Here is a 144,179-nt window from a genome sequence, read left to right on the forward strand (position 1 = left end):
ACCTCCCTTCCTCTCTTGAAATATGAAGTGTTTGTGAGCAGCCAAGGTAATATTTAATATCCTGCCAAGAATCCTTTGCACTTCCTAACAAATGAACTACAACCTAACCAAATGGTTCACATCTGTTTAGCCTCTTCTCCTTTTTAACTAAACAAATTAGCATTAGAATACCTGGGAGGCACACAAAGTCCCTTTCTAGATGACAGAACACAGACAATTATTAGCAAGGGGAGTAACTGTACTGAAAGGCGCAGGCAGGGACCCGGCAGATGCTTTCACATCTCCTGTCGTGCCCATCATTGACCCGCATGGGGCTGACACGCCGCTGCAGCCCCGGGGAGGGGAGCGGGGTCCGCTCAGTCCCCTCCTAAATGCCATCAGCAGCGGCCTCGGATGCTTCAGCATTTCATTTCATTCATGCAAAAGCGCGTTTTGGGGTGTTTTTTTGCTGGCCTCCATCCTGAGGCAGGCGTCCTGCTCAGAGGGAGCGTTCCCAGAGGTCAGGAAGGGAACGGGTCATTCTGCATTTCTTTCTGATGTAGCCAGTGGCTGCTCTTCCCGAGTGCATCAAGCCAGCTTCACTGCCATTCCCCTCTGTGAATGGCTCTGTAACTGATTCTTGGTTTTCTGAACTGCAAGGTGTGAACCAGCATCTGCACAGTGAGACTTGGGTCAGCGTGGGCTTCTGCAGCCAACACACGGGCAACTCCAGGCTCCAACCGTGCCAAGCAGCCCAGAGCTGCCGGAGCCTCAGGTTCTGCAGAATCACACATTTGGGTCCGGGCTGGGGGCTGCGCAGGATGGGAGGTGCTGGGATGAACTGTGCTGAGCGCTCACTTCACTGGATTCATTGCGGAAGAAGGCAGCCAAAAGAAACACACGTTTTACTGGGGCTAACGCTCGGCTTTTGTTGTAAATGTTTTGGAAAAGAAAACACTTTCAAGCCTCACGCAGATACTGCTATTAATATATCATCCAAAAACCAAGTGATTAAAACCAACAACAGCTACTATGAAAACGCGGTTTTGTAGCACAGGACCGCATGGGATGCAGCAGGGAAAATCATTATGAGCACACCAGCAGGGTGCAATTATAAATAAACCCAGCTCTGTTCAGGCTACAAAAGCAGCAATAATCGGTCGGGTCTGCGGTTTAGGAAGGACTAAAAACGTTTACCAAAGGTGCTATTTATTATCAGAGACAGGGACGCAACTGGATTGCGGGGTGCAACTTCAGGAGAAGTCAACAGAGGGAGTTCAGTGCCATCATGGCCAGGCCAGCCGCAGCCCCACACCCTGGCAAGCAACAGTCCGCCTGTCCCCATGTCTGTCTGTCCATCAGCATGGCCTTCCTGCCATCCCCGCCACATGCAAAGCACCCGAAGGGCCTTGCAGCTCCTGGGTCTGAGCTGCGGACTTGGGTGGATTCTCCCTGGTGCTGCCCTAAGGACAGAGCCAGTGAAGCTGAGCTCTGCAGGGCGCTGGCATACGTTGAGCAGCAGAGAAGCCAACCACCATTCCTCCCCCTGCCCCAGGGTGGCTGCGTGGCCCCAGCATCCTGCTGCCCTCAGCCTGCTTCAGTTTCCCTCCTGTGCTGCTTGGCAGGGGGTAACACAGAGGCTGCTCATGGCGGCGTGTCCCCATGAGCCCTTGGAAGTTCAGAAAACAAAGCTGAGTCCCACCAGCAGAAGACAACCCAGAGCCAGCCCCTTCCCACAGCTCCATCCCCCCCCTGGCAGCACACTCTGCTCCCTACCCCTTCCCCAGCTCAGGGACCCCATTTTCCCTCATCCTTTTCCTTGCTGGAAGAGGATGCAGGGCAGCTTGGCAGGGTCCCAGTTTAGACAGGGACCTTTCAGGTTGAATATTAGGACAAATTTCTTCTCCAAAAGAGCGGTGACGCATTGGCACAAGGCTGCCCAGTGGGGTGGGGAGTCACCGCCCCTGGAGGTGTTCCAGAAGCGTGGAGATGTGGCACTGAGGGATGTGGGCAGTGGGCAGTATTGGTGGGGGTGGGTTGGCAGTTGGACTTGATAATTTGAGTGGTCTTTTCCGACCTTAATGATTCTATGATTCTGTTTTCAGTCTCTCAGGGCTATTCCCCAAAGTCTGTGTTTCTGTTTAAGGAAAAAGGCAGCTCCAGCTGCAGTTTATACTGGTACGAGCAGGGGATTTTGTAGCACATAACTCATATCCAAGGCACGCTGCAGTTACAATAGAAAGCATTGAAAGCGTGAATGGTGGCCAGAATGGACCTCGCCATTGGGCAGCGCTGCAGGAAGGCCCCAGCTCCTTGCAGCAGTGTGTGCCATCAGTGACCTTTCAGAGGCTCCTCACACGCAGCTCCTCACAGAGCAGTTCTGCACACCAACCCGAACCCAGCGAACCCAATGCCAGAGCCTCAGTGCTCGTTCCAAGGCCCGGAGGTGCCAGAGCTGGTTAGGAACGGGAGGAAAAACATGGCCACGTTGTGGGAAAGCTGCTCGCTCTGCCAACCGTGCTCCGTGAAACAGTCCAACTGCGCCTTTCGAAACGCTGCGAGCTTCAAGCCAGCCCGAGGCACTGACCAGGGCTGGAAAATCTGCAGCGCAAACAGTTCATTCTGGGAGCAGAAAACCAGAGGAGGTGGAAAGCAACCAAGGCAAAGCTGATGGGCTGTTCCTGCCCGCTCGGTCCAACACACGGGTGTCTGCGGGTGCTCTGCGGCTCTGGGATGCTGCGCGGGTGCTGGAGTGGGATGGCAGAGTTCTCTGGACAGGCTCTTTAGTAGGGTCTGCTGTGATAGGACGAGGGGAAACGGTTTCAAACCCCAGTCAGGTTTCCTCATTCCTGCAGGAACAAAGTCACCAGCGAGGCTGCTTGAAGGGATGCCCATCACACCAGGTTACCAGAGGCACGGCATGGATTCCTGTGACAGCCTGGCTGCTCGGGGCAATGGCAATCACACAGCTGAGCCTCTCTCATCCTCCTGCCAGGCAGGCATTGTTCCAAGATTAAGTGATTTGCTGAAGATCAGCACAAGGAGCAGAAGCTGTAAGAGCCAGCCATTGTAATGCTGCTCCAACCCTACATCCTTAAGGGCTGTAGGGGATAATGGGAAAGGGACTGACAGAAACGTGAGCTCGTCCAGCCGGGCAAAATATCATCATCCCCATTTAACAGACGGACTGCATTTCTTAAGCAGAGATCTGGAAAGAATGAAGTCTGCTTGAACCTTAGGGCTACCGCTTCATGCGCAAAACCAGGCTTGGAGTCGTACAAGAGGTTTAAAGTGCAAACAGAACTAAGCTTCACCTCAAGCCACTGGCCCAGATCCCTCTGTGAGCCTCAGCACAGGCTTCTGGAGGTGCAGTGCTGCCAGTGAGGGGTTTCCTTTGCAAAATGCTGTAACAGCATCACCCAGATGGACCATCATCGCAGCTACCAGCAGCACTGCAGCTCTGAGTAGGAGCCATCGCTTCAGATGCGTGGAGCTGTGCAAAGCAAGCTGATGCTCGCAAGGTCTAGGGCCCAGGTGCAGGAAACCCGACTTTGGCACTCACAATCACAGCACGTCACCAGCACACACCTCGCTGCCTCTCTGGCTGCAGAACTGAGGCACTGACAGCAGCAGCACTGAGCTGGCGTTAACCCTCGAGGAAGGGCCACAGGGATCCCAGACAGCCCTGGATGCAGGCAGACAGTGTCAGCACCCCTTTCATTTCTAGAGGCCACCCCTGAACTGGACACCTGACGGCTCCCACTGCACTGCCTGTACATAACCAACATTTCAGCTGGGCAGTTTTCATTGCAGCTCATTTTGAGCTGAGTGTATACGCAGCGGCGTATACACTCAGCTCAAAGAAAGCATTTTCTTCAAGTCCCCCCTCCAAAAAACGGGTATTTTTACCTTCAAATTGCAGATCCACTCATTCTAGCAACAGGCCATCCCTGCAGGCCAAGCTGACCAGGCGATGGGGCACGGTGCAATTCTGTGACCTGCACTTTGCAGACACTCAGCGATGATTACAAAGCTCCCGTCTCGCCCCAGACCTGTGAAGGTTACACGTTTCAGCCCAAGAAAAGAAGACGGCCACTCTTCAAAACCGAACCACAGGCATGTCCTCGGGCCCTGTAATCACAGCCGAGCCTGGCAGGCCAGCACCCCAACCTCACAGGCCATCCCGAGGTTGGGCTGACCATGACCTAGGAGAAAACCGCAGCTTCAGCCCCGCTTTCTGCCTCCGGGAGCCAAACCCGTGGCTTTTGTGAGCCGCCTGCTATTTTCAGGTTCCTCTCCCAGCTGAAGGTTCACCAAATTCTTTGGCTTTGCACAAACCCTTTCCACTCACACCCAACCTGCTTTCAGCGTGCTTTCTGCACAACAGACCACCATTTTGCAAGCTGTCCTCGCCCTTGAGGATCAAGAAGAATATTGTTGCAGGGAGCAATGCCACAATATTATCAAATACCTCTGCAGTGAACAGCACCAGAGCTTCAATTACACACAAACTGTTTAAAACAAACAACTTCCAAGCGCTCCTCTCTTTCTGTACAGTATGCACTTTATTGCAGAGAAGACTTGATGCATTTCTAAAACGAATTAAGTAGCTGCACAGTTGTACAGTATCCAGACATTCCCACAGTGTGTTCCCCCCAGTAACTCAGAACAACGGAGACGCACGGAGACAGGGAACTCAATCCCACTGCCTGTAGAACAGGCGGCAGCTTTGCCAGCAGCACAGGGGTTGATGGCATCACTCCTGATTTAAACCAGTATAACCGAGACCAGAGGTGGGCGCGTGGCATCCAAGTCACCAGGAAGCATTTACAGCAGCGTGATGTGCTCGTGGTGGCAGAGCTGTGACGTTTTTTGGAAGGCTTCATCTGGGATCCGATTAGGGAAACCGTCTCCCATTTCAGGTACCGCTGCAGCTTTGGGGTGATGCACAACATGCCCAAATGGGGAAGAATTCTTGGCAGGAGAACGCATCAAGCCCCGACAGGCGGTAACCACCACGCCACTGCGGCACATCGCTGTCCCTGCTGGGTCCTGGTGTGCCTGGCAGCACCCGCCGGTCACAGCCCACCCCGGGCACGCTGAGGGCTGAGGGCTGGCACAGCCCCGGACGAGCAGCACAACCACATCAAGACGTGGCCAGAAATGCGTTTCATCTGTCAGCTAACGAAGAAGATGCGTTTCCCTAATAAGAACACCCCCAAGGGTTTCTTTGGAGAGACACTGGCTGCACCAGCAATGGGAACATTACAATACGAGCTACAAATGTAAAGTTTTTTCTAAAATGTTTCCTTCCCGATGACAAACCCCCAAGTGAGACCTTCTCTGTGAACCACCGCGGTGCGATCCCAAACACGGTTCCAATGGTTGATGCAAGCCCAGAGCTCACCTGGGGGCACGGCCTGAATGGGCAGCACAAGGCACATCAGCACAGAAAAGCCTTATAAAGACCAGACTCTGGGGCCTGGCCTTCACCGTTTCCAATCCTTTTTCAAAGCAATAATCGTTTTGTTTTTTTTTGTCAGCTGAAGCTCTGCCACGCAGGGCTCAAACCTTAGTGATGTAAAACCACCCAGGAGCTGGCAATGAGCTGTGATGGATGAACAGTGAAATGGCTACGGGAGCGTTCCAGTGTGTGCTACAGAACAGTGCTCATCGGGAGGCTGCGTAAATGCTGATGTGTAGCGTGCTGAAAGGCAGCTTTCCTAACTCCTTTAGCATTGTGAAAGCCTCGTGAAAACTATATGAATGCTACAAATCTACTGGGGTGAACGAGAACCTTGGGAAAAGCAACTGATAGGGAAAAGCCTCAGAAGATGAAGGTTTCTGTGCAACAACAGAGCAGGGACAACAAGGAACGAGACAAAAGCAGCTCACCCAACCCACCGTGAGCCTTAAAGCTTAAACTGGGAAGGGTGCTTGGGGCAGGGGTGGCAACTCATTCATTTGTCGCTTCCTGACTTCTTTGCCAAGGCTGCCAGTGCTGGCGGTCAGTGTGTGCGCTTGTGACGAGGACCCAGGACCACAAGGATCTTGGAAGGCCGCCTGAAAGCGATGTGCTTCTGGCACAGGCTGCATTTGAATCTGTGATGAGTGAACGGCTCTGCAGCAAATGAAAGCTTGAAGCTCTCGTGTCTATTCCCTTTAAGAAGAAAGTAGAAAATCATCACGTGAAGTGGTCACTAGGCACAAAATGATTCTTCTTCTAACAGATCCCACAGGATTCCCCCTCGTAATTACTAAAATATACTACCTGATGTGTCACGAGGATGACAAGTAATTGACATTTAAGGCAATCTAATTTCCATCGCCCTCTCATGACTTCCACCGAGCACATCACCTTTCTCTTCCTTCTCCAGGAGAGACTTCTTGCAGGAGAACATGACCAGCAGCAGCAGGGGCAAATGCCAGAGGCTGCAGAAGAAGAGCTTCCTGGAGCTGCTGCGGTCTGCATCCCTGTAGAACCGAAAGCCGAGGTAGGAGATGTAGAGGTTAAGGGGGAGTGAAATGATGGGGAAAGTCCACGTGGTGATGTCGAGGATGGGAGCCGCCGTGCAGAGTCCGATTAAGGCCACGCAGTGACGCAGAGCCACCCGCCTGCACAGCGCCGGGTGGGTCACCGACATCATGCAGTATCCTCCCCGCGAGTAATCTTCCCGCAGCCCCCAGCTCAGCGCGTTGAAATGAGGGAACTGCCAGGAATAGAGGATTCCTCCCAGCAGCAAAGCACCTGCAGTGGGAAAGAGAGAAGGAAAAGAGGCGTTAGAGGGCCCAGCCGGCCACTGTGAGCGGTGCACCAAGACCTCAGCAGCACGGGGCTGATTTGCCAACAAAGCAGTGCTACAAACCCGCTGCACTGCTCTGTGCAGAAGACAAGGCTTGCTCTGCAAAACAAGGCATGCTCTGCTTTTAGCAGCTCTTACATGGGGCTGCAGACGGTGGATCTTCTGCTTTTTAAATATTTAATTTGCTTCGTCCTAATGAACTACTGCTAATTGTCTCTACCCGAGAAGGTCAGTGAAGCAAAGTGGGGCAAGAGACTTTGCTGGCAGCCCCTTGCTTCCACTGCCGTGCTCCCAAGTTGTGAATTCACAGAAAGCCAACGGGCAGACCACTGCGTCCTGTCTGTGACAGGGACCAGAAATGGGGCTCTGTTCAAGGAAGGCAGAAGAGGAGAAAGTGATGTCCTGCAGGGAGCTGGGGAACCACCAGCATCCTGGTCGCCCATCTGTCCACTGCACGAGGGGAGGAGATTGATTGCTCATGGACCTCAGGGCCAGCAGAACTGGCACAAGTGGCTAACGACGTGACAGCAGATGGAGAAGTTTCCTCCCAACCAATTGCAGCGTCTTCTAAGCAATTTGATCGATTAGCTTTTGTGTTTAAAAAGGAGCAATGAGTATGTGACATTTTCCACATTGTCCCAGCTCTCCTCGGGACACAGGGCTCAATAAGCACAGGGCTTATGGAGGCAGAAGCAGTTTATGCCGACTTCAGTGATCTTCAGGTAGGCCCTCAGACTAAACTCTGCTCACCAATTTTGTCTGAAGATGCAAAAATCCCCCACAACCAACGCACATTAGGAGCATTCCTGGATTTTCTTTTTGTTTCCCCGGTTCCCAAACACTCCATTCCAGCATTAACACTTCCATCGCATCTTAATGCCTCCATGAGTTCACTCTCTATGGAAATGACCTCTCAGTTAGAGCCAAGAATCTACCATTTTCTTAATAATTTGACAAAAATAGCAACATTTATTTCCTCCCAGGTTAATGCCCTTCACCTCCTCCCAAAACGCTCCCTTTTTCCCCAGCATCCGCTCGGGCTGTAACAAGACCAAGCCACCACCTCCTCTGAACTGCTCTGTGGTTCGTGTCTGCTGTCCTGCTGTTCTGGCTTCCTTGGGGCTGGGCACGTCTAGTTCTTGTCTTAAAGCACACCATGCAGTGCTGTTGCTATGCAAATAAGAATTATAAGCTAAGTTTGCAAGAAAGCCTTTTTTGGCGGCCCTATCTTATCAACAAGTAAAGGAATGGACTGTTAGACCTTCCGTAAGCTTCCAGTTGCCAAGAAGAAACAATAGTGGTATAGAAGAGCTGCCTTGTGAGCACATGCCTCTGAGACCTGGTCATATTAAGCATTAAGTGACACTAATGGAGTGGGCAGGCAGCTTTCAGAACAGCACTGCCTGATATGAATTACAGGTGCTTTAGCAGGAGGGTTGTGCCAAATGATCTCCAGAGACCCAATCCAACCCCAACAATTCTGTGGTTCTGTGATTTCATATAGTCGTTAAGGTTGGAAAAGATCTCTAAGATCATCCAGTCCAACCATCCACCTACCAGAATTATTGCCCACTGACCACGACCCTAAGTACCACATCCCCACGGTTCTTGAGCACCTGCAGGGATGGTGACAACACCACCTCCCTGGGCAGCCTGTGCCAGTGCAGCACCTCTCTTTCCAATAAGAAATTCTTCCTAACATCCAACGTGAACCTCCCCTGGTGCAACTTGAGGCCATTCCCCCTACAGTCCTAAACTTCCTGGACCACGGGCTCAAAGATTTGCAAATTCCGCCTAAAGCCTTACTTCCAGGGGGATGATGCTCAGCAACTTCTCTACATCAGAGCTTTGTATGACGGTTCAAAATGGCACGCCCAAAAATTACCTGAATTTTTCGTTTCAGAAAATTACGGCAACAAGAGTAATTCAGTCTGTAACAAAACAAGACTTGACACAGTTCCACTGAAACCTAATGGAGTAGGCTCCACTCTGATAAACGGAAATAAAACTTAACTAAGGAGCACTTTGGTTTCACTCTACACCAGGAGAAATCACGGGGAAAATATCCTTGTAATACATCATCATTCAGCTTTCTCCTGTTCCTGTGAAACACATCACCAGAATCAAAATGAACTCGACAAACCTAAGACAGGAATACCCGTCAAGTTTCACATCCGAGGCGCTTTAGAGACGGGAGCTTGTTGGTTCTCACAGCGCTGGGAACAGCAAATTGCAATTACCCACCAGCAGAGGAAACAAATGCAAGTGGCTGGAGCTGTGGCCAGGACTCACGGTGGGGCTGCCCCAGCTTCCCACGGCCGGGGCCCTGCCTGCTTTCCGCCTGGCACGAGCGGCTGCGGGCCGGGCTTCGCCTGTTCCGCCGCTCAGACATTGTCTGCAGCCAAGCTCCAAACACACCCTAAACCTCAAACACACACAAAAACCTTTAACAGTTCTCAAATTGTAACGCCATTAAAAAAAAAAAAAAAAATAGTCATCTGGAGAAACTTTTAAACACAAACAGACCGACTGAACTACTCGAGGCTGGGTTCCCATTTGCAAAGCTCTGGTTTTCACATGCAAGCCTTTGGAATGTAATTGCTTTGATTACATGACGACCATTGAGATAATTGATATTTTACAGAGAAGCCGAACAGTAAAACAATTTAATAGCCCATTATGAGGACTGTAACCGGCCTGATTTTTTGCGCGTTTCCCACATGCCCTGGACATGCTGCCATTTCCCTGCCTGGCTGGGATCGCCAGGTTGTCGGAGAGTTTCAAGTGTCACGTCAGGCCGATAACTTGCAAAGCGCAGCACATGGTGAGGGACGATTCAGCGCCAAACGAGCCCCAGGAAGGAGTCCTGTCAAGCCCAGAGCAGACACTATAATACTGGCTAATTACTAGATGCATGTTAACTATGTCATAATTAGGTCAGCGGTGTTTTTAAGCAATACCATAGAGAATCTCTGGAGAATCACCTGGTTCCAAGCGCTGCAGTCCGCTCTGTTTATTCTGCGTAGTTCCCAACAGCTTGCAAGTCAGTTTAATCAATGCAAATCTTTTTCTTCGCACGGTTTATAATGAAGTGAAGAACAGACGAGGTCGTTCCCAAGCGATACACAAGGAGCTGGGAAAACCTCAGCTCTGCATCTCTATCGAGAGTTTGCATCCCTGAGCTCCAGGGGCTCCGTCGTGGCACGCAGAGCACCTGTGCTCACTCACAGCAGTCAGTATGGAACACAAGGACGGTCTTTCAGCTCTTCCCTAAGTGTTTACACACTGCAAGGATGCAAGAGCCTGGCTCTTGGATGGCTTCTTGGCCACATTTTGAATAGCGGCAAGTTTAGCCCACCGAGCGCCGCTTCCAAACTCTTTGCTTCTCCGAGTGAGAGCCTGGGACTGCTGCAAGCAGGCACCGATAAATCCTGGTCACTTGGCAGAGGTGTCCCTGTTTGATCTCTGAAAACAAATCGAGGCTATTTAGGGAAACAGGACCCAGCTCTCCAGGATTCTTTCACTGCTGGGTGCAGAATTGGCATAAAGTGTTCTCATGTCGAGTTCCTACTGCTTAATTGCTTCGGACCAGCTTAAATCATCTCAAAAGTCAGTCCTGCAGAGAACCAGGCATGTCCCCGTGCCATATGCAGCGTCAAAGAATAGACTTTACTATTCGTCATGAATGTTAAGGTTAAGCTATTTTTTTCTTAAATTCTTTTAAAGGTATTTAAATAGTAATAATAGATTTTTTTTTTTTAATAAACAGGAACAAGCTGAGATTTTTGTTTTAATATCTAAGATAAAGCCAAAATGTCAGCTGGAGTTGAAGAAGGTGGAAAACGGTTATTTCTTTCTGTAAATATATTTTTATCTAGTAAAATACTGAAGCTCTATAAATTGCACTTTTTTCCTAAAACAAACGAAGACACTAAATTCCACAGACATTCAGAAACTGCTTGGCAAGACATTTTAAGGTTCAACAAATTTGAGTAAGCCTTGGAAATAACAGCAAGATGAGACCTCCAGCAGCAATGAGTGATGCTGGGCTTTTGGACCAAGGCAGCTGGCAGTCTAAATTGTAGAATTACACAAGCAAGAAGCAGCCCCATCTGAAGCTATGCTCTTCGTGGTGTCAAGGCCCTTCATTCCCTTAAACATCAATTCAGATCCCATGCTATATTCCTCTGGAAGCAGTTCATGATGACTTCATGGATGTCCCCAACTATTCATGTCTCGTAAAGGGTACAGAGTCCGGTCAAGTCTGCACATTGTCTACTCGACATACAGCAGACACTTTCGCCCATGGAGCTAGCAGTGCCAAGAGGAATCTTTCTGGTAGAATCACTCTCAACAAACTGTTTCATTCACATAATGCAACCTGTGGACTGCAAACCTATTTCCTCATCCACTCCGGGGCAGAAGTAACATCTGGTTCCTGCATGAACATCCCATGCTGAGGATGCCGCTCTCCCAAGGGGAACACAGCTCCCTCGTGCTGCCGATGCCTTCCATCCTCGCAGCACTTCACGCATTGTGCAGCCAATGCATGGAGCAGCGGTGATGATTTCAGCCACAGCTGAATTAGTTCCATTTTCTACTTTAAACAAGGCACGACCCAACTGGAATTCTCCAAAACTTTTGGAAGGCGAGTTGTTGCAGGGCAGAAGAGGACCAGAGCTGGACAGGGTGAGAGGCTGCAGCCCAGTGCCCAGCCCTTTGGGCACGTGGCCATGTGCCCACCTGCACGAGTGGGACAAACCCAGCCAAGGTTATCTGCAAGGCTGCTGCTGTGCTGCCATCACGTTCCTGAAACCACCAGGGACCAATTGCTGATTGTCTTCTTATCCTTCTTGCTGCTCCTTGGAGCACGCACGGTGCGTTCCGTTACGATCTGCAAAGCTCTGCTATCGCTTGCAAGCTCTAGGCAGGACAAGCAGCCAGATACTTCATCAATAAAACAAAACAAAGCAAAACAAAGCAAAAATAAAGAATGGGAGAGCTGACGCGGTGCATCCATTCAGGAATGGTCTCGCCCTTCTGTCTTTTCCTCGGTGCAGTGCATGTAGGACTGGGAAGTGGCCAACCCGGCATTAAAATAAACACGGAATAGTTAAAATATCAGCTCCAAAACAGATGTTGAAATCTTACTGCATTTCCCAAAGCTGGTGTTTACTGCCTTGGCAACCTAAGAATGCTGTTTTGCTTAAAGCACAATTTCAGTAATTCTTCTGCCTTGAATAATGTGAAGGAATTTTAAAATTATTTCCAGACCTCGGTAGCTGCCTTATTAGAGGGAAGCACCGGCCTTTTGTCTCTGGGAAACTGCTCGGGTTTGGCTCCTGTCAGCAGGGGAAGGCTCTGGGAGCCGGAGCTTCGCCTCTAAACGGACCATAGGAAACAGGCACACGCCATCGAGAGCACCCAACTGGCGCTCCTCGGCTATAAGACGTCGAACAAATTGCTGCTCTTTAATCCAGACAAGGTAGATTAGAGCTCCGAGGCTTGAAGCGGCCCAGCTGTATCCACCTGCTCGTGGTAAGCACGCTGTCTCCGCCTGCATTTTTCACCTTTTCCGCAGGAAATTTAACGTAACCAGTGCGAAACGTTTCTCTGTGCTCCTGCCTGACTTTTACAGGATGTTACGCTGGCAAAAAGCATTACTTGACACGTCCCCAAAGCTCTTATTTTCTGTCTTTTGTGCATGTTCACAACAGGTCTAGCACAGCAGGCCTCCCCGGAGATCTCTAACTACGCAGCAATTACGGGTGTAAAGAAAGGCTTTGAAGTCTCAACACGACCTCGCCGCGCATCGCAGATGCCGTGGCACGTTAAAGACCCAAAGGGCTCTTTGGGGGACTCGGTGCCAATGCTCAGCATGGTTTGCAGCGCACAGCGGTGCTGCCCCGCTGCACGAAGGCAGCCTCACAGCACAGGGGCTGCAATCTCTGCCTGTGCAGCAGGGTTGGAACACGCGGTAATTAGGTTCTTTCCTCCAACTTGTTTCAGTTGACGGGAAATAACCATTAGGGTAAACCAATTGGCCTCAGATTACACGTGTTCAAGGCGCTGCCCCGATAAAATCTCCCCGAGGAAACAACGCTGCCTGCTATTTAATTCTTACCGTTGTCTTTGAGAGCAGCACTGAGCTTAGCAATAGGAAATTTACATCTTAATTTGTGATTATGAAGCATTCTCAAACACAAAAGCATTCGGGAATTATCTGTTCGCCAACCTTAACAAAACCAATCGAACTTGCCCCGCATTTTACCACTGCGGTATTTCCTATTAGCAGCAGAGCAGGACAACAACCGGCACTTCTGCTTCCCCGGGAAAACAAAGCAGATGCTACTGCTTGTGCAGGGTGACACGTGAGTGGCTCGGCAGCCTTGAGGAGAAAAAAGGATCAAAGTATTCCTAGGAAAGCCTCGCCCAAGGTCCCCGTGCTGCTGACAATGGCACTCAGGGCGGCTGTGGGCGCTGCGTTCCTGCCCAGCATTGTGTGCCGCCAAGGCTGCACACGGGGAACGCACTGCGACGCTGAAAGGCTCATGGTCATGGGTTTGTACAGCTGCTCCTTTGGAAGGATGGCACAAAGGACATGTGGAACGGGACCGCATCAGAGCTGTGATGGACTTCTCTGCTGGAGAACATAAAGGGGAGGGATGCTGGGTGTGCACGCTGTTGGCGGAACAAAAGGAGCATCTCGGTGCCCATTACAAAGAGGGAATGAGGTTGGCAGCGGGTTCCTCACCTCCTGGAACGCTCCTGGCTTTAGTGGGAGGAAACCAGGTGACCTCGGGTGTGCTGCCTCAGGGAGAAAGAGGCACTGCACATAGAGACAGGTATTGCACGCAGATTGACACAGGCACGCACGCCTTTTGTGCAACACAACACAGAGCAACAGGTTACGACTGCTGACAGCATTTGGGGAAACGCCTGCCATTATACAGACACGGTTGCAAAAAGCAACGGCGCCGTGCACAACTCGTCTCTGCTACCCCAGCAACACGCATCAGAAAACACGCGGGCCTGCGGGGTGAGATGAAATTACCGGAGCGTTCCTTTCTGCGGATACGTTCAAGAAGTATTCACCAAGGGACTGTGTTCAGCAGAGGATGGAAAACTTCATGAAAGCACAGGGGCTCCTGTGTGTCACCAGGGCCCCAGTGTGGGTACACGTGCAGGTACCACGTGTCCCCAGGCTGGCCGTGCAGCCCAGTCACCCCAGCTGCCCCAAGCGCAGCGCACTGGGCCGGGATGCAGCACTGGGACGCAGCACTGCCACGCTGCCTCTGAACTCCTGGGGCTGCTCCCCCGGGTGTCCCACTGCTGGAGCTGCCACTTCTTTTGTTTCTTTTGAAGATGGAAAAAGAAAAAAAAAAAAAAAAAGCTCCCAAGCTTTTGTACTAAATTCAGACCAGCTGCTAACCGGTATTGTCCCTCCACCCCACTTTTTACAGTTTTTAGCCACACAAAGCACACTCCCGGGCCCCAGCTTCCAAATCTCAGATGTCGATGACATGAGTATCTCTGCTTCCTCCGGAGCGGACTGCAAATCCTGTCGTCTTTCATCTGAGAAGCGAAACCCCGGCGAGCTGGTGCTGCGGGGGGAGCTGAGGGCTGGAGCTGGGGGCTGCGAACACTCACAGCCCGGCGAGAAGGGACGGGACGGCGAGCAATCCCAGCTCATTTTGCACGCAATTAAGCTGTTGCTTTCCTTTCTTCCTGGCGGACAAGTGCTACATCAGGGAAGGTATGGGAGACCCCGGGCACTGACAGGTTGGCCCAAGGCCTCCCCCCTCCTCTCCTATTTTCCTTTTTTTTTTTTGTGCCTGAAACTATCCATCTGCCGAATGTCACTAGCTGATAAGAACTGCCCGTTTTAAATCCCCATTTGTAAATAGATGTTGGCTGACATAATTAATGTCTACCATACAACATAATTTGAATTACAAAGTAAAGGCAATTTAAAAATCAGCCTCCACATGATTACAATTGATACGCAGTCTATAAATTCCATAGCCCCGGGAATTATTTAAATTTCTCAAAATGAATGAAAATCAGTACAAGATGTCTTTCAGGAAAACGAGACCAGAAGTGAAGCATCGGAGATAAACTAAATGGTCTCTTGAGATAAACACTCTTTGGTGCAGTAATACCTATGGCTCCAGGCCACCGCGGGTCTGTAATGTCTGCTGTACTGTCAAGGCTGCTATCTGCTACGCCACCGCCACCTACTCAGAATAAATCCCCTTAACTGATAAGCACATTATGTGGAGGACCCCTGCTTGTCACTTCCATCTATCTGGGTGGCTTACATGACCGCTGTGGCACGGTGCTCTGCCCCGAGGCGACACGCTGCGGGCTGGGATCAACCATCAGGGCATGGGCACGGCATGGTGAGCGGCAGCACAAAATGTACACGGCAAGGTACGGGCTGTGGCACTTGGGAGATGTTTCCTGCAGATTTGTTCATTTGCTAGCTGAAAATAACAAGTTCAGATGAGCAACAAACACTGCTAAGAAGCGAGCAGCGGCACTAGGCTGGGGAGCAAGAACAGCAACATGAGAGTAGCTTACAGCATGCAGACGTAATGCCCGCTTGCATGCCAAAATAAATAGCTCTGCTGCTTCCTAAAGACATCTGCACTACTGAACACACCCAGGCTCAATAGCAGCATGGCACAGAGAGCAGCGCTGGGGAGCACAGACCTCGTGCACAGCAGCATTGCTGAGCTGTGCCTCTTTCTCCTCTCTTTACACCACCACTTCAGGCTTGAAGTGAATGGCATTATTTTCCTGCAAGGCGTTCCTTTGTAAAATGGGGAGGGATAATTTGAGAGTGTCTCAATTTACCAGAAAAAGAAATATCTTCGTAAATAAATCGTGCCACCGAGGAGCAATGAAGTCTGCTTTCAAGGAAGCAAACGTGTTGCTGCAGATCGCAGGCGGGCAGTTAAGTTCTGCATAAACACACCAGATATGTGGTAGTGATATCTGTGTGATAAATTACATTTATCACGCACCTTTGACCATCTCACCTGCACTCAGCGAGGAGATGTTAACATTCCCGATCTTTCATCGGTTTCAAACAGCTGCCATGAAAAAAAAAAAAAAGAAACAACAAGAAAAAAAACCCCACTCCAAACCCACAACAAAGAATTCCCAGAGATAACCTTATCTTTCTCTTTTGAAGTGTGAGGTTTTCCCTAAATTGCATCGGCACGAAATCCAGGGTTGGGGGCAGGATGCTCAAGCAGACTTAAGAGCATATAATTAAAGACCTATCAGGGGCAGAAATGGAAGCAAGCATCACTGGGAACCACCATAAGATGTGCAAATCTGTAGCGTAAAGAGATATAAGCACATATTTGTATCACTGGAAATAGAAGGTCTCAGGTTTTTATCTGCAGATACGCAATTTTTTTGCTAATCTGTCAAGGAACGGCCCTTCAGGATAAGAGAGTTGTAAATGAAATGAAGACAAATGAAAAGAGGGGGCTGCTTGGATGGGAGATGCTTCCTTGTTACGTCCCAATATAGAAAGTGGGCATCTCCTTCAGCTCCACCAGCGGACCAAGGGCACCTCACGGCTGGCAGCACGCCCACGGCCTGAAGGGCAACGCACGCAGTAAGGGAAGCTCGGCGCTTCCATGCTGTTCTCCCCACGACCAGCAGCGTGTACAACAATGTGGCTGCTGTGAGATTACAAGGAGAGAAAATCCATAATAAAACGTCAACTGGAAAGGGCCCAGTTACACGGTGAGAACCTTCCTTCTCCTCGGTTTTCTGACTCCCTCCTTTCACATTCCTCTTTGTTAGTTGAGTGGAATAATCTTTTTTTCTTCTTTTTTTTTTTCTTTTTATACAAGGTGCAAATGCATTTTCACACCTCTAACTAAAACAAGGTTAAGTCTCCAAGCTAATTACCCATTATTAATGAGCTCAGCAACGGTGTGTTGGCCTGCACGTCACACATGTGTGCACGAAGATGCACATTTGTGCTCCAGGTGGGATGGATCCTTCCAAGTGCCAAACTCTTTTTTAGTAGCAGAATGCTTAACACTGGAAATTGCTTACAGTGCAGTTTTTTTCCCCCCTTAATTCTATTTACTTTTCAAATATTGAAATGCACTAAAATATGACATTCGAGTCACCATTTTCAAGACTCTTCCCAAATCTGCTTTGTTACAAAGATCTGTACCAATTCAATAGTTTTTCTGTCATTATTAAACAAGCTGCCCTACCCTGCTGGCACTCACTGGGAGATGGCTGCAGAACGTTCCAGCTGCCCAGAACAGCCACGACAACAGCAGTCATGCACCAGCACAGGTCACTGTGGTCTGGCAAAGTCTGCTTTGGTGTGCCTGAAGAAGCTGTTGTTTTCCACCGACTGCATCATTGCCAGAGATTATCCTGATCTGCAACTGTGCCCACACACCTAAAACTAATTGCAGATTAGATAGGAAGAGATAGAAGATAGAAAGACATGGACTCCCTGCGGCCTGCGGTACAGGGACACTGTAGCTTGTCAAGAAATAGGTCTGGAAGAGCAAGTTATAACTTGATGATAGAAGATCATTAAAGATAATGAAAACCAGTGCCCGTCTCCTTCAATGTGGTGGGCTCCGGAAGCAGTTTAGCTGCTGTTTCTAAAGGGATATGGCAATTTGAACTCCGACAGCCTCTCCAGCATGGAGAGCTGGAGCCCTTCCCCAGGGCAGCTCCCAGCAGTGCAGCTGAAGCATCCTACAGCATCAGCTCCGCAGCAGCAGGCCAGCACTCCAGACCGAGGCTCCAAGCCACAGCAGCCACAATGACCCAGTTCTTCAACATAAACATCTACTTTATGTTTCTCAATCATTCTCTTCTCTTTAGAAATATAGAGCTTCTAATGACATTTGTTACGCACTCCTTAACATGACACTACACAGGCACATCCATATCACTTATAAGGCTAAATATATATGTCTAAATATATACCATGTCCCTCACTACAACATCTGAATGTTTTTTGCACACCTCCAGGGGTGGTGGACTCACCAACCATCAGGAACCATTTAGGCGTTGCACTGAGGGACATGGGTTAGTGGGGAACATTGGTGATAGGTGGATGGTTGGGCTGGATGGCCTTGGAGGTCTTTTCCAACCTTGGTGATTCTATGATTCTATAAAAAAGACTACTTCCAGAGCCATAAATGTTTGTATAGAAGCAGTACGCACAACTGAAAAAACAAAAACCCTTCATCCCAGCTCTGGATTCGATCAGTATCAGAAGACTTGTAGCCAAAGCCTGTTCAGTCTGACATTTATAGCAAGTGTGCAGCAGAAATGAAGGACGGTGTGCTATGGATTTTGCACAGATTCTGATAATTTCTGGGTAAAAGCCTTGTTGTTGGAAGAATTATTCAATCCTTAAATATGCCACAGTGTGGGATGAATGTGTGCTAAAAAAAATTCTTAACAGACCTGCTAATTCAACTTCATGAGTTTCTTCAGAATGTAACTATGCGGAGCCACTTTGATTCTTAAGTTCGTAGCTGGCAGGACAAACAAGCCCTAATTGTGTCAGAGCTGCTGCTGAAGAGATCAGTGTTTTACGAGAGATGTAAAAATGGTTCACAGTTACTAAAATAGAAATTTCTGTTTGCTTTTCAAGGAGTGGGGGGAAAGGAACATTTATAACTTAAGAGTCTAAAAGTGACCAATTAAAAAAAAACACCAATAAATTAATCTTCCTAGGATATTTTCTGCCTTGTGGAAAGACAGTAGTAAACACATCCTGGGATGTGTTTGGGTAAATGCATGGGACTTTTCCTGCTGAAAGCTTGTGACTCAAAAGTCACATCTAACTGGGTATGGGTTTAATACTAAAATTATAACACAGAATGCCAGCACTGTAGGGGCTGGAAGGTCCTCGGATCCCCCAGTCCAGCCCCTCTAAAGCAGGTTCCCTACTGCAGGTTGCACAGGAAAGAGTAAGCAAACAGCATGCACTGCCATGAGCACTTGGTACAGAAAGGACTCCGGACGAAGACATTGCCACCAATTGGTATTGCATGCAAACCAGAACAGGACAAAAAGCGTCTCTCTAAAACAGTACGCAGAAGAAGGATTCATGTGGAGATAGGAAATGTGTGTGACTTCTATTTTCCCAGATCTGTCACCTTCACAAAGGACAGTCACTGAATGATGGGGCGTGATGGTGATGCAGGCCCAGCCCGATGCCCAGCTGCACGCAGCCCTGCACTGTGAGATCCCCGACCAAGGGGCTGTGACAGCAGCAGGAGAAGGCTGTGACCTCACTGGCCCTGCCTGCAGAACTTGGGGCGCAGCAGAGCCCAGCGTCACTCGTGCCTGGACTCTGGTTGAGCGCAGTCGCGAAACTTGGAGCCGCGAACGAGGCTTTGTTTGTGCCGTGCTGTGGGGCTGCTGGCAGCAGTTCCTGGTGCCCAGCCCTCAGCATCGCCAGCGTTTCCCCGGCCCTGTCTTGTTCAGGCAGCCGGGGCCCCGTGGGGTGCGCTCGCAGCAGCGGAGGTGAGCGGTGCAGGGACACGGCCCCGGGGCGGGCGGTGGGGAGCAGGGCCGGGGTTTGTGCTGAGGGACCGGGGCATCGCTGCTGCTGCCCCGGGGTAAGCTCGTGACCGAGGCCTCTCTCTCTTTTGCAGTTTGTGACAGCTCCTGCCCGCTGCAGCGCCAGTGAGGGGAGCAGCTTTCACTTCTCAGCTCTCCCCAGCCCACCGCACAGCCCAGGGCCATGGAGCTGCCCTCGGACTGGGCCTGCCCCGTCTGTGGGCAGAGCCGGCACGATGCAGCGTATGTGACACCGTGCCTGCACCAGCTCTGCTTGGGCTGTGCGCTGCGGTGGGCGAAGCAGCAGCCCACCTGTGCTGTGTGTAAGAAAAACATTGAGACCATCCGGTACTCGGTGTGGGCAGAGGACGATTACCTCGAGTGCCCCATCCCACAGCCCGCAGAGCACTCTGAGGACGACCAGGAGGATGAGGAGGGCTCTGCACAGCCGCAGCTCGTGGCTCCTGAGCAGGGCTTCCGACCTGAGGTCTGGGCAGATTTCTTCCGTGGAAATCCAGGAGACCTCGAACCACTGCTCCAGTGGCTCCAGCAGGAGCTGGAGAGGATCACTGGTGACGAGTGGTGGGAGGTGCTTTCAGCACGGAGCGCTGTTATGCACCTCCTGTGCACATATGGGCTCGACGAGGATGCCCTATTCCTGTCGCTGGAGGCACATCTGGCAGACGACACGGAGGAGTTTGTGACAGGGCTCATCACCACCGTTACAGCCCTGTACGGCCCAGAGCTCCGGCGGCAGCAGGACAGCCAGGCTGCTCGTGAAGCAGGAGGGCAGGACAGCCCCGCGGCCACCCCCAGCCCTGCCACCTCCCAGCAGGAGCCTCCTGCCTCTGGCCTGGGCCGCTCCGCCAGCCCTGCAGGCCCCAGCGCTGAGCAGCTCCCCGGCGTCCCTCATGGGGGGCCCGAGCCTCAGTCCCCTGTCCCCGTGTCCCCGGAGGAGCCGCAGGAGGAGCCGGGGCAGGCGGAGGCAGCGGGCCCCTCCACCCAGGGCACGGATCGCTCGCCTGGGGGGACCCGGCGCCCCCCGAAGAGGAGGGCCAGCAGCTGCCACCCGGACTTGCCCCCGTCCCCCAAGAGGCGGCGCTAGGCCGGCACCCACTGCGGTGCTGAGCACGGCTCTGGGGCTGGGAGGCCAACTGCGATCTTGGTCCACTTTTAGAGACAATGAAACATAAAATAAAGGAAAAGACTTTGTGTTATTGATGACATTGTTGCAGTTGCTGTCCCTATGCATGCAGGTTTCTCCCTCTCCTGGCCCTGGGGGGCCACAGAATCATAAATTTATTTCCACAATCAGAAACCAAGAGAGCATAATCCAGTTAGGGCATCACACTGAGATGGATGAATGGAATCAGTATTTGCTTCGACATGAACCACGCTTCCCTCTCGATTTGCTTTTTAATATGTTCCAAACACATACTGTATAGGACATATTCTTCTACGATCTCATATTTGTCCTAAAAATGCAGTGATTGATACCATCATGCCTACTTCTTCAGTCCTCATGGTACTGTGATATAACAGTGTTTTCTAATGTTTGCACCATAACAGCTGTACTTTTGAACCAGTATCAGGCCAACAAGCAGAAAGAGCGGAGCTTAAGAAAAAACATTATGCACTGCCTTTTGTGAAGGTATTTTTAAGTATCCCAAAGGCAAAACTGACAACCCCCTCCCCCAGACGTCAACATGGACTTTCCACTTACCAGCATCAAGACTTCCAGTCGCTGCGGTCCAGCCCATGACAGGGGGAATGGCTCCGACGACGGCTCCCACCCACGTGTTGGCGATGCTCATCCTCTTCATGGGCGTGTAACAGCAGGTGTACAGGAAGATGTTGAATGCTCCGAGGGCGCCGGTGAGGGGGTTGACCCCCATGGTCAGCAAGGCAATGCCTGGCACGCCGCAAGATGCCGCGAAGCATACGGCAAGCAGGGGGCTGCGGGAGGAGAGCAGGGGCTGCGTTAGAGAATGAGGACTGCCTCTCTCCCTTTGAACTTCTTCCTACTCCTCCAGAAAGCTAACGCTGGATTTTTGTTATTTTTTATGGATTTTTGTTACTCAAGATTTTCACATCTGGCCCTATCGTAAGACAAACCTTTCTGAAAAGTTCAATCTTTGTAGAGTCATGGAATCACAGAATGGTTGGGTTGGAGGGGACCCTAAAGCCAACCCAGCTCCAACCGCCTGCCCTGGGCTGGTTGTCCCCCACTGGATCAGGCGGCCACAGATTTGCAATGATAGATTATTCTTATGCTCCTCACTGCTGTGTTTGCCAAATAAGTTTAAGCTATGGAGGTCAGTGCAATCGGTGCTTCCAGCAGATCATTTTCTTTTATTGTAATCTTAGTAAATTTTGACCTCTGGAAATGGCACTTCGTGTTCAGAGTGAATGAATATGGTCGTAGCCTGCCAGAATTGTAACTGATTGCAATTTTCCAAGGGGCTCTTTGGCTGAAATACAACAGAGTTAGACACAAAATGAGGAAGCATTTAAGAGGAAAAGAGCACATTCAATCATTTTGAAATTATGCTAACAGAAACAAAGTAATTTTTGGCTTTACTGAAAATGACTGCGTTCTCTATGTTGCCATTCAGCTTACACACTGTGCTGGGCAGGGGTAGCACACCAAAGCCATCCTGGTAACAAAACCAAAATTAAATCTTATCTTCTAAGTGTGGAATTAACCAAAGATATTTTAGGTTTGCCTGAAAGAACCAAATAAACAAAGATGCTAATTATTTCTGTTGATTTTTACCATGCAAGAGCTCTGAGAGCTCAGGGAAAGCTGGAAACTGCTGTTAAAATCTGTAAGAAAGTGGTTGAAGCTGTGTAAACTTCTGCTAATAAGTTCCACAACAAACATCCAAACACAACGAACAAGGATTTTTTGTTTGGCTACCAAAACCACATTTGCAGGCAGCAAGCACCATGATGCAACACGGAGGAAGCTTTATTTCTGTTGCTTTGCATCAGATCAACATGTTTGCTGCTGGTGGAGATCTCTTTGCATGCACTTGTTCAGGGGTATCTGGTAAACTGGGATGAGAACTAAATGCCACTGCGAGAAATAATCATCGAATCACAGAATGGCTGGAGTTGGAAGGGACCCTTAAAGGCCACTTGGTCCAACCCCTCTCCAAACCCACAGCTCCATCAGTGCTCAGAGCCCATCCCCTGACCTTGGCTGTGTGCAGGGACGGGGCAGCACCACCTCTCTGGGCAACCTGTGCCACTGCCTCACTGCCTTTAGAGTATATCCAACCTAAATCTCCCTTCTTTCAGTTTGAAACCATTCCCTTTGTCCTATCACAACAGACTCTGCTTAAAAGTCTGTCCCCTTCTTTCTTACAGCCCCCCTTTAGATACTGAGAGGTATGGGAGACCTCTGGAAGGGAAAAAAATGCCATTAACTGAGCTGCAGTAAATACACGCTTTCAGTCATACATATAAGAGCAGAAAATAACTGTGCTTGCAGCAAATGTCTGCGTGTGAACTTTAGCTTTACACGTTTTGTCTAATTTAAAACTATGTAGCCTTTGTATTCTACCATCACTCTGCCCTCTGGCCAAACCTTTAACCCTAAAATACGTGTTGCAAGCACTGCTCCAACCTCATAAGGAAAATCTGCTGGTGGGTATGAATTTTATGGGAGTTTTATCAGCCAAAAAAACCTTACCTTTTTAAAACCTTCATCAAGCCAGAACCGTACGAAAATCCTAAATAACCACAAGAATTACAACGAGCAAATCTCACACCAGAAATCTGCCTCCAATTTAAATTAAACTGATTGAGACAACGCATCCCAACGCAGTAGGTCACAGAGCACACGTACACCCCGGTGCCGGCTGCGGCCAGGTTCGGTGTCAGGAACAGATGGAGCAGGGTGCTGCCTGGCTGCCCAACAACAAAGCACGGGCTGCAATTCCAGAACATACTGCAAGGGGAGTCCATTTGCCCTTCGGGTTTGCAGCTAGCAGCACTCTATGGAAAGGCAACGCAACACGAGCTGCATGGTGAAGTGCCTCAGCGCTGACTACAGACATTGCTCTATCTACATGTTGCCCCTCTACAGTGAAAGCCTGACTGGTTTTGGTTAAACAAATCCATCCTGACTGATTGCTGAATAAAATGGAGCCAGACGTACAGCTAAGCACCGGAGTGGCACAATGCATGCACCGGAGGTGACAAAAGACCAGCGGGACCCTCCGAACCGGGCACTCCTGTGGGGTGCATGTCCTCAATGGGGACTCGGTTTGACTCAACGCAATGAGCTCTTTTCTCACTAATCGAGAGTGAAGACTCATCTGTATTTCTCCAGATGAAAGGCCTGGCACACACCGAGAGCTGGTGATGAAGGGCTGACAACAGAATTTAATCACGGAATCACAGAATCACAGAATAGTTGGGTTGGAAGAGACCTTAAGGATCATCCAGTTCCACCTCCTACCACATCAGGCCCAGGGCCCATCCAGACAGGCCTTGGGCATCTCCAGGGATGGGGCACCCACAAGATTTGATAAGAAATTCAACATTTCCTTCATCTCTTGCTCAGGAGAGGGGAGCGGAGGCAGGGAGCACCAAGGCTCCCGCGCTCACCCCGAGCACTGCTTCCCTGCAGCACCAGCAGCTCCAGAGGATCCAGCTGATGGAGCAGGAAAATACCTTTAAAAGATGAGGCTTCAGAAGAATGGGAAGGTGACGTGACAAGACTCCAGAAAAGTTGTTCTCTTCCCTGTAAACAAACCTTATTTTTGTTTCTCATTTTGTAAATTTTTGCTTCTTTATAAAAGGAGGTTCCTGAAGGCACTTTGATCAATGTCTGTATATTCCTAATGATCTCAGGGGAGGGCATCAAGTCAATGACGGCTGTCCTTCACATGCAGTTTTTAGACACCTTGAAAGTTTCCTACTTTCTACTTCTCTCCACTGTTTCCTTAAAAACCAAGGAACTGTAAAATCCTTCTCAAAGAGTAATTGTCTGACTGACAAGGGCCTGCACCAGAAACTCCAACTGAGATCAGAAACTCCAACTGTGATCTGATGATTCAGCTTTGTTATTTCTGCCCCATAAAACTCTTTGGCATTACAAAGACAATGCACTCAGAAATTAGGGCCTTGCTTTCTTGGTGACACATGAGGCAGAATTCAGCTCGCTCTCCCATAAATATGTCGTATTGATGAAGTCTAGGAGATCTATAAGCAACACCTCACGGGGAAAGAGGCAATGTTTGAGGAAAAGGCAGAGAGTTTTCACTTACTGCTGCAGTTTTTACCACTTTCGTGTCCTGGAGGACTTTAAGAAGGAACGCCTGACCCTAGCTTTAAGTCACAGCCGTTTAAAGGGCACTCTGATTTCTAACAGTCGATGGCCTCCTAGGGACCATGATGTATCTCCCTGCTCACATAAGATCTGTCAGAACTCACGGATGAGGTGTGATGCTCGTTGGTTTGACACACAGTTCCTTGCGTGCACCCCACTGAGACAGCACAGGGGATGAGGATCCCAGTCTGCAACAGGAGAATGGCTGTGATGCTGAGCTGTCACCAGCTCTGTCACCATGTAAGGTCCACAAAGTCCTCGCAGGAACGCAGGTACCACATACTCCAGTACCAGGGAATTCTCACGTGGCATTGAGAATTGACTACGGGGTCTCTGCTGGTTTCCTTCATCTCTAAACCAACCCCTCCAGTAAGTGCAAGCTGATGACAGACGCTGGTACATAAGCCTCATTTCACTTGGGCGTTCACTTCTGCTGAGGGAATCACTCCCATGGGAAAAAAAGGCAATCTTCCATTGGAAAGTTGGCCAAGCAGCTAGCTGGGAAAGCAAACATATTGAGTAAGAAACTGGGTTTTATGATGGATTCTTGGGAGGAGTTGGTTTCAGTTATTTGACTGATTAAAATCAGACTCTGGAAAAATACTGCAAGTGCCAAATGAGTTCTCTTCACATTTCAACGCTAAAATACCCAAGTATGTCACCACATACGACACCTCCTCCAGGAAAACCAAAAACCGGTGGTTCTGCCTCATCCCTCCTCTCTCCTTCATTGAGAATGCAAATGCCCAATGATACTGCTCAAAGACATTGACATTCAGCTAAAACCTCCTGAGAGAACTTCAGCTTGAGCAGTGAACAGCCAAACCCCTCCGGATCCAAGGAAAATTTGCTGAGATTTCTCCCCTGTGCAGCTCACCCACAATGACCCCATCCCAGTAACGGTGTCCAGGAGAGGACCCCCACCCAACGTATTGCCGACAGTGATGTGGGCAGCACAGCAGCCTGCTGTGATTCATGAGCAATAGCAGCATCTTTGGATCTAGGTGACACTTACAGACGAGCTGGTTGCACGTATATAATGATCTCACACACGCGTGTGTGAAGCATGATTATTTAATAGGCTCCGGAGTCATGGGTAGCAGTACTTATTGACTCCCGGCGTTACTTGGAAAAAGTGAAGGGGGAAAACAAATTAAAGCATTTGCCCATCTATAAAATTAACGCATTATTTTACCTATTTCACAGCAGCATTAGAAGCTGAATGAGTACGAAGATCAATAGCTTCACTGCTGCACATGCTCTCCCACGCTGCCTTCGGCAAAATATTTTGCGAAGACGGCCATCAAAGTGCTGATAGAGCCACAAATTAAAGATGCATATTAAAAAGGAGATAACGAATTTAAAAACAAATGGTGTTAAAAAAAATACCTAGAAACTACACAACATTTCCACTCAAAACGTATCCGTCTTCAGAAATATGACAAATTCCTGTATCAGCATCTAACGCTTGGACGTAGCTCTGTGAATACATTGACACCCAGATACCAGCACAGCCACACAGCCTGTATGCATTCTGAAAAGGTGCATTCAAGCAATCAGCAGTTGCATGCAATTCGTGTTCAGATGTTGAGTAAATACGTAAGAAACTTCATTTGTGACCTTGTGTTAATGGGAAATTGGGCAGGCAAAACATATTTACATAAAAGCGTAAGCTTGAATCTGAGTGTCCATTTAAGACTGCCTGCATATTTTTCAGGTGAGGCAGAAGTGCTTATGTTCGAAAATTAGATTCAAAGCCTAATACAGAAGGTAATAAAACAAATTCTCTCTTCTCCCTGTCTGTCAAAAACCTTTTATGGAAACATCACCCACTTCCAAAATGGCAAACTGGAAAAACACCAACAAATCAAACAAAACAACAGTGCCCTTTTGTTTAGCTGCAGCACACACAGAACACCTCAGCGGACTGAAATGTTTAAATTCCCAGTTGAGTATTTTGTATTAGACCTTATTATTATTGACAACAGCCCCTGGAGCCACAAGGCCATTCTGCTGAATGCAGGCTGAAGACCCAAAACCAGCAGGAGGGCATGGTGAGAAATGAGATGCAGGGAGCAAATGCCCCCACCGACTGCGTCACCCTCCATGGGGACAGGCAAACGAGGCAGTAAAGGTGAGATTGATGCCTCAGATCCATCTCAATATTGTTACTCTGGACACAGATTTCAGCTGCAAATAGTGTCAAAATGATTTGCCACAATGAGGAGAGGAACAGCCAGAACCAGGCCACCCACAGCTGGGCTGAAAATAGCAGGGCTCTAAGGGAGTCCTTGGCAGAGCAATACAGCCCGGTCCGCATCTCGGCAACTCTGTTCTGCCATCCCAGTCTGAGGTACAAGGCCAGTGCATGAACGCTGCTCGAAAGCCATAATTACAATCAGATTTGAGGAGTAAGCATCATAAGCTACTTATTATTTCTGGAATCTGTAGGTACTAAATATGTCCCCAGACTCCTTGCCAGCCCGGCTGACAGAGGAAGCCCCTCTTCCCAACTTTTTCCAGGTCAGCAAGAAGCTGTTCAGGCTTCTGAAGCCAATTACAAGCTCAGACACAAGCATCAGGCTGAGGTTTTTGCATTTTCCAACAGAAACAAGAGGTTATACAAACTGAAGTCACGTCCCGTTGGCCGTTCCTACAGCCATGAAAGCCGACTCCACGGGAGGAGGATCTACAGAAATCCCCAGTCCCGGTGCACCTAACCCCATCCAGAAAACCTCCACCTCTGCAGTTCTGCTCATCTCTTGGCATCTTCTCAGCTCCGGTGGCCAGACAACACAAAGGGTTGCCAAAAGCCAGTCCTAAAAACCAGTGCCAAAAGCCAGTACCAGGGTGGGATCACCGCAACAGCCATAGGGAGCTGAGCCATGTCTGGGCCACCTCCCTCAGCCAGCAGATTCTTAGTTTCTATTTATTTTTTACAGGATCAGCACCCAGAACAGCTGAACCCTCCTTGAAAACTCTTCGAGACCCACCAAGAGGATTCAGGAAGGCCACCGAGCCCGGCAGCTACAAGCAATCCCACCTCACTCGGAGGAGAAGCGAGGAGCCGAGGACGTTACGCACTGCAACAACATATGACCGTATAGAAGCCTTCCTGCTCCTCCGACTTAGGTAATGGGGAGGGAAGTCCGTCTTTTTCCAGCACACATCTGGGCTGTGTTTGCACAGTTTCCAGCCCTGCTTCCCCAGATGCCTGGAGCCGGCGGCGGGGCAGTGTTCTGGCACTCAGCTGATGGTGAAAAACGAGCCAGAGAGCTGCAAAAGGCACATTGTGCCCCGGATAGAGACGGTAGCTTCCCTGAGATGACTGTGATTCGAGGCTGAAAAAACCACTCCGGCAGCTTCGAAGCTCAAAGTAAGGAACAGATCATTCAAACCCAATTAGTAATCATGGCAGACAACTGAATGATGGCAATCTACCAACAGTGAAATTGAATTTTAACTTTCCACACAAATCCTTTCAGGCTGCGTATTTATATATTTAGTAATAAAAACCATATTCACGACCATTGTCAGCTGTAAAAGTTATACAGTAATAACAACAAAGCTAATGGAAACTGAAAGTGGAGCAACACTGCCTGGATCAGTAGCTTCATCGTGAATGAAGGAGTGATGATTTTTCTAAAGTGATTTTAATTCCTCCGCAAAAGGTATTAAATTCCATGAGAGCCCTACGGATAGATGGGGGGACGCACCTGGTAGAAAAAAACATCCACACTCGGACCTGAGAGCCTAAATCAAAGCGGTTCCACGAGCATACAGCATGACCCCAATCAGCGCAGCCTTGAGACAGCACATCTTTATTTCATACGGCACTTAAAGCATGACTAACACAATATTTTTATATTCAGCGATAGCTTTCAATTACAGATTTGATTCGTTTCGAGGAATGGCATTTCTTTCCAGCTGAAAAATAGCTTTACACCGATCTGTTGCTAGACTCCTTTTTTCTTTCATGTAGATTTGATTCAGCGGCAGCTGCACTGAACACGAGCGACCTGCTCGCTGCCTTCCCATACCATCCTCCATGGGTTCGCTGTGGCGGAACATCATGAAAAGCCCCCAGACATCCAGAGAGCAGTTTCAGCTTGCAAAGTCCCAAAAGTACATTAAACTGAACAATATCTATCAAAGAGCTAAAATGGAATTTACTGAAGAGAAAGAGGTGGAGAAAGATGCTCATGTGGACCCTTTTGTTCTCTCTCAGTCATGGAAGAAAGTTCGTGACTCATGACAAGGGCTGGAGGATGATTTATTTTGGAATTAAATCATGAAACTTTTAATTGGGAATTCGATTTTTTTTCCCCCTCAGCTCCAAGGACCAGAATATGTGCTTGTCTATCATTTACCACCAAAGACTGACAAGATGTCCTTTAGGAGGAGCAAATGAATGGGAGCATTGTCAAATCTCTTTTTTTTATTCCCTTAATGAATTACTCAGTGTTAAATCTTAACTAGTAGAGAAGCGGAATCTTCATTCTGACAGTGATTCAACCCCTGGTCTGCGTTGTGAACCAATTCCCAGCAGGCATCTCATCCCACAAGCTGTGTTTCTGCAGCACACCACGTTCTACACGTGCTGCAAGACGTGAATTTTATATCTAATTCCCTTTAGGTGAGTATGACACGACCACAATTTTTAAGACAGCCGGCAGCCACTTGTTGCAATCCCGCCTGCTAATGTTTTTGTAACTGGCTTTTTGCAATGCAGTTTCTAGGAGTAACCATAACAGAGATGCTGACAGCCTCCTATTGGACTGCATTGTTCCCCAGGTGTAAATAAATAAATTAACACATACATATATACATGAAACGTGCGAAGAATTACTTCTAATGCAGAATCTGAGCTGAAGAGGAACTAGTCCGAAGGAGGTGCTCCCAAAAGCCTGACGAGCTGGGTTCGAGGGCACCCCTAGGTCAGGGGCTCTGATTGCCATCAAACACTGCATCTCCTGCTGAAGGGTCTACAGCCCTGAACTTCTCACGCACCTCCTTACAGTGCAGACCTCTTTGATGAGAGCTGCCCACCCGAAGGCACTGAGACCTGACTTTGCCCAATGGGCTGAGCCCCAGCGTGGAGGTGGTTCGCAGGACACCGGGATGGGCACGGGGCAGACCCAGCGCTGAGCGATAGCTGGATATCCCCGGGAATGCCAGACACTGAGAACTTTGGCACTCGCAGAGCTCAGCGATGGATAAACAGCAGAGCTGGCTGGGTGTTGTCAGGGAGCTGCTTGCAGGAGTTCTGGCACTAAATTGCCAAGCAAGCTCTGGCTTTGCTACCCAATATACTTGTTCAGAAGTCTACTTAGTGTAAATAAATACAAACGAGGATAAAATATCCCGTGTCTATGTCAATTCGTTTCTCTCCCAGTGAAGAAACAACCCATGCATGGAGCCCAAGCCTCGCTGTCAAGGCTGTGTATCACTGTTGTTTAAAGGAGTAATTGACACTGTATTTTAACCAAATTGGAGGCAATTAGTTTGCCTCGCTCCTCAAGAATCCGAGCTGCAGATGTTCAGTCTCCCTTGCCAGAGCCAGAGACTTTAAAACTATCATAAACAAACAGGGCTAATTTAAAAGAATCATTTCATCTTGAAGGACACATCTCTCATTTTTATGCTTGCATAAATCAAAATCGGTTCAATTGATTTTACTGGAAGTTTCCACAAAGATGCTACGGTCATGCTAACAAGAGGGAGGTCAGCTCAGCTGAAAATAAGAGAAATTGGAGTTGCACTCTCAGCGCTGGGCCTTCTCCTGAGCATCTCCTGCCTGTTCCACCAGCCAGCCCCATGGAAGAGATGCTGGGATCTCCTCCTCTATTGCTCTGAGGTTTGAGACTCTGCTGGAGGACGGAACCATAGCAGCCACAGCTACGGGATGAGATAGCCTGACACAGCCTGGGAACACTCGCAGTTTATTCACATCGCGGCCAGACAGAAATAAAAGTTTTTTGCGCTGCCCTTTGGTATTAAGCAGAAACACCAATTGGGCTCCATCACTTCACTCGAGGTAAAAAAAAATAAAAATGAAAGAGAACCCCTACTTCTCAAATGTTTACGCTCCCATTACGTTTGCTATACACAGCAGAACGCTAACCATAACAACCCCGAGCAACCCCGCAGAGCGCCAGCACGCTCCTTGCTATATGGCTCTGTTAGGTAGGAGTGAAGGGGTGAATAATAATATTCACAGCTTCCCCGCAGTCACAAAAATGTAAATACTTTGCTAAAGTGCTTACAAGACAAACCTACAGTAAATTTGAAAAATGTCCCCCATAATATTTAAACTAAATCCTCCTCTTTAACCTAACAAACCTAACCTTACAACATGGCAGTTAAGTGATCCATTCATTTTATTTCAAAATCTCAGTTCTCTCTTCGTGTAAGAACCAGAGGCCAGCTGACAAACAGACTGGATAATATGTTCTCTCCAGAAACATTTTTCTGTGATTTAGAGTGATTAAATCTAACACATGCTGCTGCTGAGCCTGCAGCCAATGCCTAGAAAGCAGCAAGTAAAGAAGTCTCAGGCCAGTTCTCAATCTCACTGAGATGGAAAAAAGTTCTGGAGTATGTAACAACATGGACTTCAAAGAAAGTGAAAAGATGGTCCACAATTCTTGATTGTGAAGTGCAGGATCACCAACTCCAAACATGTTCTTGGGAGCAATTAAAATGAAGGAAAGAAGTTATCTGCTCTATCCAGAGACATCAGGACAAGAAGCAGTGGTTGGCAGCAGGAGGAGGATCCACGCTGCAGACACCATTATGTGGAAGAGCAAAGGAGCAGCTGAGACCATCAAACTGCAGTCTTAAGATCCTCCCTTCCTATCTGCAACACTGTGAGCACACAGTTGGATCATTTTAAGTATTTGCTCTGTATCCCCTGACAGGCGAATCTTCTGGGAAATAGAAATATTGTGCAAGTGTAGAAGTTAACCTAAGAGAGAGATGTCCATAGCACTAATGCTGTAGAAAATCCAGGGAAGGCTACTGCAAAACATTCATGGGGAAGATCCAGGTGGTGAATGGTCTGCAGAAAAATCACAGAATCATAGAGTGGCTTAGGTTGGAGGGGACCTTAAAGATCACCGAGCTCCAAGCCCCTGCCCCGGGCAGGGCTGCCAACCACTAGATCAGATGGACAAGGTGGACGAAGTTGAACAAAAAGCACGTGCTCAAGTAGGACAAATTATGTTCAGAGTTTTTTCAACATATTTTTGTATTTCACTGCACACTGTTGCTAAATGCCATGGTTCTGACATACCCACCATTGCCAAACACTTTCACCTTCAGCACTGTCAGATACAGCTCTCACATCACTACTGAACTTGCCAGTAAAACGGCCTGGTTATGTTCAAACACAGCAACACTTAACTCTATAGATTTAACAGCAGCAAAAAGAAAAGTCCAGCAGATGATAGGACAAAGGGAGGACTAAGCACAGAATGCCCTCCTAAACCACACTTGGGTGCAGCTGCCTCTCTGCAGGCTTTGTTCTACCACTTTGGGTTCAACAGTGCCCTCTAAAACCAGCCTGTAAGCTTTTTTTTCTTTTTTTTTTTTTAGCTATCTTTGACACTGAGAGCAGAGAACAAGGAACCTGCCCTTTCAAATAAAAAAATCAAACCCAAGAACAGCCAGTCTCAGCGGAAGGTCCCAGGAACAGGAGCACTGCGCATTCTGCCAGCCACCGCCACAACGGAGAACTTATTTCTAAGTTACTCATTCATTTTTTCAAAACCAAAACCTATGTTTATCCTTCCAAGCTATCCATTCTTTCCTAGTTGTAATCTAGACATGCTTATATTCTGAACCTAATCTGAAATTCTGCTAGGTCTGATGGCACTGAGAATGTAAAAAAATGGTAACAAAAAATGTCTCGGTGGTCCATGAGAAAAAGACATGTGTACTTCACTGTAAGAGAACTGAAACGAGTGACTGACGTGGCAGGCACCCGGGGAAAGGACCACAACTGCACTCTCCAAGAGTGCTGGGAACACTGGGCACAATGCACTGTTGGTGCTTCAGGGCAGGTGAGCCAACCCCAAGGTTGTCCACTGAGAACGGAACCCTTGGAGCCTTCATTTCTGCTGCTTAACAAGCTCACAGACAGGGCTCCTCTTCCCTACAGTACAATTGCACGCATTATGCTTTTGGGAAAAGAAACTTAAACCAAAATCTCACCTATAGAAGAAAGCTGAACCAGCAGCAGGAGCAGCCTACAAGCACCTTCTCAACAACGAGCATTGCCATGCCCAAAACTACCGGGCACCAAGGCAAAGCTGCTGCTTTCCCTGGCAAAAAGGATGGGAATGACCGTGTTTTGGGATTCCTGCATTATTATTTTGGTGTTTTGTCTAATACAGTTAGCATCTGGAGTTAGATTTTACAAACGTTCAGATGAAACAAACCCACCAAGTGCACAAATGCGATCCTGTTGCACACACAGGCAGCACTGTGAGTCACCGTGGCTCACACTCCTTTACAGCACGATTTATAATACAATAATCCTGTGATTCTCGGACCCTAGCAAAAAAAAAGTTTAAATAAAACATATCAAAGAAGTTCCCTGCATATCTTAACCTCAGGAATGCCACTTTTCTGGTCATAAAGACTAAAGCGCAAGCATCTGTGCTAGCGGAGCTAATTAAATTGTAAGAAAAACCTCTTTTATATCTGGCTTGCAAAGTCGATAACATGTAAATTATAACTTGTGTAAGACATGATAAACTCTGTCCTTCACAGAAGGAAATGCACTTCTAACACGACTCACTGTAAACAGATCTCAGGGTATAGCAGCTCCTAATCAGAGGCAGCTCCGTAATGGACTTGTTGAGCAGCGACATTTCCTCCGACACTTGGCACCCCGTGAATAATGATGCTGCTGTGGTTAAACCAGATAAGGTTTAATACTAATAGAGGGAACAAAGTGTGGGGATTTTGACTGCATTAAGCCAAAATTTACAAACACGAACCTGAAATGTTTGACAGCCACCAGGAAAAAAACTGTGAGTGAGCCGGAGGTAGGATCCTGGGCTTTAAACTTTATTCTGCTTGTTTGCGCGGCATGAGAGGAAACATTTTAACATCGCCTCCCAAGAAAACCGCTCCTCACAAGCCGGTTACAAAAGGAAAAGTAAAAATCGATGGCTCCAAGCGCTGTCCTTCGGCCATCCCAGCGGACACCGGGGGCACAAAGCGGGGCTCTGCCCCCCGGCGAGGAGCTGACACGAGGGGATCAGACATCTCCATTAGCAGCGCTCCCCGTGAGCAGATGGAGCAGCTATTTAGCCAAATGCACCGTGACTCCTGGTTTATACATGAGCATCTGGGATGCTTCCTAACGGGAGGCCGTGCACAATGTCCGCCGATTTATCAACTGTTCCGCGCGCAATTAAGGATTCTGATAAATAATTTGGCGGTGAGGGCCCCTCAGCCGAACTGAAAAGCAGCAAGGCGTGAGGGGTCAAGTGTTTCCGCAGGATTTCTATTGAGCAAACAGAGCTGCCTACAAAGGAATGCCTGCACTGAGCTGCTGCAGGGCTGCTGGGGCAGAGGAGCGGGCCGAGGAGCTGGCGGGTCCCGTGCTCCAGCTGAAACGAATCTGAACGCGATGTTAGTTATTAAAACCACCCTTTTTATTGCCTTGAGAAACAAAACAGAGATGTAGTTAGAGCTATATAATTTCCTGCTAATACACATTTTGATCTAAGGATAATGTGCGGTATCACCATCCTTCTGCGAGCTCTACAAAAGGACTCTAATACCTCAGAACCATTTAATCAACATCCTATGCAGGCAGTGAATAGATAATTGAAATATAAGTACTGTCATCCATATCCCCCTTGGGAAAGTGACACAGTAAGCATTATATCATTCCATTAGTCCATCCTTTGATGTGGGTTTTATTCTCATTAAACTATGTTTCAGCCTCGAGGTTTCTCCCCCCACCTCTCCATGACGTGGCCACGCCAGAAACAGAAAGCACACCCCGCTGTTCAAAACACACCGCGTACGTTTCTACAGGGACCTGTACATGTCACAGGCATAAAGCTGCCTTTTTCCTTTCTTGTTTACCAAATAGTCAATGACAGCTTCTGGAAAACAGGGTGAAAAAAAAAAAAAACCCAAGGCAGCCAGGAGGGTGGCGGCGGCGATGGAATGCATTTACTTGTTTGCAAATAGTAAAGGTTGAATACACGCAGGATAAAAAAACGCTTGGAAAGGCTGCTGCGCTGGTGTCTGCTTTGAATCGTGCCCTGTTTAAACAAGAGGAAAGCCTCCCACCGAAAAAAGAAACATCTTTATCATTCAGAAAGATCTCGGGGCAGTCCCTTTAAAATGAGGTATTTTCCAAACAAAATATCGGAATGTTTCCCTGCGGGGAACGAGCATCGGATCTCTTAAAAACGATTTTCCTTGAAGAACTGCAGATTTATGGAGGTTTTGTTTTATTTGTTTTCACTTAAATACAAGGAAAACCTGTCTGAAATGACCACCCAAGGGAGCAGCCCGAGCAGCTAAGTAGGGGCTGATCTCTAAATGGGAACCGAAGTCGTCCTGAAAGCCTTGGGGAGATTTCAAACCGCGGCCTCAAAGCCGGCGCTGGCTGCGTGCTGCGTGCAGGTCTCAGCACAGCCCATGGATTTCCTCTCACTTCCACCAGCGCAACTCCACCAATTCCAGCGGAGACGTTCCTCATTTGCATTAGTGTTAGCAAACAAAGAATCGAGCTAATTACCCCGAGTTATCAACAGCGATTATGGGAGATTTTTATTCTTTTTAATGCACTGGCACTTTTCTCAGCACGGAGTGCTTTTGCTGTAGCAGCAGTAGGTCTGCTCCACGCGATGGAGGGAGAACTCAGCCTCGTGCATTGCCAGATAGACCCGGTCCTGAGGCTCAATGAGTTTCTGAGTAAATAGGAAAGCCTGACACGCTGCAATTTCCTATCAGATAATGAACCTTCAAGTTGTATCTGCAGTTGTCACCGCAACTCATAAACATAAGCCATCAGTGAGAAATATTACCGACTTCAGAGCTCTTTCTGCTCTGATTCTTCAGGAGTTTATCTTAGAGTTTAACTGACCAGAGTCAACACTGCACTCAGAAATGTCAACAAGTGGGAAAAGCATTAAAGACTCCATTAATTGCTGTAATAATTAAGAGTGGCTGTAAGAACCGGGAAGCTCATACACAGAACGCAGCTCCTTGTTCATCGCTAAGTGAGGAAGTTAATGGGATTCCAGGAAAAAAATATTTACCGAACAACATGAAGATTTATTTCTTTTGAAGCACCCAAGGCATTATCTGTGTTGTGCCTTCTGCCAAGTTAATAGACTTAAGCTTCTTAATTGCACAAGGAAAAGCAACTTGAGAGAGCAAATATTTTGCATGAGGAGAATACAGTTAAATACCGTAGCATATTAGTCACATATTGAAGATTTTTTTGGACAGGACTGGATAAAACCTGGAGCGAGCTCCCAGCTGTCCCTGCGGGGAGCAGGAGATGGGACTCTGCTCTGCTCAGGTCCCTGCAGCCCGAGCTGCTCTGATGCCTCCTGCACAGCCTGGGTGACACGAGCCCAGAGGAAAAACCAAGGGAGAAATCACGGCCTCAGCCCCAGAGAAAGGCTGTGGGACTGGGTGCAGGGAAGAGCTGCAAAATGCTGCAGGGGCAGAACTGAGCGGTGTCGACACGGTCGTGAATTAGTCAGCTATTCAGAACATGCTGTTTGATGACGGATATGGAAATTTCCCTCTTTTTTTTTTTTTTCTTTTTTTTTTGTTTTTAAGATGAAAAACTATTCCTGTACAACTATTAAGTTTTTATGAGTGCTTAGCACAGCAGATCCAGCAGCACTGTAAGTTCATAAAAACAGATGCTTTTTAACAAGTGCGCATGCAGCTCTGTGTCAAAGCGCAATCAAAGCTGTCATTCTGTACAATGTAATGGAGCAGGACACTTGTCATAGTAGAGGCTAAGCTCACTCAGCTACTGCAGCTAATACTGGAGATTTATTTAAATTAATCTGCAGGAAAATTAAATCCATTACTGTAAGAAGCAAGGGAATAAATCATACCCAACAGGAAACTAGAAAAAGCTGCTGCCATTTCAGTCCAACCTAAGGTTGCATGAGCGCACCAACTTCTTTCTCATCAAGCGCATAAAAACAACCCATAGCAGGAAAAATAATATCAGCTGTTGCTCTAATGCAAAACACAAATAGGCTCGATGAGTTTAACGCTGCGACCAGAGTAGGAGGAACATCTGAAGCTGTTTGTATTTCCAAACAAGACTCGAGGGTCAGAGGAGGGAGGGGACACGTGGGCAGGCTGGGATGATGGATGGCGTTTAGTGGCATGCTGTGTTTGGGTCTAGCCGTGTTAGTTTTGCAACAGGATGTCTCCGATTACTCTCTGAACAGAGAATAAGGACGGTTACGTCTCATTGCTCAGAAGGGAACTTTTTTCAGAGCCCTACAAATTAAATAGGACGTTGGAAAGCAAGGAGTCAATGAACTATCAGGTGCTGTTTGTCACCAACCTGGCAAGAGTGTCAGAATTTTCCCAAGGGGCAGCGGATTTGGGGCGGGCAGAAAGGAGTGTGCACCCCTCTCCAACGTACAGGAGAGCCCAGCTCTGCAAGGCCCATTGGCATCCCTGCCTGTATGCTTTGCCTGGAGTCAGAGCCAGGCCAAAGTGTTTTATAGCAGGGGCACACTGAGTGTCTGGGTAACTATTTAAGCCATAAAGTTGATGCAATACCTAGGGGGCTTCATAAAGGATGGAAAACAATTACTTTCCCAAATTGCATTACTTCCCCAAATTGCATCCTTCCAGGGAACTTTGCAGAACCAGCTCCTGGCTCATAGGGTGCTGCTGCCTGGTGTGACAGCTGGGCTAAAGCTGCCTGATAGAAATACCCCTGAACGTCAGAGGCTGTGGTCACACAGACACCCTGCAGCGCAGCCCTGCTTCCTTGAAGCCTGCTCTGGTTCCTCAGTGATGCCAAAGGACATTGCCAGTCCTCAGCAATTTGCAGAAGAGGATCAGTTCCGGGACCTTTGAGCCCCACGAATGTGTACGCAGGTAAAATGAGCTCAAAAAAGTGCTGCCAAGGTAGGTTTGGTTTGGTTTGTTTTCTCAAACCAAAGGCTTCAGACGGAAAGGGAAGGAAGAAACATTTCAAGCCAGGAGCACAAGTCTCATGAGGAGTGGCTGAGGGAACTCAGGTTGCTCCCCCTGGTCTGGAGGAGGCTCAGGGGAGACCTCATCGCTCTCTCCAAATCCCTGACAGGAGGTCGTGGCGAGTTGGGGGTCAGCCTCTGCTCCCAGGTAACAGTGACAGGATGAGAGGTGATGGCCTCGCGTTGCGCCATGGGTTCAGGTTGGATACTGGGAAAAAATTGTTCTCAGAAAGAGTGGTGATGCACTGGCACAGGCTGCCCAGGGACGTGGTGGAGTCACCGTCCTTGATGGTGTTAAAGAGACATGGAGATGTGGCAGTGAGGGACATGGTCAGTGGGCAGTATTGGTGTGGAAGGGCTGATGGTTGGACATGATGATCTTAGTGGTCTTTTTCAACTGTAGTGATTCTATGATTTAGTTATATGACAGTTTCTCTTAAACCTAAGCAAGCCCGTCTAATCTTTGCTGAAGCTGCAAATGAAGGCCAGAAAGCTAACACATGGCAGCAATTTCCCTGCTACAGAATGACACATCTAATGAGCCAGCTCCATGAGTTAGCTTAGTGGAAAGGGAGACACGAGCTCATCCAGGGGCTGGATGACTCAGGGACACTCAGGACCTCATGCTGAGGGTTACCAGCCTGATTCTGACCCCAGTTCTAAAAATCACAGAATCACAGAATCTAAATAAATCTGAGAGTTGCCTACAAAAAAAAAAGCCTCTGGTCCCAGTGCAGCTTCTCACTGGGCACAGATTCACACCAAAACCACCACTGGGAGCCTTTCCAACGAGGCGCAGTGAATCAGCACCAGGCAGAGTGAAGCACTTCCCACTCTTTCAAAGGAGTTTCAAGCTCAGAACTGGACTGTACAAAAACTGGTATGATCCTGCTACCCATCCTGCATCGGTTCTCTAACAAGACCTGTGTGAACTAAATAACTAAATAAAAGCAAAGGGAGAAGGGAAGAATGAAAAATTAAGGACATTACGATACATTTATGAGCAGTGAAAATGAGCAGGGATTGCAAAATGACGCCTAGTTTGCACTGGATATCACCGATGTGAGTTTAAAAGGCACCAAACACCTCATGATAGGAAACAGTTAAAGAGAAGGAAACATCAAAACTCAAATGTCAGACAGATTTTGGACAAGAACTCTGTATATACCCCAAACCCTTCGAGATCTTTCCCCGAGGTGAGATACCAGTCTCTTACCTACAATTTATCCATCTCTGTCCAGCCTGTTCTTGACTTATACGAGCATAATCGTTTAAGGGTCTTATTTAAGCAGCCACGAACGAAAGAGTTCAAGGAACACCAGGGAATACGTGGCAAAAAATAACAAGGTTACATCACTTGCACTGGATTACTCTCCTCTGGCACACCGCAGAAGAAATAACGCCAGTCATGGTCTGCACGTTCAAAAGTCCACAGGGAATTAGGTCGGCATTATTCAAGGTAAGTGACACTTTAAAGAACTTTAAATGAGCTGTTGACAGTCAGGTAGATAGATTGATGAGTGATTACACGAAGTCCCCAGCATTACCGTTGTGTGGTGAAAGTAAATATGAAAGGGGGGAATGCAGAAAAGACGTTCACCATGGTTTTGCCGATCCGTGATGCAGTTGGAAGATAGCAAAGTTCATTTAAAGATGCTGGATGCTTCTAAAACTAATTGCTTTCTCTACATCAGGAGCCGTCAGAAGGTTTCCTAGCAGAATCACTGCAAGCAGACTATGCCCCCCCCTCCAAAAAAAAGGAAAAAAGAAAGGACAAGCATCCCCCCATCCCCTTTCTTCCTAAGTGGCTGCAGGGGGAAGCCAGCGCTCTGCCTGGTGCTGCGTGGAGCCGTGCCCCTGAGCTGCACCGCTGGGTGGCCATGCTGCATGCACGACAGATGTCCTCGCTGCGGTCGTCCCTAAAATATGTTTTTAAATAAAATTAACTCAGCTCGGGAATGCGTAATTAGCACCGTCTTCGAGAACAAACCAGAACGAGTTTCTTGAAGTGCTCTAACTATTTACAATGAGAGTGAATATACCCTCAAGGTTCACTTTACTATTTTGTCTCAATTTTCTTGTAATTTCATCCATCACCATTTTTTTTTTCAGTCTTCCAAAGGTGATGGATAAAACACAGAAATAAATAGGACCAACTGTTCGCAGAAGCCTAAGGGAAAACAGAATTTTGTTATAAATAATCCTTGGCACAAATCATGGAAATGCAATACTAAAATTGTTTGTTGAATCATTTATGAATTGGGCCTTCAGTTTCAGTTTGCAAATAAGTTACAGTTTTTTTTGTTGATGTTCTTTTTCACTTTGCTTTTTTAGCTGGGAAACAGCCTTTGAGAAGCTGAGCTGATGCACAATACAGAAAACAGAGTGAAGAAGGATCTTTTTAAGGGAAACTCCATGCAAATATAGGACTCCTTCTGGATTATATACAGGTGATGGGAAGCTAAATGATGACAAACTTTTACAAGACTGTCTTAGATGCCACCACTGTGAGTTTTCATCCCAGCTTTACGTTGAACATGTAGAAAAGGCAAAGGCAACACAGTACATTATGAAACCACTGCAAAAAAGAAAGATTTTCCATGCAGGTAATTTTTAGCAGCACCTCTATGAGACGCTTTCAAGAATTGCTCAGGAAATGACTTCCCAGGAGATTCAGCCGAATGCATGCGATCTAACAGAGAAAGTGGAGGGATGAAAACAGCACACCATCTTGTGCTCCTTCCAAAACGGGAAGTTTTGAAGATTTGCTGTTACAATCCAATGCAAACCTTCAAGGGAACGTAATGACACGCTGCCACACCGCGTGGAGTCTGGTCCCACGAGCAGGAATGCACAAGAGGCGTGGAAGTTTTGCTTTCTTGAGGAATTCGGGCTTGTAGAGGACAGCTGATTACCCAAACACCTCCCATGAAAGTTCCCAACATGAAACGGTATCAAAGAACAGAGAGATGCGTCTCTTTCTTAGTCTTTTGTCCGCAAATTGCTATGTTTCCTCGTCTGAAGAGAGCAAGAGAGACACTTGGAGACAGATAAAAGCAATATTAAGAGCCATTTCTCATTAGCTGGAGCAGGTGTGTGCAGCCTTACCTGATCTGTCCTCGCACCAGGGGTCTGTTTTTTGTCCTGTTCATATTCGAGTCAAACGGAACCTCAAAGAACTGCAACGAAAAAAAAAAAAGGAAGAGCCAAAATGAAAGGAGGCCGGAAACCGTGCCACGCGTGGAATGCCGTGTCTGCATCTGCAGGTGCTTTCATCTCCATTTTTTGAAGGCTCAGAAATGCAACCAAAAATGGCAAACTCCTTTTATGGAGCTTTGATAGTCTGCGTTAATACTTCTGGCATCCCTTTAGAAAGAAAATCACCTGGAGGACAAAAATAGTTTGCTGAACTGCCCCAAAAGTTCCTGATTTCAAGCAGACGCTGATTCCAAGTTCTAGACAGGTTTGACAGAGCTTTTATACACACTGTTATACATACAGATACACCCAGCTCTGCCCTCGGTTTTACATTAAGACAAACAGCCCTTACAAACGTCGTGCTTCTGGTGTTCTGAAGACAAATGCCTTTTTTCAAGATCATCTAACTTCCCAGAACCTATCACCCACCCCAAAATCAATCAGCGTTTGTAAAACGCAGCCCAAACTGCACCGAGCACCGAGCACGAGCAGCAGGGAGCGAGCACACCATATGCTGTTATTTAATAGCACAACCCAATTTGACTTTAAACACCGCCTATGGGAACACTGAGACAGCACTATCAGCACACCACGAATTCCTGCACGCTTCTGTAGGGCTGCTTCATAGAGAATGGTACTGGAAAAGCTGAGTGCAGTTTTCCGTGCAGCAGCATAAAGCCGTTTCATTTTACATGGACAAAACAGCAATAAAAGCTGAAATATGTGTATATATAAACCCCACCGTACTTAAGAGATTCACCAAAAGCTATTTATAGGCAGCGCAATATGTATTTATAGAAAGGATATCTTCTACTGACGTTATGTCTGAGGTTTTGGGGGTAGGAACCCAATTACAGTGAATATGTAGGAAAAGCAGCACAGCAGATGAGAGTTCCAAGCCATCAGAATGACGATATGTTGAGCAGTCAAACTGCAGACAGATTTAAGATGACTGCCTCATAAGATCTATGTCACTTCATCAAGCTGAAGCATCCTTTCACACGACAAAAGACAAAGTTTGCAAACATCCTCGTTCTGACAGTGCCACGTTTCTCGCCTTGCTGTTTGATGGGGCCGCATTCCCCAGTGCAGAGTGGAAGAGATCACTGAAATCTGCGCTCAAAAATGAAATATTCATGGATTTTGTTTCATTCGTATATCACAAAATCCAAAGCGTTTCCACATTCATCCACACCAAAAAAAAAGTATCGCCATGAAGAATTAATGGGATTATGGGAAACCATAAAGGTTTCTGTAAGGGCAGCACCGAAGGAGAAACCTTCAGCTGTGTTCAGGGCAGATGCTATCACATGGCATGGCCTCCCCAAGCAGCCAATGGCACTGAGGGGTCCTAGGCGGCAGAGTGGGGCAGTGCAGAGCTGGAAACTTTGGCGGGGGGACACGTGGGGTGGCATCACCTTCCTTCCCCACCTGTTGCTTCCAAGCAATCAGTGCAAAACAATTTGGGAACCTCTGCTGTTGCTCCTCAGTACTGCAAGCGCAGCGGGGACACGTCCCCATGGATCACCCACCTACCACCGCCCGCAGGATCCCCTCCCATGGCTCACAGACTGCATCGCCTTCCTGACAGCTTTAACCATTCCCAACACCGAGCTCACAGGGAAGTCCTGCCTGGGTGTGACAGTGCTCAAGCCCACACGCTACCATTTTTCAGTTTGAACACGACTTGCCAACGCCGCGCCCTAAAGCCAAAGAGTTCCGCAGCGGACATCACCTCCACATTTTGAGATGCTCCTGAAAGTGCCCAAATTGGGGAACAAATGAGGTGTAGGGAGGAGGAGGAGGAGGTGAGGGGATACCACTGGCATCCCTTGGCCAGCTGCAGCCATGAGAGCCCCAGAACAGTGGCCTCGTCCCTGCTGGGGGCTGCCCAGCACAGCCCAGCACAGCCCAGCAGCTGGGGCAGCCCCTGCCCAGCAGCACCGAGCCCCAAGGCACCCGTGCACAGCAGCTTCGAGGCGTGGGTCGGCTTTGCATCGCTGCAGCACCACGGTGCGAGTGCTGGGGGTCTCACAAAGACCCTCTGTACAAAAATGGCAACAAGTACACCCAGGGAAGGGAAAGCAGTCTGTTTGGATTGGAAGGCAGTGATTGCTTCTGACAGCTCAGCATTTTGCTAATGGGTTGTTTCACTGTTACATTTCAGAGACAATTATGCTAAATGAAGAAAAAATGTCATTTGACATCAGACTGGTAGAGCAATACAAGGGAAAATTCTACACAGCGAAAGTCTTTTCTTTCTCTTCTCCTGAACATATTTTGGGCTGCGTGCAGTTCTGTTTCATTCTGTTGGCACAGTCTTCCCCTATCTGTATTTGCACTGACTGCCCAGAGCTGATGTCCAGCTGAAACTTGGGCACGCGCAGAGATCCTGGCTCTTAAATACTCACAGCCAAAGGTGTTCAGCGTGCTATAGGTGAAACTACAATAATGTGCACATTTTAAACTCAAATTGAAACATAAGAGGGCAGAAATGAAGAACAGTTGGATGCCCAACACCGTTGAGAGAACTGAAATGTATGCAGTCAGTATAATGTGACAATACCGTATCAGTTTATGAAATATTGCCACATATTTTATATAGTAGTTGATCCCTGAATAGTACATATTTTGAACAAGAAGCTTCTCTCTGTGTGTGGCTGTCCCAAAGCGCCAGGCTCTGCTGTACACAGACACGTCCGCTCCCCAAGTTAAGATTACTGCATGGCTTAGCTCCCAACTCCTTTGCTTTTCTAAACTGAACTGACAATCTGAGCAATCTGCTACGTCAGCTACATGCAAAAATTACATATCTCGTTGAACAACAGCTAAGAAAAATCCTTTTAGTTGTAATGCCCCAGATTCTTTCACTGAGCCAGTTGCGATTACGTGTCAGCAAGATGCCGTTTATCAAACTTCCCACATTTTGTTCCCAGATGTTCGACACAATTCCCTCTCCACCTGAAATTATTTTCGCCTGATATTCTAGGAAAATGAAAAATATGTGCAGCTAAAATATCATGCCACCGGAAGGAAGGAGTGAACTCAAACGTACTACGTCATGCCAGGCCAGAACAGTACTGCCTGCTTTAGCAAACAGTGAATTCAGAGGCATGAATCCTGGATAAATAAATATTTCAGAAGCTCTCGAGGTGCTTTTTCCTTGGGAAGTCTGAATGCATCAGCCCAAATGGACAAGGCAGAATATACTCTCCCCTGCCTATTTGGGAAGCCAGCCACCAAAGGACAGACAGAGGGTTAAACCTACAGCATCCACAATCCCTGAGTGACAAAACTTGGCAACGGTTTTCCAGACCTCATCCTAAATTTTTATCAGTATGTATGAACATTTAAGACATAATGTCGGAAAAAAATAAATCAGACCAGCTAGTACTTTGTGGTTTATTTCTCTGGCAGACTCATCAGACTCTCTGTGTAGATCTCATCTAGTTAATATACAGTAATTATATCTTAAACATCTAACAAATCTTAGATTAGCTGTCACATTACTGCTTACTGTTATTTACAACCGTGCTTTTTGTCCTTAGCTGCTTCATATTGGGTTCCTCTTTGTTCCTAAGTGAAACATTGCAGACTGCTTCATTTCTTCAAGCTACCTCGTGGCAACAGCAGCTCACAGCACTGCCTGGAGCACACATTAATTGTGTTATTTAGGCTGAAGCAGGACTCCCAAGCTCACTCCTTCCGCACCATCACCGAGCACTCGATTTGCAGTTAAATACAGCCACCACCTATTAAGTTCTCAGACTGAGTGGCCTGACTATTCGCAATTAATTAGGGATGGAAAAGTCTGAGCACGAGCTGTTTGCCTTCTGCGGCCATTCCTGCGGGAACAATTTCAGCTCCTGAATTATGACAATTCAATACCGTGATTCCTGTTAACACACAAACATAAATAGAGCGCATTACGAGGAACAACATGTCATATAGTTTATCAAATGGATCGCCCACACGGAGGCCAGTGAGCTTTTCCCATGCACTCTGCTGGAATCGGAGCGCCCAGGGCCAGCTCTGAGCTAGGCCGCGTGCTGGGACGGCAGACACTGGAGCGGGCAACTGGCCTCCATGTATCAACATCACATTTCCCCCTAACGCTGAACACACGTTTCCATCAGAACGGATAATCTCACGAGTCTAGAGCCAGAGCGTAACCTTGCTGTTAAAAGACAATTTAATTTGAGGCAACGTGGCCATCTCCCCGCTGCAATACCAACACAGGACCCAGTGAGCCCCTCGGTGTCGGCCATCGCCCTGCCCTCCCACCCCATCCACGGGCCCCTCACCAACCCGGACCCGCTGAGGAGCTCCTGTGTGAGGCCCTGTGCTCTCACGGAGCACAAAACCTCCGGCCTGATCCTAAGCACTCCAAATGACATGCTGTTCCCAGGGTCTCACCCCAGATCTAAGCGCCTACCAAATGCAAACAACTTACAGATACGCTGCAATTAAAGCACGGCAGATTGAGTTTCAGTGCAGGCAGGTGGGCTTAGAGTCATCCCACTTGACTTTGGGGACTTAAGCGAGGCGCCAGGCGAGGAGTGGTTTGCCCCTGGCTCCTTGTATCTTTAATCTGAGCAGCCTCCAGGTGGCTCAGCAGCAGAATTGCCCTCAGGATGGATTTCTTCCCCTCCCAAGCCCTCAAGAGAGCACGGGGCAGTTTGGGCGAAGTGGTGGCACAGCAAGGAAGCAGAACATGGGGCTATTGCCGAAGGGCCACCACCTCCTGCTCTGCGGTGCCACTCGTTTCCAAACCCGTGCCCTGCAAGGTGACACCGAGCTGTGGGGACAGCGATGGCAAAGCCCCTCCGTGGCAAAACCTCCTGCTCCAGACCCAAGCCACCACTTTTACCACAAGGCAAATAACGATGCTCTGCTCCGTGCTGGTGTGGCCTCACGCGGTGCACGGGGCCTGGGAGCGCCGGGACACCGCTCTCACACACAGGGTTTGGGTGATGCAGGGTGGGGCTCAGTGACCCCTGCAGGCTCCTTCCAGCTCAAGGCATTCTGCAATTACGTGATGAGTATCTCACGTGTTCAGAGAACAGTGCTAAAGCAAGCACTGGAAATGCACCAGACTGCAAAGGTTCCAGCTCCTCCTTGGAGCCCTCTTCCCCTCCGCGCTATCTGGTTATTTCTACTCTGCGTGTTTTCGGTGATTTATCTCATATTGTGATAAAGTAACATATAATTACATAAAAGGCAAAGAAAAACATAACATATAATTTATGGTAAATAAGATCAAAGTCGAGATTATTATTATAGGTTTTCTCCTGGTTTCCTTTCAATCACTTTTATATGAAAACAACAAAGAATAATTAAAGTATATTACAAAGGTCTTTTTATTCAATTGTACACAGATGTGTCTGAAAAAAAAAAAAAAACGCAAGGGAAGGATTTTCAAAAGCACTCATGTACTGATCTAACACTGTTCTCACTGAAGTCAATGGCAGCTTGACTTCAATGAGAGCACGGACAGACCAATACTGAGTGATTCTGAAAATCCCACCCTAATTGTACAAACAAGGGAAGGCTTTAGAGATTGCTGGCTTGGAGATTGTATATTTGAGAATCAGAAAGGGCACGCAGCACCTGTTTGTCTTCAAGATATGAAAATAAAGCAAGCCAAATATTTTAAGGATTAGAAATGGCTTTTTTTTTCTTTTTGTCTTCCTTTTTTTTTTTTTTTTTTTTTAAAGCAGTATCTGAAAACCCTCTGGCTCTGCACTTCCCAGCCTTGCTGCAGACCTGCTTTAATATTTTCCATTTCAAAGAGGATTCTAATTAAAAACGAGATTGATGCAAGCCTGAACAATGTTACCTACAGGTAGTGAAGGGCAGCTAAACCCAACTGTCACTCCCCAGTGAACCCGAGGAAAGCTGCTAGGTAAAGCAGCTGCCACGCTGTGATTGTTTTGAAGACACGTTCCTCATACTGCCAGTGCTTAGCAGCCCACTGCTATCTATCTAAAGGGAAGAGGACAGGAGGGAACTGCAGAGAAGGTGTTGAGATCTGTCACTTCAGAAACATATTTTCAGGACTGAGAATGCAAAGACTCACAGACTTCAATTAGCACTTATTTGTCCTGTAAGATTAATGACATGCTGTGCAGACTTGGCTTTTAGGCACTCAAGAGAGAACATGCTGCTATTTCTCTGGCCACTTACAGGCACGGGACTTTCTGAGGGTCCTCAGAGACATCCGTCCTCTGGCCTGAGAAATCCCGTAGGTTGTTGTACTTAAACACTGAGTACACCTCACCAGAAAGTGTCCCGAGCCCCCATGGTACGCTGGGGACTTGTTTCAGTGCCCACTGACTCGTGATGCCGGCCCAGCTGCCCCAGGCACTGTGCTCCGAGACAAAGGGAAACCCCAAACCCACCCGAAGTGCCTGCAGGAGTGACACCGATCTCCCACCCAGCTTCCTGCAACCAAGGCAGCAGGGAGATGTGCCCGCTCTGTATTTGTTGTCAGCTCACCCAAACCCCATCAGAGGCCAACAAGACAAGGAGTCATTAAAGGCTTGCGGCTTGACGGCCTCTTCGTCAACACTTTTGCCAAACAAAGTCCTCTGGTGCTATCACAAGTGCTGTTACAAGGAGCTGGAATAGCAGGTGACTGTGCTAACACTCAGGAGTGTCAGTGACATGGTCCAGGCAGCAGTGATCCCCACTGCTCGTCCACAGATCCCATCACGATGGCCAAGCATTGGCACAGCCATGACAACGAAGTAGGAAAACGTAATTAAGGGCTACACGTGGTCTTCAGTTGTACGAATAACTTCAGATGAAGTCATGGAGCATTTGCACCAAATGTACTTCTTCATCTTTCCATCAAATTTACCAGCATCAATGCAGATAAACAATGAAGCTTGCTCCCTCTCGCTGTTCTCAAATTTAAGACTTGAAAACGGCACAAAAAATGTGAATCTCCTGTTTTGGTGTTTGGTGGGACCACCAATGAGCCCAGCTCTTCCTATTAAAATGGAATAAAATAGAATACAATGAAATAAAAATCAAAGCCAGGCCCGCATTTTACAGGCTGCGCAATCTTGAAGCAGCCAGACGTTCACCTGGCGGGCTCCATCCAGGAGAAACACCTTCCCAGGAAGAAAGTCTGGTTCCCGGCCTGCTGCCAGCAGCTTCTAATCACCTCAACTATTTCCCAGCAACAAGTGCTTTTTATTTCGTACACAAGTCCTGTGTCCACAACCAAACCTGCAGGAGGGCACTGCACTATGATTTGTCTGTCAGCACCCCGGGGCTCCCTGAGCCGAAAGCAGAAATTTCCAGGCGCGACGAATGCCTTCCCACCCCATCCTTTGGGCATGGGCTTGGGCACCGTTAAAACCTTTGCACCTTAAAACCCAAATGGCTATAAACGTTGTCTCACAGGTCCGAGCTCCACCTCGGGCCCTTCCCATGTGCTGATCCGAAGAACAACCCAACCCGGGCACATTTCCCCCTGTTCTTTTCTGCCTGGATCATTTCTTGATCCTTTTCAGTGGATTGGGTCACCCTGGGCATGACAGCAGGAGGAGAGGGGGAAGCTGTGATTGAGCTCCCACCTGGAGTGCACAACTGTGCAGTGCCTCTCACCTTTAGGGGTCACACAGCCCTCGCTATCCAGGCTTGGGATAAGGCAATAAAGCATCATATACAACGTGTTTCCCTGGAATAATAAGAGAAAACTTAGCCCATTCATACAAAATTCAACAGTTGGACTCCAGTCACTCAACGTCAACCGCCTACCCACACAGGATTTGTGTGTGTTCATAAATGATGAGCTGTAAGTTGATGTCAGATGCAGAGGTGCATGTTTTCTGCTCTTCAAGAACTATTTTATTCCTATGTATTTTAGGAACAATTGTAAAGTTGAAGAAAAACACCGCTTTTGTGCTTACCAAAATACACCCCGAATCCCTTTGCAACGCCACGCTCTCAGAGAGATTCCTTTGCATTAAATCATGTTTGTCATGACACCAGCATGCCACGAGGACAACATAAAATTTAAAAAACAAACACAACTCCATACAACCATCTCTTTGCTGAAGACAGGAATTGCACAGGCTCGGTTTAAGTTACTCTGTGTCCCAAAATACACGAGGCCAGGTCCTCTGGACACAGTGCAGCTGCTTTGAGCAATACTGCAGATAAAACCTGATACCGAAGATGGCTTAGACAAATTCCTGTGGTGGAAGAAAGCTGTTACTCAGGAACTCTTAGGGCAGTATTTCTGCTGCCCAACGCAAGTGGGAGACGTGCAGGACACTCAGCCGGGAGGCACGAGCATCCTCCAGATGGCAACTGAGAGCCAACAGGCAGCAGCTTCCCTAGTGCCTGGCTGAGATGCAAAGCCTTTACTGCGCTCTAGGAACCAACCACAGGCACCCTGAGCACCCCACAGCATCGCTACCAGCTGCTTTTTGGTCCCCTGGGACTACTACAGAGAGCTATAAAATAACGTAGCCTTGCTGCTGCTCTGTTTTTTCCCCAGGAGATTAGAGCATGGAAGTGTAAAGGTGAGGTTTAAATCATTTCCACGCATCTCCCGGTTCCTACCCATGTGTCCAGGGTCCAGGTCATTTTAATCAGCTCTTTATAATTTGTCACTCCAACGATAAGAATACTAATCCACCACAGTGCGCTTCCTGCCAGGCACCCGAATATTAATCCATAAACTGGGCTCTTATATCACGCGTAGATGCATTCATTTTAACTGCTCATGGCTGGCACTGCCTGTCAGCAACGCTTTCTTTCTTACAATACAGACAAAAGTAGCACTGTGCACAGGCAGCAGGCTTGCCTGCTTTGGGCCATAGGAAGGTTACGTATTTATTTGCATACATGTAGTTTAATTACTCTTAAACACTTCTTAAGGTTTGGAAATACTAAATTACTTTTTTCCTTGCACTTACTGACACCTGAGAAAAAATGATTTGCTTTGGTCTGTCGGCATTTGGCAGAAGAGCCTTCAGCTCCTTCTGGAAAAAGCCTTGAAAGCTCACAAATATGAAGAAAGAAAAATTTAAAAAAATAAAAAATCCCACACCAAAAAACAAGGAACAAAATCTGGGCTCAAGATTCTAAGTGCGAACAAGGGTGTAAAACGGCATTAACATTTACTAACAGAAGAACAGCATGATAACTTTGCCCAACTGTCGCAGAAACGATCTGCTGGACTTAGCAGCAGCTCAGACCTCTTAATATTAATAAAATCATCCCTCGAGATTTAATTCAGTGAGCTACTGAAGAGCTGATGTCAGGAAGAGTTGATAAGGGGAAGAGCTGCAAGTCACATTCTTACACATGGTGCATTTGGGCGACCTACTGAGTCTATAGGAGACAGAAGCATCCCTTTTATTAAAAAAAAAAGTAATGAAACAACTTTCGCTGTTTAGATGTCTAAAAAGAAAAAAAAAACAAGAAATATCTGCAGGGGATTTCAAGATTTACATTTAACCGGCAAGAGAACTCCGTTCCAAAAGGCACTCATTTCTTTGATTAGGAAGAGCTGTAGACGTTGAAAGACTCTATCAAAGGCACATTGATGAGCGCAACGCTACCCACATTTGTATGACACTGGTTTGATTTTTTAAAGTAGCTTGGCAATGAAGCAAACTAAGACAAATAGCCGTCCCCTCTGCCACCTGCACAGAACTTAACACGGAGCTATCAATATCCTTATAACACCTATTTTTTTCCTACTGATTTCCCAGACTGCAGACTCCTCCACAAAGCCGACGCAGTTCTGCTGATCAAAAGGCACCGAGAGCTGCCTACAGAACTAGATGAAGTTTCTGTTCAAGCCTAGGGGTTTTACCCAGAGTAAATTAGTTTTGGTAAGGGCTCTATCTTCAAAACACCACGTTTTTATGCAGAATATGCACACTTGCCAAATATAGCAACAAGGTACAATAAAATAACAGATGTACAAGATGCATTTAATTAGCTCCAGTTTTGGTAGGTAAAATCCGGTAGTTTTTTCTTTTTGTAAAGCATCATGCATAATCTGGAACCATTAAATGAGGGTAGCCATCATTATGCTCTTCTGTTAAGAGCTGGATGACAAACCTCTGCATGGAGAATCCAATTTACAAAGACATCCCAGACCAATAAATAGGTCTCACCTTTTCCTCCCCTTCATTAAGACGGAAAGCGAAGTAACAGCCCCAGCAGGACCCATCAGAAAGCACAAACACCCCAACCTGTTGCAGGGCATCACATCATCCATCTTTCTAAAGCTGTCAAGAAATGTTTGCCATTCCAATACTGCTTGCATCTCCCAAACGCTAAGATAACATGCCCATCAATCTCAGCTAGAGTTAAAAGAGGAGTTGAAAAATAAATAGTTCTGAGTCATGTTACTAAGAGGGATTCCACACACTATTAATTTTAGCTTGGAAACCAATTAAGACACCAAATCAGCATTACCTCCCGCGGCTTTTTAAGGCATAATGACCTATTCGCTTGCTTAAATTTATTTTTGTTATGACAGTGAGTCTTTGAAATACTTTAGGAGCCTAAACAAAAATAGGACAGCGTGGTCCTCTCTATTTCAGTAGGCCGCTCTTGAAACAAAAGAACAACAATAAGGAAGGTAGCGGCGCAGAAATATCAGTGTGGCAGAATAAATGGGTTTCATGGAAAACCATCTGTCAGTCCTTGGGCAAAACGGTGACTAAAGGAGAGCTCCCTGCCTGCCCAAGAGCCTCCAGCTCCTGCAGCGCACACCGTGGGTGTCACCGTGGACGTCACCCAAAGCAGCCCCGCACTCAGAGCACCTCTTTAATACTGACATGCAAATGCTGCTCTTGGCAGATCTGTCTTCCAGGTGCCTCCAATGTCACACGTGTTTGCTAGGTGTTTGAACAATATGACATTTCCTGACTGCTATGGAAGAAAGAAATCAGCCCTGTGGCCTCATCCCCTTGGGTGCACGCAGTCACAGGAGAACTGACGGGGGTGTTCACACGGGGTTAAAACCAGGCTCTGCCTCATGAACACTGTTTTTATTTTCCATGGAACTAAACCCAGAAGCATGGGAAGACTTTGTGTGATAATGGAAGTGCGTCACGGCATCTAATCTTCGACCAAAACCTGAATGTCTTTATTCAGGAAAGTAGGAACACATGCATGAGAATACAAAAGATCACATCCAGCACAAGGTCCACCTTCCATTGCTGGCAAATATAAGATAAAGAACTTCACTTGCTTGTCCCAGAGCCCAGGGCAGCATGTGATGCCATCCACCCAAGAGTACCTATGGGCACGCATAAAAAAATTAAAAACCACAGAAAGTCACCAGGAATTCTCACGAGAAGATTGTAAAATCAAAGTTGTATCCCTCGTGGAAACTCTCAAAAGCTAAAATAAAATCATTACAAAGTGGAACTAAAATGAACATCGGAGTATTACTGTGAGAAAAAATACATATATCCTGCTGAAACATCTGCTTCTGAAACGTGTACTTTTGGACCCCATTCAAAATCCTTTTGTGGAGAAAGCGTCTCTACTTGACAGACACCAACTTTGCCACTCCAAACCAAGTTTGCAACAACAAGTTCTCATTCCAAAATAGAAGTACTGATAGAAAAAGCATTCCTGAGGAATAAAGTCTGCTTTTAAATTCATATCCTACTAAAATTCGAACAAATTTCCCTAGGTAGCCCTGTCCCTAAATGTATGCCACCATTTCATTATGCCGCAGTTCCTGAGTCCACAAGCCCCAATACGCTTACATGATAATTGTTAAACACAAAGTGGTGAAGTGAATTGCAACATTTAGCAATGCCTCTTATGAGTGAAGATTTATAGAGGAAGCATGAAATGAAACTAAAAAAGCACATGGTTACAATGCCTGCACACTGTACTGAACAAAAAAAGAGCCAGATATGAAAACAGCCATTGAAAATCATGGGGAGCTGCACACAGGCATCCTACCCAGAGCTCTGCTGCAGAAGCTGGTTCAGCCCATCTACCCATTGAACCCATGTAACAGGAGTGTTAAAGTCAGAATGAAATCTAATTGGGTTGTACAAGTCACTTAAACACATAACGAACATAGTCTGCAAAATTGTGTTGTTTAGTAATTACCATTTTTGCTTAGTTCTATGTTTTAGTTCTTGTTTAAACAGAGCAGTGGAAACTTCAGGTAGGACCCTCGGTTTCACTGTATAAAAAATAGACAAAAAATCCCATTTTGCAAAACAATCACGTATACGTGGCTGCAGAAATAAGTGCAAAACGTATCGCATGTGCTCCCAGCCAAAAAAATAATTTAAAAAGGACAGTAATAAGGTAAAAGAAACTGAATGCAAATGCCTTGCTGCAGTGAGAAGCAGCTGCGCATCCCCCTCCTTGGTGCACCTTAGCAATTCCTGTCTAAACATCCACTCGTACCCATAAAACTTGGAGAGGTATTTTCTGCACTGAAACATACACAAAACAGGTTTGGAGGATTGCTCACATGGTTCGAAGCACTTCGTTTCCACACAAGCATATGCATTTACTATATAAATATTTATAGTTTGGCAGTTCGCTCTCCAAAGCTGCATGGGTTTTCTCCGTTGGGTTGAACCAGCGAGATTTCCTCTGAATTTCCACATTTCCAGATGCTTTGCTCAAGCAGCCTTGATGGAGAACAGTTGTGCCTATTAGCAGACAAGCTGCTGACAACTGAGTGCAGCTTCTAAAAGCTGGCAGAGAGATAATCTGGCACCGCGATCTGATAAGCTACAGAGAAGAGGCACGGAGGCCTGCAAGCACCACAAAGTCAGAGGAAAACCTGGTCAGCTCTGAGCCCGTCCTTGGGGTGTTGCCATGAAATCTGGAAGAATTAACAACAAATATATTTAAAATAGGGTTCTTTCTCTGTGTTAGTTGTTTAAAATATGACAAAGGCAAAAAAAAATAAAATCTGTTAATTGTATTTCGCTATGCCCTCCTGACTTTTCTCCCCGTAAATAAGAAGCAAAGTATAATTCCTTGATTTTACAGCAGGCATTATTCTGGGGGAGGATGAACAGAAAATGCATCAGGGAGGCTGGAGAGGTTTGCTGCCAGCGCTCTCATCTTCTTTGCAGCTCTGCAACCATCACACACTGCTGCACTGCTGCTATCACTGAGTATCAGTATTGAAGGACGTGAGCAGAACAAGGGAAAACCAACACAGAATCACAGAATCGCCTGGGTTGATAAGGACATTAAAGATCACCTAGTTTCAACCCCCTGCCGTGGGCAGGGTTGCCAACCACTAGGCCCAGAGCCACATCCAGCCTGGCCTTGAATGCCTCCAGGGATGGGGCATCCACCACCTCCTTGGGCAACCTGTGCCAGCACGTCACCAACCTCTGAGTGAGAAACTTCCTCCTGATATCTAACCTAAATCTTCCCTGTCTTGGTTTAAAACCATTCCCCCTTGTCCTATCGCTATCCACACATGTAAACAGCCATTCCCCCTTGTGTTTATATGCTCCCTTCAAGTACTGGAAGGCCGCAATGAGGTCTCCCTGGAGCCTTCTCCTCTCCAAGCCAAACAAGCCCAGTTCCCTCAACCTTTCTTCATCAGAGAGGTGCTCTGATCACCTTAGTGGCCCTCCTCTGGAGCCATTCCCAGAGCTCTGCATCTTCCTTGTGCTGGGGGCTCCAGGCCTGGATGCCATACTCAAATAGAACCAGCGAGATTAGCAGCGCACCTCCATCTCAGCTGCTCACTTTCTAGGCTCCTTTCTCATAAAGCTTTTGAGCAGTCTGGAGCCACCGTACACAGCGCACACAGCACCGTCCACAGCAGTGCCATCCAGGAAAAGCGGTTACTGCACTTCATCCCCTTGGTTCGCACTTCCGTCAAGCCACAGCCACCTATTTCTACGGGGATGGCAGCGATGAGGAGAGCTGGGACTCAGCCTGCCGGGTCAGGAGCACCGCGCTGGGGCTGCTCAGCTCGGGGCAGACAGGTCCTGGCAGCGCGGCTCCACCCGTCCCAGCAGCGGGGTCCTCCTGGTTCCTGAGCACGATCCACAGCGAGCCCCCGCGCCGTGCCAGACCAGACAGCGGCTGTGTTCAGGCAGCACTGGAGTCGTTCCAGGGTAGATAAAATCTGTTGGGTTGGTTTTTTTTTTTCCATGCGAAGAACAAAAAAAAAAAAAAAAAAAACATCAAAAATATAAAACCTCATTTATACTCTTCTACTCCTCCTCAGGCAATCAGTTTTGGCCACTGTTGAGAGACAGGATTTCTTTGTTTTGACCCAGAATGACTTTTCTGATGCATTTTCCAGGTGAAGGGAATTCCCTCCTTCTCCCTGCCGCCCTCCCACCCGCTCCTTAATTAAAGTCGGTACAGAAACGCTGCTGCAGACTGAAAGTGCTCAACAAACGCGTAGGCTGGGGAAAACACTCCGTTAGCCATTATTTTAGTGTTTGTTTATCATCCTTGAACTGAGTAAAAATAGATAACGAGGAGGCTCATTGAAATTAACAAAGAAGAGGAGAAAAATAGAAGATGCGTCCAAAAGCAGAAGGAAATGTGCCCAAATGCAGAAAGAAACGCGTCCTTCACTTCTGACCCACTGCCAGGGAACGGGGATCTCTTTAAGAACGTAATTAAAGAATCTCTTTATTAAGTGGCATGGCAAAGGGAAGGGATGTCTGAGCCGAGCTGTCAGGGCTCAGAGCCGCAGCCCCAGCAGCCGGGCTCTGGCCGGGAGCGCACGGGGGCTCGCGGCTCCCAGACATCAAGGCACTCGCACGGAGCCGAGCTGCCTCCGCGGTCAGGTTCACCCAAATACCTTTTCCATGAACTAATCAAATAGGCATTTATCAGCCAAAAGAGGAACACGCAAAGCAAAGGGGTTTACGGAGGAGTTTTTCCCTTCATAAAGAGTCCCGAAACTTTCAGTCCAGAAGGTCTGAGATTATCAGGGCAGAGCCAGCTCAGCACAAAGCATCCTTGATGTCTAGACCAAATGAAAAGATTAGCAGGTCTGCGGCAGCACTGATTACGCCAGGCCCATGCTATTTTTCCAGCGGATGCTTTCATAATTAAATATCAAGTAACAGGAGGCACTTTCACATTTATGTCATCCTCACCTAGGAAAATAATAAAAAAGTTTTTGCACTGAGAAATAGAAAGGATTAAAAATCACTCTGTGGCTGTAGCAGCAGCCTGTCGGGCTGCAGAGAGAAATGCAGATTTCTGAGAAGTGCCCCCTGGGACAGGGACACTATGTGCATGTTGGTACAGAATGCCCAGTACATCACACCCATAACTACTGCAGACAACACGGAATGAGAAATAAAAGTCAGCAGAAAGCTTTAGTTCTGATTAGTGATCACAGACTAATAGGTTGCCATTGCAATTCAAAACATGGCACCAGCAAGTGCACAGAGCCCCCCCCCCAGCAGCAGAGAGGCCACAGGGCCACTGCTGGAGCAGGACTGCTGCTTTGAGGTTCCTTGAATTTAGCAGTGGGGCTCTCCTGGAAGAAGAGCACAGCTGCACTGGCAGACAGCAGGTCTCAGGGCAGCCCTGCCAGCTCCCTGTTGCTTTTATACAGGGAACAGACTGGGTCCAGGTGCAGCCATCGGCTCTTTGGGATGCAGGGAGGTGACAGGTTGCTGATGGCTGGAGAAGCTGTTGTTCTGCACAATGCAAATATATCACATTTTCAATTCAGACAGGGCCTTCCGTAGGAGAAAAAGAAAATAAGATTCCAAATGGAAGGGGTATTTATTGAAGAAAGAAGCAAAGAAAAATCTGTTAAACAACATTCATGCTTCCATGGTAATTTCATCAAAATACAAGAGCAGGGGCCAGGCTTTACAGGGATTTTTTGCTTTAAACAGGGTGCAAGCCCTGGAGAAGTCCCTCATCTCTTGTTGAAGTCTCCCTGCGCTGCTGGGGCTGAGCTGCCTCTGACATGTAGGCAACCATGCTGTAGGAAAGGGATTACCCTTCTATTAATTGCTAGAAGCTTACGACGGTTGGAAACATCCATCTAATTTCCACCTTGCGTTTACTCAGAGCTGATTTGTGCCCGGTTCTTTATTTCCCAGCACCATTCTCTGCTTTCACTGCATCCTCTCCTCCCTGCACTCACCCTGCCATGGCACAGAGCAGCACCGAGCAGCCGCCGTGCATTTGCCTTCTTCACACCACTGCACAGTCATGCTCCGATTAAGAAAACGTGTCATTTTCTTTTTTTTACCATTCCAGCTCTTTCTACCTGAGAAGCCCTCGGGCTTGATCCAAGAGTAGATAATGTACAGAATGAGAAAACAAAACCCGGCCATTAACCCAGGTCAGGTCCTAACAGCACACAGCGATGCTGCAGAAGTCGCTTGATGTCTCTGCGTTTGCTCCCTCGTTCCCACACTCACCTATTTAAATTCATAAGTCATTCAGGACAAGAACAACTGTAATCTAAATTCAGAGCCTCTCAAGGATCTTGCTTGTGGCTGGAAAACCTCCATGCCTCCCAGCCTGGAAACCTTCATGAAAGACTTTAATTCTCCATTTTGGTGACTTGTCACCGTTCGGGCAGACCCACATGTAAATACCCACATGGAAATGCACACACACAGAGGTGGGATGTGACCGTGCGTGCAAATAAAAGGACAGCTGCTGACAGTGCACTGAATCATGGCCAATCTGAAGGCATTTCCAGCAACTTGCAACTTTGCAATTCCTTTTGTGAATGCTCCCATAAACGTCCGCTGCTGAGCGATCTTTGGGGAGGCTGCGACGGGTGTGAAATTTACTGAAAATGAGAAGCAAAGTGGGATTGAGGGAGACATAAATTCTGTGGGCAATTTGCAATGTGTGCTGTAAAACCAGCCCGGGGGGGCAGCGTGGGTTAGAATTACTCCAGTCTCACAGCCTTACCCCCTCCCATAAACACGGGACCGCGGACTGAAGATGCATCTTCTCTGATATTTTTCAAGCATTTATCTATAAACTAGAGAAGCTGACAGTCAGGGCTAGCAATTCTCACAGAGAAATATGAAAGAATTGAGAAAAATTGTCCGTACTAGGATGAAAGCTCTTCTCTAAAGGCGTTCTCAGCAGAGGAAGGCAATCCTTCCAGACCTGTCCCAGGGAAGCGAGAGCCAAGCACCACCATTAGCAAAGCCTCACATTTATCAGAGATGAACCACACAGCACTGGCAGCATCCAGCCAGGAGCTGAACGTCTCCCGCTGGGTGACTCGCTGAGCTGCTCCTACAGGTTTCAACTTGCAGGCACAAAAAGCCAAAATTCAACCGACTGCAAACCAAACGAGGTCCCCACCAAAGGCAACCATTATCACTCCTAATTAAAAATGTAACAGTGCAAACTATGTAACTGTATTAAACAGAATCGTTTCTGATCTTCGAAACATTGTTCTGGAGCGCAAGGAACCTTTGGATAGGGCCCTCAGACACAGGGTTTGGGTTTGGGTGGTGCTGTGTGGGGCCAGGGTTGGACTCCATGATCCATACGGGGCCCTTCCAGCTTGGGATGTTCTGTGGCTCTATGATTCTACGCATACAGCGCTGGATGTCCCCTGTGGAAGCAGCTGCAGTGAAGCTGGCAGACACCAATAGGTGTACCCAATAGGACAACCTGAAGCAAGCGGCCAAAAAAAAGCTCAGCCAGCCTGCAGATAGCAGCGACCACACGCTGCAGCCCCTCTGCCCCTGGGGAACATGGAGACGTGGCACTGAGGGACGCGGGCAGTGGTGTGGTCTGGGGGGGTTGGGGCCAGGCTTGATGATCTTAGTGGTCTTTTCCAGCCTTCGTGGTTCTATGATTCTATGACATGCGTGGATGCCAGTGCTGGGGGTAACGTCTTTAATGGCAAAACACAGCAGGGCGCTTCTGCCTGGATTGGTATTAATTGGAGAAAAGCGCATCGGATCACGCCGAGCCCTCTGCGACAGAAGGCCAGCCTTTTCCTCAAGAAACACAACAGCCATCAAAGATTCCACCGTGAATATCAGCAAGGCTGTAAGGAAATTATTTTTATTCCTCATTATACAGAAGATTACCTGAGAGGTTATTATTATTAACTGCAATTAGCAGCGCACAGCAATGCGTCTTTTCCAAACCCAGACGCACACATTAGCAAAACATTTGCCAGCAGAAAGCTGTGCTTTTTCCCATCGCGTGGGAAACAAATGACAGAATTTGAACGATTTGTGTCTTTACAATTGAGATGGGAAGCTTGTACAAGACTTATCATGCAAATGGTACATCGGGGATAGTCTCAGCAGCCTACAAATTATTCCGAGGCTCTCTGAGTCACTCACAGACAAAATATTCTCCTGAACTCTCCTATGGGCAGACTGCACTACAGAGAAAGCAAAGCTTAAGAAACCACTGTGAAGCAAACGCTAATAAAATTTTATAAAGGAAAAAAAAAAAATCACTTGTAAAACCGTCGTTATTCAGAATTATATTTGGACTCCAGGCTGAGAACTCAGCTGATGTAAATCTATCCTAATGCCATTTAATTGAGTTATAGAGATGTAAACCGCCAAAGAATTCACTCCCAAGCCTACCAGGAAAACAATTTCTGCTCACATTCTTTGCAAATGTTGGTCACTAAAAATACATAATAAACATTCAAGGACAAGCCACACACACAGGGGGTTGGACAGAGGAATATGATGTACTCCTGAAGAGCTTAACAATGGATACGTGACGCTCAGGGCAAAGGATGTATTTCCACCTGATGGCAGACCAAACCCACTCTGACCTCTCTGCTGCTCTGGAGGCTTCAGGAAGGGCTTGGAGGTGGAACACAGCAGGGATGCCCAGGTCTCTACAAGAAGCCACACTGCCAGCGTTGGCTTCATTGAACCATGAAGGTCTTGTCTGGGATTTTTGGGCTCCCCAGCAGCACCAGCACAGACGGAGCCCTGTGCCAGAGCCACGCACATCTGCAGCAACCACTGCATCCTTCATCCCACGTGTCCTCGCACGCTGTTTCTTCCATGCCTGAAAGCAGTAGGCTACAGGGGAGCTGGGGAAGGGGTTGTTTCAATCTTAATCTATCATAATACTTCCAGTAAGCGACAGCTTAAACAATGCTTTTCAGAGAGAAGCAAAACATCTGACATTTTGTCTCCGCGAATCACCTCCGAAGAGCTGAATTTTGGAGTACAGCAGAGCTACGAAGCTCACAATCGAAGAATAATAAGAAAAAAAGTGCGTACCGAGGGATTTCTCAGCAAAAGAGCGATATACTAGACAAAAATAAAAGGATATACCATATGTCGAGTAATAAAATTGGCAAAGCTACTGAGGTTCAAATACTACTCTTATACACATCTGGGCAAAATGGGAAAAAAATCATTAAGCAATCTGAGAACCCCCAAACAAAGAAACTGTAAAATTCTGAACTGTAAAGCAAAGGAAACGCGCTTAATCCTCCCAGGAGTTGAAGTATGTATTTCAACTGGGCTATCCCATCCCTGGCGCGGCCGTGGAAGCAGACCAAGCCCTATGGACACAATGCAGCCACTGTGCGCTGCAGGCAGGCGGCCAACTGGCCCCGTACCCGGCGGCCTGGGCACCTGTTGGGTTTATCATCGGCAACTGCCGTGCCTCTTCGGGGCACGCAGGGAGGAAAAATACTCTCTGAAGTGGCCGTTTTCGAGCGAAAGCGCATGACTGTGCACTGGGAACGTTTTAAATTGGGATTTCCATCTGCAAGACGAGCCTCCTTCAAGGCTGGAGGAGTTGGGACTTTTGTGTTCCGCAGCGATGGGCAGGGATCAGCAGCTAGCAGCCTGTCAGCCGGCCCTGTCCTCATCCAGCTCCGTGTCATCTGCAGGCAGCCATCTCCAGCCTGGCCTTCCCGGAGGCTAACGGAGCTATGAACGTTCCCATTAAAAATAGGACTGCTTGCACACGAGCTGACTTTGCATTGGAGGGGAGGCAGGATGAATGCGTCTTAAGGAATAGACGTCTTACGGCAGGACAGCTCTTAATGCAACATTAACACAAATTGCGTTTTCTTTTCTCTTTTTTTTTTTTTCTTGAGTTCTCAAGATTCTTGGCAACATGGAAGGTGGCTTTAGCAGGGCAGCAAACTGCACCCTGACGGCACCAGGGTGAGAGGGCAGTGCTGGGAGAGTCAGTACAGCTCACTCGGAATGGGAATTTAAGAAAAGGGTTTGCAGGGGAGTCAGAGAGAGAAGTGGTAATGTGCTGGGCTGTGGGACTGGGGAAACTTCCCAGAACACAAGGGATGAAATGTGATCAAAAATAAAAGTAAAAAAAATGCAAGAGCAAGACGCAAAGGGAAACACTTTGAAAATGAAGAAGGCTTTGAGCAACAAAGTGAGGTATGAGAGGAGGAAATGGAACAGAGATGCTTCTGAATGCTGAGCGTGCAGGAAGGAAAATCTCTGCCATGCTTCTCATCCCGCACAGCGCCTTCTGTCCCGGGCTCCAGGAAGAGTGCATGGCATGTTTGGAGAAGAGCATTGCAGCAATTCAGCCACGCTCATTAGCCAGCCTGCACCAAAATTAAAGACAAAACAGAGCAAAATAAACCTGCAAAGAACAAACAACGACGACCAATAAAACAACAACAAACACCAAGGTCAAAACCCCCGTTTTCTGCTCTGTTGGTAATATACTGCTTTAAAACCAATATTCAAATCAACTAAAAAAATCCTGGATGCCAGGCAGCACTTGAGCTTTGGGCTTCACCCTTCACTCAGGATCCCAGCAGCACAAAGATTCTCTGGAAATCATAATGCGTTGAGATGGAAAAGCTTAAAAACAACAAAAAACCCGAATTCAGTCTTTGGGGGGGGTTGGCTGCTGCAATTACATTTCACATTTACTTAAACAAATCCCGACAGCCCCAAGCGATCGGGTGCAGTTCTCTTCCTGCCGTTCCCGAAGCAAAACAAACAAAGATCTGAAGGCAGAGGGCACTGGTTTTTCCACCCAAGGTTCCAGCTATTTGCCTCCATCAGTGTTTGAAACCGTACCCAGATACGATTGCAAAGCAGCTCCCATGCAGCGTACCCCGTCGCACGTCTGGTTGCAAACACCGCACGCAGCGGCCAGCAGCAGGCACAGCTCCGCGCTGGGAACCCTTCTGCACAGCACAGCCATGGAAACCAGGGGTTTTTTACACCAAACGAAGCCCCCAGATGTAATTAAATCCACAAAAGCTATGAGGAGTTGGTTCTGTACCGCGTAGTGATGCTTGTGTTTATAAATAGTGGGAAAAAGCCCTCGGGAAAAAACACATAAAGTCCTACACATTTATGTAACAAAGAAGGGAAACTCGTCAGTAAGTTACACTTTTATGTCATCCCATTACCAAAAGCAACGTTTGGGATCCCAGCTCTCCTGCTCCATAGCGGGGAGCAGTGGGTCAGCGCTGGGGGGACGTGGGCAGCAGGTTTACAATGTTAAAATAATAAAAATAAACGGGGATTAGGAGGGCTGCTGCTCACAGGGTTGAAAATTTAACCAAAAAGTCAGGAGAAATAGTGGCAGAGAAACTGGTGTGATTCCAGGCAGCAATAACACGGGGGTTTTTTTATGATGCAGAAGGAAAAAGCTGATGGAATGCACAATTACCTTTCTGTGACATCTCATCCCTTCATAAAATCGTATTATTTACCGTTTGATACTGTTTATTATTATTATTCCCGAATAAAGGGTATCTTTTGTCTGTAATACAGCACTACGCAGTCTAATACGCATGGAAAGTGAAATCAGTCGCAGGGCAACGCGTTCTGCATTCAACTACTTAAACTGTACTTAACGACGTTCCGGGGACAGCCTCGCCAATTGCTCATCCACAACACGGATTTCTTTTGCACTCATTTTCCTAAAGAGCCTCCTGTAAGACGTTCCAGCCTGCACGATGGTATCGATCCCCGAAGGCTCCTCCAGGAGCGACGCTTCATTCCCAGGGGTAATCTCAAAGCCGAACAAAGTTCACGTTACTTTTCGTCACCTATTTTTTTTTTTTCTTTTGAACGTTTTCTTGCTTTAAGAAAAATTTTTCTCGTTTTGGAAGGGTTTCTAAAAGCCAAAGAGCACACGATCTTCAGCAATGTGAATCTTCAAAGGATGGCTAAAATATTTGATGATTGTGTCCAGAAGCTAAATAATGGGATTTCAGCACGGTAAATACTTCCCGCATATTCGCTGTAGAAATTACAGACAGGGAAGAGCACCGTTATCTGATTGAAATGCAGAAGATGGCTGAAAGCAAAGCGCCGTGCGTCTTCGAGGCCCATCATAAAACACCGCTATTAGCGCGCTCATCAGGCTCCCGATTTTCAACTGCGACGAAGAAATCCTCATGGATTTCCAATATCGCGCGCTAAGAAATCTCACGGGTAAGGACTATTTATTTCCACCCCACCACGCTTTTTAAGGACACCGCAGCCACATCTCCCCGTGGTTCTGCAAAAGCACGAGGCGCAGGAAACGAAGATTTTCGGATAAGGAGGGAGCGCGCGGTCTAAACCAAATCCCCCCGGCTTTCCCCCAGAACAAGGAGCATGTGAGAACTGAAAGAGAATCTGGTCAGCGGAGAACCTGGAGCTGCAGAGCGCCGTGCGAGAGCACAGAGGAACAAACCACGGTTATCTGATGGCTCCGAACAGGAAAGTGGAGGAGGAGGGAAGGACGCGGGCTGCCCCGCACGCAACTTTGGCAACCGGAGTCGGAGAGACCATGAAAGGAAATAGCGCAGCGCCGCGGGTCCCCGCAGGGCCGTAAATCTTCGGGCTCTTGGGAGCAGGTTAAAAAAAAAAAAAAAAAAAAGAAGCATTTCAATCATTAAATAATAAAGAGCGGTGCTGAAACCTTCCTGGTGATAGCATGTGCAATCAGGTGTTGGCCAGACGGGCTGCAAGTGATTTACGGCACGGGCTGCGCGGGGAGAGCTCTTTGTGAATACAAAAAGATGGATCTAATTTAGCGGTATTAAAAATCAACATGTAGATTTGGATAAATTCTCTAATCTCACAATGAATTTTATCACGTGGGAGTTCTCAGCCAACTCTTTGTGGTTTCTGGAATAGCTTTACGAGCCAAGGGAAAAGGATGAATGAAATTTTTCATTTGTAGGCGCCGTATTAACGTTAAACCTTGGGCTTCCAACTAAAAGCAATTAGGTTAAACGTGGAACAAGCCAAAAAAGATCTGATCACTGCAATAAATATCAGACAACAACTGCAGCTTCATCGTTGAGAAGCCCCTTCCTTTAGCACCCAGCTACAGATCACTGGTGGCACGATGCGGAACAAAGAATGGGAGCAGTGCGTTATCTTCCATAAAGAACCCAACGTCACCAGGAGTCATGGAGAAGATTCCTCTGGGCTCCCTCTGATTGGGATTCTGCACTGCAGCGCTGCCACAAACCTCGAAACCAGCTCCCCAGCTCTGCCCCACATCGCAGCTCCCCAGCACAGCCCGCCACGTACAACTGCTGCGGGGAAATAAAAATACACAGATATAATACATTATTTATAACATAGCAGAACACGCGAGTCGTTAAGTGGCAGATGTTAACAGGAACAGTAGATTTTCACATATTTTTTTTTCTTCCAAAAGCGCTGCGAGCTGCTGACAGAGAAGAGACAGAGCAAAATTACCCCGTTAGCTAATTGAATTCCCAGAGCTCTTTCTAAACAGGAAGGGGTTGGTTTACTTAAAAGATCGCCAGCATTTTACAAGTGCGGTTAATTTTTTTCTTCATATGTGCATATACTTTAATGCACCGATAATGAATGATAATTTAGATCCAATTATTTATCATTCTAATTAAATTACACAGCAATATAGGATTTCAGATATTGATTTAACTAATCTAAAGCTACATGATGAACGATTCAACGGCAGGAAACAAAAACTCTAATGTTGCTCTAAAGAGGCTTTACAAATTGTAAGGACCCAAATCTTGCAATTAAACTGCTCCCAGCTTTTAATCACTGCTTAAAAGGAAGAGCCGTGGTGATTTTCCTCCCTGTAAAAAAGTTTTGCTCGTTGCTTGATCATTTATCTGCACTCAGTTGCTTTCAATTTTTCAAGATCCGTTAGCACGAGACCGTAGTACAAACACCCCATGCTTTCTCCCCAGAATTTCTGAAGCCGTGTCCTGAGAGCTGAGGGAGCAGCAGCAAAACAGAGCAAGGGGAGAGCACCACCGAGTGACTCTGCTGGAGGCTTTGCTCTGAGATACCTAAGCTATAACCCAGAAGCATTGTGCCGGAGGGAGCTGGCTCAGACCGCTCCCCACCAGTCGGATGGGGAAATCAGATGAAGCCATATTTTTGTTCTCTCGTTTCTTACACAAGTTTTGGGTGTCCCTCCGCTCTGGGTGGACTCGGTGGCTTAGGGACGGGCAGACATGGAGTTTGTGTGCCGAGCAACCTGAACACGGCGTCCTAACGCACCACCCAAATCCACAAACCAACCGCTCCTACCAAATCGCCGCGTTGCCATAAAATCTCCTCTTAGATTTACTTCGCTGTAATCCAGCTTGCTTGCAAAACGTTAATGCAGCCTTGCTCTGTATCAATTAGTGCTGGTACAGAGGGGGTGACCCCTCACCCTCCCAGGCAGTGATTAAAGGCCAGAAATCGTATTGATTTTGCTGTTAGCTCGATTCCCTTTGGCCATCCTGCTGTCTGGAGCACACTTTCTGCCGCTTGCTCAGCTTACTGCCCACAGAGCTGCACCTTGTCTGCGAATCCTGACTGCTCACACAATGCAAAGCTGCACCAGCATCAGTGACTCACCAAGACTCAGAAATGACTGGGTGCCATTTATCTAGCAGCAGCTGATGGGTAAGAACGGGCAGCAGCCCATCAGCAGGATGCTGTGTGCTGAGCCCTCCCCAGACGTTACAGCCACGCTTTGTGAAGGAGTGGGATGCTCAGGAGTGAGTGTTAAAGCTGATTGTCAAAACAGACGTAAAAAGCAGGGTTAAGTCATACTACTGCAGTGCTCCAGACGTGGGAGACGTTTAGCAAACAATAGCTGGTGCCTCATCTCCAACAGAGTCCAAACAATGTGGACAACACTATCAAGGAGCTGATCCGGTGCATGGCAGCCAGCCCACGGCACGGCTGGAACCAGTGGGCTTTCAGCTCCCTTCCAACCCAAACCATGCTGTGGTTCTATGGTCCTACCATGGTTTTTCGTGGTATCTCCTAACAATTCCTCACCGGTCCAGCAGTGGATCTCACTGCACATACAATGGTTCCACCTCCCAAGCACAGGACAGCAGAGCTTACAGGGCTACCAAACGCCTCCCAAAACCTGCCAACGGGTTGGCAAGGACAGACAAAAGAACGTGTAAAAGGAACTGCTCTGCTGTGCTGAACGTCAGCCTCCAGGAAAGGCAGAGCGGGGAGAGCAAGCAAAGGTACGGAACTAACACCAACAACAGAGCTGCTTGTTTTCTAAACCAGCCCTGCTACATGTTTTCCCACAGAAAAGCAAGAGAAAGCAAAAAAAAAAAAAAAAAAAAAACCAAAGCAAGGGAGAAAAATACAAAAAGTTGTGTCAGCCAGATTAACGCAAGCATTAGGCAAAATGTGGAAAACGGACAACAGATGGAAAACTTTCCCTTACACCAGTTCACCTTTATTTAAAAAATACACTGAGAACACTGTGCATCACAAAATGCACTCACAGGACCCCCCCTCGCAGGGACACATTTCTCTTTGTCTGTCAAGCTCCATTTTTCCTACTGAATCTAGATCCCGAGTAAGCCAAATATTTTTTTTCCAAGTTATCTCTCGCTTGCCTACATAAATACACGACTATCTGGAAAGACCCCTAATGTTCTCATGAGGGCAAAGATGCTGAATAAACACCAGCTCGGTTTTTATTTACATTCATGTTTGAAATAGCTTTTAAAACATTCTAGGGAAGATGATTTTTATTTATAGCTCAGATTTTTGTGTGTCACATTTTTAAACAAAGGAGAGAGGGAAGAGAACCTCTGCCGCACGCATCAGGTGTCAAGCAGACGTCGGGAAGGTGCACGATTTCAGAAATGGAAAGACCAAATTGTAAAAATAACGCCGTGTTTGCTCACATTCCCCGCTTCTCTCCTTGCTATTCAAGCTGAAATTCTGTGTTGCAGTGCGTGTTTTTTCGGAGCAACACACAACTGCTGAGAAATCGGCCCGAAATCTTCACGGCATCGCTGCGGCCTCGAGAAGGAGGAATTAGAAACTGTGACATTTGACAGGCGGATAACAAGGTGCAAAAACTGCAAAGCTGCTGTAGGTAGAACGAAAGGAAAGCAACGTAGTGGAAGAAAAAAATCCTGACAGCTCTGACACACGGGACCTATTTTTCTCCTCGATGCACATGTAGTTCTCTCTCCCGTGGGTATGATGAGTTGTGGGCATACAGGGAAAAGATCACGCAGCAAACCGGGCGCCTTGCAAAACGTGACGTCAAAGCATAGAGACGTTTCGGTAACTTTTGAGGCAACAAACCTGCTTGCAAAGGCTTTGGGTCACTTCAAAGGAGGCGTAGGAAAAGGCAAATGTTTATAGCAGCTCAGCGAATGCCTAATGCCCCAAATCAATCACCTGTCTGAGCGCGAGATAAGTCCTGAGATGCCGGTCCCCAAGTAACAGCTCCATCAATCCAGCAGAAAGCCAGGATAAGAGGATTGATTGTAAAGAGCGAGATTTCAGTGATTAACAAATATTGTTGAATAGCTGAATTACTCGAATGCCTCCACTGAATGTCACCGGTGAAATACGGCGGGAAGGGGCCAATAAAGCCTCGTTAGGGCAGAGCAGGGAGCAGCTGGAGGACAAAGGCAGAGCAGCTGTGCTTAAAGCACTGGGACCTGAGACGGCACGGAGGTGCGTTGTCGTGGAGGAGAAGAACACACCTGGGGGCAAACCATGCTGTGACGCCATGATCCACGTTTTCTGCACTCTCCAGCATGCTTCAGGTTATACTACCAATTTGTAATAACTTTCATCGGGAGACTGCACAGCTGCCCCTCCTCCTCGCACACGGCCAGGCTCGCCGAGTGCACGTTCTGCAGATCGCAGGGGAGCAGGATTCAATGCGACTGCTCTTTATTTTAAAGAGGTCACAACGCAAAGTCCTAATACAGGTTTATAAGTTATCAGATGCACTTTTCATTTTAATTAAAATGCGACCGTGTCACCCTTCCTGTCCACATCTTCTTTTTTCCTATAAAGTTAATTCTTAGGATTATTTGTTCTGAACATGAAATGGCATCCTAAAAACATGAAGCTTTCCAAAAAACAGGAAAAAAAATACCAGTGGAGAAGAAAACCCCACGAGGAGCAATGCAGCCTTGCCAAGAAATAAGTTTTGTTTGAAAGTTCTTTAAAATTCGAAGGAAATTCATTCAAAAAAAAAAAAAAAAAGCTAACTAAGCCTTAACCTCACTGCTCCATATGGGGCTTCTCAGGAACGTTCTCCCATAACCTGGTTGACTTTGCAGTGTTGTAGCACAGCAGACAAAGGGGTTCCTGTCCCCTGGGCGCAGCATCTGTGGGATGCATCCCGTCCCTTCCCTCTGCCTTCAGAGCCCACAGCTGGGTTCAGGAACCCTCCTGGCACCAACCTGCTCAAAGGGAGAATACCACAGGCCAGCCCAGAGACATCAGGCAACAGGTGAAAAGAGGGGAAAAGAGAGGGGAGAAACAAACCCATGTGTCAACGGTTTACGGGTGTTCGGCCCGGTTCTGTGACGAAGGGGACAGGGGATCCACGGGCCCACGCCCCGGGAAAAGGGGAAAAGGGGAAAAGGGTAAGGAGATGGCCCTGAGGGCAAAGAACAGCGGCAACAATCTGAGGAGAAACAAACTAATTTACTAAATAAGATATCGGAATGCAAAACAACACACTATAATACAATATAAATAAGATATCGGAATGCAAAACAACACACTATAATACAATATAATTACAATTTAAGCTGATTAATCCAATACAGAGAATGTCCCAAAATCAAGGCAGGCCTTACTCTACTACCAACGATAAGACGGCTGGAGAGCGAGGTGCTGCCAAGACGAGAGATGGCGGAAAAAAGGGACGAGGTCTCATGATCTGCAAGTTCTTATACTGTGAGCTTTTATCTTTTCCCTCCGGCTGGAAAATGGTAACAGAGGAGCAAAGTGCCGTGGGGAATGTCGTAGTCCTTCTCTTCTGAGAACCAGGTACATTCACTACATGATGTTATGATGTGGAATACCAATAACCGAAAATCATAAAACCATGATAAAACCATGATAAAACCCATGGTAAAGGCTACTTTAAATTGCAGAGTAGTCAATGGGATCTGTTCTGCAGGCATCCTTAGGCTGGAGCAGGCTCTGAACACTGATCGAGCTGCAGCATCCCCGTTCATTGACGGAGAGTTGGACCAGATGGCCTTTAAGGGTCCCCTCCCACTCAAACCATTCTACGATTTGAAATAAGAATGAAGTCGTTTGGTGTTCAACGCTTGTGAGCCACACTGAGAAGCCAGGATGGGCCACGGGGCAGGGACCCACCCCCAGCACACGCACAAGTAGATCCACACGGACACGCACCCAAATCCCCCTTTCAACCATTTGCAGAGTTCCTCATTTGTTATTCAATGACCGAACACCTAAATATTTGCAAATTAAAACTCCTAAGGTCTTCATAAAACAGACAGATATTAGAAAAGCGCTTAATAAGGATGTAAGCAAAGCAGCCTTCAGTCCCACACTACTGGCGTTGTGCAAAAAGATGAAGGGGTGACCCAGCTGCCACCTGAACAACGCGATCCCAGCAAGCACCTGGCAGCCTACACAATAAATATTCAAGTGCATCTTTCATGCAATAAAACGCTTTCTCTCTCCAAGGAAAATGAACTTTATAATGAGTCGCTGCATGGATCTTTCTCTTCTCAAGCTGATAACTAGCGTTGTTAATTTTAAGTCGCGCACTTCGTCCTGTACGCAGCTACTGATTATTTAAGGTTTTGCAGCTCTATTCCCTCCCTGCAGACTGCAAACCACATGCTAAGGTTGTTCGAATTTAACCAAAGCCGGGGCAGAAATCCCACCTAAATCGCTGCCTCTCAGGAAAAGTACGGACTACTACGTAATGCATAATATCCTGTTTAATATAACAGTCAAAACTTAGGAAAATAAGAAAATGTTACCATATGTGAGGACGGGCGCTTCTATAAATTAAAAAGAACGCAATTTTAAGAATATATCTTGCAAGCAATGCACGCTGGCGCAATATAATGGAAAAGCCACGGGGCACTGCTGCTGCCTTGCACTAAGGGCTGACACCAAGCACCTCTGTGCTGGGAGGCTGCAGTGCAGCACTGGAGGGCACGGGGCAGCTCTGCCCAGCCCAGGGCTGGCACCGTCAGCTGGAAGCTCTGCTCTGCCCTGCAGGGCCCCAGTGCAAAGGCAACGCTGCAGTTACCGCCTGGAAAAGGCAGCACGAGGGAAAGCAGGGTCCTATAACATCCTATTAACCGAGACTTCCAAGGTACTCAAGAAATCATTCCTCACTCTACCACTCCCCACAATCTAGATCTTGATCCTAAGTTATTTTGACAGAATCCTTTTAACGTTCTCCATAGCAGAAAGGGGGGAAGCCGGGCAGATTTACATGCAGGAACTGCAAAATCTGGGCTGTGGGCTTTTTGTCTTTGCGGTTTGCTGCTATAATTTAAAACCCACACACGGCGCTGAAGCCTGAGCCCGCCATTAGAAACGCGACTTCGGGATAAATTAAGAACACTCGTGGGAAGGAGGGGAGAACTTTCATGTGGCTTCCTGCAAGCTGTTCTGGCACTGCACGAGAAGCAGACGCTACACAGTAGTGCGCTGGTAACAAAGCGCTGCTGCCAGACACGCCGTGGTGTGGGCAGAGAGCGCGTGCGGGGCTGCAGCCGCGTGCCTGCTGCATTCCTGCTGCCATGGGAGCATCCCGGCCTGGGCACCAAGGCGCTCAGGGGCAGACGGAGATGTCCAGGCTCCAGGAATGAGGCTGGGTGGGTTTCTGAGGGGCTCTCCCAGTTGCTGTCCTCAGTCAATAACGGCGTTAAAGAGAAGTGTTTATTTTACAGGAGCCCTCGCTGTCAACGTTAAATGTATCGTTCTTCAGATAATAAATGCAGGGGGAGAACGCGTAAAACAAATAGTAAATTTGTGAGATAAAGCAGAACTGTTTGGGCCTTCAAAGCAAGAAAGAGCCTGGCCTGCACTTTCTTGCACCGCAAAATGCTTTTTTTTAATAATTAAAAGCTCTATTTCCAGTAATTACCACGCAGTTTCCTCAAGTTTCCCATCCTCTGGAATAACGATTTAATTCATGTTTTAATTACGTTACGGAGAGATTATAATTCTGTAGCAGATTAATACAATTAAGTCAGCTACAAGTTACTCTGGGCATGACCATGTCAGCAGAAGCCCTGTCCAGGGCAGGACTTCCCTGCAGCACATCTCTGCTCCCTGCTGGGACCAGGACACAGCGACGTGCTGCCCTGTAGGAAACCCAACCCAACCCGCACACCGAGCACAACAGCATTTGCATATTGAAAACAAAATCAAATCAAATCAACTGTCCCTTAGCGCTTTGGATTACTGCAATTATAAAATCAAAAGCCTTCCCACGTTACGGGTGGGTGGATGAATGAAATGTGACGTTGCTGTGAGATGGCTGCTGCTGAGGTTCGCTGCTCTACTGCCCTGCAGTACGGAACCACGTCCACGTTGAGCTCTGCAGGACAAACCCCGCTCCTGGTGAAGATGGTGGAGAATCTGCCACTGATCCAGCAAAGAAAACGCAGCAATAAGCCCACAGTGCACTCAAACTGCCCCACTACGAGAACGAAGCACCACACTAAGCCATAAAAAAGACCTAAATAGCAAGAAATCAATTGTTTTTAAGAACTATAATCCCCTCAAGTTCCACCAGGGGAGATTCAGGGTGGATGTTAGGAAAAGAGTCTTAAAAAGAGAGAGATGCAGTGGCACAGGCTGCACAGGGAGGTGGGGGAGTCACCACCCCTGGAGGTGTTCAAGGACCGCGTGGATGCGGCACTGAGGGACGTGGCTTAGTGGGAAATACTGGTGATACGGGGTTGGTTGGACTGGATGACCTTGGAGGTCTGTCCCAATTTTGGTTATTCTATGAAATAGTCAAATAAATGCTTTCGCTATTGCTATGTTATTAAATTTCTTTTTCATTTTGCTCATCAATCAAAGGAGTTCGTTAGCTTCCTCCTCCCTGCAAACCGCAGCTGACGCCAGAATTTACCTTCCCATGCAAACCGACCTCGTTCCCCAAAACGCTCCCGTTTGCTGGCAGAAAGCTGCGGGACAAGGAAACCCCGCTGCTGGAGGCACGGGGCGACGGGCTCGGGGAGAACGCTGCTGGAAGAGCACAGAGCCCCTGGGAGGGCCGGGAAAACGCGCTCCGAGGGCACGCAGCACAGCACAGCCCCACCGCCAGCACAGCTGTACGGCTAAAAGGCCAATTAAGGGAGCATTAACCTTTAACCAAAAATACAACAGTAGTTTAAATGAGTCAGGAAAGTCAGAACAGAATGTTATTTCAAACTCCTTTTCCGACGCAGGCTCCTTTAAAGCGTTATCCATTCACTTTTGTTTTACGAGGGCAACGCTACCCATAAAACTAACATTTTTGAGGTTAACACATGGCAAACTTAGAGAAACAATGTTTTCGCAGGAATGTGGGAAAAAAAAAACTGGGAAAAGGCAGACTGGCTCCTTTGCCTGCACTGCACATCGCATAGGCTGGGAAAGCGGCGGTGGCAAGGCGGGCTCACACCACCAATGGGATCCCATGTGTCACTGAGGTCTGTACAAATTCATTTAGCAAAGTTTGCACCACGTTTCTATGTCTTGTCATAAGTAAACGTACAGAGAAAAAAAAAATTAATGGAATTGTGGAGACAAAAGAATTGTAAAGAGGTGGAGGCACAGGGTTAGAGCGGGACGGAGCAGTGCGGGGTTACAGACATTCAGTGTTACTGCACAAACCAAAGGGTCTACAACAGGGACGAGCCAGTAAAACGCATCCCTGTTGTTTCCCCTCATTCTCTTTGTTTGTTGGGTTTTGTTGCTTTGCTTGCTTGGGATTTTTTTTGCTTTACTATTACCAGTGACTTGTTTTTTTCCCCTCCTGTTACACAGTTGGCATCAAAAATATTTTGCATTTCAGTGTCTGTTAGGCTTCACCCAGCCCCAAAGTGCCATCTAATAATACATTTTTTTCTGGACTTCCCAAGTTAGTTCACTTAGAAAATACTTCAATAAGAGCAGTTGACATTTGTTTCTCATACCGTATTAGAAGAAAGAAAGAGCAGCTCGTTCAGTAAACGATTTGAAAAATATTTACTTTAAGAAACAGGTTAAAGAAAACACACAGAATGTGCCTTGAAAATTACTTGGACAGTATTTTGGGATTTAATGGTATACTCCGTACCAGGGCTATTTCAGTAGCTGTCAAAGGGACGTTTTCTTCCCGAGCACCTCCCTGCGAGCCACTGCCGAGCAGACTTTGCAGATGAAGCTGGATGTTAATTAAGGTTAGCTTACAAAAAACAAATCCTACCAACGTCTCAGGAGTTAATTTATCATCTGATTTCTGAAGCTGTGCTCTGCGGAAATGTAGGCCGCTGGTTCAGCTGATGAACTTGAAATTAAGCTTCAAAGGGAAAACACGACATTCCGAATTGCTTTACTACAAGGCAAGCAAAAGCTTCCAAAGTTGGTTTTGGAATCTGGGGGCAGGATGCTGCACCCCATGCTACCCCAATGCACGGTGCCGAGGGGCTGCACAGAGCACCCAGCAAGGAGCCCAGGGGGCAGCTCTGCCCCGAGTCTGAAAAAATCCAACACTCACCACCAAGCTGACGTGGATCTCCCTGGAGGAGGAGACCCGCGGGGATGCTCGCTGCTCGGCTGTGACTCTGACATCGCTGGATGCTGCACCAGCCCTTCAGCAAAGCTTCCCCTGTCCTTGTTCAAGTGCTCTTTGGTAACACTATTATTCCAGTATTCCAGAATAAGAAAGGAACTTGCAATTCATGCAGATAAAACCATTTCCTCGGACAGCAGTGAAGCCGTTTTCTAGTTGCTATACATTTTCCCACATGTTTGGGTTGGCCAAAGCAGGAAAGCTCTGTGCACTGAGCATTTCCATCTCTCCGTGATATTTACGCTTTGTTTTCACTGCATCTGTTTTCAGATATCACAGAAGACGTGGTGCTAAAAGCTGCACACCCGCTCAGCCCTCTGCTCCCTGCATCCACGTTGGGGTACTTCTGTAACCCAGGCTGCTGCTGAAGCATCTTTAAAGCTCCTCAGCCCCACAAACATTCCCTGCTCTTTGGGGCACAGGGGCAAACACCGCCCTGCAATCTCCCAAACTGAGCCCTGTGCACTTGTACCACCTGCAGCTGTTACTTTGGAGGGGGAAGAATAAAATCCAGCAACTGGCTATTTCCCACATCCCGCTGCCGGGTGCTGCAGGAGCCTGATCCACAAAGGCTGGCTGGGTAGCACAGGAAAAGTAGCCATGGCCCCATATGGTTTGACTTAATATGAACTGATTAAAGGTATTTTGACTAGTTCTGCAGTCAAATTACATGCACCTGTTACACGCATTAGTAGCACCTACATCCTACTGCAAGCACAAGGACGCTGGCCGGGGGATGTAGGACTCCAGGAGATTACATTTCAATATTTAGCACTGGAACAGAGTAGATTTATTCATCAATTTCACAGTTCCCTTGAAATAAACCATTTGCATTAAAATAATTCCACCTAATACGCCATAAAAATAACATTTAAATACTCTAATTTATACCTTTTAATACAATTTGTTCTATTATTTTTATGATCTGTGCGAAAAAAAAAATTTATCAGCATCTTGTTTGTATTATGCATTCCCAGGTTTTCCAGGGCCAAACTATACAAATCACGAGGGAAAATGTCCCTGCCTTGCTACTAGCTTTAATTTCAGTAATTAACCACAACAAACAAAGCCAGTCTATCGAACCTGTGTAAGCTTTTGGATGCATTCATTGTTTTGGCTCTGACAACCTTCAGCCAGCCACCAATGGATGCTTCCTCCCCACAACCTGGCTGCTCCTTCAGTTCACCAGAGCAGCAACACCGAGGAGATTCAGCTTTGATTTTGAGTCCATTTGGGTAAAACAGAAAGAGCAAGAGGCGCTGTGAATATAAACATGCCAAACAACATCTTGTGGGTACACCAGCACAGCAGAATGTAGTTATGCTGCATTTCTAAATGTTTCTTTTGCTTTAGGTCACTAGAGCAGACAAGATCTGCTGGGAGACAGAATGCATTTTATTGGAGCAAATGATAAATTTTGGGGGGGGAAGAGACAAGCTTCTGAGCACCCCAGTGAGCCTCCAGATCTGAAACAGATGCCACTGCTGGGCCATGCTGGGAAAGGAGGAGTCACTTCTCCTCCTCGAAGGCAAATGAGAAAAGTAAGCTCAGCAACAACGTAGAAATACTCAGATCCAGCTCCAAAGGTCCCTGCAGATCAGACCTCTGAGCCATGTTCCTACCCCAGGAATGTGGGGTAGCTACATGTGCAACTCCCACCTAACTTTAAAATAGATGGTTCCTACTGCAAAAACCACAGGCATGCACAGCCTTTCTAAATGGCTGCATACGGAATTCAAGGCCCTCCAAAGGAGGTTCCCAACCTGCTCAGCCATGACCTACTGGCAAAAAAAAACCAACGGAAAGGCTGAAAACAGGGCCCTTACTGAGCAACCTGTCCAGCACGTTGACAAGGAACAGGGCAGCAAGCTGGTGCACTGCCAGCACTCCTGTCTTGGGTGACACAGCTGTGGCATCCCTTGCAGTAGATGCTCCTTGCTTTTCTCAGCGTGACTGCGAGCTCTGAGCCATTTTCCCTCAGAAATGACACTGCATGGCAGTAACAGACAGCTCGATGAAAGTCCGCCCCTATTCAGGATTTATTTTTAAAAGAAAAGAAAATAAAAGCTAGAGACAGTGTACCAGAGAGAGCTGATTGCTGTGATTGATTACTGTCCCAAGAGCTCTCATCTAATTTTAATTACATTAAGGACTCAATCAAATTTGCTGTTCCCAGTTCTACCCACCAACAGTGTGTGTGCACACATGTACATGCACGTGCATGCTGAGGAAGAGATGCTGCCCTGCGTGTACCCTGCTGCTGTGTAAGTCCCTACCTATATCTTCAGGGCAGGATGCAGGTTGGGTCTTATTTTCTCAAGAAGCTCCCAAACCTGGCAAAAAAAGCACAAAGGCGGTCAAAAGTACAGAGCAGCTTCCACGCTGGAGCACCTTCACTCAGCCTGGAAAAAGGTAAGAGAGAGAGGGATGTATATAAGATAAGCAGCATGGAAATGACTGGTCATTGCCTCTCCCAGTGCCAAAATTGGAAATCAGCTCATGAAGTGATCAGGTACAAAACAGAGAAAAGGTAGGGTTTGTCTTGCAAGAATCCTTTTGTAGAGAACCCCTGTGCCAGGCAGCCTGACCTGAGATGGCCACTCTTGTGTAAAACAACTACGAAAACAAAGCTTGTTCATGGTTTAAAACAAGCGAGGAAGGCTTTTTTCCATTGCTTCTACCAGTGCCGTTCATACCCATCTCGGAGCAAGCACTCCGAAGCCTTCCCAAATTCCCTTTTGGGAACGCTGAACAAAGCCCTACTTGCAACAAGGGCAGAGCCTCAGCTTCAGAGATGTCCTGTGGACCCTGGAGTTAACGCAGGGGCAGCTCAAGCCCTAGAAATAGGCTCATGGAAATGCACGCTGATGCACGCCGTCCTGATCTTGGAAGCGTTCAGCAGTCTGGAATCTATGCGCTGCGTAACGTCGTCCGCCCTCAAACGGAGAAACGGATTCATAAATAAGTCAGAACCCATCACAATTAAGCTACTTTCAGTATTCAAGATCATAATCAAAATCAAAGAGATGATTTACTCTGAAGATTTCAGATGACATCTGCCGAAACAAAAAATAGTTTGGAAAAAGATTGTAAAAAGATGACTACGTTATTACCAATAACTTTTACATCTGTCATTAATTTTCACTTGGTTTTATCTGCTCTCCTCGTCTGCATCCAATTTCACATTGACTTGTGTTTTATTACAATCCCAATGCGGATCCCATCAACTGAAAAGACTAATAATTGCCTATGAAATGCCTATGAAATGCAGCAAATAGTGGGGATATTGTTTCCCTGTACAGCGCACAACGTAAGGTCTTTAGGCGACTTGCAAAAAAGGAGTCAATAGTCTTTAAACTTTGCCTTTCCCAAACATAAAAGAGGGCACGGATATATATGTATAAACCAGATTTTTTTTCTCCAAAACCTGCAAAGGGTTAATTAAGTTACACTTCTTGAACTGGTTAGTGAATGACGTTGAAATGGCACAGAAACATTTTCTGGCACAGTGGACCCAGACAAACTTCCCCCAGTGACCATAATTTAAGGCTCCTTCTTAAAGAGCCTTTGAAAGCTCAGTGTTAGAGAGAACTGCTGGGCCTGTAATAGTATCTCTCTCGCCTTCCTTCCTTGAAAATACACCCAACTCAAAAGTATACATTTAACACCCAAGGGTCCTACCTGTCTGTAAGGAATTTTTATAAAGTAGATGGTTACCTCAGGCTATTTAAGTACTTTGTAGTAAGACATCAATGGCATGTATAGAGATATTCCTTTGATCACTACACTGATGGAAAAAAAAAAAATGAAAAAAACAACCTCTAACTCTTCACTGTATAAATTTACACTTGGAACTCAGCTACGTAAGCATCATCATACTACAAAACCACAAGCAGCATTCAATTTATTCCCCGTGTTCTCACTAATATGATTGCCTTTGATATTCAGGAGGATGAAAAATGAATACACTTTTACTACAAAGACGACTTGCGAACACAGCCCCTTTAAATTTCAGTTTTCCATTGAAGAAAAAAAAAAAAGAAAAGAAAATCAAAAGTTAAAGGGTGGGATCAATAGCCAGGCCAATTATTAACCGCAACCAGTGATCGCTGAATGGAATTGAGATTTTCCCCTCTTTCATGTCTACCAGCACGTTTTGTGCTGGGTTGTTTTTCAGCTTGGAATTCAAATGCAGATCCGAGGCAGAATTTAAACTGTTTTCATTTCCATTGCCTGCACTGAAGATATACGGCCCTGACTGCCTTGAGCCGTGCAACGAAAAGCCTCAAACAAAAAAACCTCAACACGTTACAGAAGTTTTATTTTAAGGACAGCTCTTGAAGAGCTGGAGGATGTGAACATCTGCAAAAAAACAAGTGCAGAAAGAAGAGCAAGATAGGTAGATAAATCATTAGTTATATTAAGATACGAAACAGGCACTCGAAGAATGGCATAAAATGTAAATGAACTTTGGGATCTGGTCTCTTAATTTGACAGCTGTTTGACAACTGCAAAATGGAAAACTGACCTCAGACAACTGTGTATAAATGAGACTATTAAGCAGAAGAATTTCACATGGAATGATACAATATACACTGCAGTAACTCCTCACATGGGAATAGATAAATGCAGGCTGGAATTTTTATTGTCTTTGAAGGTGGTGATGTTAAAAAGAGTTGAATTTCACAAAGAAGAGCTGTGTGCTACATTATCACAATTAATGGCGCTCTGAAATACAATGAGTGTCACATACAGAGGTACAGTCACACTTAACCAGCGGGTATTTAAAAAAAAAAATAAAGGTATCTCACGAAGCAGCTCTGGAAGCACAGAAGAAAATGTCTTCTGCTTTGGGGCTGGAAAACTGAAGCCAGAAGAAGTAGACAGTGACTTGTGCGTGGGACAATGGGTGTGGGGGTAGGCACATTTAGACATGGAAACACGTACCTGCAGAGAGCCAGCAAGGACACACAGGAACTGCTGCGTGGGGAGAGCGGGTTAAGGAAATACTCCGCAACTGCGGCCCCAATGGAGGAGCCTGCCTGGAGGCAGATGGAAAAACTAAACGAAAGACAGGGAGAGAGCCTGCCTGGGGATGTAAGCAGCCATTTGGACTCTCAGTTCTGCTCCAGATCCCAGTGAAACAGAGCAGATCTGCCACGAGCATCCCCAAGCGCTACTTCTTCACGTTCCCTAGCAGTGCAAAGAGCTATTTGCGATAAACATATTTCAATCCAAAGCAGTTAAGAGTATTGCTGCTTCCTTTATTTCTCTCTTTGGGATAAATACTTAAAATCAGCCTTGCTCGCCTTTGTTTTTTAGCCACAGAAGTGGCAGACGTACAACCTGCAACACACGAGGCAAAAAAAGCACGCAAGCACTCACAATGAAATCCAGACTCAAAAAGAAAGATTACATCTCTCCAAGCACAAAAGGTTAGCAACAACAGCAGCAGAAGCAAAGCAGCTTTCTGAGGTCAACTGAAACCAAATGGTGGATTTTTGGATAAGAAAGCGATTTACTGTGCAGCTTCTTTACGTTTCAGCAGTATTTTGTTAAAAATCTCACATTTGGTTGTGCGCCTCAATGGCATTCGATTTGTAGCTAAAATGAAACTGGAAAAGAAACAAAACAAATCCCAAAGAGGCAAAAGAAGTGAGGAGCAGCAGCAAAGCCTCCACCACCAAACTCTTGAAGCACAGAGCCCCACAGTGATGGGGCACTGGGGGAGGAGCAGGCTTCTTTTGCCCATTTCAGCTGGCCCTCTGCTGAAAGCCTTCATCCTTGCTTTCAAGTTTTCAACCATTTCCTAAACTCCTCCACTTCTCTGACTGACCTTCATCACCTCCTCCTAAATCCAAATTGGAAAGCAATTACGGCATTGATTTACCCTTACAAAATCCTGGCATAAACCCAGTTCCCAGAGCCCACGATGACCAGCCTGTAGTTAACACCAGAGTTCCAGAACGATAACTGCATGATGGTTTGAAGAAAGTTTGTGTTTTACAGGTTATCCTTTTTCTCTAACTCCAGCAGTTCTCCCAATAAAGTATTTTAACTCTGCCTACAAAAGCTGCCCTGCTCCCAGGCATCTGCATCACTTCTTGGCCCCGCTTCAAAAGAAACTTCAGAAACACCCAAGTCAGGAGGGAGTTCAGTTGGCCATCCCCTTACAGAGGAGGCATGAATGCTTTCCACCAGCAGCAGTCCTCACCCTGCAGACTTTACTCAAGGATGAGGAACGTGAGTCCCACACACAGATCGCAGCTCCGAGTTCCCCTGTTGCAGGTGGTGACACTCTGCACGTGTCCCTTGCAGGCACCGCTCTGATCTTACCCACGAGCTAAGGGGAACATTCCTCATGGTGAGAAAAACCCCGGTCCCAGCTGGGGATGGGAAGGAGCAGGCAGGCAGCCGAGAAGCTACCAAAAATGATGACAAAAACCTTAACTTCATCCCAACTTCTTCTATTGCTCTCTAAGATCGTTTCAGACAAACATTTTTACAAAGGATGCCCTTCAAAGATAATATTTTGGTTTTATTGCCCTTTAATAAACACAAGACGTTCTTAGTCTTAATGCACCCTGTAAAAGATTATTATTTTAAAAAGCATCTAATTTCAGAACATAAAAACGAGTTTGAAGCTGAGTCTACTCAACTTGCTTTCAAATGCCATCACCTTTACGACGCTCTCTGAAGTTAAAACGGATTGTCATGTCGCTGTTAGGAGCATCAGCATAAATCTTGACTGTAATAAGAAACAAGTCTTAAAAGGAAGATTATGGGGACAGATTTTCATCTTCGAGAAGTCTGTTTTCCTTCAAAAATTTACATAATCTACACAGATCCAGACAGAGTTAGCCTTTCCAGTGACCTGAGAATACCAAACTTCAGAGATCTGCCAGCGTGTTTGGTTTCAAGTCAAAGCTTATATTATTAAGCTGCTACAACTTTTATATTTCCATGCACGTGTCCCATTTTATTTCTCATCCTAGTTTAATGATGCTTTCAGCATGCCTTGTGCTTTTTAATCTGAATGATGCACCTAATGATTTTGGTATTGAAAACCAACCTCTCCCTTCAGTTTCCATACAGAAGTCATAAAACCCAGAAGAAATGGATTACTGCCCAGAGCTGTGGTTTACTCCTTCATTAAACAGCTTACGCTTAGAATCCTCTTAAAAAGTCACTTAGTGGTAAATGGCTATTCGACACTACAAATAAAAATGTTTTAAAGAATTTACTACAGCTTTCTATTCGTACCAGTGTTATAATCCCACTGGGGATACTCCTGATGGTTTTGGTGCAATGGGGACAGTTGCTTCCCAGCAGAGCCCCGGGCACCACGGAGCAGCAGAGATGCAAGGAACGCGTCGGATTCCCACCTACCTAAAGCAGGAAAAATCTCAAAAGAAAAAAAATCCAACCGTCAGCAATTGTGGGCGGAAAAGATCTTTCAGGATAACTGACAGATGCCCCAGGAGCTGGCAACATCGGTATGGCACATGCCACGTTAGCTCTTCCCATCATAAATTAGGCAGATGACATATTGGAAACTTCTTGAATAGAGCAGGCCTGCTTCCAAGAAGCAAGTAACATACCTTGCTGGTGCCTAGAGCAATCTCCAACCCAACTCGTGAACAGGGAAAAATAAAAAAGGATTCTAAGAATTTATATCAGCTTAAATTAACTCTCAACGTCTCTTACTTCTTCTAGGACGTGGCGTGTGCTGCTTTCTAGCAAATTCTAGGCTGACACTAGCAAAGAGCTCGACCAACAAGCAAGAGCTCTGCCAAATCCCAATACGTCCATCAGCCCCTCCCAGGTTCAGTGCCAGCACACGCAGGAAGAAGATGGATGGGCCCTGAGTTCCAGCACGCTTCATCCAGCTTGTTTCTGCTCCAGGTTACAGCCCCTATGACAACCACCACCACCTCTGATTTCTACCGACCAACCAACTTCCTCTCCAACCTTCCTGCCGCGCTCCCCTGAAATGCTGAAGTTCATGACTCAGAGAAGTGGTTTTGTTTCTTGAAGGCAGGCACACACTTGTTCCTATTCTGCAGCATCTCAGAGTGCAAACTCTGCAGAACATGCCTCTTAAGCTCCAAAACCACTCTCAGAAGACACTGCTGCAACAACAAAATAACAAAATTCTGCACTACCACCAAGAACACGTTAAGTACAGATACAAGGGAAAGGGTCATCTGTTAGTCGCATCCATCCTGACCTTGCAAGACCTGGATGGGGCCTTCAGAAACAAAGTGTCACCACTGTAGCATAACAGCAGATGACTGCTATTGCATATGACAGGGAGTTTTCAGAAATGGAACCAAACTCATCTATTGGTGCCCTCCCCGTGAAGGAGCGAGGCTTCAGCAGGCTCTCACGACCTGCTACTCTGACAATCCTAGAACTGCTTTTCCAACAAACCACCTATGGAGTTTGAAGGAAAAATCAAAAGAATTATGTCATTGTGATAATGGTGCCAAGCTACCAGGGAAGCTGAATTTTCTATAACTCAAACAAAAAAAGAATCAATTCGAAGGGAAAGAAGAGGTGAAATAATTAAGCATTTCATGCTGCACCGGCTCCAGACTTTCTGATCTTAGTTACTGCATGGGTTGCAGGGACTCACTCAAGCACACCATGCTTACACCAGACCGCTACTGAAACTCAGCCACTTCCATGGGGAACACCCACAGCAACTGCTTCTTCACTCTCTGCTGGAAGAGGCACATGCCAAGATCCTCACCTACAAGAGAGAAAGAGATGGCTCCATGAGGACGCCCACTTGCCTGAAAAAAAAAAACCACTATTGAGCTCTAGCAGAACCAAGTCTGCACTAAACTTTGCTGCAAAATCTTACAGTTAGTGAAAAAACGAGTCAAAAGCCACATCAGGGAAATTGATGTCTCGTAGCCCATACAAACAAGGACGCAGCAAGTGCTTGCTGCAGCCCTACCTGCCCCTGCCAGTGCCAATTGCAAAGCATGGCCCTGCACCCTGCCCCGCTCCTCCCAGCCAAGGGCTTAGTGAGGTGGATGGTGCAGAGAGCGGAGCAAAACTTGGTGTGAGCAGCAGCAGGGGTCACACAACATTAGAGGGGACTTCTACTCTGTTTCACAGGACAGAAATCAAATGCAACAGCATGAAGACAACGTAGAATCCGAACTCCCAGCATTTACATGGTATTTCTCAACCATAGAAATACCAAGGGAAAACCCTGAAATCATTCAAAAGGAAAAGGATGGACAGAATGCCCTGGGTTACCATTTCACCAAGCTGTTCCCTAAAGACATGGCCCTGGTAGGCTGGCTCAGGGAACCAGGAAACAAATGGCCTTAACCCTTGTGAGCCATACCTACCTGCCACCCAGGGTGCTGCACTGCCACTGCCGGGACTGGCAGCAGCCTGGCTCCGGGCAATAAGCATGACAAATACGCACCATTTAAATCATAAAGAGAAGATGACATTTCAATAATTATCTAACCAGGTTAGAATTTTATACTTGCATGACTAAAGAGACTCTTATTGATTTGGAAAACGTCAAAAACGTATTTAATACAGACCAAAAAAAAATATCGACGAGTTATTTTCCCTTTTCCCTCTCTCAGCATAGAAAGGCATTGCCCCTAAGGATCAAAAAGCCAGATAAATCTTGTTAAGTACTACGCTTTCCCTTTTGTCTAGTGCTCTCTCCACATTCCATCATTTCAGCCCTTTGAAATTCCTTTGTTCTGCCTGCGATCAGGGTTTCCAGGGGATAGCTGGCATTGGATCTAAAGGGAACCCCACACCACTGAAGGACTCCTGACAATTAATCATTTGGCAAATTCTTTCTCTCCCCGTACCTCACTCACCTCCAGTACTTTCAGAGAACGTTTCGGTGCGGTGCTAATGAGACCAAACTTCCTGCAGTCTCACAACACCCCGGGGATTCGTTTATGCACAGAAGTGGCTTCTGCAGATATCACCCCAACGCTCCCATCTATCAGATGGGACAGGAGTTTTCTTTACATCCACTCTTGCACCACATGCATCACCGAAGTCAGCCACAGGAAAGGGCAAATTCAGCTGAGGAGAAAGCAAATAGAGCAGCAGGGTTGCTTCCTTGTGTGCGCAGCCCCCTCGTTGTGCCCACTCCTCGTGGTTTTCCCTTTCTTTATACATATACGGAATGGAACAAGGAGAAGAACCCCCATAAAACATTTTCATTTAAACTTCCCGATAACCTGAAGCTTTATGCTAACGCACAGAGGGGAGCAAAGCAGTAAAAAATGATGCTGGTTTATTTATTTTCGTGTGACCTTTAAGGGTCCCTTCCAACTCAAACGATTCTGTGGCTCTAACACCAAATGTCGCTGATGTGGGTTGAAGTGCTGCCTCTCCGTGCCCGGAGAAGCCATCCTGTTTCTTCCTAAACCTCTTCATGTGCTGCACTCACGCGATCTGCATATGAGGAGAGAGAACTTCTTCCAACAATGGTATGCATTAATTTATAACATTTTTCCAAGATCCTTTATCAAGTTTCAGCTGTAGGTCAAATAATTTATGCTTTGGAAAGATAATCTCTGCATTTAAAATTTATCGTTCCTTCAGAGGTTGGTTCTCATTAGCGCTCGTCATTTTCACTGCTCATGAAATACATCTTCACAAGCAGAGCCGTTCCCACTCGATATCAAGGATTCCTCCACGCTAACTCGATCTAACTGTTGCAATTATGAATCATCTGACGGAGCCATAAGTTATGATTCTCAATGACCACTAATGAAGGCTGTCTAGCAGTTAAAATATCAAAGCAGCATATATCAGCTCGCTTTAGAGCGCAAGATAGACTTCCAGTGCTGCACTTCTCCTATATTTATTATATACTGTAAATTACATCCCAGCTGCCTCCAGCACGGCCAGCCCCGCACCCCGAGTCAGACACCGGGTTTTAATAACCACTGCTGACAATCTTTTGATCGCTGGGGGCGAGGGGGGGGTGGGCAGATGAAAGGCCCGGCCGCCTGCTGCAGGCAATCTGCTCAGTCAAAACAAAGGGAACTTCAGAGGGAGACAGAGATGCATCAGGTGTTAATCCCAAATGAACAGGGAGGGGTGCTGCTGATGGACTTCAGGCTAAAACCTGGGAGCGCCGGCAAACGGGCTCATCCAGGACGCACCGGGAAGAGAAAGGTGCTAATAGCCAGGCACGAAACGCTTTGATTTGGAAACTCAAAGCTTTGGAAAGTCTTTATAGGATCCTTTATTTCTTTCAACCCATCTCACAACTACCTGATTTTTTTTCAAATATGTCGTATGGAACACATCTCTGGCATGGAGAACAAGTTCTCATATTCAGAAATGGCCTTGTAATAATCTGCTAGAGGAAGAGGTAAAAATACATTTTCAGAGCTTTGAAAGAAGTGGACAACGTTGAAAAGAGAATGGGAAAAACCTCCAACGTGGAGCAGAGCTGATCTGGATCTAACAAAGGTCACTTCCTCTGACTTGGGTCTGAATGAGAGCACATTAATAATGCTGGTGTTGTCGTAAATCCAAGTTCTCACTACCTGCCCTCAGACATTTAATAAAACATGTGTTTGGCAGGAAAAGTTTAGGCATGATGGGACAACAACAACAAAAAACAACTGGTTTAGGGGCTACAGAAAAAAACTGCTGCTGCTCTCTCCTTAGTGTTAGATTTCTTCACACGGAAATAAAGAGAAAGGGGCCTGTGGAATAGCCAGCCTTCTGCTATTTTTCTTTTCTTCAGTAATCCAAGTGTCTAACCATCATTTTCTCTCCATTAGAATCATAGAATGGCTTGGGCTGGAAGGGACCTCAAGGATCATCGAGTTCCAACCCCCCGCCACAGGGATTAGCTTAAACCTTGCTTTACTTTTTTCTGTTGCTTCAACCCTTTTAACAGATTTCTCTGTAGATTTCTTCAGAAACCACAGCAGCTCTGAAAGGAATACAAGTAGTGTCACATCACTTCAAATCCCTTCTTACAGCCACAGGAAGCAAAGAGTTTACTTGGGGTCTTAAAAGTCCAACGTGAAACATTCTTACTTCCATAGTCGAAAATCTTGCAATAAACATCTCTCAGATGGAGCAACTTTGAAGCACGGGGAGTATTTACAAAGCTCACATAAACAAAAGAAGATGCAAGTGGAAAAGCCCAGCGCTCACAGGGTCAGCGAGACCCAACCGCGCAAACCCCCCAGGTGCCAAATGAAAGCTGTTTGATGGGGCTGGGGGCAACAGGGGAAAGAAGGGTTGAGTTAATACTTGAAACCTCCTTCAGACACTGTGTCTCATTCACATAAAACGTGAATTGTTACTGCTCGACAGCCCTGAAACAAAAGGTGGAGTTGATAAGCAGAAGGCTCCTCTTCACCCTGGAAGCTGGCAGCACGTCTCCAGCCGCCCTCCTCCTCTCGACAGCACAGGTGTTGGGATAACCAGCTCCTCGTGGGTGTTTTTCCGCCTTTAAAAATGAATTACATTCTCAGCCAGGCAAGCAAGCTAACACAGCCAGTCTGTCTTGAGAGAGGAACAAGGTGCTCGATTCCTGACAACCGGTGCTATGCATTCTTTCATAACATTTTATTTCAAGTTAAAAAAAAAAAAAACACCCAAACTTTCTTCTTCCTACTCCTTTCATCTAGGATAGAGATCTTAAATTTATCAGTTCAGAAAACTGCGAACATACAACAAACATCAGTTTGCTGATTGAACACTGGACTACAACAGTATTAGTATGACTCCAACGGATTACATTGCTCTTTGGCCACCATGTTAAGAACTGTCCATTGGACATGGATCAGTTTGCCTGGTTTACCTCCCGGACTCCAAGCACTGCTGATTAACCCATTCTTGTAAGAACAACTGCAACAACGCTAGATTCAGATCATAACTACAGCAATCCATGCCATCACCTACACACAGTGGAGCAGGATTTCAAAGTGTTGCTGTATTTGCCCAACAGAATCCCAGGATGGCTGAGGTGGGAAGGGACCTCTGGAGGTGATCTGGTCCAGCCCCCGTTCCAGCACAGCCACCTGGAGCAGGCACTGTACGCACCTGAATACAAACACTAGGGATACCCCAGCAGGACCTCCTCCTCATACTCCCTCACAGAACTTAAGAAATGTACAAAATGACCATGAAGTACGACAAAAATAAAGAGTGTCCTCAGTGAGAGTGGAAGTGCCTTAACCAGTACCATACGATTTTATAATAAAATTATACTATATCCACTCACTTCAGTTGATTTTCTTTGGAAGAGGCATCGATAATTGTTTATCCAAGTAGGCTTATTAATTTCCTAGCATTCATTAAGCTGCTTTGTGAGTAGTGGTCTATCGAGTCATTACAGAATAGCAAAATATTATCAAAGTTGAGGACTACAATTATCCCTCTGTCAGGGCAGAGACAGAAAATGGATTAAAGCCAGGAGGAAAGGCTGCTCTAGTACCCACCATCTCTAGCATCCAAATGACAGTTAATACAGAAGATGATACCCGGGTTCCATGAGCCGGCAGCTAACTCAGATCCTGAATTTCAGTTAATACATGAGTTAATACAGTTAATACAGAAGATGATACCCGGGTTCCATGAGCTGGCAGCTAACTCAGATCCTGAATTTCACTCCATCTTTTTTTAACAATGAGCCTGTACCTCCCACCCACTGATGCTGCACTTCTATGGGATCACAGCTGTCAGGAGAGGCTGATATTAAAAGCCAAAGGCAGCCATCAGATCAGACCCCAAAGGGATAGGGATGTGAAGTGTCCTCAGATTTGTTCTCTCATTCCAATGAACATATTTACCAGGGTTCTTGTTTTTGGCCCTCCAGCTTCAGCTAAGACATTCAGCCCAGCCCGCTTCCTTTCCAAGGTGCTATCAGTCAAATCCAACCACATCATTTTATCTCTCAGTTACTAAATTCAAACCATTTCAAACATCCTGCTTTCATCTTTACAGCTCTCTCCCACTTTTTAACCATGCTGCAGTTACAGAAGAATGTACTTGACATATAAAATGCGCATGTGATTCTTTTAACGTTTTAATGCCATGTATTGTGTTGTAAACATCTCTTCATGCTTTATCTCTTTTCCCATAAATCAGAGGCTAGTATCTTAGAAGACTCAAAAGTGACATGTTTTCTCCACAATATAAATGTAAGACTCTACTCCTTGGAACTTGAGTCAGACTTCAAAAATCATCAAAAAAAAAAATGAACAACCCAGAGCTAGGAAACAGCAGCAGATTATCAGCTAACTTAATATTCTTTCCTCCCACTCCATTTTGATGGCAGCGTGAGCATAATACACAAAAATACACAGTATGAGGTAAGTCTCCACCAGGCTATCACAAAACCAACATTCTGATTACTCTTTGTTCTCACTTCCAAGGAACAATGTTAAAGTGAAATACCTTCTTCTGTATCTATACCAGTAAAGGATGCGGAAAGAGTCAGGAAAGCAGGTATTTTTAAAAAGTGGAATGCTAGGAATAATTCTTAGTTTTATTCATGATTAACACGCAGTGTTTACTAGTTGAAATCCCAAAACATATTTCCATTTCCCTACCGTAACTGCAATTAATAAGATTGGTTTCTTGTAATGGAATTTTCCAGTGTGTTTGGCTGACTTCGTAGTGTTAGAAAGATAATGTGTCTCAAGCCTCGGTACATGCATTGATGTTTTATTTTTTAAATTAAAACCACCGTAAAATACCGGTTCCTTCGAAAAAGAAAGAACACCAATAGAGAACACCTGTCCAAAATAATTTCCAGTTGCTTCAACGCTGGAAAAAGAAAGAGTGCCATTAAAAAAAAAAAACAAGGAAGAAGAGGAAAGCAGTTTGAGCAGGTGGGACTGAAACGTGGTGACATGTTGTAGCACAACAGCGAAGGGCTGAAGGATATAACGCAGTGTTGCGTGATGTGGAAGAAAACTGGGGACCACTGGATTAGCATGCCACTAAAATGCTAGATGAGGTGAGACGTACAGCTCTGAAGTATTGTGATGGAGGGAAGTGAGGCAGAGGCAGAACTGCTGGGAGAGGACAAGAGAAACAAAACACCATCTTTTCCTCGGCACCTCCAGCAGGAGTTCACTCCCACACAAGCCCACGGCACGATGCTCCGAGCTCAAGACCCAACACTCACTCCAGGAAAACCAAAGGATCCTCTGATAGGCACCCAGATCATCAGAACGCATTACATCTTCTACAAGCCCATTTCAACCACTGTCTAATATGAATTATTGCAGGGTGCTCCTCTTGAAATTTCGTAAACAAAGTTCTAGAGTGACTTCCATGTAGAACATACACCATGCTTCCTGCTAATGCAAGCCCAAGCTTGGGTACTTCTTGCCTGCATTTTTCAGGATAATCTCAAACAACTCTTTCACTGTCATTTGTAAAAATTTAAAAATAAACCAGTTTCTAAAGTAATTATCTGGTTTCACAGTACTGTCTTAAAAATCGTATTTACTTCTACTTGCATCAGGAAGTATAGCCAGAAGTTATGGGTTGTGAAGGGATCTCACTTGTAAATGCACGCTGTTGAAAACTATCCCAGCTAGACTTCTATAACCAATGGAGAAATACAGTGCCACTAACTCCCATCACTTCTTATTAGGACAGTGAAGGTGGGGTAAGAAGCTGCATTCTGGTACATTTTTGTGACATTCTAGCTTTTGTGGTTAGATAAAAAAACACCAATCCTAAATCAAGAGGGTAGGTGATAATTAAAAGATTATTTTAGAGTATTTCCTAAAAAAAAAAAAGCAACCATAAACCATGACTTCTTGGTCTCTGTGCAGCCCCACTTCCCCCCTGTAGTCCCCATGCAGCCAACTCCAGCTCAGCTGGAAGGGCAGACCCGGCCCCAGCTCCCACCACACTGTGCTGATGCGGTCAAGAGAAGGAAGAAAACAAAACAAAACCCAGAACTTGAATGTTTAGAAGCTTGTAACTGCACTTTCATGAATACGACGGAATCTCCGTTGCATTTTCACAGGATCAAGTTCTTCACATCCTGTCCTAAATCACGGGGAGGAATCCGACACAATCAACGCGCTGCCTTCCCACGGCATATTTGGGGTCCGTAAATTGCGAACGCAGATTTATCAGGGAAATGAGGGGTGGGAAAGACGAGTTGCCCTTAAAGATGAACAGATTTACAGCAGCGCGGGAAGCGGAAAGACGGTTATCATAGAAAAAGGGCCTTGAGGGACAGCAAGGAGCAGCGAGGGAAACATGAGTCATGAGCTGCCAGGGAAGGGGATGTGCGCTGGGAGCAACGGACAGAGCAACATAGCAATAAAAGGAAGTTCCAAGTCAAACGCGCTCCTTCCCAGAGGTCAATACGCATACCCCAGCTTACAGTATTTATTGAAAATTAAATTCCCGGCCCATTCAGACACAAACAGCACCAACAGCAACGTCAGGAAAGGGATAATCATCGACTGAAAGGATCTATTGATAAACAAGGTCATAAACCACAGCTGTTTGCTTTTGCTTTGTTACCAACTCTGCTTTGTTTTCCTAAGTGAGAGTAGCTGCCTTGAAGGCCTGTCTAAATAGCCAAGTAAGAGACTGAAAAAAGACGAGGGCGCAAATTTAAAGCACTCAGCCCTGATTGTTTTACACTTGGAGAGGCTGCAATAAGCCTCCCTACATAAGGGCACGCTGCCAGCCGTCCCTACAGTGAGTAAACAGCAAATTACAGACCCAAGCACAAAACTGTCACACCCCATCTTCCCTTCCCCATCCCAGCAAGCCTTGAAAGCGTCAAACTCCACATTACAGTGTGGGCTTCCTGGTATTCAGAAACATCTCAAGAGTTTGAAAAGCAAGAGGTTAAAACGGCAAAACACAACAGCAGGCAATACATGGAAGCTGAAGAGGAAGAACACCAGTTTTTGTGTGTGTGAATATTGGTTCAGGAAGTAGTTTCTGAATCTCAAGATGACGCACTACACAAGAGTCTCTGAACAAGAAATAATTCCGTTTTGAGTCCAGCAGTATCTAGGTCAAAAGGGAAAGTAAATACGATAGTAAATATGACATTAAATATTTCAAAGGACTGATAGGCCACAAAACAAATCTTTAAATATTAAAAAACCTGCAGAGAAAAGGCATCTCGCTGAAATTATATCAAAACACTTCAGATTACAGCTTTTCTATCCAGACCCCCCTATGTGAAAAGTATGCACAAATGCATACTTGATAAAGCACAGTGTGACTGTCTTAAAATTATTTTTCAAGGGTACCTAAGCATTTTCACCTAAATATTTCCAAGGCACTAAAAAAAAAAAATGCAGCATCCCTCCTGTTTTGCAGAGCAAACAGACACAAAGCTGGCAGCTCTCCCTCATTCTGCAACTCTGACAAGCAGCACCACCTGCACTTACCCGAGTCAGAACAAGAGGCGTGTTATGGGTGCAACCCCGAAGAGCACACAGGTGCCTGCACCTGAGGTGTTATGAGGTTTAAGCATCAAGGAAGTCAACCCAGAAGGGGTGTCAGCAGGAGGCAGCTCACAGCAAAGCTTCGTGCTCTGCTCCATCAGAGATGTCCCAGCACTCAAGCCCCATGTGACCGCTGAATCCACAAAGTGCTAGCAAAGTTGTCACTGACACTTTCTTTTCAGGCCATATTTGCAGTGACTGCAGCTGCTGTGTGTTCTAACTCCAGTCTGCACCACAAGTTCACTAGTTTGGCTCTCCCCTCTGGGACTCCAGGGGAGCCTAACAACAACTTTGCTTCCCAGCTGGGCTGCAGAAGAGCTGAGAGATCAGCAACAAGCTGCATGGGCATTTCCACACACAAAAGGAAGCCCAAGCTCAGACAGATACAACATCTGCAGTATGACACACAGCAATCCAAGACTTCCAGAGTATTTTAGAGATGTTCAGGAGATATCCTGATTGCAGGCACAAACCCCACCAATGTCCCACTCAATGAGCAAGCAGCTCTGAGCCTTCCTTCGTTCAGACAGATCCCACAAGGTCATGCAATGCAGCATCCAGGCCCGTAAGTCTGGAGCCCTGCTGGCTATCCCGATACTCCAATTACACCATTCTTCCTGTGTCATTTGCAGTGATCCGTGCTCGGTATTATCAAGATAAACATTGTTATTGGGAGGCTTAAAACCTCATCAACTCAATTCTGAATAAATACACTGTGCCCAGCAACTCCACTTGAATTCACAGACACGTCGCCCTTTCGTGGTGTCAGTTTTAACAGCCCAGGACTGGGGCTGCAGCTGAAGGCACAGCACGCCCTGCCATTCACTCCCACACAGCAGCATTCCCAAAGCCAGGACACAGCAGCTCGCAGAGGGGCAGAGGCACTGACCTGATTGATGGAGTTGGCAGCGCAGGAAGCCAGGCCAGTTCCCAGAGAGGCGAGCAGGAAACAAGGCAGGTCAAACGGGACGGGGGCCATGGCAAAGCCAGCAGACGCCGTGCTTACCACCAGAGCTGCAACACAAGCGAGAACACAGTTCAGGGCATCAACAAGAAACCATCTCCTTTATGCACACCACTCGTGTTAAGGTGTTTAAGTCCTGTAAGAAGCCCAGTGCAGATTCACTTTTTACTACTTTTTCGGATCAAAGTAGCTGCAAGAACAAAGCACTGTTCATGCCAACGCTGCCTAACAAAGGCAAAGAGGGGAAGGAGAACTGTCAGGGATGAAACGAGAAACCCAGATCCATCAGCATATAATTAGAAGAAGTGAGAATAAAACTTAAGTCACTGTACTCTTTGCTTTATGGATTGATATAGGACCGTACTGCCCCACAGAACACATACATGAGCTGCATTTGTTCCAGTAGCCCACATGCCATTGCAAAGTCTAACAGGGAAGAAAAACAGTAAGGAAAACTGCAAGCTGAGATGTGTATTGTATCAAATTATAGCAGGGACTTAAGCAGAGCACAAAACCAAAAAGAGTACAAGGATATGTAAATGACACCTGGTACATTCAGTAACGTTGCTGCCCAAGCATTTGCTCTGTTTCCACGGGACATGCCATCTCAGGCAGAAGGTACAATCACATCCCCACACAGACTTAGCAACACTTAAAGACTCCCGAATTTCAGTAGATTAACAGAAATCCAGATCAGTTTTGTCATCCAAAATTATAACTTCAGCACAGCACTGCAAATCACATCTTTAAAAAGAACGTTACCCAAGTTTCAGTCCTAATACTGTCATTACCTAAATAATAGGTCATATGAAACTCACATTTGGCAAGAAAAGGTACAAAATGAAAAATTTCTTAAACTATAGAAGCCAGCACTTACTGAATTTCTTGCTTATGACCTTGAAACTTACAATCAAAAATTAATACAGTTATTAAACAAAGCAGTTAAGAAACATTTTGCGTGTAATTACATTCCAGACTTCAAATTAAAGGTATGCATTTAAAAAAAAAATCAAAACGTTCTTATCTTCCCAATTCCTATAGAGCCCCTATTTATCTGAAGTTAAGTGACAAATAAATAACCTTTGCTGACTGAAAATACTGGGATTACTGCTGAGTAGTGTTACTTGAGATGAAAAAGTAAATGACATGGCAGAGACCCATCAGCAAGGATGTACATGCAAAGTGCTGCTTTCCAGAACTGCGCCTACATAAGAATATTAGGATTTAATCAGAACACGACGGTGAGGATGACTTGCTGCTCATCAAAACTTTCCACTAAGTATTAAAATCCATCGGCAGCTGAATATTATGATAATAATGTATCTAATATTGTTATAACATGACTTAGCCTCGTGACGGATTCACAGGATGGCTGTTACACAAGCTGCCTGCAAGCGCAAGGCTTACAACAAGCAAAGCCCATGGCTTTGCCTCCCCATGCCAGCACCTGGCTCTCCCCACAGCTCCTTTCAGCTGTTCCTAAGCCACCACAAACCTGCGATGAAGCCTCATCCCTCCGAGCAGCTGTGAAATCACAGCAGAGCCTGTAATCCCAGGCAGACTAACAGACACGCAGAACTGTCATTTCTGAACGCTGCGCCCCATTTATTCAGGAGTCAGAGGCACGGCATCCTGCTTCCACAGCTTCAAACCCTCCATCCTTCATAGTAGAGAACATGAGAAAAATATTAAACACATTGGTTTACAACTGAGAGTTAAAAAATACACCCCAAAGAGGATAGTAAAACAGTGGCACTTGCATTACTAAGAGTGATTGCATTCATCTTTAGGCATAATAAATCACCCTTCCACTTCCAGACAAGAATTTAATTAAAACTTATCTTAGAGAGCACTTTACACCAATTTATTATGGGAAAACACCAACTCATTTACTGAAGAGGAAAGGTGGAGCAGACTGGCAAACAGTCAGTGTAACATTACCACCACACTGACCTCACAGAAATCCTCATGCAGCATAGCTGCAGCGCTAATTAAAGTCCCAATTGATTTCTCCGGATTAATTTCAGCCAGTCATTTCAGCACGACTTATCGGGATCCTGCTAAAAAAAGGCTGTGGCACATCCCTGGATGTAGCCAGCTCTACCAGGTACTCTGCCTGGCCGGGGCCGTGCTCTGAACACAAGGCTTGCAGCTCAGCTCATCGTCCTGCAGTTCAAATGCAACACATGGAGAGCAAATAAGAAAATATTCCCTTTGCATGGAGAAGTTTATTTTCTTTTACTGTGGAAGCAATAATTTACTCTTCTGCTTTCTCGGTGGAGGAAAAGTATATTTAACTGAGATCACATCAAGGGAATGAGGTCATTGACTGTTTGTTTTTTAATCTCTGTTAGTTTAGTGCTTTCGGGACCAAATTAACTTCACCTTATTATAGAATAGATGGAATCGATCCTTTCAAGATTTGCTGATGAGAGCTGGCATTATCTTCAAAAAGAGGCCAGGATTTAAACTTATGATCTCAACTTATTCCTAATTCTACGTCTTTTAAACATCTTTACCAGAAGTTAACAAGGCACATTTGTCTACAATTTCAAAAATGAAAATGCTAACGCATTGGTCCAAAAGAAAAAAAAAAAAGAGTGCCTAATGGTGTCTCCAGCATAAGAACACATTCAAAAGGTCTACAGTGCACTGTGTTCTTTGCATTCCTTTTCAGTTTCATTGAAATGTAATCTGCCTTTATAATTCTCTGTATTTATGGCACGCAAATCGCTGCACTATAGTTTGTTTACCTCCTATTAAAAAGTAGCCAAGCCAAAATAAATGGGTAGAAATCCAAAGCAAACCAATTCTGCTTCAAGTTTCCTTTCTGTCCCCGCACTGATGATACACTAGCATACGTGGAAGAACAACGGCAAACGTATTTCTATTTTAATTCAGCACACAATTTCCTTGTTTTATTACAAGTGTTTAGGTGCTCCCTTAAAGGACGCTGCCTTTCCAAAAGCTGATGGAATCCCCCGAGTTGTCAGGCTTTGCTTTCAGGAAGCTAAGGGCAGGGGAAGGCCTATCTACGTTGTGTTGCAGATCATAACCCGCACACTCCAGACGGCCAAACTCCTGAAGCAAACATAAATGCGGGACAGTCACTTGAAACAAATCTTCACATCATCTCATATAAAATTCAAGTGCAATAACACAGAGCAAACAGCAATCATCTCTCACTGCTGAGCAACTTTAAAACGCACTGGAAAACTGCAATAACGCTTTATTTTTCTTTCTTTAGTTTTCCTTGTAGCAATTGCTAGTAAAATACCACTATCGAGCTTTGTTTCTGATAGGATAATAGTTACTGCTTTAATAACCAGAGAACGAGAACCACTTTGACAGCCCTATAAGATATATTTAGGACTGAGAATACATGTAGACTAGTAACAATCGATACAAGGAACACTGATAAATCTTTCTCAAAGTTTCTGGCTGTATTAAAACTCCAATTTAAAGAAGAAATTCTGCTCTCGGTTGAAGCGGAAATGTACTGGAACTCCACTAAACTAAATGGATTTTTGTTATTTATTTTTTTTTTTACTAGGGCGGCTGTGAGAGGATTGTCAGCCCGTGCACACACAAGCACCTTATTTTGTCATCGATGCTCCACCACTTGGCAGCTCAGCAATGCTCAGAATCATTATGCAGAGCTGGATAACCATCACCTTCGTTCTGCAAATAGGCGATGGATGCAGGCATGAAGCAGGGTGTTCATGGTCACAGCGCCAGGCAGGAGCACACGCCTCCATTCCTCGTTTCCACATCAGTGTGCCCATGCAGGAGGATCACTACTACTGTACAGACACAAAACCATTTGTAAGCAATACATCTAATAAGCTCTGGTTGTTTTCTAGTAAATAAAATAGGATTATTTTCTTAAAAGCAGATGTGAAAAAGAATGGAGACCAAGAGCACAGATTCTTTCAACTTTCCTTTCACAAGAATTTTAGCCCCTGATTTGGGAACATCCAGATTTTCCTTCCTGAGGAAGGAGCTACCAACGATTAGATAGCAGTAGAACAACCCATAAATCTCTGCCTTAAAAACAAACACCAAACAAATCCATGGGCTTCCTCAGAGCACCGATTCCATCAGTCTTGGGAGTCAGTCCGTAGCGCACACAAACACCCAGGAGAGGACTAAGCACATCGGGTTCAATTCTGATCCGTGTAAAACCCTGGAATGACTCTATTAAAGATGACAAATGACTCCAGATTTACTAAGGTACAAACACCCCAAGGCTTGCCTTTTTGAACTTTCTCCTAAGGTATAGATCATCATAAGAGCAGAGAGAATTCACTCTCAGTGATTCTTGCATAACACGAACGGAATTCTGAGTTGAACTTTGTGAGATACAACCGAACAACAATGACATCTCACATCTCACTGAGAGCAACACAGCAAAACTTAAGAGAGTTTCCAGATTTCTTAGTGCTTGGAGAAATAGCAATATACTTGAATGGAAGCAAAAGAGGGTTTTTGTTAGATCCACCAAGAAGCTTTTCAGCAGAAAGGACGGGAGCACACTGTAGCAGACCGCGTGGCAAAGCTGGGTATTTCCCATCCATGGATGGATTTTAGAACAGAACAACACAAAGTCAAGAATGATACACCTACAGTTGGTCCTACCCTGGGTAAAACCAGCTTGATGAACTCCTGAAGTCACTCAGAGGCCCCTATGAATCATGGATGCTGCACATGTGGAACCAAAGCAAGCAACCCAGCCCAGAAGCCACTCCAGTGAAATACGAAACAAGGCTTCTATAATCAGGATAGAAAGAAAATATTCGTCATATGTTAATAGATTAACTGTTAATATGCATTTTGGAAAAAATACTACCAAATTTCTAAATTGCTTTGAAGAGTTAGGAGACAGAAGTGTTCTGCAATGAGATACTGTAAGCTACAACAACTTTAGGGGAAGGACTCTGGGTAAAAAGCAAGCAGTTAATGCACAGCTGTGTAAAACAATCATTAGATGCAAATTAACATGTTTAAGAAGTCAAATGAAAATGTTCAGTGTAGTATATTAAAATATAGGATAATGATAATTGAACACCTAATACATAAGGGTGTATGTGTGCCTTTACCAAGAACTGCTGATTGGTATCACAGGAACCACAGGAGAAACAAGAGCCAGGACTCAACAATTCCAGGCACAGTAGACAGAAAGAAGCCAAAGAGCCCCTTCCTCAGAGAGCTTGCAATGTAGGTAAAACACCACAGCTGTTCAGAAACTAGCAGGTTTGTTTACAACTGACTGATGATACACACCCACATCTCAGACTCGCACTACATAACGTGCTGTACCTCCAACTGGTCATCGTCACCAGGAGAGCAAAGTGCAAGGCAGCCCTTAGTACAGGAGCATCAATGAGGACGTGTTCATAAAGCACAGCCCTCTAAGGAGGACACCCAGCGTTCTGCATCCCGTGCCTTCCTCATTCTTCCCCTACATTCAAAACCGAAGTTGAACTTCCCTGCCCAGCTCATCTTAGCGTTCATCTGCAGTCACAGAGGAAAACACTACATGAAGCTCGAGAGGATGAGACAGCCTGAAATTCTTAACAACGTGTGCATATTATGAATGAGTAGAATTACCATACTGCCGCATTCCTTTTTGCTTTTTTTCAGCTCCACATGAACTTCGTGATAAAGTGGAATACAATGAAATTTATAATTCTGAACACTTATCAGGCAGATGCATTCGCTTTCCAAGTGCCAGGATGGTAAGAGACAGCTGCTCAGACAGCAGCCAGCAGAGCAAGCAGGGACGGGAAAGGATGGAAACCAAACCCGAAAAGGTAGATTACGCGACAAGTAATTAAAAGTTCCCCAATCATTTTTTATGGCAAAAGAGTATAAACAAAAATCTTGTTCTGTTGGGAAGGCAGTTTCTAATGGCAGAGTCATATGAACTATAGTTTACATGAAGCAGGAGGGTATGGTAATAGCTCAGCTCATTTCCTTTCAAAGGTGAATCACAGTTCAGAATACAAACAAACACGCTCTTTACTTCAGCAGCGGGAAAAGATGGGGGCATAAGGAAGTCCCATCTCAGCATAATGCACAGTTTGTTTTTTTGTTATTTTATACTCTAAAAAGTATAAACAAAGAGCCTGCCAAAAACAACACACAGGATATGAGATCTATCAGAACTCCACGGGTGAAACGAATTGAGTTGCGCGTCATTTGCAAAAATAAAAGTGACCTCAGAGAATCTATTTTTTTCTTTAACAACAGAAATAAATAAACCAAAGACCTACACCGCCATACTCTATACAAAATACATATTTGCCCATGCAATTACACAACTTGGATAAAAAATTAAAACCATTTTCTTGCTCTACTCCTTACACCCTGTATTTTTCCTTTTCTTGCCTCCTATGCTATCCTATGACCCAAAAGACCAACAGAACTCACCTACTACAAACCCCCTCTTCACCCGAAATCCAACTTACACTTTCATACTCCCTAATTTCTATAAAGTCTCTCTGCCAAATAAATGAAGATCACAGCACGAAGAGAGATTACTCTTTCCGGCATCTTTATACCTTCTTAACAGCTGTGAAGTTTATCACTTGGGCTCCCAAGCACATCTGAAGGCAACAGACAATTTCAAATGAACTGAAGTTCTGTAACCTTTGCCTTCTCCAGCTTCCCAGTAACACCAGACTTTAAAGCAGAAAAAACACTGTTGCCTGCAATGTTGTTTTCAGCATTTAAACAAGAGCTACCAGAAGCTGTTCTGAAGTTTGGAGGCAACAGTGAGGCCATATGAACAGAGTCCAGAAAAAAGATACTCTTCCACCTGAGCACAGCCGTTGAAACTCCTGCTCTGAAAAGCACCGCTGTGACACAGAGCTTCCCCCTAAGGAATACCAGCAAATGTAAGAACATATGTCTAAATTGTTTAAAACAAGAGTTGATTCTTCCTCTCTTCCTCAAGCCCCATTTAAATTAGATGCTTAATCACAGAATTTTAGCTTTTTAATTCTGGATCTACTGAGAATTTTTTATTTAATTGTACTGCAATAACTAGCCTAGGCTTTACACTCACATAAAACAGTCACTGAAATAAAACTACCTCATTGAAAAGATGCCCAGAGCTAATCATTCATATAGCTCTTCCATATTATCTGTGGGGAGCACTACAGAAACAAAATACTGCTAAAAATTTAACGGCACAGGGGGGAGAAGACAGATCAGCATCATGCTGTAACATGATGGAAAGCACAGCAATGACAGCAGAGAAGCAAAGTCCTAGGCTGCAGCAAGTGAGGACTTGCTCAAATACAACAGCTGTGGGCACATAAATAAAGGAAAGACACTGTTTACCTTCAAAAGACCTCAGGTACACAAGGATCTCCAGCAAGATCCCCTTGCCTCCACTGCCAACCCTTAAATGAGGTCTGGGCAGGGGTGGATCCTGGCTCTACCTCTTCTAGTCATACAGGTGCATTGCTTGCAGCTGAGCTCCCCTGGTTTGGCCCTGCCTTCCCACCAGGTGCTCAATCACTGCTTCAGGCCATGACTTAGCATTTCCACTACACACACGGAAAGAAGAGGTAGTAATTTTGATTGCATATGTCACAAAGCTGTTGCAAAACCTGAAGTACAATAATCCTAAGAATTGATGAATGTGTCAATAAGAGTTGTGTATACCTAAATCTGAAATTACCAAAGCTATTAAGTAGAAGAGACACATTAAAGTACAAATGACGATTGCCATCCCTTGAGTCCACTAACTCAACTCTTTACCAGCAAAAAAAGACATCTTGAGCTTTTTTTTCAAATAACAAGGAGGAACATTTGGACAAACAGACAAGATGAGTTTAGTGAAGTCCAAAACGTGAGACGTCTCACCAACACTAAGATCTAGAAGGCTTCTTTACTAGAAAAAAAATTAAATGGCCATTGTACACTGGCGAGTACAACTTCACCATGGAAAACAAAGAGTGAGAACACATACAGCAGAACAAAAATGTTCAGAAAGTAAACTGAATTCAAGATTTTTATTACAACAAATTGTTACGGCAAAGAATAACAGTTTTATTGTCAAGAATCTATTTCACTCTCTGGAGAGAGCACCACAGTAGGGACTTGAGAAATTATATTTCTCTTCTTGGTCATGATACAGACAAGATGTAAGGCTTTGGTTGGACCACTACAGCTTCCTCTATATATAACACCACCACTTTGCAAATAAATCATTTATAGCTGTTATGTATTACTATTGGAATAAAGTAAATGTACCTAGGCTGCAAGGCAATTGCTAAAACTGCTGCTTTGAAGGTACAACTCCATTATGGGCTACACGGGTAAATTATACCTCATTTCAGAAAAAGTAACTGATCATGCTCAAATTTTTTCCTTTATAAACTATGAAGTGACTCAAATTGACTTTTGTCGGTACTGTTAATATGAATTTCGGAAGCAGCTGTACTACTAAGACAAATGGTAAGTAAATAAGATAGAAGGCTGGTAAACTTAGGCAAAAATGCTTCACCTTAATGCAGTGTTTATAAAATCACCTCCTAATCCAGGTTTACTTTATTTTTTTGTATGAACATTCACTTATGATCCCAGAAAGCTAGCTGATGGTATAATGCAAGCTCCTCCGCAATGTAAATAAATTTAATGGGCAAACAAATACTTTGTTTAAATTATTTTTCCCTGTACACATTTGATGGAATTGATTTGGGTATTTTGTGTCACTAAAGTGGAAATTATCACACAAAAACATACACAGTACCATTAACATGGTAGAGATTTCTAAATATCAAAAAGGATGCAGAGTAACAAAAAAATAACCAGTAGTACCTGTAAGTTTAATTTTGGACAAACGTGCCAGAATTCCTGGCAAATCATCCAGACGTAGCTTCATTTCTTTCCATTGTCTTTCGTCTTTGGATTCTGCTGTTAGTGGTGTGGCTGGGTCTCCAATTTCTGCAGCTGACTTAATTTGTCTCAACTCATTTCTGTTTGGCATCTCAGACAAAGGTTGATGAACAGGTGAAATTGGTGCAATCTTGTGTAAAACTTTTCTTTCTTGATCCAATTGACTCTCGCGGAATGGAGACACAACTGAATCTGACTTCGGTTTCACTCGCTGGCTGAGGTCTTTGTTGTACTGTGTTACATACTAGATAGAATGATAAATTTTAAGATGGTTAATTAAGAAGATGTTTTTGTCAACTTCACGTTGTTATTATCACCAACATTACTACTACATTATTCTTCTTAACACTAACTGCTTGCTATGATGGCGTGACTGAGTTAGCCTGAATTTCACACTTATTTTATGGGCAAAAAATGTTTCTTAAGTTGAACAACATACAAAAAAGGCACCTTTCCATTTCACAACTGTCTTAATGACATTCACTTAACCTTGAAGAACGACTTCTAAACAAACTACATTTATCCTTGTACTTTCAACAGCAAACTTTTCTTAATTCATCTTTAAAACTACCAGACAATATCATCTGATTTATACACGTAGGTTTGTAGTAACTCCAGCCTCCTAAAATAAGTACTTAACCTTCTGCTCCTTTATAAAAAACTAATGGTTGTCTTATCAGGATTTTAACAAATAGTAATTGTAAAATTAATTCAATTTCCTGCTTCCCAGCAGGAGATGAGTACCACACTCCTTAGGCACAAAAGCCCCCTGTCAGGAGAGGACATGCTGCAGCACACAGCATTATCCTCACTACAGCAGTCCTCCTCCAACTTGAAATGTTTCAGACCCCAACTGCTTAACCCTACAATGCAGAAAAGAAGATGCTTGGACTTGCCTGAACTGGCCAGATATGAGAAATACATATTTTTTTCTAAACCAATCTCCGGTTTAACTCACCACATGAGACAAAACTACTTAAAGAATAGGAAACAGAGGATAAGGACACTCCATCACTTACCATTCGCTTGAGAAAGTTAAAGTACTGAAATGTAATCAGTCTGTCATTAGCTGCTCGGCACAGGTGCACAAACTGGCATGGGACTTGCCGGATTCCTGCTTTCTTCAGGTGCCAGACAAATATTCCTATTCAAAAGAAAGAAGAGAACGTTAGGTTTCAGTTCCTCCTCTTGCCTGTAACTCAGCCTGTAGCATGTCACCTGCTGGGACACTGCACCATGAGAAACGGGAACCAAGGCACTGGGAGGGGACAGACAGACCTGAGGAGTCCCAGTAGGTGAACTGAAAGCGCAGGGCATTGGGCTTTACTTCCAAATTTACCCACCCCACACTGACACACATCATTAAACTCGTCTTATTCCTCCTGCACTCCACAACCATCTCAAATACGAACAGAGCTCAAAGAAAGCAGCGGGCACAAGGCAGGATGCTCACACCAGGGCCTGCGCCTGGTAAGTTAGTAGCTTGCATTTAACTTCATGAAGATGAAAACAGCGTCACACAGGAACGCTACGAAGTGACACGACCCCAAAGGCCAGAACCAGCCCCGGCCGCCCCGCATTGAGACGCCCCACAGGAACCGGGACAGCCGGGGAGCACACACCGCGCCCCTAACCGAGCCCTCCCGCTGCCCCCGGGGCTGCCACGCCACCGGCCCCGGCTCCGACCTGCCCGCGGTACCTGCCAGCGCCAGGGGCGGGCTGCAGCAGCGGGCAGCACTCATGACCGCGGTGCTGCTCCCGCCGCCCTCTCCTCTCACCGCCTGGGCGCCGCCATGTTGCCCGGTCTGACCTCTAAACGACTTCCGGGTCGGCACTTCCTGTGGGAGGGGGTGGAGCGCCCGGGCAGGGGCTTGGCTTGGGCTTCCCTAGGCGGCGGGCGCTGTGCGGGTTGCTGGCCGGGCTTGGGGTTTTCGGCTGAGGCTGTGGCCCCTCGATGCGGAGGAGCAGCCCGGAGCGGTGCTTTCAGTTAAAACACTCAATTAACGTTATGTTTGTGTCTGTAAGAGGGTGTCATGGGGGAAATCACGTTCTACTTGTGAAAAAAAACAAACAGAGTGAGGTCTGGTGAAAATAAAGGTGAATCTTGCAGCCGGGTTGCTGAGCGCGTGCTTGTTCACAAAATCACTGAAGTGTTAAAAACAGGCAACAAAAACACGCTTGTATTTGGCTGCTAAAGACATTTTCAGAAGTTGAAATTAGCTTTGCAAACCACTTCGTTTTAGCTACACGTTGCAGGAGGTCACACTCCAGTCTGTCTTCCCTCGCGTGAGAGCTGCTCCTTGCTGGGTTCTCTAAGCAGGCTCAGCTTGCTGACCTCGAGAGAAAAATGCCCTCATTTTACTGTTTGGGCCCACCCTGACAGGCTGAAAGCTGCTGCAAGGCACTGAGGAAGCAGGCTCTGCTGCAGTCTGACCAGAAAGGGAGGAGGATGGCTCGGAATGCTCAAGCTATAAAGCATAATTGCACGTCCAGACACCTTTAAAATGTTTTCTCTTAAGAGTTCAAGCTCAGGAGATGGGGGCTGTAAGTCACCAAAGTGCTTAAGAAAATGGTTCTCAATATTTTAACATGGAAATCTGCCTCAGAACCATCTTCCCCCCAGGCTTTCATTTCTTTATAGTGCTTAAATTCATGCAAAAGTCATCTTAAATCATTATTAGGAAGATAAAATGAAAACACTCACTCTAATTCACCAAGAATATCCTACTTGGAAGCATTTATTTCCACTCCCAATCTATTTGGGGAGCTGGGGAGAAATTAGGACTTCACGTTTCTTACAATTAATATCCGGTTTTACTCTGAGTTCTCATCACTCAGCATATATCACTTCGCAGTTCCTGTTTGCATCTCTAGTTTTTGTAACTTCCAGAGGTTCGGTCTCGAGTTAAATTGACACCTGCAAAAATAAAATAAGCATCACGTAGCAAACACACACAATGGTTACATAGAGGGCTGGGATGGCTGGTTGGTTTCAGGGCCGTTCGGGTCACAGAGGAAAAGGTTGAGGTAGGCAAGGGTTCTATGTCAGGGCTGAGATTTAAGGTTTAATGATTTTCATTGCCTTTCACTTGGGCAATAAATTGCACCCCTGTAGAGAGGGGGTAAAACACTACTTTCCTAATTAAGGAAAATGTTATCCGTGGGTCTCAAGGCAAAGAAATACCTCCTTATGAAACGATAATGATGATTTAAGGAACACTGAATGTCACATACCCGTTTGGGTTTAACCACTAAAGCTAATCGTAGAGAAAAAAAATAAGATTTTTAGTGAACACAAGTATCCAAATGTCAGAGTTGTATTTCAGCCTAAAGCGTCTGCACAAGCTTTGGCTCTTGTTAGCAAGAGTTTGGGTCTCAAATTCTGTAGAATCTGCCTCCACGAAATACTGAATGGTCCAGAAAGCACCAGGCACTGTGACAGATGATTAGAAAATTCAGGTGGCCCTTCCGGCACCCACACCGGGCTCGCTTTGTCCCACAGTCTCGTCCTCCAGCAGCAGTGCTGCAGGATGGCTGGAAGGCTGCAGGAGCAGAACCTCCCTCATCTCAGCGCTCCAAGGCCGAGCACCGGGTGGTGCAGTGATTCCCGAGGCGTCTCTGACTTCTTCTTGCTAGCTGCTTGTTATCTGTTGCTACTTCTACGAGGTTATAAAATAAACACTGCACCTAGAGGTCCGTTTTCAGGGTGATGCAAGGGGTGTTTAACCACGCGACTCCCATTAATGTTAATTACGGAGCACATATTAACAGCCTTATACGATCCTTTTTCCTATTAGCACTGTCATAAATCTGATTGGTGGGGCTTAATTAGATCTCGGCAGCAAGATGCAATAGTTTGATATACAAAAGGGCAAATTCATGGAGACAGCATACTATTATTATACTTTAATCTCAAAATCTCTCCTTCTCTTACTCATAACACCAACAAGGCTTCCTGTGAGATTGATTTGTTGTCAGAAATTGATTTAAAGACCAACTGTAAAAATATTATATTTTCCTTGCTTCGTAGAATGCAGCATTGATGTTAGAGCTCCACAGAGACTCGATGTACTTTCAGATAGGGAACTTTAAAAGCCAAGTGCAAAATAAATAAGATGGCATCCTGCTGTTATTGTGGTAACCTTTACAGATCATTTCAGAGCTGTGGCTGTTGCGAAGTTCAGTAATACACCACGTGGGAAGCCTTAGCATAGTGCAACCCTGATGAGGTTGAGCCCCACTGTACTTGCTTTTTGGGGGCCCAGTTGCAGTGTGTAACATCAGAAATGGTACACAAAGTGAACAGCACTAAAATAGATCAAGAACACAGAAATAAGGGATAAGAAGAACTAAGGCAATACTAAAGGCCAATCCGGGCGCTTTGGTATAGCTGACGCTACAAGAGCAAACGAAAGAGTCATCCTGGTAGATCAGGGCTCAGTAGCCTTTCCTAACAGGTGTGCCAGACCAGTTTCTTTCCCAAAGTAGAGTTCAAATACACCATAGGAAATCAGCAGCTCAGAACTGCTGCCTCTTCCCAGCTGTCCAAGGTGGCCTCGTGCTGACCCTGTGGTATGCTGATTTTGGCAAGCCCTGCGTAGCTTGCTCACCACCTGCAATGGACTATGAGCTGTAATAGCTTCCTTCAAGGAAAAAACTTCCAGCCTTTCCTTAGGAGGAGTTTTGCCGAGTGGCGTAAATTCAGCTGTGATACAATTTGGAGTTGACATCGAGTCTGGTGCAAATATGTGGGTAATGGGGATGTAAGCAGCAAGGTGGGTGGGGATGAACCGTGCTGAGGGAATCACCACTAAAACACAGTGAGACCTACAGAACATTGAGTAGTTCTGCTGGAAGGGACCTACAAAGCTCGTCCGGCTGCCTGAACACCTCAGGCTACCCAGAAGTTAAAGTATACTATTAAGATAATTTTCCAAAAGGGGATGGGGGACAGGGATGGAGCATCAACCGCCTCTCTAGGAAGCCTGTTCCAGTGTCTGACCGCCCTCACAGTAAAGAACTTCTTCCTAACATCCAGTCTGACCTTCCCTCATGTTCCTTCATTGGCTACTGCAGCAGAAACAAGACACGCATTCACATAGGAGCTGCACGGCGCCCTGCAATCCCCCATCGTGTCAGCCACCCCTTCTTAACACACCCGAACATTCTGTTTCTGACAAGTAGCGATACCCCTTATCCCTTAAAAGTTCTCAGCCAGCATCAACAATGGATTTTTCCAGCAACTCTTTGCCCAGAAAACGACACTCTGAAGAAAAGAACCTGTGTCCTGTGCTCTTTCAGCTGAGAATTGCAGCCTGAATATCTCTAGACCCTGTTTCTTTTCTTTTTTTTTTTCCCATACCTCCTCTCAGAGGTCTTTCTTTTCCTGGAAAATCTATGTGAAATTCCCAAGCTGCCCACGACTCAGAAGATCTAATAAAAATAAGATTTATTAAGAGCAGAGGGAGGAAATCAGATTAAAACTGAAGAAACAGCTTGCATAACTGATCTCTTATACTCAGCAAATGCTCAGGAAGTGCTCGGTGCACACACATTAACTGTTTTGTGGAAGCCCTTTCCAGCCTGACAGCCAAATGGAGCAGGGACACAGTCTGCAGAATGTGTCCCCTCTGCAGATACGGCCATCAGCTGCACAAAGCCCACCAGTGTGTGCTCACAGCTTCTCAGCCCCGAATGCTTTTTCCACCTCACAGTTCCTTCATCCTTACAGCCGTGCATGTGGGGCAGCTCCTCGCCATGGGACCCCAGGCATGCTCTGCCCAGGGCACCAGGACTCCAAGCCCCACAGCTCGGTGTTCTCGTCACAACCAGTATCTCCGCTTCTGCCTACCACCAGCTCTCGCTGTGAGTGATGCGGTGCTGTGGCTTATCAGTGCATGCTCTGAGATGTTCAGGATTTCTGCCTCTCATCCATCTGCCCATCTCTCTTCTCACTCCAGGCTGTGCTTTGCTATCCCAGTCATCCCATTATCTCACAGCTTCTACTTTGGCTACGTTTAGACCCCTGCCTGCAGCACCCACATTGCAAGACTCCGTTTCTGACTCATTTTTCTCCCCTCGCAGCATTTTTGCCCAGGTAGGCAGCACTCTGGCAGCAGCACTCATGTTCAGGGACACAGCAGCACCCATCTGCCTGCCATCCCACTGCGGGGGCTGGCTGAGCGTATGGACTCCATGTGCCCAGCGCCAGGAAACAGCTTCAGCTTCCTCCTCATTTCAAACGATGCCCAAACAGTCCTAATTCAGTTGCAGTGGGCTCCTGCTCCTGGAAGCAGTTCTTGTGATTTACTGTTCTCATTTGGTTGCTTTTGCATCTGTTCCTCAGAAGAAGATTTTGCACTGACGGGCTCCACCAGCCCCATTAACCAGACATCTCCCTGCTTCTCCATTGTCAAGCCCAAGCAGCACATCTTTCGCTTCTGCTCCTACTGGTGTAACTTCTCCGCTTACGGTTTCTTATGCCTCCTGGAAAACCTCTCACCTTGCAGTACTTGCTGGACTGCTACTTCACTAAAACCTTCATAGCTTCTTCTGGCTATTTTTCCTATTTCTCCAAAATGAGAGGAAGCAAATGGATCCATTTGCTACATCTCAGCGTGCACGCCATCCTCTATTGCTTCTTGGATGCAGTTTTGCTCCATGTTTGTTTCCACCCTCACCAGATGTGGAGGGATGCTTGGGCTTGGAGAGTCAGGAGTGGAGATGGCCACCATGAGATGAGCTTTGTTTTGAGAAAAGTTCCGTGGTGTAGTAGTGACTGTGAACTCTGTTCCTACAGCTGCATGGCCAGCTCTCCCTCACCCCACAGCAGAACAGCGTGGTTGTCCTAAGGCACCTTTGCCTAAACCTTCCCACCAGTGTGGGTCCTGCAGGCATCTGCCATTCCCAAGGCAGGGAGGGACAATTTGTGCTGTCTGAATTACTGCCCAACCCAGCGTGTGAGGGATATTTACGCATTACGTTTTATAATTATATGTCATTTGTGGATTCTGGACTCTTAAATAAATTCAGCTGAACTTCAGAGAACTGCTGGTATTTCTGCACATCTTTACATTTCATCTGGAAACTTAAGCCCTGAACCAGCTTTTACTGATATCAATCAATAAATGCTTTTGATGACTTTGAACAAAAGCTGAATTCTTTCCATTGCTAATGCTCAAGCATCCCTAACAAACTGCCTGCTGCTTCATTGGGGCTGAAGTTCCACTGCACCTCATGCCTGCCCACACACACTGGAGTTTTAGCATTTTGTAGAACGTGTCTGTAGCTTGAACACTGGTAACATCAGCACAGCTTGCTCAGTGCCTCGTTTTATTTGGCTCACCGACTTCACAACTTTGCAGCAAATTTCCCGTTCTGCGTGACTTCCTCCTGCCCTGTACTATTCCAAGCCTTTATGTAAGAAGCACTGCAAGCCACTTAACACCAGTTTGTTTGGACAGTTGTTCTGCAGCAGAATTTGTTGGATTCAGCAAAAATACCTTCTGCTGTCATAGCAGCACCAAACACGTAAGCGCAAATGACTGACTTGCAAGGGTAACAGCACTCCTGAGCCTTGTAATTATGCACAGTACTGCTATTATATAATTGATTCGGGGATTTCATAAATTATTCTCTTTATAGTTTCTGAGAACACCCAAAGTCAGGTTAGGGAGAGGTTTAATGGTCACGGAAAGCTGCCCGATGGCCATGTGTCTGACTGGAAGGGCTTTCTGCCCACCTCAAACCAGCAAAGAAAATCACAGTCCTTGGCGATGGATGGGCTGGGGCCTAGGGCAGCGGTGCTTCCTCACACAGATTCTCCTCCATAGCCCTCAATGTCAGCACGGCCCTGTCGCACCCATCCTGGCTGTAGGCCGGGTGAGTCCCTCCCAGGAACAGAGTGAGAAACTCCAGCGTTTCCCCTCACTGTGGAGGGTTTGTATTTTTTTTTTTTTTTTTTAAATTTGCGCATGAATGGGTTTAGTTTCCAAGGGCTTCGTGTCACATATGAGAAACACACCAGAGCCCCCAGTGAAAGCTGGAGGTGCAGGAAGGCCCTCAGCCCTGCTGCTCCCAGCCACGGCCTGCAGCCTTCCCAGCATTTTGGGATACTTACTGGCTGAAAGAAATTATTGCCTTGCTTGTGTCTCCATCTTTAAATCGCAAAATGCGGCCAAGACTCAGCAAAACCTTTTTAGAGAAATACCATGTGCCCTATGGACTGCAAACACCAGAAGAAAAACCACATCCAGAGAAATCTCCTAAAGCTAAACAAAACAAAGGAGAGCGAGAGCAAAAGGATGTCTTGATTACAGAAAAGCAGAACACCCATTCTACTTATTTATGGACAAGATGCTTAGGGAGTCAGAGTTGCTATAAATCATGCAGCCAAGCAGACATTTTTCTGAAGCTCTCACATCCCAGACCAACTAACCATGCTCACATTAGCTCAGCAGTTGACAACCATAGCAAAGAACTCGCAGAAAGGATAACATTTATGAACATATCAAAATGATTCATAATGGGCTATTAAAAATAGCAAGAGATGAAAGAGGCAGCCTACAGATAAGCCATTTTGAGATCCTTGGTAATTCAGAATGCTGTTTTAAAAAGTCAAGTTTTAGCTATCACAGAGCCATCCCTGCTGCTCAGTAGATAACAAGGTGGGCTGTTCCCGTTGTGGTAAGGGCTCTCCTCCACCTAGGGCTCTTTATTTCACTCTGGCAGCTATCACACAGATATTGAAAAAAGCTGTGCATAACTCACACCCACCTTCCATCTCCTGTGCTCTGCCAAGCAACCATCCAAGCACACACATCACATTCAGCCTTATTATCTGTAGGTTGGCTCCGCTCAGCACAAACATATTCTAAGGGTTAATTTTGGCAACAAGGGGTAGCTGGTCAAGCACACTACGTGTGTGCCCCCTGGGCAGTTTTCAGAGTCTGTCAGGCACTTGTTAATACACTAACCCATTCATTTTTTGATGAATTTGTGGCGTGCTGGCCATGAGCCAGAGGCTGAGCTGGGAACAATATTTATTTATATCTACACACAATAATTCATGTCTGCCCAAATCACGGACTTTCCCTAATCTGTTGCATTTCCAAACATTTGCAGTTCTCTCGACCGATTAGCATTGGCTTTGCTTGGCCCGATCTAGTGGAAAGAAACGTAAGACAGTGAGTGCAGCTGAATGCTTTGGTTCACTGATAGAGGCTGACGTTCTGTCCCCGGCTGCTCTACCAGTCTGTAATTTAAAGATTCTTCTGAGGTGTAAAGAGCCATGTTTTGTGCCACGACAAGTAATATTGGACATCCAGTCCTTGTTCTGTGAGAGAAGCCCTGCCAAACTGCAGCCTGAACAGGAGGATGAGAGGTTTGTACGCCACTGAAACGAAGAAGGAGCCTGCAAAAGTTGCTGCTTGAGAGCTATATCCCCAAAATGAATTACTATCTGCAATTGGGAAGGAGGGAGCCGACGCATCCTACACCATCCACTTGATGGATCACAAAGCTTTCATAGCACAGGTTTCCAGCCACTGAGCTCATCTCTAGCAAATATAAACCACAGTGTTTGGGCTGAGAAGAACTGCACAGCGGTGTACGAACCTACTGAAGGTAAAAAAAAAAAGTCCTGCGTATGTGAAAAAGGAAAAAGAAAAAGAAACAAAAAGATTCAGAGCTTTGTTATGCAGGCTAGCAAATTTCAGGAAAAATGCAGCATAGAGGCAAACAGGTTTAGTGTCCATTGTGATTAGAATGAGACAAATGTGCTGGAACCCAAACTGCGTTTGCATGTGACCAGAACAGGGTGCTGTCCCTGCATGGAGACACTGGTGACTGTAATAGGAAGAACAGCTTCTGAAACAGCATATGGCTCTCACAGCTTTCAGAAGATCAATGGCATGAAGGCTAGTGTATAGAGAGGGAAATAAAGCACAGATTGGAGATGGGACTTGCTGAGATTCACCCAAAATACCATGAAAAATCCTCCGTGTTCTCTCCACTCGACCATTCACCCATACATATAATTTCCTGGGTTTAAGAGTGAATAATCAGAGGGTGTCCCTATCTGCAGCTCTGAGAGGGAGATGGGGGTACGGCCACACCTCGGGGTGCCAGCAGACAGGTAAGAGCTGAAGCAGCATGGGAGGGTTTTATAAAGGCAGATCTGTGTTTTTTACTAGTCTGTATGGGGACTGAGTTGAATCAGCCTGGCCAGCCTCCCTTATTCACCAGTCCTACATTCGTTTGTCAAGGCACTGTTTGTTTTCAAAACAGCCAACATGACTTATTTATATGCGGTGGTAGCCCGGTCTTTTTGGTCAAACATTCACCTTCGGGAGACCTTTGTAATTTTCCATGCAGTCTGAACAGTTCATCTTTGGTATTTCCAAACCAATTCTTTCTTAGACTACACTCAGTTTTTGCAGCTATAAGTCTGATTTTTTTATACTTGGGGAAACTTGAAGGGGTTGCATCATTAACAGCAACTTTATCTGACCTGAATTTGGCTACTGCATAGTTTAAGCCCCTTAAGGGACCTTCATTACTACGGCATTAAGGAAGCTTTTGGAGTTTTTAAAATCCTCGTAAATGTTCTTTTCAGAACTACACTATAAATTCAGCTTTTTATCATAAACTTTTTCCCTCCCTAAATAAAAAACTCTCAATTTATTTCACTCTATTCCATGACAGTGTTTTAAAACAGAATTTAATGCTCGTGAAGCGCTCTGCAAATCAAAGTTTCGTGTATATGGGCTGTATCAAGGAGGGGATGTTCCGACTTTGGCCAGGGCTTTTTTTTATTCTCACTCCACATCATTTGAATTAAGCTCCCTACATATGCCAGGCAAGATCAAAATCGGATGGCACTAGGTGCTATATATATAGCATAAGGCATGGTCCAGGTCATTGGTACCTGAATTGAGGAGGGAGGGAGGGAAGGAAGCACTGCTATCACTGCTCTACAAGTGGAGACAGCTGTATCCCCAAGAAACTGAAGTGATGCTTATCCCCATTAGGAGCAGGGCAGCCCCTCACCTCCGCAGTGAGGGAACATAAGGTGTTTTGAAGGGACAGAGAAGGGCCATTTGGGCCTGAAAAGGTCTCAAAGGAGAAAATGGAAGAGCAAACTTACCTCAGCACCAAGGAAGGCCTCAGAGGCTGCAGTTCTGCACTGACACAGCTTTGCCCTGCTGCTAGGCATGCTCAGCAGGGCACCTGGAAAGGACCACAGGTCAGGTGGGGCAGGAGGAGAAGCCCCCCTCATTTCTACTCTAAGGAGTTAAAACTCAGCTCTTTTCGTTTCTTCACCTCCATCCTTTACACACACTTGTAATTGTTTCTCTGTTCTAGACACCACGAATAAAAGCGAGTCAGCCAGGCATGCAGAGTTTGGTACTGTATTAAATAACGGTGATGGTAACTGATTATTTTGCCACGCAATAGTATCAAAGGACACCTCTATTTACATTTTCTACTCTGCAAAGCCCTCAGCTGTGAGCTCTCTCAGTGATAACCTCCCTTTGAAGCACACTGCACTGCCAACCTGGTGCCCATGGCTGTGCTCTCCCCACTCCCCCCAGTTTTGCCATGACACAGGCGTCCCTGTGTGACAGCCCCAACCTCTCCATCAGTGCAGGGGGGAACAGGGTGCATTGGAAAGACCGTCCTTCCTAACATGGCATGTTTGCCAAACTCCCCAGCCTATTTGATTTGAAACGGGTTGTACTGGATAACACAGAGCATCCACACCATTTCATATCGCATAGCAGCCCCAGCCCCAACGGGTTCATCCTGGGCAGTAGCAGTGGGTTGCAGAGGGTCAATTATTCTCCCTTCAGGAAAGGGGCTGCATTTTCAAGTGAAGTGAGAATTTCCCAAATGTAAGACAGGTTTTGGTCTGCTTAACTTTTAGATTTCTCTTTCAGATCCATTCCCCATCCTGCTGAATTATTTTGTCCCTTCCTAACCAAATTGTCTTCCAGCTCAATGACCTTCAATTAGGCCGAGGTGTCCCATGGCTCACGCAGGAATCCCAGTTGCAAACTGATAGCGGCTGAATTCCTCTTTGCAGTGCAAGATAAGCTGTAGGCCAGAGCTAGAGAATACTAATGCCTGCTCCAAAAGGAACAGGAGGGTTTTTCTTAAGTAAAAATGAGTTCAAACATGTGGGTGTGTAACCAGAAGGGCTGGGTGTGCTTAGAGCACACACTTGCTATGCAAATGTTAGTAATTTCTTTAAGGCACAGCAACTATTCATTTCAAAAAACTAATGCCACCAGGATTTTGGATGTACTTTATATCCGGTGCGTCCATATACATGCATATAAAGAAGATAAACTAAACCAGCACCATCTCCACATGGTGACCCGGTACACACTATCCACAAAATGTCAGTGCCATGAAGGAATGTGCAGGAAATCTCAATGGAGCCATTTCTCAATGGCTTATTGCATCATGGAGGCTGAGCTGGAGTTATAAAGATTGGGGACTTCAAAGCTCATGGCAATGCACCTCAAGAAGTGCGTGATACTCAAACAAGCTGAGCTCCTTGGATGTCCCTTCATTGCTCAACTTGGAAATCAGGCTGTGGGTTTGGGAGCCAGAATTTGGATACTCATTTTCAAAAATAATAGTCTACCAGAGGGAGAGAAATTTCTACTAGAGGGAGAGAAAAGAGAAAATGTCTGCTCTGGAAAATAGCCATTCAGAAACAATTTCCCTTAAAATTCTCACTAAGGGTGATGAAAATCCAAAGCAAGGAGGGGGAAAATAAAGAAGCAAGATGAATTTATTCTCTTTTCAAAAACTTTTTACAGCTGATTTCTAATGAGGCATGGCCAATGTTGACATGCAATTGGATCAGTTTCAACTCCAGTTCCAGCTGCAGGGGAAGGTCCACCCAGGAGGTTGTTTAGGATGAGGCAGACAACTCCACGCCTCAAGACTGCCTCCGCCAAGAAGGATGGAAGGGTAATTGCCTATGACAATTCCCTTCTGAGGGGAAGAGAAGGCCCCATACGTCAGCCTAACCTACCTGTAGGAAAGTCCACTGCCTCACTAGAGCCCAGGTCTGGGACATTATTAGAAAACTTCCTGGTCTGGTTCACCCCTCTGGTTATTACACCCCTCTGATTATTACCCTTTACTGATAGTTCAGGCTGGAAGCAATGAAATTGCTGATAGAAGCTTGAGGACTATCAAAAGGGACTTCAGGGGATTGGGGTGGTTAGTTGATGGAGCAGGGGTACAGGTGGTATTTTCCCCTATCCTTTCAGTGGCAGTGAGGGATACTGAGAATAGGAAAGCCTATCTGATAAATATGTGGCTGAGAGGGTGGTGTCTTGGCAGGAATTTTGGCTTTTTTGACCCTGGGGTGGTTTACTTGGTGCCTGACCTAATGGCTGCAGATGGGTCTCACCTATCTCAAAGGGGAAACAGATCCTAGCCCAGGAGCTGGAAGGGCTTGTTGAGAACGCTTTAAACTACGTATGAAAGGGGAAGGGAATAATGAGGCACAGCTGGTAAGGGAGCCTGCCAGGGAGATGAAGATGCTCCACTAGACCTGCTGTTCACAAACAGGGAAGGACTGATGGAAGCTGGGAAGGCTGGGAGCTATCTTGGGCGGAGTGACCATGAAATGGTAGAGTTCTCATTCTTTCCCAGGTGACCAAGAAGGCCAATGGCTTCTTGTATCAGAAACAGTGCAGCCAGCAGGATCAGAGAGGTGATCGTCCCTCTGTACCGGCACTGGTGAGGCTGCACCCTGAGTACTGTGTTCAATTTTGAGCCCCTCACTGCAAGAAAGACACAGAAGCTCTGGAGCATGTTCAGAGAAGAACTGGGAGGGAACTGAAGGAACTGGGTTTGTTCAGTCAGGAGAGGAGGAGGCTCAGGGGAGACCTTATTGCTCTCTATAACTACTTGACAGGAGGTTGTGGCGAGGAGGAGGTCGGCCTCTTCTCCTGGTTAACAGCGATAGGATGAGAGATGATGGCCTCAAGCTGCACCAGGGGAAGCTCAGTTTGGATATTAGGAAACATTTCTTCTTTGAAAGCATGGCCAGGCCCTGGCACAGGCTGCCCAGGGAGGTGGTGGAGTCACTGTCCCTGGACATGTTCAAGATGTGTAAATGTAGTACTAAGGAACATGGTTATTGGGAAATATTGGTGGTAGGTGGACAACTGGACTGGGTGATCTTGGGAGTCTTTTCCAACCTTAATGATTCTGTGATTCTGTGATCCTGGGACAACTGCCTGATGAATGGACAAATTCCAGGGCTGGATACAAACGCTGCCTTCCTCTCCCACAACTCAGCACTTCTCCCGCAGACTACTTAAACCTCCACCAGAAATGACTCTACTCTATATTTGTAGTTTAATTAAAAGTTTCCATACACAGGTTGCCTTTACTCGCTCTGGCCCCTGAATGAGGAAATTAACTGTGCAGCAACAGGGAAAGGCTTTGAGCGTGTTTTATGGGGAAAGCTGCTGACTCACTCAATGACGTTTACAACCCACCAACTGTACCATGCCTTGCCCAAAAGGCTGTGGTCAAGAGAGAGGCTGTGACTGCATAAAGCGGCTCTCTATAACCCCATCTGCAAATCTATATATATATGTTTTCATCCTAGATAAAAATCCTTGTAACTTTTTACGAAAAGTAAAACAAGAAGGGCATTAATGGCAGGCGTTGCTCTTAAAGTCACCTGTGTTTGCAGACCGGAGACCAAATGTGCTTTCTGGGGAAAACACCCAAGGTTTGATCTGCTTGTGTGCCCATCTGGAGTTCCTAGCCCTCAAAACTCAGCTCTTGGCTGGATGTAACCAAACCCCATGTACAGAGCTTCTTTTCGGAGCCAATCCACCAAAAGAAAGTACGGCTGTGATGCTGCATTCAGCTCCCTCCAGGAAAAAAGAGGCTCATTTTGGGCACTGGAACAAAAGCAAATGTAATGCAAATCTAACTTCAAAGAAGTGTGGGAAACAGAGTGGTTTTACCCCTGTTCCAAGGGCTCGTGCTTCTCAAAGGGGATGTGGGCAGCCCCAGCCCAGCTCTGCGGCGCGCCCCAGGGATCTGCCCCATGTCATAGAGCGGTCCCTACCTAGAAGGATGCGGGGTCAGCTGCATCCTCTTGGCCCTAGAAAAATATTTTGTAATAGATGGATCTGGTCCCACTGTGATGGAGCTTGCCTGAGCATGCATTAATGGTCTTGTTGGAGCCCTTGCATGGAAACAGAGGCCCTAAACTGTGATCAGGCACCCGTGGGAACTGTACTCGGTCACCCACAGCCTCATCACCTGCTCTGCTCCTGACCTGCTGGAGGGAAGAGGGAGATCCCCACAACAGGGCACACGATATTCCTTGTCTAAGCAGAACAATTTGAGTTCTGGGAATGCAGCTCAAGCCACGTGGCTTTTGAAGGTTCTGTAAAAATCACAGTAGCGTTGCCTTAACCCCAACCCACATGAAGTCAACCAAAGGACAGCTGTCCAGACAAGGTCCCCACGCCCCCCAGGCACCACTTGTGGGTCCCAACTCAGGCTGGCAGTGGCAAGGTAGGCTGCTCACTCCAGCCCGTAAGCGGAGATTTAAAATTCACATAGGCAGCCCGAAACTCTTGGCTACAGTCTAGTACCATCAACCATGCACCTTTTATGAGCATTTTATTCATTTCGAAAAGTCATCTGAGTGGAAAAAATTATATATATATAAACATGATATAGGGAGTGAGCACGTTACAAATGGGAGCTGGGTCGAAATAAAACCTACTGCAGCGCTTAAAGACTATTCTAAATAGATTCACACAAAGCTTTGCTATTTCATAAAACATTAAAGGGTTTAAATGACTTTAAATACATCTCTAGAAATACAGGCCATATTTTATTAAAGGTGTCAGGTCTGTCTAATCTCTCCTGTGTAAGGTGTTCATTTCGCAGTAGCAAAGGCACAGAGATCATTAAGCCCATCTCCAGTGCTAGCGAAGGAAGCCTTTGCCAGCTACCAAACCCTCTCCTCATTAATATTTTAACATTTGAGGTAATACTGAGAAACTGTCCTTTGTCACAGACACCAGAGAGATTAGCAGTAAATCTTTTCAGAGAACTACTGCATCCCCTGTACCAAAGGATTAGAATTTAAAATTGCCCTGATTCCTGTGCGATGCAGTGGGGCATGGCCACCAGACAGGTACTGGCACTAGCAAAGAGGGTTGTTAGCCTATCAGTGCAGTTTTGGGGTTTCTTGTGACTCTGAAGCCTCCAGTGCCAGACAGGATGCTGAGCGAGACAGATCCCAGTCTCACCCAACACAGGGATGCTGGCAAACAGCAATGTGAAAGCCAGAAGACAAGCAGGGTACAGAGGGAGACCTAAGGACGGGCTGGGAACAGTCGCCTTCTGTTAGGGATAAATCTGACCTGGTGCCCACAGAAAATAAACAGTGAAACCTCTGGCATTGAAGGCAGAAGCAGAGGGGAGCAGCAGCGGGGAGGGAGAGCGTCAAAACATGGTGCATTTGGGAGGGAAGGTGACAAGTGGGCACAGCAGGCAATGGGGACACAATAGGGCATCGCCAACAGCACGAGGGCCATCGGATTCTGATCCTAGCTTCAATTGCCAAAGCAACCTCAGGGCTACCATGGGACAAATCTCTTCCCAGCACCTCAAATTTCCTCATCTCTGGCATAGGAAAAGGAACTCTTCTCCCAGCAGTGAAAGAAGTGACCTTCTCCCTCACGTGGAAGGTCTCTGTGCAGAAGGTGATATGTAAGAAAATGGCATTGCTTGTGCTAGAGCTGCACGCGGCACCCCTGTGTGCTGTGCAGTGCATGGAAGAGTCCTTCCCTGTCTGTGTTAGTGGCCAAACTGGGACGTGAGGTCTAGACAGGAACTTTCATCTCTCAACTACCATCATCATTGCTCTGATGATAAGATGGGAGGGTCCAACAAAATGACAAGGTGTAAAGATGACAAAATGGGACAGAAAGAGATAACCCAGTGATGGGTGACAAACCCTGAGGAACACTGAGGGACAGATACCAGAAAGTGCTCCATCAGCACAATGCAAGCGCCTCTGAGAGGCACCAAAGCCATGGAGGACAGTGACGAGACAACAGATTTCTACCACAAGGACAACGGAGGGGGAAAAAAGCAATTACATGCAAAGATGCCACTCCAGTGCTTGCATGCGTGGCTTTTTATATTTAAAAAAAAAAAAAATCCACAACATCAGATCCAAAATGTTTTGGCATGCGATGCTGTAACGAATTTCCTCTGTGCACATGTTTTATGACCTAGTTCATTTGCTGTTTGTGAGCTGCAGCTAATGGGCACGCTGTTGCTGCGGGGCTGAGCAAGGTGTGCTGCTGCACGCACAGGAAGAAGAGAAAGCAAAAAAAAAAAAAAGAAAAAAAAAACAACAAAAATCACGAAGTGAAAAGCATTTGAGTGCAGGAAAATATGTAAATGGAAAGGCAAGCGAGGAAGCTCGCAGACTGCAAATGAGCAAGCTCCAGGAGGTACACAGAAAATGATTGTGGGAATACGTCCGACCAACAGCACTGATCAGCACCGTCGTGCTTTGGAAGCTGTGGTCCTGGCTCTGTGCAAGCAGCAGCCATGGAGGCAGATGGATGCCATTCCGCAGGGCACAGGACACAGGCATTCTAGGAAAAGTTATACAGCCCTCTTTTCCTCGCCTAGTGGCTCAGCCAGTCAGCTGCACCATCTTATGCTGCCCCAACGTGACATGTATTGGCTCGTGGCCACCAATTCAGGAGCAGCCTTGAACTCTGCTTTCTCCCCCACTTCAGGTGAAGCAGATTTATTCTCAACTCACCGCAGATTTGCAATTCAGTGTTTATTTGCAGGATGCCTGGTTCCTTGGGCAGCGATGCCGGGAGCGCCGAAGGTTTGTTTTGGATCCCACGTTGATTGCAAAGGAAGGGTTGGTTGTGTCAGATTCCTTCTGGTCACATTTGCTGTGTGGTATACACAATAAGTGTCTGTTAGGAGTCAATGAAAATACCATTGAGGTTGCATTAACATAGCTAATAGCTGTGTTAATAAATGCCATATAATAAAATGAGAAGGAACATTTTCAGCCAGATCTGAAGCTATGTGAAAAACGCATTTGATGAATGAAATCCATTTCTGACTGAATGGGAGCTTTATGATCAACTGACAATCTATCTGTGTCTAATTCTTGCTGGGTAAGTATTTGCAGCTCGGCTTTTTAGGATATATTTCACACGAGCTGCTATCTGCTCAGCCTTTTTCATAGGCTGCTTGGCAGGAGATGCTGGAGGATACCTGCAGCTGTGTCCCCTTTGGAGACAGAACAAAGTGAAGCCACCCAGCAGTATATCAAAATGTCAGATGCATAAATGTGCCCCAAAATTTCACCCACACAGGCTGACTCTGCTTCCCTGTGCCTTGCAAGGGCTGTTGTCATGCAGCAGTGTATTCCCAATCTGACAGCTATGATTTCATCCCCCGACCTGAAGACAAAGGAGGATTTTCTTTAAATTATACCTACTGGAATTGTCGGGGTAGGATGGGGTACAATTAACAGGCAGGAAGTCTCACATTTAGGAAGAATATCCATTAATAGTAGGTTTGTGTGCCTCTTAGCAGGTTCCATTTTGAAAGGCGTAGATTCATATTTGGGATTATAGAATCATAGAACCATAGAATGGTTGGAGTTGGAAGGGACCCTCAAAGGCCATCTGATTCCCCCTCCCTTTCACTGAGCAGGGACACCCACAGCTCCATCAGTGCTCAGAGCCCATCCCCTGACCTTGGCTGCCTGCAGGGATGGGGCACCACCACCTCTCTGGGTAACCTGTGCCTCTGCCTCACTGCCCTTAGTGTAAAAACTTCTTCCTTATATCCAACCTAAATCTCCTCTTTTAGTTTGAAACCATTTCCCCTTGTCCTATCACAACAGACCCAGCTAAAGAGTCCGTCCCCTTCTTTCTTTTAGCCCCCCTTTAGTTATCAACAGGTCGCTCTCAGCTCTCCCTGGAGCCTTCTCTTCTCCAGGCTGATTCTCCAGTTTGCGTTTAAGGCACAGATGTGAGCGCTCACGCAGTTACCTGCAAACAGCGCCCAAAGCTCCGCTACCCGCCTCCTTTCAGACAAACCAAGAATTAAAGCAGTGATCTGTTTTCAAGAAATCTGAATTGCATAACCCATCTGATGATGCAGGAGTCACCCAAACAGCACTGCAGGAGGAGCTCGCTCGGTGCTGGCATTACATCTCCATGTGCTGGCCAGATGCTGCCATTGGAGCACCAGCGAGCCGGTGCTGCTGTGATCTGCTAATTGTTTTGACACCAGGGGAGTTGAAAAGCGCTGGTGAACACTTGGCTCGACTGAAATGTGTGTTTTAGTTAAACGACCCCAGGGATGATCAGAGTCAATTTTCCTGCTTATGTCTGCTGCCCTGGTGCTTGAGGTGGTTCTGGTCAGTGCTATAGAAAACAAGCGAGTATTTAGTTAGTTCTGTCTGCATAACACACAGAATGGGAGTGCCTGTTCAAAGCCAGAGGCTCCAACTCAAGGAGCCACTTAAGCACATGCTCTAATCAGGACACCACTTGAGTGCATTCATGCTTATCTGTAAGCACGTGCTTGAGTTTCTCTGGGCTGCGTGGGGTTCTCACCCAGGTCTGAGCATCAGCACACGCTGAAGTGCTTTTCGGAGACGTTTTCCAGAACCGGGACCTAAGTGAGAAAAATGAACGTGTCACATCAGACCACGTTTGAATACATTGCTGCTGCTTCTGCAGCTTGAGGAAATACTGACAAACTTGGTTTCCTTTCAGGTCGTATAAATTATTTTCCACTTATCCTCTTGCTCTCTCCTCAGACACCCGAGGTGGAGGAGGACTTCCGCTGCAGGAGACGACCTCGGTTCCCTGCTTGTTCGGGTGTGGGTTGGAGAACAGAAGAATTTGGCTGTGGAAAGAATTTATTTCAGACTCATCCATTAAAACCAGCGTGTTGATTCTTCCACAGTTGACTTGTAATGACTCCCAGGAGTTTCTCTCCCAGAAGTGAGGTCAAACTTATTGACTTTTCTTTCAGTCCTTGCAACTTTTCAACGCTGGACAAATGATTGCTGTGATAATTAAACTTTCACAAATCCGAGGCACAGTGATGGTAAGGAAGGACTTTCTCTAGCAGCGAGTGCCCTCACTCAATGAACTTGCAGCCTGTTAGGGACTAAGTATCCTTCATTAGCAGAAAAGTTGTTAATTAGGGACAGTTTCAGTTTAAAGACAAAATGCTGAGTTCGTGAAATTCCCCTGCCTGATGTGGTGCCTTGTTCTGACTCTTGCTGAGCTCCTTGTTGCAGTAGTCATGCCATTTCTAATCATGGCACAGTGGAATCCGGACATGGAGAAGTCTTCCACCAGATCAAGGGAATGGACGGCCCAGGATTCAAACAGGATGAGTTAACATCAGACAGAGGATTTTGAAGGGATGTGGCTTCTTACAGTGGCAACATTTATGTCAACAAATTACAGATGTGGTTAGGAAGACCTTCCCTTTGGTCGCAGCTGTGGAACACCTGGATGCAGCCATCTCATCCAGTCTTGCATTTTTAGAGGACCCGGGGCTGTTTTGCACTAAAATGGAAGTACAAGAAGTACTCTTTCTGCCTTACCTTTGTTCTTCCACCTTGACAGAATGGTGTTAGGGTCAGCTCAGTGCACACAAGCTCTCAGGCACCAGAGGTTTGCACTGAGTGGCTCCTGAAGCCACGCTCACTAGGAAGCTGTCTCCCACCCTGCACGCGAGATCAGTGCAGCTCTTTGTGGTCTTGTTTCCAGCACGCAGGCCTGGAGAGTTTTCCACATCTGTGTGTTGAGTATGAAGCTCCTGACCACAGCCTGGACCTGTGGATCCCACTCTGGATCTCTGTATCCCCGGAGGGCTCAGCCAGGACAAGGAGTAAAGCAAATCCTCCAGCTGCCCTTAGCCACAGGTACCCTGATTTCAAGTGCTGAACTGCAGACACCTCCCTACTGCTGCCAGGCAGTTCAGCAGCTGCAAGGAAGACTCAAAATGCATTGGTAGCACAACAGCTCTGGGGAAAGGCTGCCCATCTGCAGCATCCCATCCTAATCTCCCCCACTTTTCTCCCTCCTAGCACACATCACAAAGCTCTGCTACATTCCTCACTGGGACAATCAGTTCTCTCCACTTCTTTCATGACAGCTGCACCTCAGCTGCCCTCCAACTAAAGCTGCATGTCAGAGCCACCCAAGCCAGGAAATCCCCGCTTCCCTCTCTGGCAGGGATACCTCCTCCCGCAGAGGCTTCACCTTTAGAACCCCATCCATCATGTTAATTGGGCCTCTCACTTGAGGGCTACCTGACCAGTGTGAGCTGCTTCATCTTGGTAGTGGAGGAGTCTACTCAACCACAGTTACCCTGAAGCATTTAGAGCTCCTCTCCCCAGGTGGTCTGAGAGCTGAAGCTAAACAAATGTAGATTAAAAGCAAAGTGAGTTTTTTTCCCCTCTAGCAGTGACCTGTCTTAGTTTCAGCTGGGATGGAATTGTTTTCTTCATTGTGTGGTATGATGCTCTGTTTTGGCTCTGGGAGAAGAACGATGGTGATAACACATCAATGTTTATAGTTGCTGCTAAGCAGTGCTGTACAGAGTCAAGGCCATTTGCAGTGAAGGGCCCAAGGAGCTGGGACAGAACAGAATTAGGGCAGCTGACTTAAACTGGACAGAGGTATATTCCACACCATACAACATCATGTGGAAGGAGTTTTGAAGGCAGTGGGAGTTCATCTCTGCTCTTCCACTGCTTGGCAGCTAGCTGGGCATCGATCAGGAGGTGGTCAGCAATTGCTTGTGCATCACTTACTAGACACACTTGTATATATATTTGTCATAATTATTATCATTGTCCTTTTCTCTATCTTAGTAATAGCTTTATCTCAACCCATGAGTTCTACTTTGTTTTTCCCGATTCTCTCTCCCTTCCCACTGGGAAGGGGGGAGCGAGCAAACGACTTTGTGGTGCTCAGCCACCTGCCGGGTTCAACCACAGCATGACCCTAACCAATCTTTGGAAGAACTTGCAAAAGTTACGGCAGATTTTTCCATCACTGGAACTTCTGAGGTCAGGATGGGATGACTGTCCATGCTGTGGTTCAAACAAGAATAACTCCTGCAGGCTAGGAATGAGACTAGGTAGTCACAGTGATCCCTAATGTTTATGAGACCACGTCAATACTGAACTTGAGGAGGCTATCCCAAAGTCATCCCGGTCTAAATCGAGAAATGGACTCTGGCCTTGTGAGAAGCAGCTGCTAAAGGCTCCCAGAGGCAGGGACTCCATGTTGGATGGGGCAGAACATGCCCTATTCAGCACTTGGACCTCTGTAACTCAACAAGGTTATCTCCAGACCCTTGGGCCCAGGTGGGCTCCTGGACATCCCACATACTGGCAACTGCGATGCCAATTAGGAGGTTTTAAATATGCTAACAAGACTGTCATTGTTAGGCCTAGCTGCTATTAGTATTTACTAACTTGCTTCGGCTGTTTTCAAAAGGCTACACAGGCAAAGCATGTTCTTCCAGCCCCAAGCAAACCTCCTGTCTCCATCTTGTTCTCCCTCACACACACACACAGTCCTTGGGCATTCAGTCCCTAATTTCATCAGGAACTAGTGAAAGCCTGATGTTATTGCCTGAGACGAGGAAGAATTGAAACATACAGCCTGAAGAGCTGATGACTCAGAGGCTGGTTTACCAGTGGTCTCGGTAAACATGTGTTTACAGACACCTCTTTCAACCCTACCGGCTGCTGTGGGTTTTCTTGGCATGACGGGAGGTGACAGTAAATGAAAGAGACTCAGTTGCACAGGAAGAAATCCAAGATCTCTTGTGATGCAGGGGCAGATTACAAGAAAGTGCCCACATTGTCCGAGCAGGATATCCTTTACGTGGAGAGCAAACTGCTATAAATGAATGAGTACACCTTGTTCTGAATGAATCACACCTCTGTTTTCACTTTGCAGCTCCATGCTCCAGCCCCATGGAAATATTTTTCCTTAAAGACCTCCTGACATTGTCACTAGCTTTGCAGATTGCTTGTGTTTTGTACACAGGAAAAGTCACTTTTGGAGGAGCATTTAGGTGAAAGAAGATAGACTTTTCTGCATTGAGGAATAACTCCTCATAAATCTGCCAGAGCACATTCATCTGTCTTGCAAGCTTGCCTCAAGCCCCCAGTATCTCTCCTCATCAAGGTCACATCTGTTTAAACGTGCACAGGGAGTCTGAGCCAGCCACTGGGGAAACATTGATTTGTGATCCTGTATTGCAACAGCCTGAGCAATTAATATGATCAAAACATCCCATTCCATGTCATTATTATAGACTTCATGATATTTATTTTCATTACCTACGACTTAAAGATGAAAAGGGCAGCAGAGGCTCTAGCATATGGCTGTAGGTGGGAGAACCCTAACTTGTCTCAGCTGCCTACACACCCCTAAATGAAGAACAGTCTTGATAGCCCAGGGCAGGAGCTGAGGGATATTTCAGCCAAGTCATGAGGCCACCGTTGCTGGTTTCCAGCTGAAACATTGATGATGTGGGTCAGGACATTGGAACAGCAGCGCTGGCACGGATCAAGGAAATAGAAACATACCACTTAAAACCCGAGTACTGTAGGGATCCTGATCACCCTCTGTCTGACTTTATTCACCCATTATTTTCTAATGGAAGGAAGTATTACCCCAGCAAAAGAACCACCTTTGAAGAGATGAACACTTCTCAGCCCCTTCGCTGGGAGCAAAGCCATCGCCTTGGGCACTGCACGGATCGAAATCCATTCTTCCCAGTCAAGAAACGCTCTCTGCAAGGAGCTCTAATGGAGGTATCCCCTCCATGGTCCTGCTCCAAGTGCCATCCCCATCCTGCAAGAAGTCCCTTCGTCCTCAAACTTTGTCTGGGCAGCTCTTCCTCCGAGCAGAGCAACGTGAGTGAAATGTGGAAGCAGACAGAGAGGAAGAGTAGTTAGCATTCATTCGTTGCTTATGTTGTACAGACTGTCAGAGCTAATGAAATTTTATGACAGACGGGCAGCGATCAGCTTCTTGGTGTTATTTATCTTTCTCACTTCTGGCTCTACATCCCGGGTAATTCTTCATTCGTCTTTAAAAATGCCAGGATGACTAAGCGCACCATCCACCTACCCAGAAAACCAGCAAATTGTGTCACTGCGTGGGGATAATTAATAATCACCTGGCTCAAGCGATGAGTGACTGCCAGGCAACACATTCCCTCTCTCATTGATTCCCCCTACCCCCGCCCCACTTCCTCTCTCCCACTGAGCTCCCAAAAACTTCAAGAACATTCATTACCGGGGGCTTTTGCCTCCCCCTTCTGCCATCTCTCCTCAAACTCCAACAGATGTTTGCAAAGACGTTCCTTGGGCTGACAGCACGCGCGGATGGCGCGGTGGGCACGGGCGGCCCCCGATCCGCATCATTTATCCTGCAAGGTGCCAGCGAGGCTTGGCAGGTCCATTTGTAACAGCTTTGTAGTAGATGATGAAAATTGATGCAAAACATATGAGGGAAGCTAGCTTCATTCACCACCTGTTAACGCATGTTTGTGCCTTTACAGAAACTGCTGAACTGGTAAATGTTGCCTGTGCTCAGGCTGCTTAGCATGAAAGTAGTGATAGGAGAAGAAAAGGAACTTAGAAGTAAACACTTGCCTCAAAATGGAAGGACGTACCTTCTTACGGTAGCGATACAGGAATATTGTCTTTGCCATGTAGAGGTGTAAAGATCTGGATAGATCTTTAAGATGTAAAGACCCTTTAAGGTCCCTTCCAACCCAAGTCATTCCAAGGCGAGGTCTGCAGCATGCTCTGCCCTCCATCTCATCTCTCAGCATCAGTCAACAGATACCGATTTTCACTTGGCAGTGTATCAAACCAAGGCTGATTATCTCTAAAATTCTTCCTTAAAATATTATCTTTAGGCTCCAGAGTTAGAACTCAGCTGAAATGAGTGAGGCATTCAGCTCTGCCTGGGGCTGTGGGGCCTGCAGACCTGGGACTTTGCTTCTCTTACATTTGTTCCATGTCTAGCATGAGAGCCAAATTCTTGACATTACTACGAATGTGGATTTCTGCTACTGATTTTGGATCATGCATTCAAAATCAGTCATATTTAGGCACCAACAATGAAGAAAGTTATGATAAGAAAGGAGAAATATGCTTCTTAACTTCTGTGAGATTTACAGCTTCTGTATGTGCCTGTGATGGCCCTGTTTTTTATGTAGAATAGATTATGATGCTCTGAATGTTTAAATGGGTGAAAACTAACCCAAGCAGCTGCCTGTACCTAACCACCAGGCTTCTTGGGATGAATCTCAAACAGCAAGCCGACCTGCTTTGAGGTGGTTACGAAAGAAAAAGAGAAAAAATAATAAATCTACTTCTAAAGGTCATACAAAGATAGGAAAAGTTTTGAGGAAATATGCTCAGTGTAATGTGATGTAGAAAAAAACAGTTGGCTTCTGCTTAACGTAAGGTGATTCCCTAAAAGCAATCCCTGTGCTCCTGATAGACAGGGTACATGCAAGAGATTGGAACAAACTGTGAAGCAACAGGGACAGACCAAGACTTCTCTCATCCCACCTCCTCTGGATGGAGCTGCTCCCCATGACCCAGCCTAGGACGTGCCATAGGGCCACCTCCATACAGCACAGACCACAGGCATTTCACAGCCTTCTGCAAAACCCCTGCTTTCTGCTGGCTGTTGCCCTTTTCCCTGTGGTTTTTGGATCCACCTGCCTCCCCAGGCAGGACCTTCTGGCAGGACACAGATGAAGAACCTTGCTCGAGTGAATCTTATCTCCAAGGGGATGTGCTGTGCTCTCCATGAGCAATAAATGGGTAGAATCCCCAAAGCAAGACACCAGTGGTCCATGGCGTCACGACAGCATCTCTACAAGAGTTGAACAGAGCTTTCTTCCCCACAGTGCCGCAGCCTCCATTGCTCTTATGTTCTGCTCTAGAAGAGCGGGGGTTCTCCCCGTGTCCCTGGTTAGGGTGCAGGGATGGGGGTCCCAATGGCTGCCCCCGTCCTGCTGTGCCAGCCCTGGAGCTCGAGCAGCTGCTCTGCTTGAACTTTTGCTTCTCTGGAATTGCAGCAGAGGGTTTTGGCGACTGACAGACTGACCTTTGGGAATGAGCGCTGGAGAAATCAAAACCCCCCCCCCGGAAGGGACACTGACATCCCCTCCTCTCCATAGATCTGGGGACGATGGATCTCACAGCTGCAGTTCCACAGTCATTACATTCTCTCAGGAACAAACTGCTGGGACCACGGCATGAACTATAAATTGCGATGAGTTATCAAAACCCTTTTAGCAGGTTAAGGAAAGCAAGAGCTCTGTTTGGAGCATCCAGGCCACAATGCTCTTTCCCCTCTGCTCAGCAAAAGACACAATGGAAGGTCTGGGATTCCTCTTGGCAATGGGACACATCCACCTCTTCCAGCTGATCTAATGACGCAGTGGGAGCTCTGTGGGGTCAAGCAGTGGAAGGAGCAACTGGGATGGCTTCCTCCATCACCTCCATGCTGGGCATCATGTGGGACTAGCACATGTTCCGGGACTAGCACATGTTCCAGGCTCTGTGAGCTGTGGGCTCGCAGGTGCCCAGACCCAACAGGTGTTATCCTTTCAGACAGGAACTGTGAAATCTCTAAGGAAACGGGGCCTGGCTCCCACTCCAGGGTCTAATTTAATGAGCAGCCTCCAATTGACTGTAATGGGTCTGGACTCTATCACAAGCAAGAAATCAGGGTCTGGATCTAATAAGAATGTCTTCAACACACTTTGTTTTGAAGTCTGCTTCAAGGAGAGACAACTGGATGCAGAAATCCAGTTTGCCCTGTGTTTATGAGTGGTTTGACTCACTTTTTCCAGCACAGACATTCAACCAAACCTCTCAGTCCCCATGCAGCCCCAGCCCACCCCATTCATCAACAGAGCTGCACTCCAAAAAGCACAGATCCTAAGAGGAAGATTGGCCCAGAGATACAAGGCCTGTCCTGCAACCAGCATCCCTGGCTCACCAGCACCTGCAGCATCCACTTACTTCACCATCAGCCCCCATGGCCATGGCCATGGATGCAGTTAATCCCCAGAGGGCACAGAGGCAGCCAAGCCCCCCAGCTACGGGATGCTCTGGGGCCTGAGGAGTTTCCCACTTGTCTGAATTGGCCACGTGGACTAAGCAGCAGATCCGGGCTGCCCATGCTTACGAGGTTTAATTTCCTAATTGAAATTTCATGGAAAAGCTGCACCTTTCTGATTAGTCACCCCAGCATGAGGGCTGCCTCATAACACAGACATCTGCCCTCCGGACTAACCTTTCTAGAAGCTGCATCAACAAAGTAATGCTAATAAAAATATCCATCTGTGCTTAAAGATAAACAAAGCATTAATACACAAAACTGAGGCTTAGATTATATTAGAGTCAACTTTAATGATATTACACATCTGTTAAGACTATTTCCCACCCGGGCCATCTCTCTCATGCTTTTTAAATATTTTTGTAGGAAAAAAATGCGCGCGTTTCCCCGGAGCCCTTTGTATGCGTCACAGCCCTGCTCCGAGAGCCCCTTCCCCGCTGGGATGGAGCCTGGGGCTGCAGCCCTGCAGGAATGTGCCCACAAGCTGCCGTCCCCAGCAGCCCTGCTTGGGTTTCAGAGCCTTCAAAGCCTCCTTGCTTCCCTTCCCTCAACAGCAGGGGAAGAAATCTTCAAAACCCAGAAACCAGACACTGCTCCAGCGCCTGCCTGTGTAAATCCAGGGAAGGAACACCATCGTGGCTGTCCCCATCTCCCACTTGCTTGCTGCAAGGCTGTGGACACGAACTCCAGGCTTTTGTCCCCGTGACATCCCCACGCAGAGTATTTGGGCTGTCAGGGGGGTGGATGCACTTTAGATTTGCCCTGGTTTGTTGTAACAGCACACTGGCCCCTCCAAGAGGGAGGAAAACTGATTTAATGTGCTAGCAATTAAGAGAAGCGATAAATCCAAGTCTTCCAACGGATCTCCTAAACGGGTGATCTTATCCTGTTACCCACAAAGCTGCCTAGAAATTGAAGCCTGGGATTCATAGGATTGGGTTGTAACTCTGCCTTCCCCCTGCTCTGAGCCTCCTGTCCGCACATCTGTGAGATGGGAATAGCAGCCCGTCCCAGCCCAGCAGGGTGCTGAGCTGCAGGACAAGGAGCATTCCATCCCACCAGGCCTTTTGAGCTATAGTTGAAAAAGCAACACAGAACATCCCAATCCTCATAGCTGGAGAAACGGCTGCTTATTCAGCACCAGAAATCCCAGTGCTAATTACAGACCAATATCTGACAGTGCAGAAAAAGGACTGTCAGATGTGAAATGTTTGACTACACCCACTCCATTGCAATTTCCTCCTTCAAGCACTGCTGTCATTTGAATTTTCCTGAGCTCCAGCTGAGCGCAGGGCTCACCCATCCCTGGCTCTTCCATCCTCTGTGCAGGGCTTGGAACAGAGCTGGGGCTGCCAGGAGTGCCCCACACCTCCCCTCCTTGTGCATAGCCACACTACAACTGCTCTCCCCCCAGGAGAGCAACAGCCTTCCTGTCCGACTGTTGTATGGATGCACAGGAGCAGCACATGCTGCCAAGGAAAGCTAGAAGCTGAAATGCTGACTCCGAGCTAGCAAAATATTTAGGGACCTTTATTTCCCCCAGTATAGAATCACTATAGAAAGTAGAAAGCTACCCATATGGATCAGGAGAACAGAGTTTGTGCTTGCTCAAATGTCTTAAAATCCATCAAAATAAACTGTAAAACAGGGGAAAGCAGCACAGAAAAGGGAAATAACCTGGAGCAATCAGGAATTGTAGCAAGTCTGATATGCTTTGGATAGCCCACTGCCCCACACCCCCGTGCTGGGATGGCTGAGCTCAGTGTGGGGGGCTGAAACTTCAGCTTTATCCATTATTGTACTGTGTTAGACAATGTGCAGATGTCAAGACATCTGAGGAGCTCAATAGGTGCTTAGAAAGATGCCTTAAGTATCTGCAATCTCCAGGAGGCAGGAGAAGCAGGTAGCAGGTTCTCCCATTTCTGACTATCCCTGGTTAACACAGGGTGGGGTGTCACTTTCCCATCTGGAGAGATTTCACTCACGTATCCCATCGTTAGGACGAGCAGGGTGTCATGCCAGCGGGACTCAGCAGCTTCCTTCCAGGGGAGAGCACATCTCACAGGAAGCGGCAGATTGAAAAACCAGAGCCATCCTGGCTAAAAGCACCGAAAACCAGAGCACCGGTTTCCATGACAGAAAATTATATTCCTCTCGTGGAGCATTATTAGCAGAGGAAATAGAGATCCTCCTGCAACATGCAGCCGGCTCACGGTTCTGCTAGGATATTTACAGCATCACCAACGTATTCACAGTGATATTTGTTATGGGTGGGAGATGGCAGCAGTGCCCAGGGAAGCCCTATGGGCTTGGGACATGGCGTGCCAGCAGCAGGGTGATGGGACGGAGGGAGGAAGCCACCCAGATCCCTTCTACTGCCTCAATGGGACTCTGCTTCTGAGCCCCAGGAGCATTGCAGTGGAAAAGGAGCTGAGGGAGAGCTGGGAGCAGCCTCAACAAGCTGCTGGCCCAGGAGAGCAGCTGTACCCAAAGCTGTGCCACCCATAGGTCCTCCCGCACAGGGAGCAGCTCCCAGCCCCGAGCCCAGCTCCTGCCGAACATGGGTGATGTCTGAAAGCCAGGTTTCTTCAAAGGATTAATTTGTCTTCTGATGCAGCAAACACTCTGACAAATGCTACTTTCCCTATCACATTCAAACACACACCATTTTAGAAGTTAATAAACCCATTTGCTGCCAAATAACTGTGTTTTTTTCCCCTCCAATTTCACCCTGTTGGGATGATAAGAGGTTTAATGTCTTCGTTCCTCCTTCTTTGTCTTTCAGTAGCTAAATCAGGTGTAACTATCGCTGCAGAGAGCAGCACTTTTTTTTCCTGTTACACCTCCCAGCTCTTGCCAATGACCCCAAAGCCCCGCATTCCAGGACACAACCTGAAGGTTGACCGTTCCTCCCATGTGCCCTCCAGTGAACCTAGCACAAGCTGGGTGTGCTTGGGGTGGCAGCTGCCTCCTTTTAACCCCCAGCCCAAACAGTACCCTATATAGGCACAACCCATCTTTCTTGTCCCCCTCCACAGCACAATGCCCTCATTAGAGAGGATGGCATGAGGATGCTCTCCTTCTCCAAAGCAGTTTGGTCACAAGGAATCTGTTGCCCTCTACTATCACCACAAGAAAGAGCAATCCAGGATTTAAGCCCCACAGGATGTTTCACTGTTGAAGTTATACCACTGCAGCACCAGAGTTTCTGCCAGCACCTTACAATCATATTATCATTAAGGTTGGAAGTTACCTCTAAGATCATCTAGTCCAACTGTCCACCTACCACCAACATTGCTCACTGACCACATCCCTCAGTGCCACATCTGCATGGTTCTTGAACAATTCCAGGGACAGCTACTCCCCCACCTCCCCGGGCAGCCTGTTCCAACATGTTTCCACTCTTTAGGAAAAGAAGTTTTCCCCTAATATCCAACCTGATCCTCTGCTTACATCGGGTGAGGCCAATCTCTCTCATCCATCCTATTGCTTTTACCCAGTAGCAGAGGCCGACCTGCTCCATCCTGCTGATGGTGGCAGAGGAGCACCATGCTGCCATGGCAGTGCCAGGTTCATGGGGCTGATGGAGAACAGCCATGGGAACACCAGGGGTGCTGGCTGTGTGGCACAGCATGCTGATGAGTTCTCCTGGATGAGAAGGGCTGGGTCTGCAAAGCACAACGTAAACCATCTCATTCAGATGATGAGTTTTTGCTCTTTTCCCCCCCTAGAGAGAACTAATTTCAGAACAAATTTCAAGTTCCCAGAGCAATTTAAGGAAGCTGTTTCTTTCGCATTTCTGCGAGCAAAAAAGGCAAGTGTAAACAACATCATCTAGCTCAAAGACAGAGAGCTTACTGGGGCATAAACCACAGATAGCTAAGTCAACAGAAAATTTCCCATTGATTTTGCTGGGCTTTTCATCAGGCTGTAAGGGTGAAAAACGTAGTGATTAATAAGAAGATTCCAAGGGAAAAAAAAAAAAGATATGACAGAAGGCAGGAAAAGGACCATGAGCAAGGGCTGTAAAACCCGAGAACCTTCTCACCACAGATGCTTAGTAACCTTAAACCAGAACCTGGCATCTGGATACAGCATCTTCCCTTGCTTGCAGTCTCAGCTTCCCAAGCCTACAATTCCTGGTTTCCCCCTGCCAATTTGGTTCCAGCATGCGCAGCCTTCTCATTTTTCAGCCGATGCTTGTGATGAATCCCAAAGCAGTAAGCTCTTTTTGCATGGTTTGCTTCCAAATTCCAAGCGCTGAAACCATTTCAGTTGCCTGCAGAAAGATCACAGCCAGCCTCTTGGAGCTGCATCGTAATCAAGATCTGTTCTCTCCATTTGAATGCATCAATGCTTACACCAGGAGGTTTTGACTGTAAAATATACGCTCTTTTTTAATCCTTTAACTAATTTTAATCTTTCTTCTTCACTTGTCACTGCTGTTCACAAAGCGCACTTTTTTTGCTGAGGCTTTCAGCAGAACGTGTTAGAGAGAAGAGAGATAACAAGACCTAATAACCCTCTTTATCACAAAATAAATAAATAAAGCAACAACTCCTCCATTTAAGTGTTGCAGATAGAATTGAATGTTCCTTTGAAAACTCTTTGATCACTGTAACTTGTTAAACTTTTGCTTTTGTCTCAAGTTCAGCTCCTGGTATTTCATGTGGGTGGAAAATCTCGGCTGCTCTGCTCAGTGTTATCTTACAGTGATTTGTGGGGCATTGCTGGGTACAGTTCCCCTAGCCTGGAAGATGACTGCTAAGCTCCTGCCCACCTGGGAGAGGAAGGTCTGCCCTGAAGATCTCTGAGAAGCAGCTTTTGGGCTGCTTTGCCCATGCTACCATTTCCACTTTCACCACAGCAGTACAATATTACCCATGTATATAATACAAGCAGACTTCTCCGTAGATTACGCATGCACAAAGAATGACAGCATGCGTGCCCCCAGGTCTTGGCAGGTTTTACCAGGAAACAAATATTTATCCTGGCAAAATAAGATGAATGCACGCTTTGTTTTCTAGAATTAGAGATATCACTTGCCTAGAGCAGATCATGGGTTCATCTGGTCCAGCCCTGTCTTAGGCCATAGGAAGATACTGCAGAGTATCCTAGAATCACTGTGGTTGGAAAAGACCTCTGAGATCATCCAGTCCAACCCCAGCCCACCCCCACTGCTCAAGTCCCTCAGTGGGATATCTCCATGCTTCTTCAGTACCTCCAGGGCTGGGGACCCCACCACCTCCCTGTGCAGCCTGGGCTGATGCCCAACCATTCTTCCAGAGAATTTTTTCTGGAAATCCAACCTGATATTAACTCCTGAGGAAGGAGTAAGAAACACAGTACATCACTTATTGATTTGTACAAGCAGACTGGTAAATGAAAGGCCTACCAAGTCACCTTAAGATATTTCTAGACTTACTACTAAATTAAAGAGCTCTCCAATCTTCTCTAGTGCAACACAATGGAAAGTGCAGCAGTGACAGCAGAGCAGCAAGGTCCTAGGCTGCAACAAGTGAGGACTTGCTCAAAAGCAACAGCTGTGGGCACAGAAACAAAGGAAAGAAGCTGCTTATCTTCAAAAGGCCTCAAGTATGCAAGGATCTCCAGCAAGATCCCCTTGCCTCTACTGCCAACCCTTAAATGAGGTCTGGGCAGGGGTGGATCCTGGCTCAACCCCTTCCAGTCACACAGGTGCATTGCATGCACCTGAGCTCCCCTGGGTTGTCCCTGCCTTCCCACCAGGTGCTCAATCACTGATTCAAGTCATGACTTAGCATTTCTGCAACGTCTAGGTAAACTCAAAGAAGAGAAGCAACAGAATGACTGAAGGGCACAAATGCCCCATACTCAGGGTGTCAAGTCTAGCCCAACCTGTGCATTCAGCAGTCTGGCCTCCTTCAGCATCATCTGGGTGCTCCGTTTTGGCAACACCTGCTCATGGGCGAAATTCAGCCCGTGCTGCCTTCTGGATTCATCAGAGCTCTTTTTCTGTTGCTGTTATAGGTGAATAGATTCATTTTCTTGCCTCCCACTCCCTCCCCCACTTGTCTTCATCACTTTTCCTTTTGTTCCTTGGCATTCGAAATTAAAAATGCATGCCCACTTGTCCTAAGTCTTTCAACCAAAATCTAAAAGATAACTTCAAAGTCTGGAAAAATGGATCTTGAATACAAACACCTGATTTTAGCACCTTTCAAGAGTCCCAGGTATCCAGCACAAATACTGGTATGGAGAGGGAAAGCAACCTGCTGAAGTTCCCATGCAAGGTCCACCTTGGGTTAGGACCCAGCATTCCTGCTCCTTTCACGCTGAAATCCTAGCTCCCTTACAAAATCCATGGTCTTTATGTAGCTGTACATTTAGGAAGTCATTGAACATTTGAGAAGGCTCTGCTCTTAGATCTGGGAGATGACAGCAGTGATGAGTTGACAGTTGGGCCAATGACCTTTGTGGTCTTTTCCAACCTTAATGATTCTATGACCCTGGTGGTCCCAGGGCAGGCTTGCCCAAACCAATCTGCCTTTAAAAGAGCACCACTGCCCAGAGGATTACAACTTCTTGAAGAACAGAAACCACGGGGGCTGTGAGGACCCTTCCAACCCAACCACTCTGTCATTCTATCTTCCTGACAAACTTCTAGGCAAGAGTTCTGTTGGAAAGTACACATTCCAGAAAGCATCCGAACTGTAACGAATGGGTGAGTCTAACAAAATTCCCTTTAATGTTCTCATTTGCTACTTGAGTGGACCATTCTCTCAGATCACTTAATACAGTTGCCTTAGATGTCCTGCTATCTCAGGACTTGGTATTCTGGCTCTAAGCTTCAAAAGCCTTTTCCTTTCTCTGCCTTTGCATGTGAATAAAAAGGCTTAATGGGCTGATGTCAAAAGCTGAATAATAAATGAGTGATATTCAATTTAGTTGTGGGATTTCACTTCTCTGTTCTCAGGAGGGGCAAATCAACAGGAATTATTTTAAAAGTATGAGAAACTGATCAGTCTGTTGCAGAACATTTTTTCTGAGCAGTTTTCTCTGGAGCTAGGTTTTGCTGCTTTTTGTGTCAAGCCCAATTTGGAGGTTGTTACTCCAGTTTTACTCCTCATTTATGCAGGCAGAGAGGGTTTCAGTAGAAACTTGGCAAAGTCCAGGGATCCTGGCTGAGTCCCACTGCATTTCTGTGCTTGCTCAAGGCATCACAGAACTGTTTTCAAACCGGAGAGCTTCAAAAGCTGGCTGCCAATGCTCGGATTTACAAACAGGACTTTTGTTCGACGGTTCATGATTTACATGGGATGGATCGTGTTTTCTAACACGGCCCCAGTCACATGTGGTACATCTGAAAACACAAGCGGTTATTTGACAGTTTCCTTTTTGCATTTGTAATGATGCCAACACTGGCACTACGTCCTCAATAGCTTTTCTTTCCAGAAGTAATCGCACACTTTCGCACAGGGAATGGTATTCCTTGGGCTCATACAAAACTGAGGACAGGGAATTGCTGTGGCTGGAACAGGCTGAGGTGGTCTTGGGCTTTGCTTCGTTTTTGTTATGTCTTTAATTTCTAACAAATCATGGCCCCATCTCCTTGGGTCAGTCTGTAGCACTGTGGGTGCTCCGAGGCACACTCCAAAGCTTGCTGCCTTCAGAGGAAGCTGCAGAGCAACTTTTCTGCAGTGAAAAAACCCATCTCGGGAAATTTTGCCCATTATTCCTCCATTGCTGCACAAACATCACACAGATTCAGAAAAAGGCGTTTAAAAAAAAAAAACCAACACAAAACAAATCATTCCAAACCCCGTTTCAGCAGTTGCTCTTTTGCATAAACAACTGCCACATCTATTATCTCTCTTTCCAGCTCTGAAATCTCAGCTTTACACACCTGCCACGGCCCTGATTTAGCACATAACCAAACCCCAGATGTGACTCCCAGCACACTGTGTTGCTCCAAGCTCCAGCTGGGATAACGCAGTGCTGTCCTCTCCTGCTGCATGCCAGTGTTTCCTAAGGATACAGATGTATAATCCTATGCTAGGAGTACAGATGCATAATCCTATATAATGTATAATTCTATGCTCTGACACTGGCGGGAAGGAAAGTGCAAAGCTCAGCTCTGAGATCAGTCAAGCTGCTTGGGTGCCCCAGGAGCAGATGTCTCCAACACTGCTAGTGACAATGGGAAAATGGTTTCAGACTGGTTCTGGCAGCTGAAAGCAGAAGTGTCAGCCCAAGGTCCTTGCTAACCAGGGGACCAGCATCTTTGCCCTCATGTTTTTTGAGTGGTGAGGCTCCGGCGCTGCTGCCCAGAGCTGTGGGTGCCCCATCCCTGGAGGTGTCCAACTCCATGGATGCACCCTGGGCAGCCTGAGCTGGGGGGAGCTACCCAGCCTATGGCAGGGGTGGGGCCAGGGGACTGTGAGGTCCCTTCAGACCCAACAATGCTGTGGTTCCATGATTTAGCAGATGGAGGCAGAAGTGAAATGACCAAGGAGATGTGGCTCTGAGGGACATGGGCCAATGGGCACGGTCGGGATGAGTAGATGGTTGGATTAGATGATCTTGGAGGTCTTTTCCAACCTTAATGATTCTGTGATTCTAAGAACTATGGGTACTTTCTGTGAGAAATTCTGTGAGACCTGACATAGGGCACCAGGCAGATCAGGGAGCGTGTTCTGTGGAATCAGACACTCTGAGGAGTGCAAGAAAAAATAGCAAGAAAAAAAAAGGTTGTCCTCCATTGCTGTGTTGAAGGATCTCGTGGGGCGTGTGGTCAGCTGCAAGGCCAAGCAGAGCTGCAGTGGGGCGTTTGGGATTCCTAGGCTGGACGGCTTTGGAAAGGAGACAAATTCAGAAGCATTAGTCAGAAAGCTTCGAAGAAGTAAAACACAGTGATTTTTGGAGTTAATTCATCATGAGGAAAGACTAGCAAAAGGCTCGGGTAAACATTCCAGCACACAATGCTTTGTCCAAGATGATGCCAACAAACTGGGGTTAAAGAGGGAACCCTTCAGCTCTTCAGTGGAAGAACAAACACTGCATCCAGAGTATCAGAACAGATAATTAAGATGAGCACGGCCTGCCACGTATTTCTCTTTTCTCATTGTAAAATGAGCACTCTTGAGTAATGCTAAACCTGAAGGCATCCCTAAGCTGTTCAGCCACCAAACTGATGCACACTGGGCAGAGGCTGAGATGTCCTGTGATCTCCCTCTGCCTCCAGCTGTTGGAATCCTGGGCATTTGTGCCAAGACCATTGTGTTCCTGCTAATAACCACAATGCATAAAAAGCACAGCGCTGAGGCTGGGAGCTCCTTTCCAGGTAGGGAGAATTACTGAGAAATGGAAGTGACAGAGACAGCAAAGGCAGGCTGATTGATGTTAATGTTGATGTGAATTGCCTAAAAAATGGCTTTTTTTGGCCTATCTTGTGACACAAAAAATTGCTGTGAGAATATAAGATCTGTCTCAGTGGATTAAATAATCTCTCTCTCCAGTAGTTCTATTTGAGCTTCTCTGAAAAGAGAATTTGGAAAGAAAAAGCGTTTGGCATCATTTTGCCCATTCTAAAATGTTTTTACTTGAAAAGCGTACATTGAAGTGAATTTAGTCATTAGAAATCTTTATGAAAGGAAGATTTGGAATATTTCACTTCCAGCTGGAATGTTCAGAGCTTTCTTGGTCTTCTGGCCAGCGATATTTGCCACCAAATCTGTCACAAATTCGCAGATCGATGTTTTTGGCTTAAGTCTTCCTCAGTCAGCAAATGCCACTCTTAAAATACGACTTGGCCAAAGAGCAGCCCAGCAGCACCTCCGTGACGGGAGCAGAACCCCTGGGTGCCTCCATCACTTTCCACGTGAAATCCTCACCGCAGGAATGTTTTTTTGTCCAGGAAAGAACCAGTTCAACTACATCTCTGTCAAAGCTCTTTCCAAACCAAACTTTGTTCTTTGAGGCTTGCAAGCTTTCAGCAGCAGTTTGCTGTATGGGCTTCTGGGTTTAAGCTCGTGCATTTCCGTCAAAAGCTGACATCTAGAAACAACAGAAAGGCCATTCAAATATTTTTCTAGCTAATCCTAAATACAGACTGGTGGCACAGGGGAAAGAACGAGATTTTTACAAGAGGTGCAGATCTATGAGGTTTTATACAACATATAAGCTATGGAATATGTTATCCGCGTGGAACCACTAAGGCCTCAGCTTTGGTGTATCCAGCTTTGTTTTAATGAAGTCATGCTCCCGTGTTGCTGAGGTGTGTGTTAAGCAGTGTCAGCACAAGATTTTCAGCTTCTCATGGAATCATTAAAGATGGAAAAGACCTCTAAGATCCACCCATCAGCCCACCCCCACCATGCCCACTGACCACATCCCTCAGTGCCACATCTCCACGGTTCTGGAATACCTCCAGGGATGGTAACTCCACCACCTCCCTGGGCAGCCTGTGCCAGTGCCCGACCACATTTTCTGAGAAGAAGGACTCCTAATATCCAACCACAGCCTCCCCTAAGCAATTTAAGGCCATCACCTCTCATCCTTTTGCTGTTACCTGGGAGCAGATGCCAACCCCCACCTCACCACAACCTCCTGTCAGAGAGTTGTAGGGATCGATAAGGTCTCCCCTGAGTGTCCTCTTCTCCAGACTAAGCAATCCGAGTTCCCTCAGCCTCTGCCCATAAGACTTGTGCTCCAGACCCCTCACAGCTCTGTTGCCCTTCTCTGGACATGATCCAGGGCCTCTGTCTTTTTTGTAGTGAGGGGCTCAGAACTGAGCACAGCACTCGAGGTGCAGCCTCACCAGTGCTGGTACAGATGGACAATCAGCTCCTGCTCTGCTGCCTGCTGCCTGCACTATTGCTGATACAAGCCAGGATGCTGTTGGCCTTCTTGGCCACCTGGGCACACTGCTGGCTCCTGTTCAGCTGAGCATCAACCAGCACCCCCAGATTCTTTTCCTTCACACAACGTTCCAGCCACTGCTCCAAGTCTGCAGCGTTGCATGGGGTTGTTGTAACAAAAGTGCCAAAGTGTACCAAAGGCCTAGTAAGTGGTCTTATTGGACCACATCCCATTGGCCTCAGCTCAGTTATCCAGCCTCTCCAGATTCCTCTATAGGGCCTTCCCACCCTCAGGCAGACCAACACTTCCTCCCAAGTTGGTGTCATCCGCAAACTTACTGAGGGTGCACTCAATCCCCTCATCCAGTACATCAGTAAACAGGACATATTAAATAGAACTGGCCTCAGTGCTGACCCCTGAGGACCACCACTCATGACTGGTCGCCAGCTCGATTTAAATCCATTCACCACCACTTGGTCAAGTGCAGGACAAAAAAGAATGTTCCTGAAAACCCGGTCACTGGCCATTGCCACTGTGAGATGGCAGCTCACCCAGAAACAAAGGCACCAAGAACTCAGGCCCTAACACAAGACTCATAAGATGAGATACATGGCCACCAGGTCAACCCCTTGCTGGCCGACCTGCTAAGCCAGCCTTTTTCAGCAGCGCTCCTATACAGTGAAAGGTGTTTAACAAAATTAGAATGGAAAGCTCCATAGGAAAAACATTTTCTGGCTACTGAAAGAATGATTTGACACTAACCAAATACATGCACACAGACAGATTAGTATCAGCTAATGGTCTGCTCCAAAGGCTGTTGAAATCAAAGTCAGCCTTCCCTTTGATCTTGTTTTTCTCCCTAGGTCAGGTTCCAAGTTTACAAATCATATGCTATAACAAAAGTTGTTTCACAACACACATCCACTCATATGAATGAAACCTATGTCTGGAAAGATTTTTTTTTCCCGTACAGATGCTGTAAAGTTCTGTAGCTGTTACTGTGCAGGTCTAAGCGAAGGGAACTCACCTGCAGAGGAGGAACTCGGTCCTCCAGGCTGCTCCCCTTGCCCTAGCAAGCCACTACACATATTATGTGGGCAATACATGGTCCCACAAGCAGATTATGGTGTCCACTTCTTTTGTAGCTCTTACCAAGCAATGAGCTATAGATAAGCCACTTCTGCAAAGCAAAACCCATTGACATGACCGGTGTTTCCAGTTGCAAACTCTTGCCAAGTTATCTTTATTTACTGGAGTTGTCAGATTAGAGCCATCTACATTTCCCATGGATTGCTATGTAGTCCAAGAGGACATGCTTGGATACAGTGTCTGCTACAGACATGCCCTGCTGCAGGCATAAGGCATCTGCATTCACATGCTACAAAAGATTTGAAAGAGCTGAGAGCTGGTCTAATCCCATGGTTATACTTCTGCAAACAGTTATCATGGCAGAACAACTCCTCTGGGTGAAGCCTTTGATTTCCCTCTGTCTTCCCCTTGCCAAAGCCCAGGAGAAAAGGGGCCCGTGCTGCCACCCCATTGGCAGCCCTCCTGCTGCCCATCAACCAAGGACACCATCCGAGCAGCTCAGATCTTCCTAGCTCAGATGTGATTTCTGACCCAACTGGTTCCTGGTTACATAAAGCAGATTAGCTTAAGATAACAATACCAACAATTTTGAGAAGATAGATATAAATTTAACCACTTAGTTGCCAGAAGTCCAGGCAACTTCTAAGCCATTTTTAAAAATAGCAGATATACACTTGCCACTGCAACAGAATTTGGGAATAGAGGAGAAGCCAGAAATGTTCTCATATCTCTTCTTTCATGCAAGCTGGAGGCACACTGGGCACTTCTACTGACAGTGTAATCAAGGAATCCTAGAATCCTAGAATCCTAGAATGGTTTGGGTTGGAAGGGACTCCAAGGATCACCAAGTTCCAATCCCCCTCCCACAGGCAGGGCCACCAACCTCCAGATCTAATACTAGACCAAGTTGCCCAGGGCTGCATTCAACCTGGTCTTGAACACCTCCAGGGACGGGGCATCCACAGCCTCTCTGGGCAGCCTGTTCCAGCACCTCAGTACTCTCTCTGTGAGATAGATGGACAACATGGCCCAAACTTGCCTCCAACATGGTGGCTGTGATACAAATCTTCAAAACTCTTTAATTACACTCCCAGCCCAACAGCTATCACATTCCTGGTTAGCTTCAAAGTCACTGGGTCTAAGGCTGTAGCAAGAGGGTTGGGGTGATGTCAGCATGGCCTGCACTGCACGGTGCTAATGCAGCAGGGTTTGGTGCAGCAGCTCAGAGAGACCATTTCAAGTTGCACATTGCTGGTCAGCAGCATCTAAAAGCAGGAAAAAAAACCCACAACCACAAGTGAGTGTGGCTGTGGTGATGTAAACGCAGCAGCCCCATCAGCACCGTTCTGAGGTTTTCAACATGAATCTGAAATTATCCGCTCTATGAACAGCGTTTTCTAATGAGAGACCTCTATTTTGTTGCTTCCCACCCCCCTCAAATACCTTCAGGAAAGCAGTTCCATTCCGCAGAGAGATCCATTTCTCAGGCACTGCTTGCAGCAAGCGCAGAATGGTTCCACCCCAAATTCATTCCTTGTGAAATCCCAGCTTTGTGTTTTGTATTACAATTCATCACTTACGCCCCAGGAATCCTCAATCACAGGTAATAGGTATTTAAGCAGTTTCCACTCCGAACGCAGACCAAAACGTCAGAAACATTTTCAATCTGTCAACATTTTCCCCATCCGCTTCTTTTCTTAATATCGCGGACAATAAAAGAGAGCCGCGGCTGATCAGAAACCTGCAATTCCATTCCGCGAAACAATTTGAGGTTTTGCAAATTGTTTTCACTCGGATGCAAAAGGAAACCAAAAGGTTGGGAAGCTCACGGGTGACGTGTGGCTCTCAGGGCCCTCTTTTAGGGTAGAGCCCTCCCTAAATCTGTGCCCCCTCTGCCTGTTTGGTGATGTTGGCAGCGTCCCGACCCCGGGTTCAGTCTCTATTGCACCACAACAACAGTTCCATTTTCCTTCAGAAGCAAAGCAATTTCAAAGCCTCACAGTGCTCCTCATTACGTCTGTTGTTTATGAGTGTTACGTGATCACTGGAGTACATGTGAAGAATATTCGCCTTTTCCTGGAGTTTTTGAGCTCCAGCCAGAATGACATCCATAAAAGCACACTGCCACCTCTTCCCTTATCCAGCCCCCCTGTTTTTCTGCATGTTGCCTGGGCCTCATCGTGCTGGAACTCTGAAATGCAGAATTTCTGCATCACACTCCGGCGGTGATTGAAAAAAAGTCTGGTCAAAATATTTCGGCCCCATCTAATTTATTGTCCACTGTAAATGCCCGTGGAGTGAACTCATCCTTCTTATTTGCCAAACTACTGACCCAATCACTTTCTGTGCTGCTGGATCAATTTTAACTTAAATTGCTTTTGTCTGCATAAATTACATCCCTTGGTGAGCAGGAGGGCTCTGCCCCCATCCATACACAGCTTGCAGCATCCGAGAAGTTGATCCTTCAGTTTCGGGAACCTCTGGGTATTTCAGAGACAACACTTAAAGGATTGAGGACTTTACTTTTGTTGCACAGACTGCATTGTGTGTGTTATTCTTTGCACTGAGGTCAGCAGAACCATGCTCACAATTAAAAAAGATGGTCCTGCGTGGAGCCAGGGGTTGGACTCAATGGTCCTCATGGGTCCTTTCCAACTTGGGATCTTCTGTGATCTTGTAACAATCTGATGACTGCCTGCAGGACCAGGCACAGACATGCCGTGCCTCTCTTTTGGATACAGCAGGAATTAAGTGTCATACTCAGGGGCAGCAGCGCTGGAGATGTGGCTGCACATGGGAGCTCAGACTTGTCCCTGTCCCTGTGGGCAGCTGTCATGGCCCTGAGCTCCGCATCCATCCAAAATCTCGCGCTGACAATCAGCTGCAATTAACTGCTTCCACAGCTGCTTTCCAAAGTCCAAAGTCATGTTCAAATATATCTGCACCCGATTTAAATCTCGGGGGATAAGTGACATGGAGCAGGGCTGACGCGTGCGATAGACACAGTGTCTCCTATCATAAGCTCATTAACAAAGTAATCAAAGCACTGGCAGATCACTGCGCTAATCACCTCGCCCAGCCCTGCATGATGAAGGGCGGAACTTCACTCACAGCCCCAAATTCGCTCCCACTCCCCCCAAACCTGCTCTGATCTTTGATTTCCCTGTAAAGCGTTTGACATCAGAGATAATGAGACACCCTTTCAAGAGCCTCCCCTTCTCAGGCTCTGCATGTTAATTTGGCCCATCACTCATTAAAAGGGACAGTGTCACATCTTCAATCTCTGCTACCTTGGGCGCCATTCAGTGCTACTGAGATCAAAACTGCAAAGAGCACAACGCATGGGGTGACCTGGCAGGACCAGGAGAGGGAAGTGGCCTAAAACCAGGCACGGTGCACAACCTGTCTGCTGCCCATGGGTGGTTTCTCCTGGATAAATGGCCACAAGCAGCCGGGAAGGGCCTGTCCTGCCTTCTGCTGGAGAAGTTACTAATCTTCCCCTTGTTTGAGAAAGCGAGAGTGCTTT

General features: G+C 46.5%; 2 protein-coding genes across 4 annotated transcripts; one reads left to right on the forward strand and one right to left on the reverse strand.

Annotated features, from left to right (window-relative positions):
- On the reverse strand, positions 4,522-103,317 carry LOC110407476 (protoheme IX farnesyltransferase, mitochondrial). Of its 3 annotated transcripts, XM_021415231.1 has the most exons (8): positions 103,162-103,317; positions 102,482-102,606; positions 101,385-101,706; positions 92,478-92,602; positions 41,028-41,098; positions 21,082-21,314; positions 6,251-6,727; positions 4,522-6,139 (listed from the first exon to the last, which is right to left on the reverse strand). In XM_021415231.1, exons 1-7 carry the CDS (start codon positions 103,202-103,204, stop codon positions 6,285-6,287), a joined length of 1,362 nt encoding a protein of 453 aa, XP_021270906.1. In that variant the 5' UTR covers positions 103,205-103,317; the 3' UTR covers positions 4,522-6,139; positions 6,251-6,284. The 3 variants fall into 3 exon arrangements, with proteins under 3 accessions (XP_021270906.1, XP_021270905.1, XP_021270907.1); XM_021415230.1 differs by having other exon boundaries at positions 4,522-6,727; XM_021415232.1 differs by having other exon boundaries at positions 4,522-6,727; positions 103,149-103,281.
- Positions 19,108-21,073, forward strand: LOC110407479. Its single transcript, XM_021415234.1, has 2 exons — positions 19,108-19,322; positions 19,454-21,073. Exon 2 carries the CDS (start codon positions 19,543-19,545, stop codon positions 20,461-20,463), a length of 921 nt encoding a protein of 306 aa, XP_021270909.1. The 5' UTR covers positions 19,108-19,322; positions 19,454-19,542; the 3' UTR covers positions 20,464-21,073.

Source organism: Numida meleagris, chromosome 17 (assembly GCF_002078875.1).
Source record: "Numida meleagris isolate 19003 breed g44 Domestic line chromosome 17, NumMel1.0, whole genome shotgun sequence".
Classification (NCBI taxonomy): Eukaryota; Metazoa; Chordata; class Aves; order Galliformes; family Numididae; genus Numida; species Numida meleagris.

Coding starts and splice junctions, on each gene's coding strand:
- LOC110407479 (XM_021415234.1), top strand. CDS start 19,543: ATGGAGCTGCCCTCGGACTGGGCCTGCCCCGTCTGTGGGCAGAGCCGG.
- LOC110407476 (XM_021415231.1), bottom strand. CDS start 103,204: ATGAGTGCTGCCCGCTGCTGCAGCCCGCCCCTGGCGCTGGCAG. Junction 101,707..102,481: donor TTAACTTTCTCAAGCGAATG/GTAAGTGATGGA, acceptor CATTCTATCTAG/TATGTAACACAGTACAACAA. Junction 92,603..101,384: donor GTCCAAAATTAAACTTACAG/GTACTACTGGTT, acceptor CTTGTGTTGCAG/CTCTGGTGGTAAGCACGGCG.